The sequence below is a fragment of the Ovis aries genome, chromosome 3 (genome assembly GCF_016772045.2).
Source record: "Ovis aries strain OAR_USU_Benz2616 breed Rambouillet chromosome 3, ARS-UI_Ramb_v3.0, whole genome shotgun sequence".
In the NCBI taxonomy this organism is placed as follows: domain Eukaryota; kingdom Metazoa; phylum Chordata; class Mammalia; order Artiodactyla; family Bovidae; genus Ovis; species Ovis aries.
In genome coordinates this window covers 221,430,725-221,552,620 of record NC_056056.1, presented here as the reverse complement: position 1 = coordinate 221,552,620, position 121,896 = coordinate 221,430,725, and the positions used below count along the sequence as shown (strand labels likewise).

Genomic DNA, 121,896 nt, shown 5'->3' with positions numbered 1-121,896 from the left:
CAGGAAGGTGCTTAGAGATCACCCGGTCCCATGGGCCATTGTATGGAAAATAAATGATGCTCAGAGAATAGAAGATTGGCGGCCAGGGGCCAGCATCAGGACTGCTGGCTTCTCTGATGACCAGTCCCTGCGAGAAGAGTTCTCTGGGCGCATTTGTTCCTGACACTGACAGGCTCTTTGAATCAGATCAGCCCCAAATATTGAGAGAGAAAAACATGAACCACCAATGCCATCGTCCCTTGTATACACAGGATGGCGTTCGGGTCTATGGGCACAGATGTCAGGGAACGAAGCAACTGACCTTTGAAAGCAGACCGCTTGTGGTTGATTTTCCTCTGCACTTTGCTTGATTGCTGCTCTAATGTTGTTTGCAAAATAAACCTTGGGGAAAGAAGTGCTTGAGTAGAAAGTTTATATGATTCCCTTCATCTCAGGTTTGCTCACTGCATTGGTTTTCTGTAGCTAACAACAAACTACAGGTTAGAAGTAAGACTGGGGGCGGTGGGGGAGGAGATGGGTTAAAAGCAAGGTGCAGGGAAGGCTGTGCTCTTTTCTGGAATCTCTGGCAGAGAATCTGTTTCCTGGCCTTTTCCAGCTTCTAGAAGCTGCCTGCATCCCTTGACTCGTGGTCCCTTCCTTCACCTTCAAGACCAGCAGCACTGCACTTATCTGATCACTTTTCTGTTGTCACCTCTCTGACTACAGCCAGGAAACCTCCAATTTTGAGAACATACGTGGGGATTTCTCCGGTGATCCAGTGGCTAAGACTCTTAATGCAGGAGACCTGGGCTCAGTCCCTGGTCAGGGAACTAGATCTCTCCCGCTGCAACTGAGAGTTCAACTGCACGACTGAAAGGTCCCATGTGCCGCAACTAAGACCCAGGACAGCCGAATAAATTAATAATAATAGTAATAAAAGAATGTGTGTGATTGCATTGGGTAAACGTGGGTAATTCGGGAAACTTTCTCCATCTCAAGATCCTTAACCTAATCACATTTGGGAAGGCTCTTTTTTTTTTTTTTTTTTTTTACCATGTAAGGTAATATATATTTACAAATTCCAGGGATTAGGGTTGGGCATTTCTGGGGACCATTGTTCTGCCTACATGTTCTTTTTCCCCCTCAGTGGTATCTCTAAAAATACACCCAATTCTTTGCAGAAAAGAACATTTTCATTGTCATGGAAAATACGGCTACACCAAAATTCTTTCAAGGACTTTAAATCTTTTTATCTTTAATTCTATTTAACATTCTGCATATGTACAGAAAAGTGTATAACTCATCAAGTTACAGTATGAGTTTTGTAAACTGACTGCACCGATGTAAGCAGCATGCATATCAAGAAGCAGAGCATGCCCTGGGCGCCCAGAAACCCAGCTCATGCCCGCTTCAAGTCCAAGGTATTAGTCAACATTTGTTGACATTAAAAAATTTCCTATGTGGGCAATACTTGGAGTATGATTGAATAAAAAGGAAAGAACCCAAGGGCTGTTCATTTCTTCATTCGATGAGTATTTTCTGGCACCTCTCCTGGGCTGGATGCCAGGGAAAATGGGATGAGCTGATTGGATGAGGGTCCTATGGCACAGAAGCAATAGAGGCAACTCTGTGTGTGTGTGTGTGTGTGTGTGTGTGTGTGTGTGTGTGTGTGTGTGTGGTGGCGGGTGAGGGGGTGGGAAGGAAGTTTGAGAAAGAGATAAAAATACAAGTGCATTGGCCAGGCCTAATCAGAAGGCTTCCCATAGAATGTAGGCCCTGAAGGTGAACACACAGAGGAGAAGAAAGGATTTCCAGCAAGGCGGGGGCACAAATGAAGGAGTGTCAATGGGGTTGGGTGGAGTCAGGTGGAGTCAGGGGAAACAAAGAAAGAGATGACCATTGGACTTGCCAGCCTATGAGCCCTTGCTCAGTCATTCCCGTGTCCCATTTCATTTTTTAAAGACTTTCTCACGAACATTTTATTTATTATTTTGGCGGCGCTGGGTCTTGGTCGTGGTGCTCGGGGGGCTTCTCCTGTTGCAGAACACGAGCCCTAGAACATGGGATCAGTATTTGTGACCCGTGGGCATCGTTGCTCCGTGGCGTGTGAGATCCTAGCTCCCTGAACAGGGAAGTCCCCCCACTTCCCATTTTACCAGCCCCAAGTCCCGGCAGTCTGGACTCAGCATCAGAACTGTAGCACTCAGGCCAGTGTCTTCCTTTCAAAGATGGGGAAGCAGTCCCGGGGGAGAAGATATATACACACACACACACACACACACACACACACACACACACACGCACGCACACGCACACGGCCAATCATTGGCTTCATCAGTTCCCTCCACATGCCTCTACAGAGCCTCCCAAACCCCACCCTCGCTATGCCTGGTGCGGGCACACAGGGGTCAGAACCCCGCCCTGCCAAAGTAGCTGCGAGGCCTGAAGCAGGACCCAGAGCACCGGCTTCTCCCGCACCCCGCAGTCCCTCACTGCCTCCTCCACCCCCTGCTCCCTGCCAGGCCTCTCAGTCATTCTTCATGTGCTCAATTCACGGGCATCTACTCTGTGGTGGGCCACGTTCCAGGCACAGGGAGTACAGCGGTGCAGAAGACAGGCCCCTCCCTCGGTGGGGACGTCAGACAATAATAAACAGAACACAGAGCTCTATAATGTAGTGTCAGCAGAGGTAAGAGATGTGTGTGAAGAAAAATGAAGCAGGATGGGGACTTCCGTGGTCGTCTAGTGGCTGAGACTCTCAGCTCCCAATGCAGGGGACCTGGGATGGATCTCTGGTCAGGGAACTAGATCCCACATGCCGCAACTAAGAGTTTGAATGCCCCAACTAAAGACTGCATGCTGCAACAAAGACTGAAGATCCCACGTGCTGCAACTGAGATCCAAGGAAGCCAAATAAGTAAATAAGAAACAAACAAACAGGATGAAGGGGTTGAGGGGAGGGAAGGTGGTCTTTGAAGTTAGGTGGTTGGGGAAGCTCTTTGAGGAGGTGACACTGGGACCCAAACAAGATGAAGAAGCTTGAGTTACAAGGCTGGGGGACAGTTACAAGGATGGTCTGTGGACAGAGATTGGCGTGACCGCAGGGGGACGTCCTTGGAGATTTAGCGAGTGGGGAAACGCCAGTTTCTCCCTCTCCATGTCCGTCTCCCTAGTCTGCAGAAATGGGTCACCAGGGGTGAGATCAGGGAAGGCCCTCTAGCTGCTTCCCTCCCAGATCTTCCTCTCAGTGGAGGCCAGCACAGGGACCGATGCCCACTGGACCTTGGTCTTTATCAGGATCACAAGTCCAGCTGATCTCAACTCCCTGTCTCCAACCCCCTCGGTTCAGTTCAGTTCGGTAGCTCGGGCATGTCCGACTCTTTGTGACCTCATGGACCGCAGCATGCCAGGCCTCTCTGTCCATCACCAACTCCAGGAGTTTACCCAAACTCATGTCCATTGAGTAGGTGACACTATACAACCATCTCATCCTCTGTCCTCCCGTTCTCTTCCTGCCTTCAATCTTTCCCAGCATCAAGGTCTTTTCAAATGAGTCAGCTCTTTGCATCAGGTGGCCAAAATATTGGAGCCTCAGCTTCAGCATCAGTCCTTCCAATGAACACTCAGGACTGATCTCCTTTAGGATGGACTGAATGGATCTCCTTGCAGTCCAAGGGACTCTCAAGAGTCTTCTCCAACCCCCTTGTACCTAGTTAACACTCAGAGACACCACATCGCAGGGCTGAGGAAGCAGGCTTTCTCAGTACCCTGCACTGTGGCAGGCGAAGGAGGCTGCGGCGACAGGAAGGGCTTTTCCACTGTCCCCCACCCCACCACGTGAGACCTGTTTCTGGGGGAGGGGTGACCCCTTTCTGGGTTATGAAGAGGAAGTTGGCAGCGGAAACCGGTACTGACAACTTGATTGAGGACAGAAGGGTGACAACAGGGAGGGCAAGTGACAAATTCAGTCTCTCACGGGGCAGCGCGTAGGGTGTGGAGCCGGCCGGGTTGGTCCCGCGCGGCAGGTCACAGGCGGGTGACCCGGGGCGTGGCCTGAGACGGGGGCGTGATCTGGGCGTGTCAGGCCTGGGAGCCAGGGGCGGGGCCTCTGTGATCAGGGGGCGGGGCCTGGAGGATGGTGGCAGGATCTGGATGGGTGGGTGTGGCCTGAGGGTGGGAAGGGGCGGGGCCTCGACGGTCGGGGGCGGGGCCTGAGGGACGGTGGCGGGATCTGGATGGTTGGGGTGTGGTCTAAGGGCGGGCAGAGGCGGGGCTGGGGCGGGACCCGGACGGCTTGGGGGCGGGGCAGGGCGGGGCCGGGCGGGGCCGGCGGCGGCCTGGAGGCGCGCAGGCGGTGTGTCAGCGACGCGGAGGTGCGCTGGTTTCGCCGGGCTCGGCGGGCGGCGACGGCGGCGACGACGCGCACAAAGGCGGATTGTGGCTTCTCTGGTGCTGGCGGCGGGCGGCGCCGGGGCGGGGTCGGCGGGGCGCGCCCGGGGCCCCCGCGGGCACCGCGGCGCGGGCGATGAGTCGGGGCCCGGCATGGCCTCCGCGCGGCCGCCGGGCCGGGCCTGCGCCGCTGTGCCCGCGCCCGCGGGGCTCCGGGCCGGGCCGCCCGCCCTCCCGGCCGCCGCCGCCGCCTCCCCCGAGCCTGCGGGCGGCGCGGAGGCCGAGGAGCGCTCGCTGCAGCACATGCTGCGCGCCATAGCCGAGGAGCGCGGCCGCGTCAGCCTGCGCCGCGAGGTCTGCGGCCTCGGTGAGTGGGGCCGGGCGGGGGCGAGGCCGGAGCCGCGGCGGCGCCGGAGTGTCCGCGCGTGTCTCCGTCTCTGAGCGTGTCTCTGAGTCTCCGCACGTCTGTCCCCGAGTGCGTCTCGGGGGGAACCCCCGCGTTCGCCCCAGATCCTCGCGTCCTGGTCGTTCCCGCGCCCCCGCGTCTTCGTCTCAGATCCTGGTCCCTGGAGGGGTCCGGCACGCTCGCGTCCCTGAATGTCTGTCCCCCTGTCCGCCCATCCCGGGGTCTGTCCGTCTTCTCCCTTCCTCTCCCCTCCGTGGCTCCGCCGGTTCTCTTCCGTCTCCGGGAAGCCCTCCCCTGGGCCTTCGTGCCGCGGCCGGCAGTGTAGACAGGGCAGGTCCCCGGCGCCCGAAGGCCTCCCCGGGGCCTCCGTGCGGCGGCCGGCAGTGTGGACAGAGTAGGTCTCCGGCCCCCGAAGCCCTCCTCCGGGCCTCCGTGCGGCGGCCGGCAGTGTGGACAGGGCAGGTCCCCGGCGCCCCTCCCCGGGCCCTCCGTGCCGCTGCCGGCAGTGTGGACATGTCAGGTCCCCGGCGCCAGAAGCCTTTGTCTCCCCGCGCGGCTCTGCGCCTTCGCTCTGACTGGGGACCTGTTGGACCGTGGGCCCCGAACCCACCCGCTGGGCAGAGGGAGCGGGGCGGCCGCCCCTCGTGCTGTGACTCCGCTCTACGGAGGCCCCGAGTCTTACATCTGCCGGTGAGTGGGGGCAGGGGTGTCCCGTATTGTCTACAGGGAACCGGGGGTGGGGGTCTACAGGCGGGGGTGGGATCTCCCAGCGCGGCTGGATGTGAGGTAATGGCTCCTGGTGGATCGCATTCGGACTGAAGCCCTAGGAGCCCCCCACCCTCACCATACCCCACCCCGTAGGGTGGGTTTTGCGGTTTTCTCTCTGCAAAGACCCCTCCCTTCCTCCTGCAGGAATGACTTCATTACCACGTTGTCACCCACTCCCCCTCCCCAGTCTGGGCTGGGGATTTCTGAGGGGGCGACGGCAGCTTTTGGAGAAGGGAATATCCATCCACCTTGGAGATTCTACGGCCCCGCCTTCATTCACCGTTGGGGAAACTGGGTCCCAAAGAGCCGATATATCCCCCACCCCCAACCTACCTGAGGTCACAAGGCTTCCAGACCCCCTCAGCAGGCCACACCCTGGAGGCCGCGTTGAGGGCGGGGATCAATTTGCATCCTCTTTTTTGCGGGAGGCAGGCTGCCCTGGAAGGAAGCTTTGCTCACAAGTGCTCACAAGTCGGGGTGAGGGTGGTGGGCATGAAGGTGAGGTGTCTACAACACAGAGCTGGATGGGAACATAGGTTTCTCTGGTCTCTTCTGAAAAGGTGTCACTAAGGAGTTTTGAGCAGAAATGGAAGGATCCTCATTCCTCCATTTAGCAGACGTTGGTTGAGCACCTACTCTGTGCCCGGCTGCATGCCTGCCAGGCAGGCTGCTTGTCACCTGGCACAGAGTGTCTGAAATGGGAGGGGTCTGAGCGACCATCTGCTCCAGGCCCCTCTGCCCTGTTTGCTCAGCCTTTCCTGGCACCCCTCCCCACTCCCCTGTCAGCCCATTCCTGTGTCCTCTGAGCATCCTCTGCCCTGTTAGACAGTCCCTGCCCTGAAGGGCTTGCAGCGCCCCATAAGAACAGTAATCATTTGCCCTGGCACCTGGCGTTCCCTGAGCACTCAGTGTGTGCCAGGTGCTTTGTGCAGGCGCCCTCCATCTGATACTGACTTTGCCCGAGAGGAGTGTGATCTGTTTGACTGACGAGGAGCCTGAGGTCCAGAGAGGCCCAGGGACAGCCTGTGAGGAAGCCGTACCGCTGGGGTTGACCATGGTCAGGGCGACCCCGGGGCCTGGCCGCCAGATAATCCCTGACCCGGATAATCCCAGCCAGGCTGCGTTGCGCCTGCTGTTGTGCTGCATCTGGGGAGGAGAGCTGCGCCTGCTAGGCCAGGGACGCAGGCCGATGGTCACGCTGTTGCTGCGTGCCTCCTCTTCACCTCTAGTTGCCCTTCACACACAAGGCCTCCCCATCCTACCACCCCCAGCCCCTCAGAACTCAGTCCCTGTCGTGCTCTGGTGCTCTGAGCTTTTATCCCTGCTGTTTGCTGCTCCTGGGAGGCCACCTGCCCTGCACACTCACCGGCCCTGCAGACAGCTGCAGGTCTGTGTTCGGGCCTCAGGGCTGATGCTGCCACCCAGGGACGCTTCCTCCGGGCCCCGTCCTGCTGTCTGGGTGCTCATGTCCAGTGGGTCATTGGACTGCTGTGGCCCTGTGATTCTGTCTCCTCAGTTAGCCAGCGACCCCTCCAAGGCCTTGACCACATCTGGGACCCTCCGACCCCCAGTGCCCAGCACGCAGCACATGCAGAGCAGGTGCCCGGTGCTCGTTCAGCAAAAGAAGGAAAGGATTACTCTCTGGACTGGGGAGTGAAGGGCGCGGATGGCAAGGAGGTTAGGGTCTTCAACTCGTAGAAGGGCTCATGTTGCCCGTCTCTTTCAGTTTTCAGACGAGAGACGTGATGTTCAGAGAGGGGCAAGCTAAACAGTGGCTTCATGCCCAGGCAGAGTTAGGGACGACTAGCCTGAGCGCCTGGGCATGAGCCAGAACGCCCTCCCCAGAGCACTGTGAACATCCAGTTGCTCACGTCATCCTCTCATCTCCACTTTGCAGCTGGGACAACCTGTTGCAGTTACGAAATAACTTAAATCTCCCAGATTGTTGTTGACTCAAGCCTCAGGCTGTTCAGAACCATGCCATGCCCTCTGAGGTTGTTTTGAAGGTGTGCAGGAGCCTCTGGGGGAGACCCTTGAACCTGGATGAGTCAGTGTCTATGAGACGGGAGAAACTGACTACCATTCCCCAACACCTAACCCCCACCCTGGCCACTCCCCACATCATTGCTTGGCTGCTATGATGAAAGGCACCTTGGAGACCCAGACCTGATTTCTGACTCTCGTCCACTGTATTTTCTGCAGTGGAAGCATTTGTCTGAACACTTGCTCCGTGCCAGATGGGGGGATCAGCTTGGATCCTTACCACATGGGGCGGGGGACAAGTGAGTGGGGAGAGAGAGCCAGGTACTCAGGTGAACTCTGAGGAATCAGCCAGGCCTCTGGTCAGTCTGAGCGGGGTTTTGGTGTTTTATCCACAGGAAACTGCCTGTGCTTCCAGGGAGCTTGTGGGCCAAGCTGGCGGCTGGGGTAGCTTGTGCAAGCACCAAGAAGCTCTGAGCTGGGAAGAGTGAGGTGGTCCAATGCCCAGATTTTGTGTGATGCCGACATCTGGACCAAAGGTGGAGAGAGCCTGATGCTTCCTCTTGGGGACTGGGCCTTCTGATGGGCCGTGGACGTCCAGCCTGTGTGGACAGGCTCCCTTTAACACGGGCGTCATGCCGCTGGCCTGTGGTCAAGTCATGCGGACACGACCTGGGTGTGAGCTGTGGAGGGGCGCTGTGAGGGGAGGGGCCTCCTCATGCTGCCTTTTATGGTGCCCTGCCTAGGCTGAGCGTTAGATATTTTTTAAATTTTATTTTATTGGCTTTTTTTTTTTTTCAATTTTTTATGGCCGAAGGCAGCCTGTGAAATCTTAATTCCCCAACCAGGAATTGAACCCACACCCTCGGCAGTGAGAGTGCAGAGTCCTAACCCCTGGACCACCAGGAAGTCCCCAGGGCTGAGCATTTTGAAGCTGCTTGTTCCTGGGCTCTCACCCCTGTTTAGGTGGCCTAGGAGCTTTCTCTTTCTCTGGAGTGCTGCGGTACCAAACGGAGTATTTCCCTTTCACCATGTCCTTTTATTCTCAAATTACTTCTCTTAAGGTGGGGATTATTAAACTCTTCTCTTTGGCCTGGTGGAGAAACACAGGTTCGGCGGTGAAGTGACGTACCCCAGTCCCGTGGCTAGGAGGTGGCAGAAGAATCTGCCTGAACCCCAGCTCTTAGCAGAGGTGAAGGCCCACACGTGTCCTCAGGTGCACGTGACCTGATGTAGGCCTGCATAGCTGCCTGCCGCCAGGTGGCCTGGGGGCGGGCCCAGGTTGAGGTGGGAGAGGTGGTGAGGGGCACAAAGAGGGGACCCCTGTCCGCTGACCGGGACGGGGCGGGGTCATGCCTCTGAGAGGGGGTCCTGAGGCGGGCAGAACTTGCCAGGCCGGAGCGGGGAGGCTTGCAGGCTGGAGCGGCGTTTGGGGCTCCGGGTGCCCGGCTGGGACTTGGGTGCTTCCGGGGCCCGCCCTCAGGCCGCTGTGTGGGTGTTTGACTTGAGGACCAGCTGGCACTTAGAGAAGCTGTTGGTCCCGGGGGTGGGGGCTCAGCCCGTCTGCCGTGTGCCAGCTTCGCTGGGCCTTCGCTTCTGTCTCCTGTGGAGGCAGCTTCTGCTATTACCCCAGAGGAGGGAGCCAGGCTTCAGAAAGGAAAGTGATTCCCCCAGGGCCATGCAGCTGGGAGCTAGCAGCGGGGGTCTCAGGGCTCCAGCCAAGGCCGGTCAGGCGCCAGGAGCCATCCTGCAGAGAGTGATGGAATGAGGCCGACAGAGGGCTAAGGGGGCAGTTGCCTTCCCGCGGGCCTCGCCTCTGCGCCGAGCACCTGCACCCGCCACCGCCCCGTGCGTCGGGAAGGTCCTTGCACGCTCCGCTGAGCCTCTGTCTGGCTCTGCGCTGTGTAGCTGGGGCGTCATGTCGGGCAGGGGATGTCCGTGGGAGGTGTGGCTGGAGTGGAAGACCTGGGGCCTGTGCCTGCCACCCCTGGGGGCCTCCGTGTCCTCATCCGTGAAGTGGGGATGTCAGGGTCCGGAGGGTCGAGGGAATCGTCAGGGAAAGGACAGGCACAGCCTCACAGGGCGGCGTAGGGCCACAGGAGCCGTGGCAGGACCAGGCCCCGCGCCGCCCCAGCACAGGCTGGCCCTCGGTGCCGCCGTCCTTATAACGGGCACAGACCTCTGGCTGTGGAGTTGGGGCGGGACCCGAGCTCCGCAGATGATGGCTTTGCCGTAGCTGTGGCTGGTTTTCCGGGGATCCCTGGGGCCCCCCCAGCGCTGGGGCTGGCTGAGTTTGGGGAGGAAGTATGGCCGTTGGAATGGCAGGGGGGCCTCTCTCAGTTCCTGCGCCTATTTTTAAGGCCTGTGGGTTCCGGCCTCCACCGTTTCTGGGGCTGCTGGTGGGTCCTCTCTCAAGGTCGGGGCGCTGCGTCCTTTCAGAGAGCACTGAGGACACGGGCCTTCACTCTCTAAGGAGGCTGAGGCTCGGGGCTGCAGAGATTCTTGGCAGAGCCAGAGGGTGGTCAGCTGTGTTGGCACCCACCGCCCTCCTCTGCCCTGGGCTGGAGTGCCTGCTGTGCCCCTGCCCTGAGGCCTTGCTCAAGGTGCACCCCCTCCTTGAGGCAGTGGCTCCTCATTTACATCTGCCTCGAATACCAGCCAAGCCACCAGCCCCCTGAAAAGAAGCCCTGGGTGGGACACTTGTTTAAAAAAAAAACAAAAACAGCCTCAAAAACCCCCAAACAAAATTTTTTTTTCCAATTAAAAAATGTTACATGCACAGTATAGAAACTGGAAAATATAAGAGAATGGAAAAAAAAATTACTCATAGTTCCAGTTCTGCAGAGACACATGGCATCACCGACTCAATAGACATGAGTTTGAGCAAACTCCGGGAGCTGTTGATGGTTGGGGCTGAGCTGAACTTAACTGACACTATTAACTTTGCAAAGTCTCCATTTCCAAGCTTTTTGAAGCCCCTTAACAGATACTTGACATTCTACACATAAAGTTTCTTCATCATGCTTTCTCACTTAAAATTCCTAAAACATTTTCCATGCTGTTCAGACTCGAAGCATTATTTAAATGACTGCAGGGCAGTTGAGTGGATGTGCCATAATTTACTTAATTGGTCTTGTCTTGTGGGAAACTTAGTTTGGATCCAGTTTTTCTCTTCTATAAACAGCTTGCCACAAGCCTCTTCATCTGTGCAGAGCTTTCTGCAAGCGGAGGATTTCTTTGGGCCCCCAGCCCAGGAGGCTGTTTCCTAGAGGTTGCTGTCTGACCCCCGAGGGCCGGACTGAGACCATGCGTGGATATGGCAGGTGGCAGACAGATGTTTACCAAACTCACAGAGGACTTTCTGAATTGCCGGGGCAGAACACTTCCAGGGCAGATGGTAGTGGCAGGTGGGCGGAGAGGGTGATGGTTCATGCTGCCGCCGCCTTCCACCCAGCCCCTTCCCAGACCAGCCCAGACCTTCGCTGGGTCCCCAGCCCCTAGCACCGACTGCCCTCGGCCATCGGACACCATCTCCCCTCCAGGGGTGTGTTGCAGGTACCTGCCCCTCAGCCTGGCCAGGCCTGGGCGGTGGTCAGCCCTTCCCGGCACCCCCACTTCCCGTGGCCGAGGTCTGCCCCCCCCGGACCATCCCTCACCCCGACCTCGGGTCCCCCTTGGGCTGCACTGCATCCCCGCGGCTGCCACCCCCGACCATGTCGTACTCGACCGTGTCCTACTCTGCCGCTCACACCTGCAAGACTCCTCGAGGCAGCCAAGTCAGAGTGCAAGACCCTTGGTGACCTGGGCCCGCTCGCAGCTGCGCCCCCGGCCGTGCGAGTCTTCTGGTGGGGGGTACTCCTCCATGGGGGGTGCTGACTCCTCACCCGGCAATCCCGCCCTTTCCTGACCTCTGGAGGGGCCCTGCTGCCCCTCTCCCCACCCTGTTCTTGGCACCTGTAGGGATGTCCGCTCACAGGCCTTTGAGGCACAGTCTCCTGTGTGTGACCTCCTCTCCCTCACCTCCCCTGCAGGGCCACTGGGCTGGCTCCGGGTCCCCTGTGCCAGCTCATGGCAGAGCAGGCCCAGGGCAGGGGGCTGGGGGCAGTGAGGGGCAGGGGTCAGTGTGGGGGAGGGGTGGTGTCGGTGTGGGGGAGGGGGAGGTGGGGGGAGGGCTTGGTGTCTGTTGAGTGAAGACAGGGGTCATTCTTAGGAGGCAGCCTTTGTATAGGGCAGTCAAGGTGTGGAGGGTCCTGCCTGGCAGAGACAGGGCAGAGAAGGGCAAAGGTTGAATGCCATATCACTTTAGGGAGGTTACTGCTGTTCTTGGATCCCCTGGAGGAGGGGGACGCCTTACTGCCCTGCGTCCACCTCAGGCAGAAGTTGGCCTGCAGACCTGGAGCCCACGGAGGGTCACCGAGGCTGCCCAGAACAGGTTTCAGCCCTGGGTCAAGTCCAGGGGACCCCGCGGGAGTTGCTGCAGGCAGGGCCCTTCCCCCGCCCAGCCCTCGGCTTCCTCCTGGGTAAAACGGGGAGGGGAGGTTGATTGGCCCACTGTTCACAGCCCATGGTCCTGGGACACTCAGTCACCAGTGCACACGCCTCTGACACTAAGCCACCATGCTCGAGGAGGACCGTGCTGCTGTGGTTCAAGACGAGGGAAATGAAACGGAGAAGCAGACGCAGGAGGAAGCCCTCCTCAAGGCGGACGTAAGAACCAGGCCACCCCACCACCCAGAGCTGCGGCGTCACGCTTGGGGCGGCAGGCTTCACACCCGGCGAGCCCCCCAGCTCGGTCTACAGGTCCGTCCTTCTGATCCCTAGCGTGTGGAGGCTGGTGCCGCCTCAGGTGGTCCCCAAGGCTGTGCCCCCACTTCAGGAGGTGGGGCCCTGGGTTTCAGGCTTCCCCCGGCCTGTGGAGGAGGGAGCTGCCCCCTGAGCAGGGCTGCTCAGCTCCGGGGAGTCCTTGTCCCACCCTGCCTCCCTGCAGCAGACCGCGAGGAGTCAAGGGGTCAGCCTAGACCTGAGAGGCTGTGCAGGGAGCGGGGTGGGGATGAGGTCATCCCAGTCTGTGTCAGGAGCCCCTCTCCAAGTCTGGGGAGGCCGCTTCCCTCCCCAGAGCAGCCACCGCTCCGTCACTGTGAACTCAGCCCTGGGTCATCTCCATAGCAGCCCGTGTCGAAGGGGATGTCACCCCTGCTGGCAGACGAAAGTGATGGGGCTCAGCGAGACAGAGGCCCCTGGTCAGGGTCCCAAGTAATCCGTGCGGGTTCTGCACCCAGGCCTCCTGGACTCGAGGCTGTCTGTGCCTGTCCCACACGGATATCCATTTCTTCAAAGGCATTTGTGCCTTTTATTCCCTGTGGCCTCGCCCCAGTCTAGTGTTTTAAGAAGAAGCCTGGCCGCTGCTTTTCACAGCGAAGGACCTCTTAGAAGAAGCGAGAGTGAAGGAGGGAAATGAAAGAGGAGGACTGCCTGGGAGGGGGCATTCTTGGGGAGGAAGCCGTGGGGCTGAGGGCTGGAACTGCACAAGGCCGCCCCCCCGCCGCCGGCCTCAGACCCTGGGAAGGAGGAGAAATGAGAGGGGCCACCCTTGGGGGATGGGGAGGCGTGTTTGGGGGGCTCTGTGGGTGACACTGAAGGTAGAGCCCCTGAAGCGCCCTGTCTGTTGGCTCTGCCCCCGGCCTAGTCGGGGGCGGCGGGCAGGCCTCGAGCCCTAGCCTTCCTAGCTTCCCGCAGCGGGTCACACGTTGGAGTGAAGTGAGTGAAGGCGCTCAGTCGTGTCCGACTCTTTGCGACCTCACGGACTGTAGCCTATCAGGCTCCTCCGTCCATGGGATTTTCCAGGCAAGAGTGCTGGAGTGGATTGCCATTTCCTTCTCCAGGGGATCTTCCTGACCCAGGAATCGAACCTGGGTCTCCCACACTGCAGGCAGATGCTTTACCGTCAGAGCCGCCAGGGAAGCAACCTCAGCCTGCACCCTGAAGCCCGCAGGAGTGGCTGCTGGGGCGCGGCCATGAGCAGGGCAGTCCTTCAGCCTGGGCTCCCTAGGTGGGCTGGCCCAGCTGAGCCAGGTCCCCAGCCCTGAGCCTGGTTTGTTGGTGGGGCTGGGCACCCACACGGCCTGGGGTTGCTGGGTGGCTCCGCTGCTAGGGCACAGCTGTGAGCCTCTTGCGGGGCTGGCCTGGGCTTCTGGGCTCTCACCATGTGCCTCGTGCTGTGTGACGCGGTGGGAGGAGGCGGGATAGTAACTGGGGCAGGGACCAGGTGACCTCCAGCTGGGGCAGGGGGGTGGGAGCTGGGGCGGTAGGGCCACGGCCCCTGTCTGGGCTGGGCACCTTGCATGGGTGTCCACGGAAGGTCACTCAGGAGAACAGCCCCTCCTCGTCCTGGAGGCTGGTTCATATGCTGGACAAAGCAGTGAGTCGGGAGTTGGCTTAAGGCCACGTAGGTGCTGGCGACATGGGGTACTGTTTTGGCCTGATGAGCGTGCAGGCAGGCTCGAAGCCGTCTGGGAGCGGTTTGTAGGGAGTGGGCTGGCCGCAGTCCCGTGACGGTGGCCGCAGGACTGTGGGGTTTGCACGCACTGCTGCTTCGGAGAATCCAGAGGATCGCTTTTGGGAACTGTGGGGGCTGTGGGAGCTTGAGTCTCACCCGTGAAAGTGACCTTGAGGTCAGGTCCGGGTTTCTTCCTCACTGAACCCGGGCCCCAGGAGGTCAGGGTGGGGGCTGAGCCCGACCTGGAGCTGGCCAGTGGGGATCGAGGCCGCTCTGCGAGGGAACCCAAGGGTGTAGAAGTCTTTGAAGGATTTCGCAACACTACACATATTGTGAGGAGGGACGGTGGCTTCAGGCTGGGTTTCAAAGCCGACACTGTGTTCTCCAAGTGAACCGGAAACCGGAGCGTGTCATAGTCACATGGTGGTTGGTTCAGCGTGGCTGACGCCCTGTTTGGGCCCTGCCCTGTGCTGGGTGCTCGGCCACTCTGCCAGCGAGCTGCCTGCTCATGGTGAGGGAGACACATACGGGTGGTTAGTGTGATGAGGCCCTACCCAGGGCAGAGAGCGCGGCTGAGCGCTGGGCTGTGGTTGGCCCTGCCCCCTGCCAGCAGGGTGACCTCAGACAGGTGAGTCACACCTGCAGCCTCCACCTCCTCCTCAGCAGAGTGAAGGCACTAACAGGTGCTTTAATTGAGTGTTAGCAGCTGAACCCGCCAAGATGCATACGCTTCAGGCTTCTGATGACTTTACGCCTCCAGTGTACACGCGCATATAGGATGCTCCCGTCACCTCCCTGGTGAAAACCTAATACTGAAGCCGCAGCTGAACCCAGAGCCAGCACTTGGTGGTGGCGGCTGCCCGTCTCTCCTCACCGCCTCCTTTTGCACAACATGTGGGTGGAAATCTGACGACTTCCACTCCCATCTTCTGGGGTCCACTCCTCAGCATGCTAAGTTTTCCGCCTTGTTTTGTTGGCATTTTGCTTTTTTCGTTGGTGCGGGGGCATTTGTTATCCCTTTCTTTTGTATGTGATTTGCAATGATGTGCTTACGCAGCTAACCCTTGAATTGCACTTTTTAATAAATACTTGTAACAGTGAAAACATTTTTTGACCTTTTGAAGATCACGTGCGGTCAAGTGGCTCAGTTGGGTTATAGGAGGTGTGTTGTGGGGGATGCGGATGGTAGGGACGGGCCCCCCGGAGGCGATGGCGAGCTGACTTGCATAAGCTAGGTTGGGCTGGGCCCCGGAAGAGACTCCACGGTGAGGGGAGGGGTGGCTGGGGATGCATAGGGTGTTCAGTCAGGGAAGAAGGTGGTGGGGGTGGCTGGAGCGTGGGAGACCACATTGCCCTCTGGAAGGGATTCTTTGGAGGGCCTGGCTCTTCTGGGGAGGAAGGCTGGACTTTCCCTGAAGAAGAAAGGAGCAGGCAGGTGATGGCTCTCCTGGTCAGGCCCCTGAGCATCACTGAAATCTCAAGCTTCCCTGGGGCTGCAGCAGGGGACCGGCCTGGCCCGTGGGGTGGCTCACATGGGGCCCGTCTGACCAGCTCTCCATCCAAGTGCTTCCCTGGGGCAGCCCTGGGCCTCCCTGGGCAGCTTCTTTGTCTTCCGTGCCCTGGGGGAGGGAGCACGGAGAGCCCCAAGTTGATGAAAGGCCTATTGACGGGCCACAGAAGCCTATTCATGCTGCCCTGGCTGCTCAGGGGCGGAAGTGGCCGAGGGCTGCCCTGGACTCTCCCTCCTTCGGGAGGGGCCGGGCTGAGCTGGGCGCCCCCGAGCCAGGCAGCTCTCAGGAGGCCTCCCGCGGGGCCCTTGGGCAGGCTGGACACCCGGCATCCACAGGCGTGGGTCACACCTCCGCTCATTCCTCATCTCCGCAACAGAGAGGCTCCATCTCAGCCCCTTCAGGGCCCCAGTCCTGTGAGGGTCCACACAAAGCCCCACCCTGCCAGAGGCCACGTGCAGTCCCGGCCTCCTGGCCGTGGCCCCACTCCCCTGTCCCACCTGCTCTCCAGGAGGGCCTTGCGTGCTGGTCCCTAGCCCCCTGATCCTCCCTTCTTCGGGGCGCGCTCCCTGACGCCCTGGCCGCTGCAGCGCTGTGGTGCAGGTTCAGGGGCTCCGCCTGCCCTCCCCACCCTCCCGATGCAGCTGTCCTGAGACCAATAGCTCCCTTCATGGGCGCTCCGAAGAACTCAGGACTGTGGTCCCTTGTGTCTCAGTGGAGAAGAGAATTCAGCGAGAGCGGAGTGGCTGATAAGAACTGGTTTACTCGACTAGGACACTTGTGAGGCTTGCGAGCAGGCGGGTGAGAAAGCCACACCCTGAGAACTCAGTGGGCTGCAGTTTCCTGTGGAAGTGTTGGTCTCTCAGTCGTGTGTGACTCTCTGTGACCCCGTGGACTGTAGCTGCCAGGCTCCTCCGTCCGTGGAATCCTCCAGGCAGGAATACTGGAGTGGGTTGCCATTCCCTCCTCCAGGGGATCTTCCCGACCCAGGGATGGAACCCAGCTCTCCTGCATTCCAGGTGGATTCTTTACCATCTGAACCACGGGGAAAGCCCCACAGTTTTAGAATGAAAGGAAGAGTGGGGAGGGGAGAAGACCTTCTTTGTCTTTCTTGCGTGGACGTCATGCTTCCGTTACCAGCTGCTCCTGCAGGCTGGGCAGGGGAGCTTCCTTGTCCCTACGTGGTCAAGCTAGGTCACAGGTGGTTGTTTTTCACATGTGCAGAGAGCATGCCTTGGGATCGTTAGCTCGCCGAGCTCGCTGGACGGGCTGTAGGCCTCAGGCCGCCTCTGCTTTATCGCTCTGGGTCACGCCTCGGGCCTCTGTCGCATGGTTTGGTTGCTAGGCAAGCCTGCTTGGCTGTGCGGTTGAGCAAGTGTGCTTTCTCGAGCAATGATTAACTTCCAGAGGCCTCCCATATTTTTTCTGCTCACAATCCCGTGGTGGGAGTGGCTGCTTAATCACCTATTTTGTCCCTTCATTCTGTCCCTATGATTCCCCTCTCCAGGTGTTTTATCCTTTTACGCTTAAAAGAGGGTGAGGATGATGGCCCTTCCATCATGAGCTCCTTCCAGCTGAGATGGGCAGAGGCCTGCCTGGGGAAGGAGCAAACAGCTGGCTTATTGCCCGGCTCTGCTGGGAGAACTGCCAGTCAGTGCCATTCTGGTTAACATCACCCTTTTCCCTCTCTTAGAAGTTAAGCGTTGGAGAATGAGTCTACAGAAAGATGTATATTAAAAGAAATACAGCAGAAAACATCAGAAAAGTCATTCAAAGAGATTATAATCAGGATTTTGAAGATCCAAACCATTTTTTAACCCCGATAATTTCCAAATCCGGAAAGGGGTCACTTAAGGCTTCAACTTGTTTTTAGTTAGGCCCAGAATCTCAGTGTTTTCTATTTCAGGGTCTGTTGAGTCTTTTATTTCAGTTATAGGTTTAATCTGTACCTTTTTTTTTCTGTTAATAACATTTGGTGATGAGGGTAGCTTTCTTGTCCCTTGAGAGAGAGGGTGGCCTCTAATTTAGTTAATGAGTAAGTTCCTTTTGTTAAAGAAATAGGACCATCAGGCACAAACAGAAAGCAGTGTAGAAGCAACGGGTGTTGATGTCACAGAAAAGGGGTCCCAGGAAAGTGTGCCCCTGTCTCTTTCCTGCCTCCCCCGTTACACGTTCCCTGCAGTCGTCAAGATTTTCAGCCATTCGGGTTGAAACCAAGGAGGCTGCGCCAGTGTATATGAGAAATTCCGTCAAGTGGCCCCCATTTCAGTGACCACCGAGGCTCAGCCTCAGTTACACAGACGCCACCTCTAGGCGGAGCCACTTCTGGCTTTGGGCCCCGTCAGTCTTCTGATTCGGAGAAGGCAATGGCACCCCACTCCAGTACTCTTGCCTGGAAAATCCCATGGACGGAGGAGCCTGGTAGGCTAGAGTCCATGGGATTGCAAAGAGTCGGACACGACTGAGCGACTTCACTTTCACTTTTCACTTTCATGCATTGGAGAAGGCAATGGCAAGCCACTCCAGTGTTCTTGCCTGGAGAATCCCAGGGACAGCGGAGCCTGGTGGGCTGCCGTCTCTGGGGTCGCACAGAGTCGGACACGACTGAAGCGAATTAGCAGCAGCAGCAGTCTCCTGATTGTGAAACTGTCAATGACCGAGGGGCCCCTCACTCGCTGGCGCCTGAGGCACTCCCTTTGTCAACGCCCTGTCGATCCCTGGTCAGGAAACGGGATCCCCTGTGCCGCAGCTAAAGATCCCACGTGCCACAGCGAGGACCGCAGATCCCACGCCCTACGAGGACTGAAGATCCCGCGCGCTGCAGCTGAGACCCGGCACAGCCACATAAATAAATAGATTTTAAAAAGCCATTTATATCTCCCTTTGCCTTTCCATTCTGTTTCAGTTTATTCTGCTCTCGCATGAAACTTCCTTGTTAAGAAAATTCACCCTCATTTAAGAGCTCCGGTAATTTTTCCAGCGTGGTGTTTGTTTTTACCTTTATTTATGGTGTGTAGGGCTTTTTGTTTTCTATATTAATTTTTTATGTAGTTTGATTTATCTATCATTCTTTTTTTTTTTTTTTTTACTATCATTCTTTTCTTTGACAGCCTCCTCTTTCTGAGAGAATAAAAAAAAAAACCTCATGCATGGTTTATTTCATTTTCTTATAATTTTACTTTTAGCATCAGAAGTTTTTCTCTTTCCAAAATTGGTTTTGGTCTGAGCAGGGGCCCAGCCTCATTCTCTTTCCTCTGCTGACCAGTCTTTCCAAGACCATCTGTTGAAGAACCGGCTTTATCCTACTGACTAAAAGGACGAATCTTTGTGTGAACTAAATTACCGTGTGTTTTCATTCTGGTTTTGTGCCTGCTCTTCGGTTCTGTTGATCAGTGTGATTGTGTACCAGCACCACCTCGCTCTCCTTGATCACTCAGTTCATCGCCCTCACTTAATTAGCCAATATTCATTGTTTCCTACAAGTCAGATACCGTTCTAGGGGCTAAGTGCACAGCAGGGGGACAACACAAGGAGGGAAGGTGCTCTGTTAGGACAGATGGGTTCTAGTAAGGCAGGCGCTGGCACTCGAGGGCTCCAGGCCAGGTCCAGCCTGCTGCCCGCTGTTGTAAATGAACTTCTTGGCACACTGCCACGCCTATTTCTTTATGTAGTGCTGTGGGTGATCTTGTAGTTGAGACAGGACCGTATGGTCTGCAGAGTATTTTCTGTCTGGACCTTAATAGAAGAAGGTTTCTGGCTGCTGTACTTGGGAAAGACTGAACGCAAAAAAACATAAAATAGATGTGATGCTATACGGCGGTAGAAGTAGTACAAGTGGTTTGGGAAGGCCTCCCTGAGAAGGTAGGCGTTTGAGTAAAGCGCTAAGGGAGCGACTTCCCTGGTAGTCCAGTGGCTAAGAGTCCATGCTCCCAGTGCCCTCCCTGGTCAGGGAACTGGATCCCACGTGCCACAACTGAGTTTGCCTGCTGTGATTAAAAGGTCATTTGAAAAGACCCTGTTGTTGGGGAAGATTGAAGGCGGGAGGAGAAGGGGACAACAGAGGATGAGATGGCTGGATGGCATCACCGACTCAGTGGACATGAGTTTGGGTGGACTCTGGCAGTTGGTGATGGACAGGGAGGCCTGGCGTGCTGCAGTCCATGGGGTCGCAAAGAGTCGGACATGACTGAGCGACTGAACTGAACTGATGTACCTCGAAGATCCTGCATGCTGCAAGTAAGAACCGGGGAGGCGAGGAAGGAAGCCTCATGGAGGATTTGGAGCAGAAAAGTGACAAAAACTGTTTCAAGTCTGGGGGCTGTTTAGGAAGCTGGGACAGTCCACACAGGCAGGAAATAGTGGGGCTTGGCCCCAGCTGGAAGAGTGGTTTGTGGGAAGCAGTTGGATTCCAGATACATTTAAAGACAGAATCAATGAAATGATGCAGACGTGAAGTCAGAGAGTTCTGCAGGAAAACAAAAGACACACCCACCAAACAATGGTAGAATTGACAAATCTGTCAGTTAACATGTCTGTCCAAGTAAGAGAGGTCTGCGAAGTTTCTGTTGGAATCAGCATCTGGTGAGACAATAGCTAGAGGTGTTGTGGGGTGAAGAGAGGGTTTGTGGGTTTTCTTTAACTTGGGTAATTCTTGAGTATTTTTTTTGCGGCGGGGGGGCGGGGCGGAGTCTTTTGGTTAGAAGTGAAGAAACTTATCCATGGCAGCTTAGAAAGGGAAAATAAATCTGGAAAAGAATATATATAGGTGTCTGAATTACATGTATTTATATGACTGAATCACTTTGCTGTGGACCTGAAACGCTGTGTTGTAAATCAGCTGTCTCCAGTAGGAACGTCCCTGGTGGTCCAGTGACTGAGGCTCTGCCCCTCCGATGCAGGGGGCCCTGGGTTCCATCCCTGGTCAGAGAACTAGATCCCAGGTGTCGCAACTAAAAGTTCACATGCTGCAGGTGAGATGCCATGCAGCCAAATAAGGGCTGGCGCTAGTGGTAAAGACCCTGCCTGCCAGTGCAGGAGATTAGAGGTGCATCCCTGGGTCAGGAAGGTCCCCTGGAGGAGGGCATGACAGCCCGCTCCAGTATTGTTGCCTAGAGAATCCCACTGACAGAGAAGCCAAGCGGGCTACAGTCCATAGTCCAAAGAGTTGGACATGACTCAAGGGACTTAGCACTCATGCACGCAGCCAAATGAATATTAAAAAAACCGACAACACTATACTTCAATTTAAAAAAGTAAAAGGAGAGATTTATTGGCTAACAACCTAGAAGATTGACATCTAAGCCTCCAGAAGACCGCGGAAGCCCAGCACTAAGACCTGGAGTGGATCTCCTCTCTGTCTGTCTGTGTCCGAGGATGTTTCCATATCTGAGAGGATTCATGGCCCCACGTCACTCTTTCTGCATTTTCCTGGCTGTTCTTATTTTGAAACATTCTTGGCATTTTCTCTTGGGTCATGTTAAATTAATAGATCAAGTTAGCAATTAATAGATCCAGTTAGCAATTAGGTAGAATTGCTGCCTCCGTGATCTGAATATTCTATTATGATTATGTTTGTTGTGGTGGTCTGTGATCAGTGAGCTTCGATGTCAACACTGCAAAAAGATTGTGACTTCCTGCAGACTCAGATGACAGAATTTTTCAGAAATAAAGGATTTTTAAATGGAGGGATGTTTTCGCTTTCTCAGACATAATGCTCTCGCGCACTTGCTGCTGCTGCTGCTGCTAAGTCACTTCAGTCGTGTCCGACTCTGTGTGACCCCATATATGGCCTCCCACCTGGCTCCCCCGTCCCTGGGATTCTCCAGGCAAGAACACTGGAGTGGGTTGCCATTTCCTTCTCCAATGCATGAAAGTGAAAAGTGAAAGGGAAGTCGCTCAGTCGTGCATTTGCTAGACTACAGAATTGTATACGCGTAACTTTTAATTCAGCAAGCCAGGCTTCAGCAATACGTGAACCGTGAACTTCCTGATGTTCAAGGTGGTTTTAGAAAAGGCAGAGGAACCAGAGATCAAATTGCCAACATCCGCTGGATCACTGAAAAAGCAAGAGAGTTCTAGAGAAACATCTATCTCTGTTCTATTGACTATGCCAAAGCCTTTGACTGTGTGGATCACAACAAACTGTGGAAAATTCTGAAAGAGATGAGAATACTAGACCATCTGACCTTCCTCTTGAGAAACCTATATGCAGGTCTAGTCAAGGCTATGGTTTTTCCAGTGGTCATGTATGGTGTGAGAGTTGGACTGTGAAGAAAGCTGAGTGCCGAAGAATTGATGCTTTTGAACTGTGGTGTTGGAAAAGACTCTTGAGAGTCCCTTGGACTGCAAGGAGATCCAACCAGTCCATCCTAAAGGAGATCAGTCCTGGGTGTTCATTGGAAGGACTAATGCTGAAGCTGAAACTCCAATACTTTGGCCACCTGATGCGAAGAGTTGACTCATTGGAAAAGACCCTGATGTTGGGAGGGAGTGAGGGCAGGAGGAGAAGGGGATGACAGAGGATGAGATGGTTGGATGGCATCACCGACTCAATGGACAAGAGTTTGGGTAAACTCCGGGAGCTGGTGATGGACAGGGAGGCCTGGCGTGCTGCAGCTCATGGGGTCGCAGAGTCGGACATGACTGAGTGACTGAACTGAACTGAACTGAACTTTTAATTCGCTGGGAAACCAGAATGTGTGATTCACTTTATTGTGATATTTGCTTTTATTGCCCTGGTCTGGAACCAAACTCCCAATGTCTCCAAGGTCCGCCTGTAACGGTGGGTTGTAATGATGCTTATCGTCTCTTTTTCTTTTTTTAATATTTATTCATTTGGCTGTGTAGGGTCTTGGCTGCAGCACGTGGGATATTTGCTTTTCCCTTCGGCCCGTGGCATCTTTAGTCACAGCATGTGGGGTCTGTTAGTACTCCCTGACCAAGGATTCAACCTGGGCCTCCTGCACTGGGAGCTCGGAGTCTTAGCCACGGGACCACCAGCGACGTCCCCATTTCTAGTGTTTTCTAGTTGAGATACATGTCGTGTTTAAGGAAGTATCTGTTTATTCCTATTTTATAGGGAATTTTTAAAAAATCAAGAATGAGTATTTAATCTTAAATGTTCTCCCAGTACCTGTGAATACGATCATGTGTTAGTTCTCATTTGAACTATAAGTTTATCATGACTGTATAACTAGATTTCCTAATATTGGACCATTCTTCTATTTTTGAGTTAAATTCTACTTGGCATACTTTTAACAGATGGCGGGATTCTATTAAATATATTATTTAAGATTTTTATGTTATATGATGAGTGCAGTTGGCCCATAATTTTCTCTGTGTTGTTTTGTGGGGTCAAGACTGCACCTCCTTGTTAAAAAGAATTTGCAAGGCTCTTAAAAACCTGTGCATAGCATTTGAGCTATCTGTTTCTTGAAGATCTGGTAGTGAGTGAGTGATAGCTGCTCAGTCATGCCTGACTCTTTGTGACCCCATGGACTGTAGCCTGCCAGGTTCCTCTGTCCATGGAATTCTCCAGGGAAGATTACTGGAGTGGGTTGCCGTTTCCTTCTCCAGGGGATCTTCCCGACCCAGGGGTCCTGCATTGCAGGAGAGTCTTTGCCACCTGAGCCACCAGGGAAGCCTACTATTAAGAGACATTTCTAGGTATGAAGACAGGTCAGCTTAAAAAGTATCGGCAGACACATGCTTGACTTTATCTTATAATCTATAGACAATACATTGGAATATGTCATGAATCCATACACCTTTTCCAAAGGGAAACCCAAGACAGAAGGAGAAGATCTGGTAACGTCCTCTCAAAAGCGTCTCTTGGCTCCAGCGCGCTTGTTCAGGGAGCAGCTCTGCGGCAGCTCTCTTTGTTGCAATACGTGCCCATGATTCCTTTCTTTCTTGGCCTTGCTGTGCAGCTTGCAGGCTCTTAGTTCCCCGACCAGGGACTGAACCTGTGCTTCCCTGCAGTGGAAGCGAAGAGTCCTAACCACTGGACCGCCATGACCATCATTTTTAACGGCTGTAAACTGTTTTAAGTACTGAGTTACCATAGCTTGTTTCACCTGTGTGGTTTACTGGTCCGCAGAAGGACTGGGGTGGTTGTCAAGGAATGCCTCCTGAAATCCAGTTCACGACTATTCCAAAGCTCTGGTTAGTGAGAGATAATTCCAAGATATTAATAGTAGCAACAGCATGTTCATCCATCGAGTGTTGAGGAGGCACCTGTTACCATTCTGAGCACCTGGGGTTAGCTCTACTCTCCAGGGAGGCTGTAGGACAGAGCTCCTGGGGGCTCAGATGTGCAGTGGGAAGGTTTGGAAGCCTGAGTTGATTTCTTGGTTGCTCACCAGAGACCCTTCAGTGTCCTCATTATACAGTGGCTGGAAGACCCCAGGCCCGGGGTCTTGGAAAGAGCAGGAGGGGCTGGGTTGGAGCCTCAGAAGCTCTTGAGCTACTGGATTCCCAAGCTTCTGTGGCCTTATCTTTAAAACTGAAGCCTGAGGATTTTTTAAGCTCAGGTTATCCCATCTAATCAGTTAGAAGCAACAGTTAGAACTGGACATGGAACAACAGACTGGTTCCAAATAGGAAAAGGAGTACATCAAGGCTGTATATTGTCACCCTGCTTATTTAACTTCTATGCAGAGTACATCATGAGAAATGCTGAGCTGGATGAAGCACAAGCTGGAATCAAGATTGCTGGGAGAAATATCAATAACCTCAGATATGCAGATGACACTACCCTTATGGCAGAAAGTGAAGAGGAACTCAAAAGCATCTTGATGAAAGTGAAAGTGGAGAGTGAAAAAGTTGGCTTAAAGCTCAACATTCAGAAAACGAAGATCATGGCATCCGGTCCCATCACTTCATGGGAAATAGATGGGGAAACAGTGGAAACACTGACAGACTTTATTTGGGGGGGCTCCAAAATCACTGCAGATGGTGACTGCAGCCATGTAAAAGACGCTTACTCCTTGGACAGAAAGTTACGACTGATCTAGACAGCATATTAAAAAGCAGAGATATTACATTGCCAACAAAGGTCCATCTAGTCAAGGCTATGGTTTTTCCAGTAGTCATGTATGGATGTGAGAGTGTGACTATAAAGAAAGCTGAGCACTAAAGAATTGATGCTTTTGAACTGTGGTGTTGGAGAAGACTCTCGAGTCCCTTGGTCTGCAAGGAGATCCAACCAGTCTATCCTAAAGGAAATCAGTCCTGAACATTCATTGGAAGGACTGATGCTGAAGCTGAAACTCCAATACTTTGGCCACCTGATGTGAAGAGCTGACTCATTTGAAAAGACCCTGATGCTGGGAAATATTGAAGGCAGGAGAAGAAGGGGATGACAGAGGATGAGATGGTTGGACGGCATCACTGACTCAATGGACATGAGTTTGAGTAAACTTCGGGAGTTGGTGATGGACAGGGAGGCCTGGCATGCTGCGGTCCGTGGGGGTGCAGTGTCAGACATGACTGAGTGACTGAATTGAACTGATCCCACCTTATCAAGTTGCCATGGTGATCTGCAGAGGTCACAGGGAAAAGGACTTTAAACCATAGTGCGTGCTAAGTCGCTTCAGTCGTGTCTGACTCCTTGCGACCCCATGGGCTATAGCCCACCAGGCTCCTCTGTCCATGGGACTCTCCAGGCAAGAGTACTGAAGTGAGTTGCCGTGCCCTCCTCCAGGGGATCTTCCTGACTCAGGGATCGAACCCTCACCTGTTAGGTCTCCCACGTTGGCAGGCGGGTTCTTTACCTCTAGTGCCAGCTGGGAACCCCCATAAGCTGTAGAGTGCAGGGCAAGCGTGAGCCGTCGCCACCGTCAGTACTGTTGAGCTGTTGGCATGGTTACGTGTCCTGCAGAGTGACGTGGACAGTCTGTGGCCAGGTGGCAGGAGAGCATGGAGCTGGGCACGGGTGGCTCAGGTTCAGTCCTTGCACAGTGGCGTGCCCTCTTCCATGCTTCCCCAAAGCCACTAGTCTATAAAGGACTCTCCAGACGGAGACGTCTTCAAAGACGGTTACTTATGAAAGCAGGTCACTCACTGCAGGCAGGGGGGGAGGCTGGATCCCATAGTCCCATTTGGAGCTGGCAGATCCCAGACTCTGTGATTCGGCCCTTGCTTCTTATTCACGGATTCTGTATTTACGGATTTAGCTACTCACTGAAATGTATCCATCACCACACAGGCGGTACCTTGGGTGCTTCTGTGGTTAATCGCAGGTGTGTGCAAAGTGGTGGGAAACTTTGAGTCACCCGGGGTGCATGGTCCCAGCTGAGGTTCACAAGGTGGCGCCTGCCTCCTTGTCTCAGCTCATCCTTTCTGTGGTCATTTTGGTTGTTCAGTCGCTCAGTCGGGGCTGATTCTTTGTGACCCCATGGACTGCAGCACACCAGGCCTTCCTGTCCTTCATTATCTCCCGGAGTTTGCTCACGCTCATGTCCACTGAGTTGGTGATGCCATCCAATCGTCTCATCCTCGGGGTCTATGTAGTGCCACGGATTTGCATGTGGTGCTTTTTGGTGGTGATTTTGCTATTTGAAGTGGCCCCGGAGCGTAATGCTGACGTGTCTAGTCCTGAGCGAAAGAAGGCTGAGATGGGCCTTATGGAGAATGTACATGTTAGATAAGCTTCACCCAGGCACGAGTTAGATGCTGGTGGCCTGGAGCTCAGTGTTAATGGCCCAACTGTGTATACACACATAACACAAGATAGTGTGTAGGTCATTCGATGAAAACACAACCAGAGGCTTGCAGGAGCCCAGCCCTGTATTTCTGTAGGAGCAGTGGCTCTGTATTTGCCAACAGCATCTGTGGCCACTTGATAGACGAGAGCTACCACCACAGTCACCGTGGATTAGAACAGGCGGCAGGACCCCGGCCCCACAGGGAAGGCGGCGGTGGATGCAGAGCTGTCCGTGGTGCTGCTCCGCGTCTGGGGCTGAGCAGATTCTGGGGCTGGAAACCTGCTGACCTTGGGCTGGACAGAGCCCTGGAGTTGAGGGAGGTCTGCTGGCCTGGCGGCTCCCGGGGCTTCTGACCCAAGGTACGTCTTGGTGGACAGGCCTTGGGACAGGATGAAGCGAGAAAGGGGCTCACCTGTGAGAGAAAGAGCCGGCACTGATTCCACAGCACTGGCCACATGGAGGCCAGCCACCCTGTGTCTGTTCATACGATTAGCACATCGCGTGGTTCAGGGACACTGGCCGGTTGGGTAGTCATCACCTCATCGGGGCAAGCCAGATGTGCAGGGCAGCAGTGCAGAGCGCCCCCCCCCCCCCCCCCCCGCCAAACACACACGTGGACAGAGCTTTACAGCGTGCAGAGGACTTTCCATAATGGCCCCTCTCCCCACCCCCGACCTCACCGCTGGTTCTGGGAGAGGGGCAGGTTAGACCCCTCTGACAGAGGGACTCTCTGGGGTCCCCAGGGGTTCAGTGAACGGATCACCCAGATGGGGAGGAGCAGAGAGCCAGGACCTGAGCTCAGGTCGTCTGGCTGCAAAGCCTAACACTGTGCTGCGCCTCTGCCAGTCTGAGCCCTCACCCTGACCTTGACCCTTCCTAGTTCTGGACTTGGACTGTCTCCTCTCCCTCCCTCTTCTGCTCCCTCTGAAAACAGGGAGCCCCTTCTCCACCCTTGTCTCCCTCTCTCTCTCTAATGAGCTTTATGACACTCATCAGAAGTGATACATTCACGGGCAAAAGTGGTATCATCTTACTATTAAAAGCGTTAAAAGTGAAAAAAAAAAAGCAAGCATATGTCCTGTGAGGTTCAGCAGCTCCTGCCATTCAGGTGTGCGTGTTTCCATCACGTGTACGTGTTTCGTGTTCGTGTCTCCGTCAGGGGTACGTGTCTCCGTCGGGGGTGCCTGTCTCCGTCGGGGGTGCCTGTCTCCGTTGGGGGTGCCTGTCTCCGTCAGGCATATGTGTCTCTGTCACGCGTACCTGTCTCCGTCATGCGTACCTGTCTCCGTCATGCGTACCTGTCTCCATCGGGGGTGCGTGTCTCCATTGGGGGTGCGTGTCTCCGTTGGGGGTGCCTGTCTCCGTCTGGGGTGCGTGTCTCCGTCAGGCATGCTTGTGTCTGTCGAGGGTGCGTGTCTCCGTTGGAGGTGCGTGTCTCCATTGGGGGTGCGTGTCTCTGTCGGGGGTGCGTGCCTCCGTCATGCGTACCTGTCTCCGTCGGGGGTACCTGTCTCCATAGGAGGTGCCTGTCTCCATCGGGGGTGCCTGTCTCCATCGAGGGTGCATGTCTCTGTCAGGGGTGCGTGTCTCCAGTTGGGGGTGCGTGTCTCCGTCGGGGGTGCCTGTCTGCGTCGGGGGTGCGTGTCTCCGTCGGTGGTGCGTGTCTCCAGTTGGGGGTGCCTGTCTCCGTCAGGGGTGCCTGTCTCCGTCGGGGGTGCCTGTCTCCGTCGGGGGTGCGTGTCTCCGTCGGGGGTGCGTGTCTCCGTCATGCGTGCGTGCCTCCGTCATGCATACCTGTCTCTGTCAGGCGTACGTGTCTCCGTCCGGTGTGTGCCCGGGGCTCCGGGTGTGTGGTGTAGCAGCTGTGGTCAGGGTGTGAGCGTCTGCTCTGTGACCAGGCGCCAGGGCACATGCCTTTCGTGTCATGCCTGTCTTGTCTGCGCGTCTTCATAGCATCCCTAAAAGCATGATGGCGATTCGCTTTAGTACACACAGCAGACTCTACCGAGATTTAAGCGCGAGTGATTACTGAATATTATTATCTTGTTCTCCTTCCTGTTATGACTACTGCTATGTTATTTGCTGTCATTAATACCTATGGAATGTCTTTGTGCATAAGGCACTTCTTTATTCCCATTTTTTCCTTTGCCATAAGATAGAGTCTCATAAGCGGGAAGATGCTCGTTTGCCTTCCACAAAGGATACAGTAATTTTTGTTCTCTCACAAGAGCTCCGAGTTCAAAGTGTTCTTGCCAGCTTTGGTCATTGTAGCTTTTTCTCAACTTTACCGGAGTATGGTTTATGTCAAGTAAACTCCATGTCAAGTAAGTAAGTGGGCGAGTTTTGATGGCACAGTGCGTTCGGGGCGGCCAGTCTGCTGTCTGTGCCTCCAGTTTCGCCTTTGCTGAAGCATCCTGTGAATGGGGCCTTTCCGTGTGCCGCTGTTTTCCCACGTCTGACTTCCTTACTCGGCGTGATGCTTCTGAGATTTATCCTCGGTGCTGTGTTGATCAGTAGTCTGTTCTCATCACCAGTAACAGGCCACCGAGTGGCTACGCCACGTTCCGTATGCGTCTCCTCCTGGTTCCCAGTTTGGGTTTATTTAGGAACACAGCATCTGTGAACGTTTGTGTACCAGTGTCTGTGCAGACACGGGCTTCGCATCTCTTGGGCAAGTACCTGGGGACGGCTGAATCGCCGGTAAATACACCTTTAGCTTTACAAAATCTGCCATTTTCCTAAGTGATTGTTTTTTCTTTTCTTTCTATTTTTTTGGCCGCGTGGCTCTTCGTTGCTGTGCGAGAGCTCTTCCTGTTGCGGCGGGCGGGGGTTACTCCGCAGTTGCAGGGCACCGGTTTCCCCTGTTGCAGACACGGGCTGTGGGCCCCGAGCCTCAGTAGTTGTGGCAGGCGGGCTTGGTTGCCTCACAGCAGGTGGGGGTCTTAGTTCCCGGACCGGGGACTGACCCCATGGCCCCTGCGTTCACAGGTGGGTTTTTAACCACTGGACCACCAGGGAAGTCCCCTGGTATTTTTATAAAAGGCAAATTTGCCTTCTTAAAAATGACAACTTGTTCTTTCGGTGTGATTTTTTTAATTGCTAGTGAGATTAATATTTTCCCACATTTTGCCAAGTGGGTCTGTTTCCTTTTCGGTAGTTACCTGTTTGGGTATTTTGCTCATTTATCTATTGCGTTCTTGCACATTTTCCCTCGTAACTTGCCACGCTGTGAATTCTTTATATACAGACAGTTATTTATTGTGACTTGCGCTCCCCTGGTTTTCATGTTTCCTTTGATTTCAGCTGTGCCTCTCTTGGGCATAAGGGAAATTTTGAGTGTTCAGGGTGGCAAGCGGGTCTTGACTTTCGCGATCTCTCTTCTTGCTTTATCCTGAGTGTCCCTGGTCTGGCCTCTGCCTGATTGTCCCACCTGTCTGTCCTGCCTGCGTCTCTGGGTGTGGCGCCCACAGCCACTCTTGGCAGTGGTTCTGGCGTCTCACCGGTGACAGGCGGGGTACGAGGGGGCTCCCCGACAGAGTAGTTTTCTTCCTCCTGAGTTTGTCATAGGTACTGAAACAGTGATACGCTAGTGATAACATCTGTGTGATGTCCACAGCGAGCCTTGTTCCTTTCAGAAGTTAGCGCTGGGTCTCCCCACCTGCACCTGCGGGGCAGGCAGGGGCTGCAGATGCTCGGGAAGACGGGTGGGGAGGGCCCTGTCTGGGTGCCCAGGTGCCTTCTCAGCGGGTGGCTGGCCCACCTGCCCGTGGAGTCACCGCTTTGAGCCCTGGGCGATCTGAGTCAGGGGCGCTTCAGCCCTTGTGTTTTGTGTGGTCTTGGGGCTTCATTGAAGGTTTTTCTTGGGTCAAGGCCCTTGTGACTGAAAGAAAAGGGCATGTTCGCACCATGTCCTGCGTGGGGCACCCAGGCCTCGGGTGGATGGTGGCTGGACTGCATCTGTGCTGTGGCACCCTGGGCAAGGCACCCACCTCCCTGAGCTTGTCTCCTGTTAAATTGGGCCAATCCGTTTATTCACGCAGCATTTATTGAGTGCCTGCTGTGTGCCTGGCTCTGTTCTGGGCACTATACTCAGATGATCATCCAGTCAGGTCCCTACTCCTGGGAGGCGTTTGTGCAGCCGGGGCCCGTCGTGAAACCCCAGATGTAGTGATGGCGGTGAAACAAGGTGAGGCGGGAGGGGAGCGCCTCCAGCACGTTTACTGTGGGGCCTGAAGCCGTCCCTGAAGCCAGGAGAGCCATCTGAGCGGCAGCAGGCATGGCAGGAAGGAGCCGCCTGTGCAGAGGCCCCGGGGCAGAGGGGCGGGCATTCCCAGGAGGCCAGCAGGGCTGGTGAGTGGCGAGGGGAGAGGCTGTCACGGGGAGTTTTCTCAGAACTTTGGCGTTCATTCTGAATTCCACGGGAAGGTTTGAAGGGGGATAGGAGCCGACTTTAAATACAGACCCCGTAGCTGTGATGTGGGGGGCGGAACAGGGGTGGGAGTGGACGCGGCCATGGATGCAGTCCAGGGGAGCTGCCCCCACCACCCCGGGAGGGGAAGGGCCTGGGGGTGGCGCCCACCAGGCTCTCTGACGGCCGCGGGGCTCCAGCACTTTCCGGGAGAAGCAGTGAGACGGTGGGCCGGTGGTTCGGGAGCGGCCCGTCGAGGATGGATGGGGGCACCGGCGCAGGGTGACCTTTGGGCTGGACCCCAGGAGCCCCTCTGTCGCGGGGACACGGGCAGGCAGTGTGCCGCAGCCGCCCTTGCTAACTGGGCCAGATGGGCTGTGAAGAAAGCGATCGCTCAGCGTTTACAGCAGGCAAATGGGACCCCTTGTGTGGACCTGCTGGGCCAGGCCCGGCGGCACGCGGAACCCTGGAGAGCACGTTGGCATGTATTTTGTGCCGTCTCCAGCACTCCAGTGCTGCACGCAGGATCCCCACCCTCACCCCTAGACCCAAGGACCTTCCCTGGTCAGAACCTGGGGCTGCCAGCTGCCGGCCGATCGCTTTGCATTCATTATCTGGGTCCATTGCATTGCATTTTCCGAGAGCCTGAGCGTGTGGGTGTGGGTGGTCTGACAGGTCTGAGGACTCAGCAGTTTCTTGCTCTGGGATCTTGGGCCCCTTTTTCTGACTCCTGAGAGTCAGTCTCTTCTCTTGTGAAACCAGGCAGCCGCAGTAACAGGCTGTGGGCAAAGTTCAGTGAGACGGCCCGCACGGCTCTGCCTGGCAACTGCAGGAAGCACTGTGGCCGCCCACCTGGTACCGTGGGTACCACCAGGCTCCTTCTGCTTGCAGAATAAAGAGATCGCCCGAGGGGGTATGCGCTTGAGCCAGAGTGACGCAGATGGTGAACTTGACTCACTGTGGCAGGTGATGGGGTTCGGAGCCCTGACCCACTGCTTGTGGAGACCACAGCGGCTGCCGTAGCCCCCACCCCCGAGGGACCAGGAAGCAGTGGGTGTGGGCAGTCTTGGAGCGCTGAGTCCAGAAGGCCTTCTGCTGGGCTGGGGGCTCAGAAGGAGCTGACAGTAAACTGTCCTGGGAGAGTTCTTTCGTCAGGAAGAGCGCGGCCCACCCCGCCTGATTTTGTGCAGGGGCTTTAGGGCTGTGAGTTGGGCGCTGCCTGTTGTCAGTGGCCAGTCCGGGGGTCTCTCCCGGCCTTTGCCCCCGAAGCTGATGGGTGACCTTTGTCTTGATCAGGCTCGCCGGCCTGGGCCCCTGACTGATGAGACCCCCTTCTGTTTTCCTTACGTGGGAGCCAGCCAGGGTGTGGGTGTGGGTGGGCTGCGGACCCCCTGGGCGCAGAGGGCGGGAGCCTGATGTAAACAGGGCCGGGGTGTTTAGAACTCCAGGGCCTGAGGGCTGAGCCTGCCCCCGCCCCGCCCCCCTCCACCCCGGGCCCCTGTTCTGACCACCTGTGAGGACAAGGGCAGCCCCATATCCGCCCCGAGGGTCCTGCCTCCAGGGGTTCCAGAAGACAGCTGCTCTGGGAGCAGAGGGGAACAGCCAGCAGCAATTCAGTATCTTGGGTCTCTAAGCAGTAGCTCTGCGGCACATCTTGCCGTCTCATCAGGTCTGTTCAGACGCCCACCTTCTTTAGGTCCCGTGGGCCAGCCACATCTGTGGTGTCTGCCTTCACCCCCAGGAACCTGGGGATCAGAGAGGTCCCTGGGTTGGCCCGTGGTCACACAGCTAGTGCAGAGCTGGAGCGGAAACTCTCAGCCTTCCTACCGGAGCCTGTGGGCTTTTTCCCTCCCTGCATGGGAAAGAGGACCATAAGGATCTAGGTATCACGAAGAAATACTGTCGATAATAAGAAGCAGAGTCAGCCTGGCGTGCTGGAAGGGTGCCTGTCTCCTGCCTGCAGCTGAGCCCAGCAGGCAGAGGGGCAGCTGTCCCTTTAAGTCAGATTCCCGGGGTGGGGGTGGGGAGGGAGGTGCCGGCTGGGTGGATCTCCCCTCCTGAGCCCTCGGGGCTCCCCGCCAGACAGCCTGCGGCGCCTTCCCTCCGATCCAGGCTTCCCTTCCCCGCGCGATGCTGCTGATTCACCCTGGGGCTGGAGTCAGCGGTGCTGCGGGGCTCGGGGCCGCGCCGCTGGGTGGAGGGCTCGGGACCTTCTGGGGAGGTACCCTTGGGCCTCTGCGGGTGCCCCGTGGGGGCTGGGGCGTGAGGGGAAGGGGGCTCCTCACATCGCGGAGGTCTGCAGGGGGCAGGGAGGGGCCAGGGCTCGGCCCAGGTCCCTCACAGGTGTCCCCCCCCCCCAACCCCCTCTGGCCTCCTTGCGCAGGGTGCTTCAAGGACGACCGCATCGTCTTCTGGACGTGGATGTTCTCCACCTACTTCATGGAGAAGTGGGCCCCGCGCCAGGACGACATGCTCTTTTACGTGCGCCGGAAGCTGGCGTTCGCGGGCAGCGAGGGCGCCCTGGACGGGCGGAAGGTGAGCGCCCCGGGGGCCCCCCCAGCGGGATCCGCAGGCTTGTGGGCCGGGGGCCTGCAGTCCTCCTCGCGTTAGGAGGGGAACGCGGTGTTCATTCAGCGCCTGCCAGGTGCCAGGAGCTGGGCGGGGATGGCCACACAGGTGGGTATTATTACTGAGGTTCCCCATGAGCCCAGCAGGCAGCGATGAGTATCGCTACAGTGCCTTGGAGGAGACACGTCCAGAGGCTGGGTGGTCTGGCCGGCATCTCATCCTTAGTAAGTAAACAGGAGAGCGAAGACGTTGACCCCAGAGGCTGGGTCCAGCCTGGCTGTGGGCAGGTGACCTGGCTTGGTGATGGTGGTGATGGTTTTGATGCCTGCCAGCCCCTGAGCCCTCACCTCACCCCCAACAGGGGGCTCAGCTCTCTGCCTCTCCCATCTCCCATGTCTTCCTACAACTGGACAGGACAAGGGCTGTTATCCCCTTTTTACTGAAGAGACCAAAGGCTCGCAGGTGACATGAGTCACCTCCGGTGTTTAATCCACTGTTTCAGTGTGTCCACAAGTTAATAGAACAAGCTTTGCATGTCTTTTTAGTGTTTTGTAAAATGTTGAAGCAACCTGTATGCCAAACATACAAAGACAATGTTTTCATTTAAATACAAAAACGCCTCGGGCAGTGGAGACAGGTCTTTGCAGCATGCCTGCCCCAGCGCTTGTGACCCCGGGCTGGGGCTCATGCCTTCCCTGCCCTGCACCTGCTCTTTGAGCCTGATCGTGCAGGACAGGTTTTCTGCAAACGGACAGGCCTGGTGCCTGCTGCAAAGGAGACATGGTGGCCTGCGTGCCTGCAGCCAAATGGCTGGTCCGGGCGGGGTGCATGACAGGCGGGAAGACCTGGGGGTGGGCCAGGGTGCTCTGATGACCATCTGAAGTCTGCAGCGGCTGGCTGTGTGACCGGGTTGTCCCTGGGGCCAGTGGATGCTGGGGCCCTGAGTGCATCATGCGGAGCCAACACAGTGTGGGTCACTATAGTGACCGGAAGGGAGGGGAGTGGCCAGCGGAGGCCACCTGAGTGAGGCGGGTCTTGAAGGAAGGGGAGAGATGGTCCCGGCCGCGGGGCAGGTGGCCGAGCAGTGGGCCTGACCGTCTGCTGAAGTTTAAGTTGCAGATTTTTTTTTTTTTTTTTTTTTGCAAAATCTTGGTGGTTGTTTAAAGGCAGTGTGTTGAGGCCAGAGGCAACAGTAAGGACTGCGTGCACCTGAGACGTGGTCGTGCCTTGAATGTTGGTGCCTGGAGAGGCCCTGGCTCTGGTCAGGGAGGGTTTTCTTAGCCCATCTGGCCTTGACTGCTCCAGTGGGCAGGCGGGGCTCAGGAGGGGTCAGCTCTGTGGGTTCCCAGAGTGGCGGGGTGGGGAGGTGAAAGGAAGTGGCAAGTGCTGGCTTTTCTCTTGGGGAGAGAACCCTGGACTCAGGCCTGAGCGGTTTCGGAGCCGGAGGCCTGAGGCTGTGTGTGAGGTCCCCAGAAGGTTGGGGTGGGGCGGTGTTGACAAGGTCAGTGAGGGGAGCCTGAGTTTGGGAGCGTGTGGCAGGCTAGCTGTGTGTGCTGGAACACCCCATCGCACCTCTGCCCTGAGCCCTCTGCAGGCCCTTCTCTCCCAGCACTGGGAGCACAGGATGACTCAGCCTTGGCCAGGGCCTCAGGGAGCACTCCCCCGCCCCCTGCCCCCGGCCAGCTCTGCTGGGACCCACAGGGTGGCCAGTGGCACGTGGAATGGTTGGTGCCGTGATGGTGGGAAGTATGGGGTGGCTGGGGACCCACAGAGAGGAGGAGGTGGCGTCTGGCCGGAATGTTGTAGGTCAGAGCGAGGGGATGACGGTGGATAGAGGACATTTGAAGGGAGGGGTGAGCCAGCACACGCATGACAGGCCCCGCCGGCGTGGGTCTGCGGTGTCTGGAAGGCGGCAGGCGGGGGAGACCCCGCGGGTCTGGAGGTGCGAGGTGGACGGGGCGGGGGAGGAGGGAGATCACACGGCTGCTCCCGCGCAGCCTCCCAGCCTGCTTTTGCTGCGAAGAGCAGAAAGGAAAGCCCCTGGCCGGCGCGCCGTGGGCGCTGCTGCAGGGCCTGCGCACTGCGGGCTCTCTGCGGGCTCTCTGCGGCAAGCCCGGCTGCCTCCCGCCCCCTCCTCATCTGGCCGCCCCGCCGAGCCGGTACCCAGTTGCCGTAGCAACCCGAGGGCCTCCCCTTGCTCAGCTGGTGTAGAGGGTGGCTGGCTGGACGGGCTGCCTGTGGGCTGGGCCAGGATGCTGGGATCCCCCCGCCCTGCTGGGAGGCCCTAGGGACGACCTAGGTGGGAGGCTAGCTTCTTGATGAACCCCCGGCGTCGTGAAGCCAGAGGACCCAGGAGGGAGATTGGAGTCCACGCCCCGCGTGTGAGGGGCCAGTGAGGAGAGGATGCCCCCGGGGCGGGGGACGCGGTGTGTGGGGGGCCGGTGCCGGGACTCACCTCTGCCCTGGGCCTCGCAGCTGGCGGAGGCCGAGCCCGAGGTGGAGGTGGAGGTGTACCGGCGGGACTCCAAGAAGCTGCCGGGCCTCGGAGACCCGGACATCGACTGGGAGGAGAGCGTCTGCCTGAACCTCATCCTGCAGAAGGTACCGGGCGCCATGCGCAGGGCTCCTGGCGGCGGGGGCGGGGTGCTCGAAGGCCCCGGGGCACAGCGGAGCCCTGCACTCCCCTGTCCCGCGTCCCTTATAGCTGGACTACATGGTGACCTGTGCTGTGTGCACGCGAGCCGACGGCGGGGACATCCACATCCACAGGAAGAGGTCCCAGGTGAGCCCGTGGGTGCCCGGGGTCCCCCTCCCGCTGCCCTGCCCCGCGGGGAGGCTGATCCCAGAATTTCCCTGCAGCCCTGGGGGCCTGGGTCCCAGCGGCTCCTGGGGCCCTGGGACCCTGGGACACCGGCGATCTGTGCCTACCCCACCCCAGCGTGTGGCTCCGGCCCGGGTGCAGGACACGGTGGGGCTTTCACTCAGCCCCCTCCAATCTTTTTTTCTTCCAGCAAGTGTTCGCGTCCCCCAGTAAGCACCCCATGGACAGCAAAGGGGAGGAGTCCAAGATCAGCTACCCCAACATCTTCTTCATGATCGACAGCTTCGAGGAGGTGGGGGCTCTGTCTTGGTCTGGCTCCGTGTGTCAGGGGATGTGACCCTCCCCCGCCCCCCAGTCACCCCTCAGGCCTCACACGCCTTCAGGAAGGAGGTAGGGGCAGGGCTGGCCTCCTGCTCTCCCTGCTGCTTCCTTGACTCAGGGCAAATGAGTTCACCGGGCTCCGAACCTCAGTGTTCTCATCTGTAAAATGGGCATCAGGGTTGAAAGATCAGAGAGCTCTTGCGTGGGAGAAGGTGTCATCAAGTCCTGCAGATCGCTGCCCGGGCAGGAGGGATGGTTATTACCACCCTTGAATCCTAAATGAGGCCTCCACACCTTGGGATCCTAGGATGCTGCGATGGGCAGGGCTCCGGAAGTTACGAAACTGGGGCCCGAGGCAGCTCACTCGACTGGGAAACGCAGGGTGCTGGGAAGCCAGCCCCGTGCCCCCTGGCGACCGTGCCGGCTCCTGTCCAGCCATCCTCCTGTCGAGGTCTGGGCAGTGGAGCTGTTCCCCCCACCACCCGCAGAGAGGGCCTGGTGGGGGGAGAGGGGGTGGGTTGTGGGGATGGGGGCCCCTGGAGCACTCATGAAGGGTGGGGCAGGTCGATTCTCGATTTGGTTGGCGTCTTGAGCATCTCAGGTCAGGGAGCTGAGCGCCCTCTCCAGACTCACACAGCTCATCCACAGCAAAGCTGAGATTGAAGCTGGAGTCTGGACGACCTCAGAGCTCAGCCTGCACACGGCCCCCTGCCCCACGCCATGGGCAGTGACTCTGGCGGGGGCGGGCTGTCCAGTCCCTTGCAGGCGGCCCCCACCCCCACCCCCACCCCCACCCCCGCAGGCAGGCAGGCTGTGCGGCTTCTGAGCTGGTGCCCACGCATAGGCCCTGACTGCCAGGGCAGGGCTGGGGTGGGTGGGCTGCGCACCCATATCTGAGGGCATAGAAGACACTCGAAAGCAGGCCAGACAGTCCCTGTGAACTGTTCTACTTCCTGGTGTCCCTCCAGTGGACACTGGGTAGGTGGGCGCATCCTCTTCCAGTCCCAGAGTCGCTTATGACCTCAGCCCCTTGTAGACGCTGCCCCTGCCCACGGGTGGGCTGTCCTTGCTGTGCAGGTGCCGGTGGAGTGGAGGCAGGCCTGGGGGCCTTGGGCAAAAGCCTTCACATCTGTGGCCCAGTGTTCTCACCTGTAAAGGGGGAGTTTCCAAGCAGCCCTCCCTGGGTCAAGGAGCGGGGCGGGGGTGGGGGGCAGCTGACTGGTGCCATCCCCGCGTCCACTTCACGCCCCGCCTCCCCAGGTGTTCAGCGACATGACCGTGGGGGAAGGGGAGATGGTCTGCGTGGAGCTGGTGGCCAGCGACAAGACCGACACGTTCCAGGGGGTCATCTTTCAGGGCTCCATCCGCTACGAGGCGCTCAAGAAGGTGTATGACAACCGCGTGAGTGCAGGGTGGGCCGGGCCCAGGAGCCCCCCTCTGCCCTCGCCCAGCTCTGCTGTACCTGCCCCGCGCCAGAGCTCCTGCAGCGCCCCCAGTGCCCCTCCTAGGCACCTGGGGCCTGGGTCACGTGGTGCTTTTCCTGGGAATACCCTCCTGGGACTCTTGGTCCTGGACAGAGTCCAGGTGGACAAGTGCCCTCCTGCTGCTGAACACTGCCCCGGGGTGTCCTCTCTGGATCCCGGGGCAAGGGATGGGGAGGCGGCCTTGGTCCCACCATCTAGGGTGTCAGACAGGGATGCGAGGGTCCCGGCACCACCCCCGCCTTGTGGGCAAGCCCGGGTCAGCCAGGGCTGGGTCTCCCCAGAGTGGGGCTGGAGGCCCTCAGGGGCTTCTTGAGGGAGGGTCCCCCTGGCTGCTGGAGCCCTCAGGGACCCGGCATCCCCGCCTGCCCTCCCACAGGTAAGCGTGGCGGCCCGCATGGCCCAGAAGATGTCGTTCGGCTTCTACAAGTACAGCAACATGGAGTTTGTGCGCATGAAGGGGCCCCAGGGCAAGGGCCATGCCGAGATGGCGGTCAGCCGTGTGTCCACAGGTGACACATCCCCCTGTGGGACCGAAGAGGACTCTAGCCCGGCTTCACCCATGCACGAGCGGGTAAGGCTGCGCAGCTCGGGGAGGGCCTCTGCCCCTCCCTGAGGCCCGCCTCCCACCGCCTCCCTGGTCCTTCCCGCCCCCTACCCCCGGTGAGGTAGGTGTCATGGTCCCCAGCCTTCTGGGGAGGAGGCCGAGGTTCAGAGAGGGCAGGTGACTGGCCTAGGTTCACACAGCAGGTTAGTGCCTGGGCCCCGAGCTGCCACGGCGGCGGGGCTCAGCCAGCGGGGTCCCAGCGCCTGCCCTGGTGGACCTGCTGGGCGAGGGTGGGCACCCAAGCGGCCTTTCCAGGGGGTGAGATGGGGACAATGATGGATGAGCTCCAGGAGGGTTGGCCGGAGCCTCAAGACCCTGGGGCCCCCTGGCTGGTCTCTGCCGGGGCTGCTTACCAACCAGATGCTGGGTGCTGGAACTGCTGGTGGCCGCCACAGCCGTGGGCTGGTCCGAGCCTTCCTGTCTGCAGAGCTGGGCAGTCCCAGGCCTGCCGGGGTTCCTTGCACTGCCCCCTGCCATGTGGCTCACGCAACAGCACTGAGCCTCTGAGCCCTTTCTAGGCCGCTGTCCCTCCCTGGGGCCGGGAAGCTGAGCTCAATGGCAGCCTTATTCCCAGAGCCTCTGGGGTGGTAGGCGAGGGCAGGGCTCAGGCAAAAGAAAATACCCAGCCCGTCGGCCGTGTTGGCCGCGTTGCCCGCGTTGGGGGCTCCAGAGGAGACCGGGGGTCTTGAAGGAGGAGCACACCCCCACAGGAGTCTCCAGGAGGGGCTGTGGGGTGGGCCGCAGTCTGGGCACTGTTGCTCAAGTGAGCTGGGACAGGTCTCTCCTCTCTGAGCTTCAGTTTGCTCACCTGGAAATGGGGTGAACACACACCCGCCTCCCGAGGTGTTGGGGACTCAGGAGCCAGGGCATCAGGGGCCCCGCCGGGGGTGGGGCTGGCTGGGGCATCTGCCTGGAGAAATGGCCCCCGAGCGTGAGGGTCCTGCATCCCCGCTGGCGCACCTGCGGTCAGGGAGCCGCGCGCACTCTGCCTCTCACTCTGTAAGCGCACCAGCACACGCCGTCCAGGCAGTCAGATGGCACTTTTCTTTCTCTTGTTATCTCTTTTTTTTTTCTGCTTTGAGTTTCCTGCAGTGAATGTGTTTTGTAAGCAGAGCAGAAACAACAAAGGCTCTCTTTCTGTGATGATGGGTGAGAATTCTGGGCAGAGGCCTCTGTTGTCTTGGGAACAGAGACCATTTGTCTCTGCAATAAGGAGCCTAATCCCCCTTGGTCCTCAGGTGCCCACTGAGGCTAACAAATGTGTACATAACAGCCCTTGTGAAGAAGTGGGCTGGGCTCAGGCCGGACAAACCTGGGTGCCAGGTCTGGCCTTGTGCTTGCTGACAGAGAGGCTGCTGGACCCGTCCGGGCCTTCATCTTCCCATCTGTCAAATGGGGGTGCTGCTCTTTCTCTCCCAGGGTGGCTGTGGCGGGTGCAGGAGACAGTGCCTGGGAAAGCCCCAGGCCCGCAGCAGCAGGGGGGAACCTAGGGTCAAGGGGAGGGGCCTGGCAGGGTCCTCCCAGTGCTGCTCGGGCCCCCCGCCTCTGCTCGCTGCCGCTTGCGCCCCCCTTTCCCAGAGGGGTCGTTTGTAGCCAGCACATGACAAATGGAGACTCTGTGTATTGTGGTTTCTGGTGTTTGTTTTTCTGTCTTCTGAAAACCTTCCCCGGCTTGTGGGAGGACCGTCTGGAGCCCAGCGGCCGCCGGGACTCTGGTGGATGTCGGAGCCGTGACGAGGAGGCTGACGGGGCTCCTGAAGTTTCAGTCCCAGCTCACCTTGTTCCTCAGATTCTTGTTTGCATGGGGAGGAGGGAGGAGATGGGCCACGTTCCCTCTGCCTGGAACGCCCTTCCCCCCCTTCTTCACCTAGCGAACTCCTACTCGTCCTTCAAGACCCAGCTCAAGCAGCGTCTCTTCCGGGAAGCCTTTCGTGATTTCCCAGGCTGTTGATTCCTTTTGCCTCTGTGCTCACCTGTATCTTGTGCTTCCTTTTTTTTTCTGTCTTTAACAACCAACATTCAATGTGTGGTTGTCAACTTTTGGGTCTCTCGCCCCCTCCACCCCCGGAAGACTGTGAGCTCCTTGAGGGCAGGGACCCCAGTCATGTGCTCCCCTGAGTGGGTGTGGAGAATGGTTGGTGATGGGCAGCGTGGTTAGAAGAGAGGAGAGCGGGAGATGGAGGGGTGGACTGTTTGACCACTGCACTTCTGTGGAAGGGAGCTGGGGGAGAGGGGACAGGAGATAAAAGCCAGGAGAAGAAATTAGAGGGAAGAGCGTAGCCTTAGGGGCAGAAGCCCTGGGGTGCAGCCACAGCGTGGCCACCGTCTGCTGAGTGACCTTGGCTCCGCCAGCGTGGCTGTCCTGCCTCAGCCGGTTCTCACGTCGAGGGTGGTCGGGAAGGTTTGGCGGATTCAGCAGCCAGGCTTGCTCTGTGCTCGGATGACCCCTGGCCAGTGGTTGAGGCCCCAGGAGGGCAGCTGGGTTCTTCCCGGGGTGGAGCTGGTGGCCAGCGCCCGCCAAGCCCCAGGCCGGCTGCGCTCTGCGGGCAGGAGACGGGTGGGCGCCGGGCCCCCCCCAGGTTGGCAGGCCGCCCTGGTGACATGCTCCTTGTTCCCAGGTGACCTCCTTCAGCACACCCCCCACCCCTGAGCGGAACAACCGGCCTGCCTTCTTCTCCCCATCCCTCAAGAGGAAGGGGCCCCGGAACCGGATTGCAGAGATGAAGAAGTCTCACTCGGCCAACGACAGCGAGGAATTCTTCCGGGAGGACGACGGGGGAGGTGACCCTGCTACGCCCCGGCCCGCGGGGCCTCCTCACTCCCTCCTGCACATTCAGAGAGCCGGGGGGCTGTGTGCCAGCCCACCCTGTGTGGGGGTGGAGCTGTGGACAGACAGCAGACGGCCACCGAGGGGAGTCCCCAGCCCCAGCTCAGCGTGGCCGGCAGTTGGCACCTGATTTCAGGGGCTGCGAGGGGAGGGCTCTGGGCACACGCGCGTGCTGTTCCCTCTCTCTGCAAGGTGCCCTGCGGCCCTGCCGCCTCCAGCACGGTGTCCCTCGGGGCTCACCTGGCCTCCTCCCTGAGCCCGGGCCCGTCTGTCCGGCGGCCTCCTGGGCATCTCTGCCCGGGTGTCTCTGCGGTCCTCGATCGCACCCCTATCGCTCAGTCCTCAGGCCTCCGTGCTCCCCTCTCTGCCCTGCATGGGTCCCGCTGTGGGAGCGGTAAGGGCAGGGCCGTGTTTATCAGAGGGGCGGCAGGAGGCTGTTGGAAGAGCTTAGAGGGTCCTGATCGGCAGGACTGAGGCAGAGGGCCTCTTGGACGAGACCTTGGCTGGGGCCGCAGACCCCAGCCCGGGTCTTGAGCTGCTCTCAAGTGGGCTTGGGCAGCGCAGCCCTCCTGGGCTCCTTCCAGACCAGTGGGAAAGCGTCCATAGCACCCACCTGCCTCCCTGGGCGGCCCACCAGCCGGGTGATGGTGCCAGGTCATCCCAGCTGTACCCCCACACCCCTCTGGGGAGAGGACCGGAGCGGGGCAGCCACGGGGTCCGGCACAGTGACAGGCCCGGGCCCACAGGGGAGGCGCTCCAGGACCGGAGCGGGGGCATCAGGGAGAGCCCCGAGGGGGGGACCGGGCTGGAAGGCAGAGGGGGCTGGGCGCCGCAGGAGGGCAGTCAGGAGGAGGGTCGGTCGGGTCGGAGGTCGAGCTGGGCTGGGGAGGGGTCACCTGGGTGGGAGTCATGCTCCGCTCCCGCGGCCCGGGCCTGATGCGCCGTCTCTGCTGCAGCTGACCTGCACAACGCCACCAACCTGCGGTCTCGCTCCCTGTCGGGCACGGGGCGCTCCCTGGTCGGGTCCTGGCTGAAGCTGAACAGGGCAGATGGGAACTTCCTTCTCTATGCACACTTAACCTACGTCACTTTGCCGCTGCATCGGATTTTAACAGGTAACTCTGACTTTGGGGTGGGACCTCTGGGGGAACCATGGCCCCTAAAAGGCACTCCTGTGGGCAGTGCTCAGGTGCCCACACCTGCCCCCAGAGGGCCTTCAGACCCTCAGCACATGCATGCTACTCGAGGGGCAGGCGGAGCTCGTGCTGGAGGGCCTGCGGGGCCGTGGCTCCGGAGTCAGGCTGCCTGTGTGAGCCCCAAGCCCCGAGCCCTTGCCCCGTGGTGCAGCCGCCCCAGGCGTGCTCGTTGCCTGTTCCTGTCCAGAAGGAGGGTGAGCCCAGCCCCGTGGGTCCCCGAGGGCGGGAAGAGCGCCTTGGGGGCTTCCCTCACAGATGGAGCACCGGGACGGTCCCCGTGCCCCTCTGCGAGCACGGGAGGGTCACCCTTCCCTGTCTCCTCCACGACCCCCCTGCCACCCTAGACATCCTGGAAGTTCGGCAGAAGCCCATCCTGATGACCTAGCCGTGTGCGGAGCCCGCGCGGAGCCCCCAGCCCTGCCCAGTCCTGGGGTACTGCCAAGTGCCTACCTGCCCACCGCCACTGGGGTCTTCTGGGACCGCCCAGCACCGGAGCCGGAGCCAGGCGGGGCCGCTCGCCTCCTGGGGCCAGGGCCGACCCCACGAACACCAGCCCAAACTGAAGTGCCTCCTCCTCGTCCCTGCTGGCCCTGCTCCGGCCCCTGCGCCCGCCCACCCACCACCCTCAGCCTGTCTCTGGGGGGATCCTCTGCACCCCAAGGAGCAGACCCACCAGTAGGCCGCAAGAGAGCAAGGGAGCGGCCAGCGGCTAGCCTGCGGACCCGACGCTCACCTCCCAGCAGACAGCAGGGAGACCACCTGGCTGGAGCCGCGCCACGTGTCCAGCGCTCAAGGAAAACTGGTTTAAGATGTGGTGACGCTGATCCAATGAGTCAGTCCCGATTGTCTGTCCTCCCGGCTTCCCCGCGGTCGTCTTTAGATGGGTTTCCACAGGGAGCACGGCCGTCTGCTGGCTCTGCCCTGGGCTGGGAATACCTCACCCCGCGCCCGGCTCAAGACCGGCCCTCGTCCCGCCAGAATGGCCTTTGCTTCCAGCCAAAGAGCATCACCCACATACACACACCTCCAACCCGGAGACGACCTGTCTGCACCTCGGCTGGCGTGACCCGCAGGATTGGGGTCCTGAGGGCAGGAGGGAGGGGTCGTACCCAGACAGGAGAAGGGTGGGGTCTCCCGCCGGAAGGGTGGATGATGCGTCGTGGGGTGATGTCCTCCCAGAAAGGTTCCAGGCCGAGCCTCCGTCCTCTGGGGCCAGGGCAGGGGCCGGAGCGTCTCATCTTCCCTGCTTTCCTGGAGCTCATTTTCTTTGACTGGGTGTGCCGGTCCCACCTCTCAGGCCAGTCACTGAGGCAAGGAGGCATTGGCTTCCCCGTGGCCTGGGGCTGGTCAGGCTTCCTTCCAGCTTGGATGGAAGGTTTCCATCTGCGGGGACACACCGTGCTCCTCTCAGAACCAGGAGTCTCCCCGGAAGCAGAAACGCTGCTCTTGCTGTTTCCCACGGGATAAGCCGTTAGCTGAGTCTCTGCTGCTCTGTGCGCGCCCTCAGAGGTATCCGAAGGGTCCCTGGTGTGTGTTTAGTGAACCCCTGAAGGAGGAGAGGGGAAGGAGGAGGGGCTCATGTTCCCGTCCGTTTCTGTCCTTTGCGCTCCAAGGGTTTGCTTCGAGCTCTGGGTAACAGGGGAACTCCTTTGGGGCTTCTCCAGATTTTGTATGCTGTTATTAAAAGCGAGCTACTGCATTTCATTCTGCCTCAGTTTGCCCACCTGTGAATGGGGCTGATACCACCTACCTCACTGAAGTCTCCAGGGTTCCAGCGCACGACCAGGTCAGGTTGAGATGGCCAGTCATTCCGCATAGCTCAGCTCAGGTGATGGGGCATAGGAATGCTTTCCTCCCCCTCCGCGCCCACCCCAACCCTGTCACCCGGGCCAAGAAGGCGAGCAGTGAGGTCAGGGCGAACATTCTCGCCTCCTCTGACAGCGCCCGGCTCACCCATGTTCAGCTGCATCTCAGCTCCTCACACGGTTTGACCATCTGACGTCCCAAAGCTGCGTCTTCCAGCCCCAGAGCGCTGGAGCAGAGCTTCAGGGAGCCGGGAGTCCAGCCAGGGTCCTGAGACGGGGGTTGAGTGTTCCCTGGGCTCCTTTCCTTCCTGGTTTTCTGGGATCTGAAGGCTCTGGGCCCGACCTTGGGAAAAATGCAGTCCTGACTCTTCTCCCCGGGGTGAGGTCGTTCAGCACACGTACAAGTGCAGGGCCCGCCTCATCATCCGCGGTGAGGAGCCGGAGGAGGGGCCTCCCACTGGGGCCAGGAATAGGCTCCCCCGTTAAGACACCTCGTAGGGTAACTGAGGGCCAACTGCAGGAAGCTTGTATTCGTGCTTTGCAGATCTTGGAAAGGAGGGCCAGGGGTTAGTGATCACACCTCACTCGTGAAGCACATGAACAGACGCACAGCATGGTTTGGCTGTTTCATACCCAACGTTGAGGAGTCCCTGGCATATGCAGGCACTATGCTAGACATTTAGGTGCCATCCTCACCCCCGTCTTGGAGACGAGGAGGTGGCCACAGGGAGGTCAGGTGAGCTGCCCAAGACTGGACAGTGAGCCGGACGACAGGCGCACAGCCCAGGCGTCCGGCCCCAGTGGACACGGAGCTGCGGCCCCCTGCCGCCCCAGGACAGACACAGGAGCTGAGCTTTCTCAGTCTGAAACCCTCCCCGGGGTACTTCTGACACTTGTTCTAAACAAGCGTAGAGGCGGTTGGTCACTAGGCAGTAAGCCGTTCTTCTGAGTTTTGCTTTTTTCAGTCCCAAATGACTTCAGTAACAGAGTCACAGAGAGGCACGTGACAGCTGGAACCGGGCCTCCAACGTCACCTCACTTCCTGTAAGGCCGTCTTTCATTTTCCAGGAACATGCCTGGCTTATGTAACATGGAGGTGGCCAGAGCGTGTGGGAACTGGGATTCAAGTCCGGGGTTCCTTTGAAGAAGCCTGTAACCTTTAAGCTTTTTAAGGACATTAGTAAGGAAGTTCCCTTCTTTCCAGTGAAACGTCTTGGTTCTATAGTCTGGCCAGGCCCTGTGGTCCCTGTTTGCATCTCCCAGCGCCTGAGGGTTCAGGCCACGTTCAGTCTCCATCCCAATGTCTGATAGAAAGAATTTTCAGTTGTCTGTGAAAACAACTGAGCCTTGTTACTTCAAAAGAATATTATTTAAAACAAATATCATTTAAAACATTAGGTAACAGAGAAGTTGTCAAAGACAAGCAGAGTATCCTATAGCCAGTCAACTTGGAGATAGCGTGGGTTTTCTGGTGAGTCAGAGCCTTGCTAATATTTGGGCTTTTCAAGGACTGTGAGCAAAGCGTAAGAAATCAACTAGGTTTCTACCAAAGATGCTAATGACAGAAAGGCATGTTCCTGATGTGATTTTTTTTTTTTTCAAAGAATCTAGCTAGAATCAAACCAGGATCTCTTTTTGCTATTTTAATCACATAAACTAGTCAGTAAACATTTTTGAAGAATGATGTGAAAACATCATTTTTTTTTCTGTTAAAAGACATTCCAGAGGAAGTCCCTATGCAGTTACTATTGTCTAATGGACCGACATTTGAAAAACGTATTTGACATTATCATAACACAGGCATTTTAAATTGCTGGCCAAATTTTTAAGATTTGCAGATAAAACTGTCAACTTACACCATGGTAATAGATTCCACTCTGATAATTCTGTTCAGTTTTCCAGTGTAGCTGGAATTTAGTTTCAAAAGCCAAGTGTCTTTTGACAGTTCATGGATTATTCCTGTTCAGTCCTTTTCTCTCCTGAGTATCAGAAAGCAGAGCTGTTTCTCTTTGAAAGGTGTCCGCCCTAGTGGGACAGACTCCAGCAGGAATGCGATGCTAGCCCAGGTCGGGCCCCAGAGCCGGGGTGAAGCAGCGTCTGGGGGCATCAGCTGTTCTTTGGACAGGGCTCCTCTCCGGCCAGAGTCCCGTCCCATCCTCCCAGGAGCTGGGTGCTGGGGGCACTGTGGCTTCCTTCCCTTGTCCCTGCTCACGGACTGACTGGGCGCTGACATGGCCATGGGTAGAAAGGAGCCCTGCAGCCCGTCCTTCGTCTGAGCCCCGGGGCACCACACGGAAGCCAGGTCCCTTGAACACCGAGTGGCCCAGGGTTGGGTTCAGAGTCCATGGCTGGCAGAGCCTTGGGAGCGGAGGCGGCCGGCCTTGTGCGGGCGTTTGTGTTTACAGTTCGCTACCCTGCCTGAGGCGGGCGGGCATCTTTGCGGCTGCGGCTCCAGCCCTGAGCTCAGCAGGTCAAAACCCACAGTGATGCTCCAGCTCCGCTGTGGGCATCCAGTCTCTCATTCCCCCACTTCCTGAAGGTTGGGCGATTTAGGTGTAAATAGTAATCTTTTATGGTCTCCAAACGGATTCTATGTGTGACGATACGTAAACCTGCAAAGAAAACCTGTGGAGGTTTTTCATGACTTTGAGGCTCAATTAAAATGATTTCTACAAAGTCTATTTTAGCAGAAACACGACGGCATACTTTGACTGTGTTAGGATCTGTTGGTGGTATTTCCATAAGCACTGTCAACGGCTTCGGGATTAACCATCTTCCACATACAATAGGAATAATTTCTAAGCAGTAATTGTGGTTGGCTGTTAGCTGTGCTTTATGACTTTGCATTTCTTTTGAAAGTTGATTTGCATGTTGGGTATTATTTATTTCTTCTCTATTGAATCTGTACCATTATTTTTTTCTCTAATGGGTGTTTCGGATTAAATACGGATACTACTTCAATGTGTTAACTTGCTGATTGAATCTTAATTTTTTCCCCCGGAGATGTCTTAACCTTTGGAGCTTTGATACAAGTTACTCTACTGAATGACAAGAAGGCACGCCCCAGCTTTGGCGGGCCTGGGAGTTGGCAGGGAGGTCTGGAGGCCAGCAGCTGGAATGTGCTCAGATGCTGTATTTGTAGAATGAAATCACAGATATGCTTTAGGTTCGGCTTTTGGCCCCTATAAAGCAGTATATACCCTTTCAGCTATAAAATTTCCCAAGCTTTTGCTAGAGAACCTCTTAAAAGGCCCTCAGAGACGTGGGAAAAAGACTAGAATAAAAGTCAGGAGTCCCAGGTTCAAGTGCTGGCAGGCTCCCAACAAGTGACTGGTCTTCTGGAAGGTGGTTTTGGACTGTGGCTCTCTGTTGCCTCCTAGCTGTCAGGTAGACACTGAGAATGTTCACAGCCCCTACAGGCCAACTCCACCAGCGCCGCCACCTGCAGGTTCTGTGGAAGGAAACTGCTCAGGCAGCGGGCTCTTTCTTTCCACGGTTAGGTGATCTCTGATGTCATGAGGTCATGGGCAAAAGGCCTAGACACCACAGAAAGTTAAAACAAAAGGTGGGGGCAGGGGCCAGTTGGGAGGAACACAGACAATTAGGAAATAGGGTCATCACTTCAAATGACATCTCCTAGAAAGTCACTGCATTAGAAACACAAGCCAGGATCCTCAGAACTGGCGTCACCAAGGGCAGCCTGTACCTAGGAAGATGTGCAGATGGTGCTTAAAGAGGAGGCAGTTTAGTAGGGAAGAGAGGACTTCCTCTTCATCCAGGCAGCCTGCTTTCTTGCTGACTTCCTTGAGAGTCTCTAACTTGGAAGCTGCCTGCAGTAGCTGTGCCCTGCTAACTGCCTGCTCTCGAAGGCTACCTCTGTCCCCATTCTCTCACTCTGGCATAGATGCGCTTTAGGAACCACTGTCGTGCCCTAGCTTGGAAAAAAAAGAAGTTGACTGGAAGGAAAACCTTGGGGAGCTTTCTACCGGGTGGAGGGGTAGATGTATAACCATCCATACAGCACCACGGCTCATTGTCTATGCACATGTTGAATGTGTAAGCACCCTGTACTCTGCGCTCAACTGTTAAAGTGACAGGACAGTTGGAAAACTTCTATGAGGAAGGAAAATATTTGTTTTGGGGATGATCAGACAAAAGATGTCTTTTCCTTTGCTTACAGCTTTATTCAGTTCTCTCCTGACTTGGCCTCCACGTAAGCCGAAAGGCTTAACAAGACACTTTTTTCCTGTTTGTGGGTTAAGGAACCTGACTTACTTTAATAAAACAATGAGACTGCTCCATTTGAAACATCATGGTTTTTAGTAAACTAGTGATTATATATTTTTAAAATTAATTTTTATTGGAGTATACTTGCTTTACAATGTTGTATTTCTGCTGTAAAGAGAATCAGTTAACACATGTACACATTTCCACTCTTTATAGATTTTCTTTCCCATTTAGGTCACCACCCATCATTGTAGGGTTCCCTGTGCTAAACAGTAGGTTCTCTTAGTTACCTACTTTATACGTTGATTATATTTTCAATAAACCACTTTGTTAAAGAGATTTTAGACAGTTTCAGAAACCAGTGAAGCTTGGTCCTTTAATGGGCACACACATACCTTCAAGACACACTGCAGGGAGCCCCATGTGGCTGTTCCGCCAACAGGCTCCATCTCCTTGGGGTTTTCTGAACTGTGAAGAACCGCCACCTACCTTCCCAGGTGCAGTGAAGCTGGACTGAGACATGTACAAAGGCCGGTGTAGTTCCAGGAAGCTATGATGATCATTGTACCAAAAGGGCATTTTATAGGTTATCTTGAAACAACAGTCATAAAGGAACACAGATGTAGCCCACGGGTCCTCAAATTTGACCTGAGTACGAAACAGCTGTTAAAATCCAGACGGCTGGTGATAAAATGTTCTGGAATTCTTGCTAACAGTGGTGATGGGTGTGCAGCTCGGTGCATAGACTAGAAACTGCTGAGAATTCTATAGTGTGCGAACGACATCTGCCTCTGCTTCGGCAGGTGCAGGGTGGGCCCCCAAGCGTGATTCTGTCAGGGCCCTGGGTGCTGCTGCCGCTGCCCTCAGGACCACCCTGCGGGACCACCGCCCCAGCCTGGCCATCAGCTGAGCGCCTGAAGCAGGGCCAGCGTGGCTGCAGCGCGCTCCTCTCTAGACAGTACCTGCACTCAGCGTCTTCAGTAGTTTCCACGACACGTTGCCAGCGCAAGAAAACCATTTTGATGGGTAACTTAGTCTTTGTAATAGTTTTCTTGAACAGAGACACCTCTTATTAAATAAGCTAAGTGAATAACTCAAATGTTTTAAAAATATGAACCTTACTCTAAATTACTGTGTTAATGCCTTAGTAGTGATTTCCTAAATCACCAAAAACAAGGTTACATAGACGCAAAATACATTTTTTTTCCTCGGTCATTTTGATCCTTAAGTTTCACAATGTCCTCCTGGACACAGATTCCCAACTCCACTTACTTGCTGGAAGAAACCTTGCCTGCCCAAACTCGTTTCTTTGGAAAGTGCCCTCAGGAGCCCACGTTTGGAAGGTTTGCTGCAAGCACTAAGCAAGAATACATTAAAAGCTCCTAGCACGCTCCTCACAATAGCCAATGAAGGGCCTGCTATTCCCAGTCTAACCTGTAAAAACAGGGACCGAACAGAAAGTCTTGAATGGCCTGGAATGGGTCTCATCCGGCACAAGGGTTCCAAGGCACCTCGGGATCCAGTTACCGGTGGGTCTGGGTCTCGCCTGCCAGCCGACCCTCCTGCTGCTAGGGGCTTCCGGGCACACTCCCACACGGCTCCTCCCCCTCCGGCGGGCTTGACTTGCACCAGCACCAGGTGCAGCAGAGGAACATAGAGTGTCAAACGCTGATTCTGTTTACTTTCCATTTATTCACATTTCATGGACTGATACACTTGCTCAACGGGATCATTCAGAAACGGAGACACACCGAGATTACATTGTCTGACAATTCAAGTATTTTAGCTTTAGAAAACAGTTTCCTATATAAAATAGAAAGCAAACAATCGATCCATTTGATATGCGACCAAGTTTCCCATCTCTGCTACAAATGGGTCTGCCACACCAGCAACACGCGCACACACACACACACACACCTGTGTCTGTCACACCAGCGACACACACACACAGGCCTTGTGCTCAGAGCACCACACGGGAAGGAAGTTGTGACAGGCCCCTCCCTGTCGCCTACTGGTGCTCCAGGACAAAGCGGTCTGTGCTCAGAGACCTCACTTCCAGAATGAGGATGACTACCAGGGGTTTGGGAGCGAGTCGCTTAGTTTGTAAAAATGCACTGCACTTTCATTTGGATTGTTCTGAACTGTTCTGAAACAGAATAACTGACAAATGCTCAGAAACAGGCAATTCGCTGACCTTTAAAACTAAACCAGAAAAGCCTTCCCTAAACTCTAACAGTAAGGTAGAATATTAGTTTTTTCCCTCTACCCCAGAACAGGTAGGTATTTTTTGGCATGCAGCATATCAAAAATATGATTTAGAATTCAAACCATAAAATAATCCTTTTAAAAGAAAACCAGTCCATAAGCAGACCTGTGCTTTCACGAGAAACACAATCGGAAGTTTAGAAACTGGACACGCATTCTCAGCCTGCAATTCTAGTCATGAAAACAGCACAGTGCTCTGTTTTTTGCTTAATGGGAATGCTCAAAAGGAAGAGATGAACACACAGCAGTTAAAAAAAGGCCACTGGGATATTCGGTATTTGTAAAGATACAGCACAATCTGATTTAAAGATATATACACCCTTTAGGCCACATTTACGACACTCTCTTCGTAGATTCTCAAACCAAAGATAAAAACTTCATCCACATTCAACTTAAAGCCTAATTTCTAATAACTTCTTAAAAAATAAATCTAAACCCAAGGGGTAGAATTGAGCTGTTAAACAGTGGGGACAAAAAGGCCAGCCCTCCAGGGGCCAAGGCGCCCCTCCCCCAGTAACATACATGGACTTAAAGATTTTACAGAGAAATCCACATACACTTACTAGGCTCTTTTACACTCAGACATAATTAAAGTGGAGACCGGCAAGTTCCTAAAGGACAAGAGTGATTTTAAGACAATACAACATTTTGACTTATGGTATACATACCACATGTCCCCCCTGTAATTTCCACTTTAACAGTACAGTCTTAGCAAGAATTTGCTGGGAATGTTAGAAAAAAAGCCACACACACCCAGTAATTAAAAAAGACAAACTTTTTAGGATGCTGGTGGGGAAGAGTTAACCCAACCATGACTTTCATGCCGTTTTCGGTGAACATTCCACACCACATGCAAAGGCAAGCACAACAATGCACCGGAGCTCCTACAGATGAAGAAGTCTGTGAGCCTGACTTTCCGGTGGGACAAGGAGCATGTGAAAGCTAGGATGTGCTGATGAGGTTTGTTCCCCAAATTTCCCCATCCCTGTAACAGCTGGGTAAGCCCAGTGTGAAAAGGGAAGGGCCAGTACTAAGTAATCAACCACTTGTTAACTAAAACTCATCTACAACGAACACTCATGAACTTCTCATTTCTAAAAAGTAAAAGAAACAACAATTGCCACTTCCTCCCCAGGCCTCATGACACAGCCAAATTATTCCCTAATAGTGCATGTTATCCACCCAAAGCCACACATGGGCCAATGTCTCCCACGGAATCAGAGGTGAGAATGCAGCAGTACAAGAATTTCATGATCAGTGTTGGCCCAACTACTTTACCTCAAGTATTAAACAGTAACGTATCATAAAATGGTTTCCCTGCTCCCTTTACATCTAAAAATTGTATTTTTTTTTAATGAAAGCAACTGTACTAGCTACAGTAATTTTGACTTATCTTTTTTTGAAGTCAGAAGACATTATGTTCTGAAGAGCAGAATATACAAGTGTGAGCCCTCAGGCACAGACCCTGAGCCTGTCTGGTACCAGCATTAAATGACTCGTGAGGAATCAAAGTGGACTTTGATAGCATCAAACCTGACATCTAGTTCGCGTGACCAGAGTCTTCAGAGAGCGCTAGTGCTAGTTACCCAAAAGCTATGGAGAAGCAACGTGGCTGCCCCGGGGGCAGCCATGGCTCCATTCCACATGAACATACGGACCATCTCACCATTAAAAAGCAAATGGAAATTTCAGTATCAAATGTAGAATACACTGGTGTCTAAAAGTTAAAGGCAACGTTTACACACACAACTTCCTCTTCCATTACCTTATTGCGTGTTTCCTGCTTAGTTCACATGGCTCATGTGTAATAAAAGCTCCTATGACTTAAGGTTAGGGTTTAGATCCATAGGGTTCATCACGGTACAATTAACTAAGAGCATATTCTTTCCCTTTTGTTGTACGGTTTAACCCTTTTTTCTATAAGGGTTGTGACCACTGTCTGTGGTCTACAAACTACCAAATTTGTGCTTTTCAACCTCTTTCCTGGCAAGCCCCCCATCTCTTTCGTCTCTAGGGGGATACAGAAGTAAGAGCACCTCATGAAGGAACCTACAAAACCAAACAACAAGCTACTCATTTCCTCTTAAAATGAAAAAGCAGCTCTGGAATCCTAGTAAAGCAGCCTGTAGGGTTAGAGGCCAGCGTCCACACGAAAACGGCTGAGGACTCCACTGCTGAAGGCAAACGTTCCAGCTGTAAAGTAACATGACAAAGCACAGGGGAGCACCTCGGCCACAGCGCGGCAGCAGGTCCACCCCACAGCAGCCACGCTCACTGGAGGACGAGCGGCTGCGCAGATGCTGGCAGCAGACCCCAAGCCCTGGATCAGAAAAGCCTTTGGGAAATCTAATCGATACCCTGATTTCAGTCCATTAAGAAATCACTTGTGGTTAGTTTAATAAATGAATGTTAAAAATCTTCCAAAATTTTTCTTTCAAATGTATTTTACACATTAGACAGTTCTTAAGAAGGGAGAATGCAGTTTCTTAACACTTAACATTGAAGGTTTTATTGGCCTTTTAATATTAATGTTCCCCACAAAAGTTTTAAGTTATCTCTAAGTCCTAGAACGTCAAAGTAAGAAGAGAAGAAAACTGACTAAGCTCAGGGGCGCTAGGGGAAGCAGCAGCGTGGCAGCCACTCCTCGGTGGGCATGCTCAGGCACCCTTCTTCTCCAGCAGGATTCTGTGCAGCTCATCCGCGTCCTCGCTTGTCTTCACCCGGATCAACATGGGGACGGGGGTGGCGGCGTTCTTCTCATCGACGGGCGGGTTCGGAACGCAGACGACGAGCACGTTGTTCTTCCCTGTGCGGGTGCATGGCATGCTGGGTGCAATCAGGATGTTGAGCAGTATGTTGCCTGCATTGAAACAAAGGGAAAAATGCATCAAAATAAACTACTTTCCATGAGACTACACCTTTAATAGGCTAAACATTAAACAATCATGCAATGCATACTTAACACGGAGCCACAGGAACGTCACAAAAAGGGCCTGGTTCCCTGACAGTATGGGGTCCCCAAGAGAGGAGCACGGGGCTTCTGGCAGGACGTGGACTCGGCCCCACCGAGGCCTTCTCCCCAAAGAGTGGTCAGCTGGGAAATGGCTCTGTCACAGGGGGCAGCACGCTCACAGGCAAGAGTGAGCGCACTGTGACTGCACCACAGGTCAGCTGAGCCCACATGAAAGAAAGGAGCTTCACAGGAGTCTGTTTCAGGAACACAGTCTGGTGTCGCCTGGCAACCCCGACCACTTCCCCTCAGAACCCCCACCCGGGCACTACCCCCTCCTTTCAGAGGACTGTTAATGGTAAAGCTGGAGGGTGGACAACAACGAGTTAATGATTTTTTGCTACATAAAAAGGATCTCTTTACAAGGTTAATTCTCCTGGAGAGTTAACTAAACCGTCCAATTTACCTACAGTTTCTTAGTCACAGTTCTAGCACAAAGGAAAATGAAAACATTTTGTTACTTCCTTGGCAGCAGCTTTCTAATACATCGAGTTTTCCTTCTGCACTATCACCCCAGCATTCAAATAAATCTGTAAGTAATGTGTCATACAGGATGAATTTGTCCTGAACAATCTCTATTCTATTCCAAAACACACATCAACATACTTGAAAATCTTGAAGACTAAAATCAGCAAGGAAGAGAGCTTCTATGTACCGTGTAATTATGATTATTTTGTGCCACCTGAAGAAAAAGCCACTCACCTAAATTGGTGTCTGCCCGCACTAACAGCTGTGTCTTCTGATTCGCTGTAGGTTTTAAATGCAGAGTGCCCACACCCTTCTCTTTAAATTCATTTTCTTTCTTGTAAAACAGTTTACACCTAAGGAGAAAAATAATCGACATGATCACTCAGTGACATGTCACGAAAGCCACACGATTTTCCAACAGCCCCTGCTCATGCCTGTGTGGAAGCCAGTTAGCAAATACAGCAGAGGGAGCTGGGTAGTCTTCTGTTGACCCAAATCAGGTCTGCACACAAGGCAGGTAAGAGTCTGATGAGACAGCCTACAGTCCCACCTTTTTTCTCACTATTACACAGCAGGCCTGATACAATTCTTCACAATGGTTTCTGAAACTATCCTTTCTCAGGTCAGGCAAAAATCACTGCCAAGCACCTTACAGCTCCTGGATGTATTGGTCCTGAGCTCAAGAGCTGCCCCTGGTGCTTAAAGAACAGGGACATACAGGACAAACACTCTGCCCCTCCCCCTCACCTTTTCCCTAGTTCTTATTTTTGAATTTTCTTCAGGACTCTTTCATCTCCATTGGTCATTATTAAACAAGTCAAAACCACTGCCTGTTCCTTTGATTCACTATGACTAGAAAAAAACCTTGGGTTAGAGTCTCTGTGGTCCAGTGGTTAGGACTCGGCACTTCCACTGCTGGGGCCAGAGTTCAATCCCTGGTCAGGAAATTAAGATCCCACAAGCCTTGAGGAGTGGCAAAACAAAAACCAAAAAAACCTCATTCAAAACAAGCAAAAAATGCCCTTAGTCAGGGTCATTCCCTTATACCATCAGTGTAATTATTTTAAAACAGGCAAAAGGAATTGGTCTCTTTTTAAAAGTTCTCAAAAATAAACATTTGAAATCCAATGGGATTTGGTGATTTATACTATGAAAACTGCTGACTTACTAAGTCTGAAATTTTTGTATTAGAAAAACATATCCAAGGGAAGCTTTAAGGGCACAAATGTTTTTCAGTAAAATCTTTGTTAAAAAGCACTAATTTCATTTCACTGAGAGATAACCAAAAATTTCCCTTCAGCCTTTTTCTGAAAGCAGCAACTCGCATTAAACAAAATCCCCCTACACGACAAACCAGCTTGCATCCCTGGGGGAAGACAGAGTAAAGTAAAGCCAAATCTAGAATCACTGACTTAGATGACTATCTCTGCAGGGAAAGGAAGGGAAGAAGGGAAGGAGAAAAAGGGAGAGAACGATGAGGTAAGAGATGAGGACAGAAAAGAATTTCTAAAGCACCTGAAAAGCTGAAAGAGCTAAACTAACATAAAAGAGCAGGCTTCGCCCAGCAGGAAATTTAAAGATCATATTATTTTTAAATAAACAGGCCCAGAATTCTTCCTTTGTCCCAATTCTGGGAGCAGGCACAGCCTGACCCCAGGAGGGGTGCCTGGTAAACTCAGCAGGAATGATGTTGCCCATGCGCTCCAGCCAGAAGCTTGTTTCCACGTCTCTGAAAATAAATTCATCAAGCGGGTTGCTGTGACTACTACTTACTTTTTGGAGTAAAAAGCATCGTCTTCTTTTACTTCAGTAACTACTACTTTTGGTGGCTCGTCATTCTCTTCTTCATCTCCACCTTTTGTAAAAACACCACCAATAAGATTCCGATCAAGAGCCTGAAAATGTGATAAAGGAAGTTTGCCCCCCTCCCCGCCCCTCACCTGAACCTAAAAATTACATGTAAGCGGATACAGAAACTGAAAGCACAATCTAACTGTGTGTGGGGGGGTCAAGGTGAGGAGGTACTTGCTGGATTTTTGTAGAAAGTCTTAGAACAAAAGTGTCCGTGCTTGTATGCAGAGTGCAGGCAAAGTTACACAGAAAAAGTCAACACTCACTTATACTCAGGTTAGCCACAAAAAGAAAAATCTCAGACAGGCTTCTAGCACATGAAATTTCATCCCCAAATATTCCTATGATCATTTCTGCATCATGCCAAAGAAGAACCAAGGAGCACAATGGCCAAAGATGGAGAAAACAAGCATTTTACAGGGCATGTTTGTCAGAGAAACAAGTCCCAAGCGAAGTCTAAGTAACTGAAGCTGTGTCTGCATTGCCACGCCTGTGGACATGCTGGTATGGTGGGCACCCTCCTGGTCTGAGCCCAAAGCACTAACCTTGACCCCAGTGCCCCAATCATAGGGGAGAGTAAGTCACTGGTGGACACAAATTACGATCCCCCTAAAGAGAAAGCAACTGCATAAAACTCAGTGATGAGTAACTAGAAAAAGAATTCTGCTGCTCAAACAATTCAGGTCACAAGATTTAAATTTTAAGAAGGTACTCCTGAGTTTTGTTACTTTATCAAGTTCTCCAAGTCTTTCTGTGCATAACACGTGATAACCACCGGGTGAGAAATAAGTGCTTTATGGAGTGGTGCCCTGCTGAGATGGAGACTCTATTCCAATTCAGCATCCTTTCTACAAACAGCAGAATCCCTGTGACTGTGACACTCTCTCTGTTCATCTTATTTAAGATGGACAAAGGGAAGCTCTTTATTCTCTGCTTTGCCCTGGAGGGTTCTTGCGTGAGGATAGCTGAAGGCAGGGCAAAGTAACAGAAGTTTACCTCCAGGAAGAAAAACATAGTATTTATGGCCCACTGGCAACTGCAGTTTTCTTTTCAAAGATCAATATGCTAATACTTGGGGAATGCACTTTTAACTAGTTTTAAGTCTCTATACAGACTCTACTTGTTCACGACCACCATGGGGTGAAGAGGGATAATGACACAACCCCTATTTGGAGATGTTCAAGCTGGATTTAGAAAAGGCAGAGGAACCAGAGATCAAATTGCCAAATTCAGTTGGATCACAGAAAAAGCAAGAGTTCCAGAAAAACATCTACTTCTGCTCCACTGACTACGCCAAATCCTTTGACTGTGTGGATCACAACAAACTGTGGAAAATTCTTAAAGAGATGGGGATACCAGACCACCTGACCTTACCTCCTGAAAAATCTGCATGCAGGTCAAGAAGGGAGAGTTAGAACTGGACATGGAACTACAGACTGGTTCCAAACTGGGCAAGGAGTATGTCAAAGCTGTATATTGTCACCCTGCTTATTTAACTTCTATGCAGAGTACATCATGAGAAATGCTGGACTGGAAGATGCACAAGCTGGAATTAGGATTGCCGGGAGAAATATCAATAACCTCAGCTATGCAGATGACACCACCCTTATGGCAGAACGCGAAGAAGAACTAAAGAACCTCTTGATGAAAGTGAAAGAGGAGAGTGAAAAAGTTGGCTTAAAGCTCAACATTCAGAAAACGAAGATCATGGCATCCGGTCTCAACACTTCATGGCAAACAGATGGGGAAACAGTGGAAATAGTGACAGACTTTATTTTCTTGGGCTCCAAAATCACTGTAGACGATGACTGCAGTCATTAAATTAAAAGATGCTTGCTCCTTGGAAAAAGTTATGACCAACTTAGACAGCATATTAAAAAGTGAAGACATTACTTTGCCAGCAAAGGTCCGTGTAGTCAAAGCTATGGTTTTTCCAGTGGTCAAGGACGGATCTGAGAGTTGGACTATAAAGAAAGCTGAGGGCTGAAGAATTGATGCTTTTGAACTGTGGTATTGGAGAAGGCTCGGACGCAACTGCACTGACTGAAGAACAACGGAGAGAGCGGAGGGGCTGGGATTACCGCCTGGTTTGGGGCACCAGGAAGACACACCACGAACACTTCTAGAAAGGTGGCTACAACCCAGACATTTGTCCTCCAAGGTTATGAAGTCTTGTTGCTGCTGTCCTTCAGTCCCCAAATCATAGCCAGCTCTTTGCCACCTCACAGACTGAAGCACACCAGGCCTTCCCGTCCGTCACCTTCTCCTGGAGCTAGTCTAAGTTCATGTCTATGGAGTCTACCTATTTTATTTATAGTACTGTTTTGCTATGTGAATTTATAAGCAAATCTCTTAAAACATTTCAGTGAACATCTATGATGAGTTTTTTTCAATAAAATAAAAATTTTCAAAAAATGTTAGTTTAGTTTTTTTTCTTAATGGAAAGGCATGTGTTTGATGGGTTTTCAAAGTTCCCATGCCAGATGTTTTTATATTATTTTTATATTCGTAATCCTTAAAATAATCCTATAAAATAGGTCTTACTCTATTTTACGAATAACGAATCAGAGAAGTTAACCAGCCCTGCCCAGGATCACACACATGTCTAGGCACTGCTGGAGTCTGGACGTGAATCCAGACCCACCTCACTCACAAGACTGTGCCTTTCCCACTAAACACAGAGCTCACAGGAACCTGAAACAGGCCTCAGGCACTGAACTGCGCTTACCTTTGCATTCGTTGCCGCCACTTTCTGCTTGGCTCTCCAATGTTTTAGTGGAAAATGGTGAAGAAACCGGTTTACTCTGGGTAGTATCTTTGCCAAATAAACTGGAGTTTCCAGAAGAAAATGAAAATCCAGTCAAGGGGCCCGAATTTAAGGAGCCCATAACAGAACTCTCAATTTTCTTGCCAAAATTAAACGAGGCACTTGTGGCTCCTAGTGATGGGTCCTTGCTCTTTTCAGACACAGCTTCCACCTTCTTTTCAGACATATCCTCCGTTTTGTTGACATGAAACAAAAATGGTGACTCTGGTTGTAATTTTGTTGAACCAAATAGAGAAGGAGGCTGTGCTTCAACTGATACTTTGTTGGCTTCACTTTCAGAACTACTGCTGCCGCCGTTCCCGTGCTGCTGTTCGATGCTTGCTAAGTATTTCTCATAGTCTTTAAAGATAGGTGTGAGGTCGCAGAGCGGGTTTGTGTTCACGTGCTTCACGATCCAATCCCGAACGGAGCAGTTTAAAGCTGCCAGCTGTTTGTGATAGGCGTTCCCGTGGCGAGCAGCACCAGAGGAGGAAGGCTGCTGACTGTCACCGTTAGTTTTAGGAGTTGAAATCTTTTTATCGACCAAGGAGGTAGGGCCATTTATAGCAGTAGATCCTATAGGAAATTACATGTTTAAGAATTTATTCAGAAGCTGATTTAATTAAGCCATTCAGATTTTCATACCGCTCTGCCTTCACATTTTCTTTTATCGTATCCCATTTTTGTTCCAGTTCAATATGCGTATATATAGTATTCAAAAACTAGTTATTACAAAAATCAAATCAAACATTTTACATATATATGTGAATGTGTGTGTATATATATACATATATATATTTTCACATGCTTGCATTAAACCTGTCATTTTAAAATAATCTTTTCCTTCAAAAGGATGCCCACTTCACCTAAAACTGTCAAAATAGTTAGTATAAAACTTAACCCCCAAGGTTGTAGGAACATATATTAATGCAGTTAAAATCTTAACAGAAGTGCTTATTTTAATCATACTAAACACTTTGCCAAATTTAAATTAAACAGTATACACTCTTAGAATAATTTGCTAAGTATGATCCAATGAGTCAGGATCACTTCCAAGAATCAGAGATTTTAACCCACAAGCCCATTCTCTGTCACTAATTCCAAGATTCTTGAGTAATTTCCTCAAAACAGGATGAGGCAATCAACATGTCTGGGGCAAAATAAACCGAGCCTGGGAATGCAGGTGTGTGGCACAGAGGAAATCCTTGGTACATTATAATGAATGAGGTGGAGGGATGGGAGGCCTTCACCTAGGGGCCACTAAGAGCTTCTGTTTCTCTTCTGATCCTTAGGTCAATTCTGAGGTCATATTAATTTCACAGTTGATGGAAGATTTGGAAGCTCAAAGGTTAAGGAACTTTACCAAGGTAAAGTAAAGAGCTGGTAACTGGCAGAACAGAACCCAGGCTATTTTGGCCTGTACTCTACTCACTCTGTAATTAGCCAAAAGCTCCCTAATTTTTGTCCCTTTCATCATTACTGTGTTCTTGCTCCTACAGCTGCAGAACCCAGAGAAAAGTAAAAAAAAAAAAAACAAAAACAAAAAAAACCAAACCCTTTCAAAACTACTTTTTATAGATTATCCTTACACAGGTTAAGACAGGGAAAGAAGAACCCACTTACCGAAGGTGGCCTTGGTCTCAGTTGCTGTCCTCATGCTGGAGAAGGGAGGGGTACTAGTTATGCTGTTTCCGTTTGACAGTCCTTCCAGAGGCTTCCCTCCAGCACCATTACCAAATCCAGAAAACCCTCCTCCTCCAGAAGATGCAACCAAACCTTTAAAACCTTTAAAGGCCCCTCCACCATCAGACTAAAAAATAAAGAAAGAACGCACATTAGGTAACTCTTTTTGTTTCCAAATAAGCAAGCAAATGGCAGTATTCTCTTGGCTAAACAGTACCCACAACCCTTGTGCAACCAGCATTAAAGGAAACTGCCAGTGCAAGCAGAGACAGAACACGGATTTTACTCATAACGATAGCTTTGCAAGCTGAAACTGCCTTCATATGACAGGAAGGATAGATGGAATCTAGAGCGAAATAATTCTTAAAAACCTATTTATGATATAGAAGGTCAAAAAGACTAACTCAAATAAATTTATGGACTCACCACCAGCTACAGAACTATAAATAAAACACATGCTCAACGTAACTAAACCCCAAATGAAAGACTTTCCATATACTATTCAAAGACCAAGTACCTAAGGAAGTTATAGAAACATCAAGTTAGGTTCACTAAAAGCATTTTACCCACTACTTACAATTTCCTACGAACTTCTGGCGCTTTCAGCCTGTGTTCACTGTACAGAACTCTGGTGCTTTGGCGGTGTCCGGCACACTTCCTGACATTCGAAAGCTGCTCTCGGCAGCGTGCTCTGCACCATCTCTACCTCGTCACTGTCACTCGCACGCAACAGTTGGCCTGGCCCTCCCCAAGCCTATCTTCCCAGGCATCAGGTCCTGGCCACAAGTTCCTGCTCTCAGGCCTCTTCCCAGCAGCCCCCATGGCTTCGAACTCCTGGACGGGAAACTTACCAGAGCTGCAGCCATCTCCCAACTCCTGTTGAGTGCCCAGCCAGTATACCTAATGGTTTCCTAGAGAACTCCATGTGGATACACCACAGGCCCTGAAATACTTTTCTAAAACAAAATCAGTAATTTCCTCATGAAGTCCGTTCGCCTCTGTTATCTTCTCCATGAAAGAGCTATCAAATATTACTTGGCTCAAGACCTACATCCAACCAGTCACCAGTCTTAAGAATGACATTAGGCCAGAAAATAACTCAGAATAATGAAAAATTGAACAAAGCCACCACAGAAATGCAGCTGAGCAGGTTTATTCCAAGGATGCCACCCAGGCTGTTCAAACAAGCCTCTCTTGACTGACAAGAGACGTCCAGGTCACCAAGACAGCACTCACGGGTCTGGGATGAAGAGCTGTTAAACATGGAGTGATTGCTGAACACGGAGCCACGATTTCAGTTCATGAATTATAACTCACATTTTACCTTTTTGAACACAAGAATGAAATATTTTGCCAGGAAACAGCTATGGCAAACCTAGACAGCATATTAAAAAGCAGAGACATTACTTTGTCAACAAAGGTCCATCTAGTCAAAGGTATGATTTTTCCAATAATCATGTAAGGATGTGAGAGTTGGACCATAAAGAAGGCTGAAAGCCAAAGAATTGATGCTTCTGAACTGTGGTGTTAGAGAAGACTCTTGACAGTCCCTTGAACTGCAAGGAGATCAAACCAGTCAACTGTAAAGGAAATCCATCTTGAATATTCATTAGAAGGACTGATGCTGATGTTGAAGCTCCAATACTCTGTCCACCTGATGCGAAGACCCTGATGCTGGGCAAGATTGAAGGCAGGAGAAGGGGCCGACAAGAGACGACTGGATGGCATCCCCGACCCAATGGACATGAACTGAGCAAGCTCGGAAGGATGGGGAAGGAGAGGGGAGTCTGGTGGGCTGCAGTCCATGGGTCGCAGAGTCGGACACAACTGAGCAACTGAACACCAACACACACTAGCAGGAACACCAAATGGGAAACGCTTCTGTTGGTCTAAAAGGTAGTACCCACCCACACTCCAATCCTAGGAAGCAGAGAAGACTTAGAATATCTTACATTTTCCTGTCTTCTTCCCGACACCCACTTCCCTTGCTTTCCAATTACTATATTCATTTTTCCACTTCATACTAGAGCACAGCTTGAATTTGTCCACATCTATCTCTAATTCCCCAACTGGATAAGCTCCCTGTAAGGCACAGATGTCATTTATTCTCTGTTACATCTCCCATGGTCTTCACCAAGCTTGTGCACAAGTGAACTAAGCATTTTAAAAAGCATTTATTAACTCAATCAAAAAACAGACAAAAGGTCTAAATAGACATTGCCCCAAAGAAGATATACAGATGATCAACAGGCATGTAAAAAAAATGTCCAACATCACTAATTATTACAGAAACACAAATCAACACTACAATGAGGTATCACTTCACACAGGTCAGAATGGCTGTCATCGAAAAGTCTACAATTAATAAATGCTGGAGAAGACACGGAGAAAAACGTGCCTTCCTACACTGCTGGCAGGAATGTAAATGGGTACAGCCACTGAAGGAGGAAAGTATGAATGTTCATTAAAAAAAAAAAATAGAACTACCATACAATTTAGCAATCCCACTCCTGGGCATTTATCCAAACAAAACTATAATTCAAAGATACACGCACCCCAAAATTCACCGCAGCACTATTTACAATAGTCAACACGGGGAAGCGCCCTAAATGCCCCCTGATAAACGAGTGGATAGCGCTGGCGACGGTGTGCTGTGTGCTGTCTCACTGACTCTCTGTGACCCCGCGGACTGTAGCCCATCAGGCTCCCCTGTCCATGGGAATCTCCAGGCAAGAATACTGGAATGGGTTGCCATTTCCTTCTCCAATGATAAACCATTATACATTTTTAAAAGGCATTCTTGATAGATTACATAAACGTTAATTTTTTTTCAAAAAGCATTTATTGATCTGATTGCTCCTAGAGGTGGAAATACTCTACAACTCAGAAATAAAATTAGTGTTTAGAACCAGGAAACACTCACTTCGAATCCAACATTTCTACGCTTTGCTTTCTTTATGGCTCTATTCTTCAAGACTTCCTCACTGGCCACTGAAAACGTTCCCACCTGCAGGAGTGCACAAATTAAACAGCAATAAGAAAAGGGCAAAAAGAAGGTAAAATGCTGAACTTTCAAAAAGCTAGACCAAGACAAACTGATATATCATCTGGGTTTTAAGTACTGTTAATACTGGTAACACGAATTATGGAGAGCATATATTAAACTAAAGTTTATGTCTCTTATCTGTCTTATGAATTTCATTGCTAGTCAGGTGAATCAGAAATGTTTCAGAAACTACAAATCCAGATTTCGAATCACAATTCAGAGAGAAGAGTGCATACATCAACTTTCTAAGAAGACTAAGACCATCAAAACCTTGGCACAAAACTGTTCATGATCAATTCTTCAAATATATTCAAAGACATTACCCAGATGTCAGAGCTAGCATCTTACTACTATAGTTTTAAAAAATTAAGTTCATAATACACATTATTTTAAAGAACAGCTCTGCCCATTTGCCCATGATCCAGAAGACCTCTGAGGGACCTGGGACTCTAAGTGACCTGTTGGAAATTTGCTGAAAATCTTTGGCTTTACTTCACCCCTTCTTTTACCTTAGAGGAATGGTATAAAATATTTGCTGTAAAAAGTTCTCTTCTATACTTATTTCAGATAAACTTTGGAATCTCTGAACCCACAGAAGCGATCATCTGACTACACCTGACTCAAATGTAATGTCCTTCCACCCACATTTCATTAGAATCTATCCAAATGGAAGTTCTTTCATTTCTGAAATATTTTAATGTCAAAACAAATCATTATGTGGTAGGCCTGGAATGTGACTATAGCCTAAAACGTGGAAAAAACTTAGTTACCAAAGACGTGCTTAAAAAGTACCAAGTCAGTCAAAATTGTTAAAAACACTTCTTTATAAGCCCATACTTGTGTTTTGGTTTCCCTAAAAATATTAGTACACATATTTGTAAAGGAAAAATATTAGTACTAGAAAACAGATTAAAAAAGAAAGAAAACAGCAGTCTAAGAATTATCTTGGAAATGCTTCTGCAAACTATATGTATATTTTTTAACTTAGCACACTTCTTTTAACTTGAAAGGCTAACTTGGTTCAGGCTTGGTCAGTGAACTGGCCTGGGAAAATCAAACTGCTGATGAGCCATTTCAGAAATGCAGCTGTGTTTTATTCTTTTTAAGAGAAAAATTAAAAGGTTTCCTCAGGGAAGACCATTTTTATTAGGAAAGAAACTAGGCCATCTAAATTCTATTCCTGTTAACCCAGTTAGGGGTGGAGAGTGTCTCAGATCTTTAATATGAAATAAAACAGGACTCCCAGAAGCAGTACAGTAAGGGAGGCAACCTCAATCTTCTAAAATCTAAAACTGTGAGTATGGCAAACTAAGACACTGGTGGTAAAACACTTTTCAAATTTACTTTATAACTAGATTATTTACTCAGCCTTCAATCTGGACTAAAACCATGGGCTGAGTGTGCGCAACGAAATGCTATATGAAATTCAGGAGGAAGGTGATTCTACAAAGGAGTAGAGTATTGAAGGAATAGTCGCTAATCGAAAAGCACACCCTTTAATTTCTACACTAAGCACAGATCATAAGAAACCGTATTATTTCCAGTTCAGTTCCGTTCAGACGCTCAGGCATGTCTGACTCAGCGACCCCATGAATCGCAGCACACCAGGCCTCCCTGTTCGTCACCAACTCCCGGAGTCCACCCAAACCCATATCCATTGAGTCAGTGTTGCCATCCAACCATCTCATCCTCTGTCGTCCCCTTCTCCTCCTGCCCCCAATCTTTCCCAGCATCAGGGTCTTTTCCAATGAGTCAGCTCTTTGCATCAGGTGGCCTAGGTACTGGAGTTTCAGCTTCAACATCAGGATGCTCTTGAAAAGGCCTTTTATTTTTACGACAAAGTCTTCACGAGGAATCACAAAACAAATTTAAATTTGGAAGTAGCAGGAAATCATTCTTAGGGAAAGCACTTTTTACCTCTTCTGCTTCATCTTCTTGATCCCAATTCCTATCTGTCAATTCCTTCTCGGCGATTCTTTTGGCCATTTTTTTGAACCTAAAGGTAAAAAGATTAGAAGTAGTAAGCTTTTGTTGTTGTTAAGTCGCTCAGTCATGTCCAACTCTTTGCAACCTTTTGGACAATAGCCCGCCAGTCTCCTCTGTCCTTAGGATTTACCAGGCAAGAATACAGGAGAGGGTTGCCATTTCCTTCTCTAGGGGATCTCCCCAGTCTAGGGATTAAACCCACGTCTCCTGCACTGGCAAGCGGGTTCTTTACCAATGAGCCACCAACGCACCCAGTAGTAAGTCTGCTTTTCTAAAACATGATTTAACTCTTACAACAAATTTTTAAAATTTACTTTAGCATGAAATGAGATATTCCTGATACCAGTAGGCACTTCTTTAACGAGAATGGTATAACATTGTTAGGCTCCCAGTGTCACAAATCCAACAAAAATTACAGGAGAAGGCAGCGAGGTCTTCTAAGGCACAGTGAAAAACAATAAAACAACTCCATTTGAAAAAATGCTGATCATACACTGATTTTTAAAAATCAGAAATCTACAGAACTGCATAATAAACAACAAATGCTCAATTAACTCCATGCAAATTACATTTATACACAGCCTGGCTATAGGCAAGATATTTTTAATATTTAAAATTCTCTTAAGGATATTTAGTAAAGTTTGACCTTAGTCAAGAATGTGAATGAGTTATTATTTTCACTACAAGAGTACAGATGGTCCCTGACTTCAAGGGTTCATCTTGCAAGTTTTCAAGTTTATGATAGTGGAAAAGCAACACTCGTTAGGTAGAAACCTTCCTTTAGATTTTGACTTTTTCTCAGGCCAGCAACATAAGGTATGATATTTTCCTGTGATCCTGGGCAGTGGCAACAAGCCACAGCTCCCAGCCAGCTAGCCAAGCCACCACACCACGGATATACTTACAACCATTCTGTACCCATATAACTATTCTGATTTTCATTTTCAGTATAGTATTCAAAAAATTATGAGATACTCAACATTACTATAAAACAGTCTTTGTGTCAGTTGATTCTGCCCAACAGTAGGCTAATGTCTGAGCACTTTTAAGGTAGGCTGGGCTATGATCTTCAGTAGGTTTGATCGACTTACAGTACTTTCAACTTACCATGGGTTTATTGTGACATAATCCCAACATATGTTGAGGACAGTTCAAAATATGATTAACATGACTGTGTTAACATTCTTAGAATTCTTAATTCTTCACTAACAAGCCACCAGCAGCAGAAACCAACATAACATTGTAAAGCAATTGGCATCCAATTAAAAAATAAATTTAAAACAAACAAAAAAATCCCCAAAAAAGAATAAGAAGCCATCAGCTCAACTTCTATTCAAGGCTTGTTGTTGTTTAGTCGCTAAGCTGTGTCCGACTCCATGTATTCACACCTTAAAATTTCCAGTTTATTTTCTGATCCTAAGATGTGTATCTGTTGCTATTAAAATCTGAAACAATCAATGGAGAGCTCCACTGTGAGTGTTGTGCTTGGCTCTTCCCTAACATCAATTAAATGGGCCAAAAAACTCCTTACCTTGCCCAGAGATTTACTGATTAGCCTGGAACACTAGCCAGGGTTCTTGAAAACCAGCCTAGCTTCCTTCCTAGTCCTTCCCCACTCTTATTTGCCCTCAAGACCACAACCCACCAGAGAAGTTCCTAGAAGCTCCTGGTCATTAAGATACAAACTGACACATCACCCATGGGGCACAGTATGATCTGTAACATAAAATTCAAATGCAAGCATTCCAAAGTCCTCCAAAATCCTATCCCCTGGTAGGATAATCACATAGCAATTTTCAGCTTTTAATAATCTCCTAATAATCTCTGAATTTTTCTTTTACCAAGTGCTTTTTTTCTGATTACAGAATAAATGGCTTTAAAGTCCCAGATTCTAAAACGTGAGAATTAACATAATTTTGTCATTACTTGCAAATCTTTTTTAATGCCTCCATTCCAAACACTCGGTCAAGTTTTGCTATTAATCTTGTCATCCAGAAAACAAACAAGGTACCCTTCCGCATAAATTCTTAGTAAACTTTAACTGTTCAGAGGCCAGGCCTCTGTGTGGGTTCTTTCGGGCCATTTTCCCATTCAGTAACTAACACCTCCACCAGAGGGCAGAAGAGGGGAGAAACTTAAATAGTCTATTTTTGCTATTAACTTGATAACCTAACTAGTTATTAACAGGCAAAAAGGAGTGGAGCTGAAAGTGCAAAAACTTTTAAGTGTTAAAACTATTAACACCTAACCCATAGCCACAACTGAAGACAACCGGCATAGTCAAAGAACCTAAATTAACACAGCCAATTCATTTCCTATTCCATATTTATCCAATCTCCATTTTTATCAAATCAAAGAATAACCAGAGGGCAGGTATCTTTGTTTCACTCACTCAGGTACCTCAAAACCCGCCCCCCTCCACAATAGACGATCTAGAATCAGAGATCTGGGACACTGCAAAATTGAGAAAACTACAAAATGTTAGCATCCAGTTTTGCCATGGTGTTGTTGAAGACCTTGGGCAAATTATTTCATTTTTGTGCCTCCATTTCTTTACTTCACAACAGGGAGGTGCTGTGAAATTTATAAACAAAAAGCTTAGCTTAGAGGAGTGGCTGGAACCGAGGTAGGACTCAATATATCTTTTCAAAGAGAAAAGCTCTGTCAGAAACAAAGGCTCTAAAATACCTTCCCTCCCTAACTTGAAGGTTGCAGTGTGGAAAAACAAAATTAACTTGAATTATGAACCGGGCTCTAAACAAGACTTTACCAAATCCATGTTTTATTTCAAAGCATGGTACTTCAGACAATCACATTTCTTTGAAAAAGGGGAAAAGTGCCGGTAACGTACTTAGAACAAAGCCTGGCACCTCCAGTCTTTCAGTGTTAAGATCTAAGAACGTAAAAAAAAAAAAATGTGGGCTTGTGGTTTAGGAGGCACCAAATCATGACATGATTACTGGGTATGAGGCATACCTCGGGACAGGAAAATCGAAAACTTTCGGTAACTGGGGAAACTTCATGCGTGCCTGCTCAGGGAATTCTGTGATCTCTGCCACCGCGGGCTGCCCCACCTTGGGGTGACTTCGGTCCACGTCGGTCTACTCTAAGACGGGAACAGATTGGAACATACTTGACACCGTGATCCCCGGAGGAAAAATGGAACCTGGGGCCGGCCCCCGGAGACTGAAACGCTCGGGGAAAACGGAATCCTCGAACATTGCTTCTTAATCGAACGGAGTCAAGTGATCAGGGGCCTGTGGCTGCAGTACAGGAGGAGGGTGGTGGAAGGAGCGCAGCGAGACGAGCACCGGAAAGAAGCGCGAGGGAACACACCGAGCCAGGACGGCCCCTCGCCTCTCCGGCTCCCGCCTCCGCCGGGGCCGCAGGGGCCCCGCGCCCGGGCCCGGCCGTCCCCAAGTCGGACACCGCAGCCCCGACAGGCCGGCCCCGAGCCCGGCCTCACAAACACCCCGCCGGGGTGCGTCGCGGCCGACACCGCGCCCCACCCTCCTCCGCTCCCTCGAGCGCCGCGTCCCCAGCCGGCGCCCCGCACCGCGCTCCACCCTCCTCGGGCTCCTCGTTTCAGGCCCGGGTCCGGCACCCGGAGCCCGGCTTCCTTCTCTTAGACCCGGCGCCCGCCCCTTCCGTGCCGCCCAGTCGGCCCGCCCCTCACCTCTCCGGTGGCTGCGGCGGCCCTCGCTGGGTTGCGGGCGCGGCGAAGCCGGGGTGCGCAGCGGCGAGCAGGTGCGAGGTGGCGGCCGCGGCACTCGGGTCTGAAGCGGCGCGCGGTCGTTTCTGGTGTGCTGAGAGCCTCGAAGGATTCGGTGATCGGCAACCCCTGAGTCTCAAACAGCATGTCCTTCGGGGTTGGGGGGCTCTCGTTTCTCTGCGTTGAGCAGTGAGGGGAGGTAAGCCGTCCGTTCAGCAGGAGACGGCTGAGAGAACAGGGCCCCACACACCTCAGGCCGCCATTTTGTAACTCGAATCGAGCCCTCCCGATCAATTCGAAAAAAAAAAGGGAGGAAAGAAACGCCCGCGTCCAGCTACTGCGCAAGCGCGCCGGAGCCTCGGTTGGCAGCACTACCCACGGCAGCGGCCGGGCCTCTCGCAGCGCATGCGCCCAACTGCTTTGGAAAAAAACCGTCGCCGAAGGCGCGTTCCCCGTCTTTCGCATGCGCGCGCGCAAGCGCACAACCCACGCTCTGGCTCCGGCAGGAAGTCCGCCCCGGGGGGCGGGGCTTGTGCGCGTCGGCCGCGTGTGGGCGCCGTCCGCGTTGGAGGCGGTCGCGCGCGGTTGGCTGCTGGTTGTGGGCGCGGCCGGGGTTCCGGAGGCGCGTGGGAGAGCGGAGGCTGTAGGGGCGCGTGGCGGGCGCTCGTGGTGTGCGGGTGGGATGCTGGAGCTCGGAGAAGGGAGCGGTCGTGTCCCCCGGAGGCTTGAGTGAACTCGGGTAGCGTCACTTCGGGAGCTCGGTGCCTCAGCCGTGGACGAGAGCTGCCCCACGTGCCTGCGTCGCGCCGGCCGCGGATGCTCGGAAGGTCTGGGACTCGCGGAGCCCGGGAGGGAAGGTCGCGGGCGTGGACGAGAGAAGCGGACGTCCTCTGTTCCGCGGCCAGCTTGTATTTCCTTTCCGCGGTGGGTGCCATAGAGGCGAAGGGACTTGCCGTTTTGCACCGCTAGTCGGTATCAACGAAGATGACGTCTGCAAACGCGTTTTTTTAAACTGTGGGACAGATACGACTGTCCAGGGTCAAGAGGTGTATTCGTATGCTTTTGCCTGAGTAGTGCGGTACCATGTACAGTAATGAAGTGAAAGTCGCTCAGTCGTATCCAACTCTTTGCGACCCCATGGACGATAGAGTCCAGAAATCGAAATGGGTCTCCTGCGTTGCAGGCGGATACTTTACCAACAGACCCCAGAGACGACAGCGCACCAAGCTCCTCTGTCCCTGGGATTCTCCAAGCGAGAATAGTGGAGTGGGTTGCCATTACCTTCTCCAAACAGAGCTGTGAGAGAATGAATAAATTTGTACAAAGCAATTTAAACGCTCCTTGCCTTACAGTTAATAGGTCGCTATGGGAATTAGATCCGTTACTAGTCAGCAAAAATTGCTTCAGAAAAGGAACGTTCTTATGAACCATGGTTCTTAACCTTATTTTTTCCTCCAGGCAGGGTTTATGATTTACTTGTGTGAAATACCGGCTTCCTTGGTAGCTCAGCTGGCAAAGAATCTGCCTGCAATGAGGGAGACCCCAGTTGGATTCTGGAGTTGGGAAGATCCCCTAGAGAAGGGATAGGCTACTCACTCCACTATTCTTGGCCTTTCCTGGTGACTCAGCTTTTAAAGAATCTGCCTGCAGTGCTGGAGACCAGGCTTCCATCCCTGGGTTGGGAACATCCTCTGGAGAAGGGAAAGGCTACCCACTCCAGTATTCTGGCCTGGAGAATTCTAGGGGAATCGCAGAGAGTTGGACACGAAATGTGTGAAATGAAAACATCTCCTGCGTTATTAATAAACAAGAAGTATAAGAAACAAAGTGAATGAGGAAACAGGATTGGTTCCAGATGGCTGAGGTGCTTATGAAGGGAGTGAATTCAGTGATACCTGGTCTTTGATGTTCAGACTTGCCTGCTCCTTTTGTTGCAAACTTGTGTATAGCCTGACTTTCCCTCCTGCCTCTTGGGAGCAGTTGTCTGAGAGCTATTGAGATGCTGTCTCCTGGGCTGGGAGTCCGAAACATCCCACCAAATAAAATAACTGTCTGCTTTCAGGGTGTGGCTATATGTTTTAGTCCACACTTGAAAGCGCAAAGAAAGTTAGCATGCGTTCACGCAGAATCAAGAGGTGGGAACGTTCTTGGCGGCCACTGAGGAAGTCTTGAAGAATAGAGCCGTGAAGAAAGCAAAGCTGTAGAAATGTTGGGTTTGAATTGAAGTGTTTTCTTACAGTTTCTGGTACTAAACACTAATATGATTTCTGAGTTGTAGAGTATTTCCACCTCTGGGAGCAATCAGATCAATAAATGCTTTTAAAAAAATTGTCCTTTTATGTAATCTATCAAGAATGCTTTTTAAATGTATGCATAGTTCCCTGTGCTATACAGTAAGTCCTTAGTTGGTTATTTTGTGTATAGCAGTGCTGTGTATATGTTAATCACAAACTCCTAATTTATGCCCCACCCCCACATCTCCCCTTCCTAACCCTGGTTTGTTTCCTATGTCTGTGAGTCTATTTCTGTTTTGTAAGAAGTTAATTTGTATCACTTTTTTAGATTCCGTATATAAGCAATATCATATTTGTCTTTAGCTGGCTTACCTCAGTAGGATAATTTCTAGGTCCATCCATGTTGCTGCACATGGCATCCGTTCCTTTTTATGGCTGAGTAATACTCCATGGTGTGTGTGTGTGTGTGTGTGTGTGTGTGTGTGTGTACACCACATCTTGATCTATGTCGTCCCTAGTGGCTCAGCAGTAAAGAATTCACCTGCAATGCTGGAGATGTGGACTCTGTCCCTGGGTTGGAAAGATCCCTTGGAGAAGGAAATGGCAACCCACTCCAGTATACTTGTCTGGAAAAATCCGAGGAACCGAGGAGCCTGGCAGGCTACAGTCCATAAGGTTGCAAAGAGTTGCACATTGAGCACGCAAGAACATCATCATGTAGGGAACCAATCTGCATATAATTTCAGGATGTTTATGAACCATTCCTGAAAGCCTATTCATGGACTGGTGTGTAAAGACTGCTTATCTAGATACAAGGATTACACGTTCAGTTCAGTTGCTCAGTCGTGTCTGACTCTGTGACCCCATGGACTGCAGCACACCAGGCTTCCCCGTCCATCACCAGCTACCAGACTTCACTCAAACTCGTCCATTGAGTTGATGATGCCATCCAACCATCTTATCCTCTGTCATCCCCTTCTCCTCCTGCCTTCAGTCTTTCCCAGCATCAGGATCTTTTCCAATGAGTCAGTTCTTCACATCAGGTGGCCAAAGTATGGAGTTTCAGCTTCAGCATCAGTCCTTCCAATGATGGACTGGTTGGATCTCCTTGCTGTCCAAGGGACTCTCAAGAGTCTTCAACACCACAGTTCAAAAACATCAATTCCTTGGTGCTCAGCTTTCTTTATAGTCCAAGTCTCACATCCATACATGACTACTGGAAAAACCATAGCCTGGACTAGACGGACCTTTGTTGGCAAAGAAATATCTCTGCTTTTTAATATGCTGTCTAGGTTGGTCAACTTTTCTTGCAAGGAGCAAGCGTCTTACTTTCATGGCTGCAGTCACCACCTGCAGTGATTTTGGAGCTCCAAACAACAAAGTCTCACTGTTTCCACTGTTTCCTCATCTATTTGCCATGAAGTGATGACCACATGTCATGATCTTAGTTTTCTGAATGTTGAGTTTTAAGCCAACTTTTTCACTCTCTATCACCAAGGAGCTCTTTGGTTCTTTACTTTCTTCCATAAAGGTGGTGTCATCTGCATATCTGAGGTTATTGATATTTCTCCCGGCAATCTCAATTCCAGCTTGTGCTTCATCCAGTCCAGCATTTCTCATATGTACTCTGCGTATATGTTAAATAAGCAGGGTAACAATATACAGCCTTGATGTACTCCTTTCCCTATTTGGAACCAGTCTGTTGTTCCATGTCCAGTTCTAACTGTTGCTTCCTTACCTGCATACAGATTTCTCAAGAGGGAGGTCAGGTGATTTGGTATTCCCATCTCTTTCAGAATTTTCCACAGTTTATTGTGATCCACACAGTCAAAGGCTTTGGCATAGTCAATAAAGCAGAAATAGATGTTTTTATGGAACTCGCTTTTTCAATGATCCAGCGGATGTTGGCAATTTGATCTCTGGTTCCTCTGCCTTTTCTAAATCCAGCTTGAACATCTGGAAGTTCATGGTTCACATACTGCTGAAGCCTGGCTTGGAGAATTTTGAGCATTACTTTGCTAGCGTGTGAGATGTGTGCAATTGTGTGATAGTTTGAGAATTCTTTGGCATTAACCTTTCTTTGGGATTGGAATGAAAACTGACCTTTTCCAGTCCTGTGGCCACTGCTGAGTTTTCCAAATTTGCTGGCATATTGAGTGCAGCATTTACACAGCATCATCTTTTAGGATTTGAAATAGCTCAACTGGAGTTTCATCACCTCTATTAGCTTTGTTCGTAGTGATGCTTCCTAAATCTCGCCTGACTTTGCATTCCAGAATGTCTGTCTCTAGGTGAGTGAGCACACCATCGTGATTATCTGGGTCATGAAGATCTTTTTTGTACAGTTCTTCCGTGTATTGTTTCCACCTCTTCTTAATATCTTCTGCTTCTGTTAGGTCCATACCATTTCTGTCCTTTGTCGAGCCCATCTTTGCATGACATGTTGCCTTGCTAGCTCTAATTTTCTTGAAGAGATCTCTAGTCTTTCCCATTCTGTTGTTTTCCTCTATTTCTTTGCATTGATCACTGAGGAAGGCTTTCTTATCTCTCCTTGCTATTCTTTGGAACTCTGCATTCAGATGCTTATATCTTTCCTTTTCTCCTTTGCCTTTAGCTTCTCTTCTTTTCAGTTATTTGTAAGGCCTCCTCAGACAACCATTTTGCCTTTTTGCATTTCTTTTTCTTGGGGATGGTCTTGATCACTGCCTCCTGTACAGTGTCACGAACCTCCATCCATAGTTTTTCAGGCACTCTGTATATCAGATCTAATCCCTTGAATCTATTTGTCACTTCCACTGTATAATGGTAAGAGATTTTATTTAGGTCATACCTGAATGGTCTAGCGGTTTTCCTACTTTCTTCAGTTTAAGTCTGAATTTGGCAATAAGAAGTTCATGATCTGAGCCATAGTCAGCTCCCGGTCTTGTTTTTGCTGACTGTCTAGAGCTTCTCCATCTTCGGCTGCAAAGAATATAATCAATCTGATTTCGGTATTTACCATCTGGTGATGTCCATGTGTAGAGTCTTCTCTTGTATTGTTGGAAAAGGGTGTTTGCTATGACCAGTGTGTTCTCTTGGCAAAACTATTAGCCTTTGCCCTGCTTCATTCTGTACTCCAAGGCCAAATTTGCTGTTACTCCAGGTATTTCTTGACTTCCTACTCTTGCATTCCAGTCCCCTATAATGAAAAAGACATCTTTTTTGGGTTAATTCTAAAAGGTCTTGTAGGTCTTCATAGAACTGTTCAGCTTCTTCAGCGTTACTGGTTGAGGCATAGACTTGGATTACTGTAATATTGAATGGTTTGCCTTGGAAACAAACAGATCATTCTGTCATTTTTGAGATTGCTTCCAAATACTGCATTTTGGACTCTTGTTGACTTTGATGGCTATCTCATTTCTTCTAAGGGATTCTTGCCCACAGTAGTTGCCAGGGTCCAGCGACCGCACGATTCAGGGAAACCCGAAGGAGAAATGGCATCGGTGATTGATTTAGAGAGAGAGAAGGAAAGAATGTTATAGATAAGAAAATAGAGGAGAGAAGAAAAGAGGCTGATGTTCTTTGGTTTATACAGAAAATCAATAAAGTCTCAAGACAAGAGACTTGCACCATCTACGTAAGGCCACAGGTGCTCTCCTGGTCTCCCCAGGGAGTGAAGGCGCAGGGCGCCTTCCCCTTCAGGTCTTAGAAACCCAGGCAAATAAGTAGGCATGGTGGACCTCTGTACTCCAGATGGAAACTAGCCTGAAAGAGAGAATAAGAGGAGGAAAATGATTGACATGAGGAGACCAAGCTGCTTTGATCAGCGAGATCCATAGCTTTATTTTCAAAAGGTACTCATATACTTTTTCATACATAGAGGGAAATTAAAGACGCAGGGTCATACAGAGTCAGCCCAACATTCCAGCAGTTTTGCCCTTATCAAAACCAGGATTTTTCTGCATACCTTTTCCACAAATGATGATGTCTACAGTATCTTCTGGCCTTAGAGGCCTGTGAACATTTTATGACCCTCTTTTGATAAAGGCTGCTCAACCAGAAAACTGGTTTTCCCTCAAAGTGTTTTTTCTTTATATTTCTAATCTATGTTAGCCTCAGAAAATGCCAAACAGAGTTAACGTTTTTCACAGAGCAAAGGTGCAGTGAGTTACAAGAAAGAACCAATTAGCTCAAAAGTCTGATGTGGTTAATTTCAAGGCTACACTTGTTTTTCTTGCATTCTCACTATGTTAACTAATGCATTCCCAGGTGCAGTGGATAAGGGATATGGGAACTTAGCAACAAGCATTGGCCCAATAATGAAATCCTACACCAGCACTAGAACTACTCTAATAACTTTTAACTCTTTCAAAGGCTCTATGTTTTAGGCTTTCCATGCCTCTCACAGTTGGGAGGCTGTAAATAATCATATGCGTAGCTGTAAGAGTCTGGATATACCTGCCGAGCAAGCTAGAATGCTAACAGAGGGGGTTTGATTTGAAATATTCCTCTCATATCCAGGAGACTTATTAGCTATAGCCCTAAGTTGATTTTCTCCAGAGAAAGATGGTCAGGGTTAGCCCCCTGTTAATGTCAGAGGAGTTGGTGAAAGTCATGAAACAGTAAAACAGACAGATTCTGGTTCTGGGGTAGATGCTCGCTCGAGAAACCTAGGGAGCCCCTTGAGTTTTGAAGCCTTGCTTAATAGTTCTCTTCCACATGACCCTGTCATGGGTGGGATCTCCCGTGGTGGCTCCCAGCGAGTAGTAGATATAATGGTCATCTGAGTTAAATTCACCCATTCCAGTCCATTCGCCGACTCCTAAAATGTCGATGTTCACTCTTGCCATCTCCTGTTTGGCCACTTCCAATTTGCCTTGATTCATGGACCTAACATTCCAGGTTCCTATGCAATATTGCTCTTTACAGCATCGGACTTTACTTCTATCACCAGTCATATCCACTACTTGATGCTGTTTTTGATTTGGCTTCATCTCTTCATTCTTTCTGGAGTTATTTTTCCCATGATCTCCAGTAGAGATTGGGCACCTACCGACTTTGGAATTCATCTTTCCGTGTCCTATCTTTTTGTCTTTTCATACTGTTCGTGGTGTTCTCAAGGCAAGAATACTGAAGTGGTTTGTCATTCTCTTCTCCAGCAAACCACGTTTTGTCAGAACGCTCCACCATGACCTGTCCGTCTTGGGTAGCCCTACACGACATGGCTCGTAGTTTCATTGAGTTAGACAAGGCTAGACATCCTGGAATGTGAAGTCAAGTGGGCCTTGGAAAACATCACTACGAACAAAGCTAGTGGAGGTGATGGAATTCCAGTTGAGCTCTTTCAAATCCTGAAAGATGATGCTGTGAAAGTGCTGCACTCAATATGCCAGCAAATTTGGAAAACTTAGTGGCCACAGGACTGGAAAAGGTCAGTTTTCATTCCAATCCCAAAGAAAGGCAATGCCAAAGAACGCTCAAACTACCACACAATTGCACTCATCTCACACAATAGTAAAGTAATGCTCAAAATTCTCCAAGCCAGGCTTCAGCAATACGTGAACCATGAACTTCCAGATGTTCAAGCTGGTTTTAGAAAAGGCAGAGAAACCAGAGGTCAAATTACCAACATCCACTGGATCATGGAAAAAGCAAGAGAGTTCCAGAGAAACATCTATTTCTTCTTTATTGACTATGCCAAAGCCTTTGACTGTGTGGATCACAATAAACCGTGGAAAATTCTGAAAGAGATGGGAATCCCAGACCACCTGACCTGCCTCTTGAGAAACCTATATGCAGGTCAGGAAGCAACAGTTAGAACTGGACATGGAACAACAGACTGGTTCCAAATAGGAAAAGGAGTCCATCAAGGCTGTATCTTGTCACCCTGCTTATTTAATTTATATGCAGAGTACATTATGAGAAACACTGGGTTAAGCACAAGCTGGAATCAAGATTGCTGGGAGAAATATCAATAACCTCAGATATGCAGATGACACCACCCTTATGGAAGAAAGTGAAGAGGAACTAGAAAGCCTCTTGATGAAAGTGAAAGAGGAGAGCGAAAAAGTTTGCTTAAAGCTCAACATTCAGAAACTAAGATCATGACATCTGGTCCCATTACTTCATGGGAAATAGATGGGAAACAGTGGAAACAGTGTCAGACTTTATTTTTCTGGGCTCCAGAATCACTGCAGGTGGTAATTGCAGCCATGAAATTAAAAGGCACTTACTCCTTGGAAAAAAAATTATGACCAACCTAGATAGCATTTTGAAAAGCAGAGATATTACTTTGCCAACAGAGGTCCGTCTAGTCAAGGCTATGGTTTTTCCAGTAGTCACGTATGGATGTGAGAGCTGGGCTGTGAAGAAGGCTGAGCGCCGAAGAACTGATGCTTTTGAACTGTGGTGTTGGAGAAGACTCTTGAGAGTGCCTTGGACTGCAAGGAGATCCAACCAGTCCATTCTGAAGGAAATCAGCCCTGGGTGTTCATTGGAAGGACCAATGCTGAAGCTGAAACTCCAGTACTTTGGCCACCTCATGCAAAGAGTTGACTCATTGGAAAAGGCTCTGATGTTGGGAGGGATTGGGGGCAGGAGGAGAAGGGGATGACAGAGGATGAGATGGCTGGATGGCATCACCGACTCAATGGGCAAGAGTTTGGGTGGACAACGACTGAGTGACTGAACTGAACTGACTGGTGGTCCCTGTGATCAGACTGGTTAGTTTTCTGTGTGATTTTCAGGCTGTCTGCCCTCTGATGGAGAAGGATAAGAGGCTTATGGAAGCTTCCTGATGGGAGAGACTGACTGAGGGGGAAAGGTCTTGTTTTGATGGGTGGGGCCATACTCAGTAAATCTTTAATCCAATTTTCTATTGATAGGTGGGGTTGTATTCCGCCCCCCCCCCCCCCCCCCCGTTATTTACTTGGAGCCAAACTGTGGTGGAGGTAATGAAGATAATGTCAACCTCCTTCAAAAGATCCCCTGCAGGCACTGCCACACTCAGTGCCCCCAGCCCTGCAGCAGGCGCCACTGACCCATGCCTCCACCAGAGACTCCTGGACCCTCCCAGGCAAGTCTGGGTCAGTCTTTTCGGGGTCACTGCTCCTTTCTCCTGGGTCCTGGTGCACACAAGGTTTTGTTTGTGCCTTCCAAGAGTCTGTTTCCCCAGTCCTGTGTAAGTTCCGGCAGCTCTATGGTGGGGTTAATGGCTACCTCCTCCAAGATGGCTTATGCCACACCCAGGTCTGCTGCGCCCAGAGCCCCTGCCCCTGCGGCAGTCCACTGCTGACTCATACCTCCATAGGAGACGCTCAAACCCCGTTCTATTTCTATCTCCAGAAGCATGCTCTTTAAGTGTTTTTGTGAACAAAATGGCTTCCCTGGTGATGCAGAGGTTAAAGCATCTGCCTGCAATGTGGGAGATCTGGGTTCGATCCCTGGGTCAGGAAGATCCCCTGTAGAAGGAAATGGCAACCCACTCCAGTATTCTTGCCTGGAGAATCCCGTGGACAGAGGAGCTTGGTGGGCTACAGTCCATGGGTCGCAAAGAGTCGGACACGACCGAGCGACTTCACTTTCACTTTCACTTATGAACCAAAAGAGAACTTATAATGCAGACCCTTTAGGATGCTACATGACTAGGCAAAGCCATCCAGTTGGTTAGCGGCAAAGCTAGGGCAGAGCCCAGGTCTCATTTCCAGCCCTGCGTCCCTTTTCACCTGTAATTTCAGCAATCATTGCACGCCTACTGCTGGGAATGCCACAGATACTGCAAGTGGCTCTTCATCTCTTCCAGCTGTCTCAGGTCCACTTTCCTGCTCATCATAGTGTTGGTGCTGCTGCTAAGTCGCTTCAGTGGTGTCTGACTCTGTGTGACGCTATAGAAGGCAGCCCACCAGGCTCCCCCGTCCCTGGGATTCTCCAGGCAAGAACACTGGAGTGGGTTGCCATTTCCTTCTCTAATGCATGAAAGGAAAAGTGAGAGTGAAATCTTTCAGTTGTGTCTCACTCTTAGCAACTCCGTGGATTGCAGCCTACCAGGCTCATCCATCCATGGGATTTTCCAGGCTCATCATAGTGACTCTTCTAAATCCTTATCACTTAAACCTCTAGCTACAGGTTTTCCTATTCAGCCTTCCTATCTCCAGCCTCCCCTCCTGCCTAACCATCTTAAGCACACAATATGCACACAACTAGTTACCAAATGAGTGAGCCCTTCTTTTTCTTCATTGAGAGAAACATTATACTGGAGATTTCTTGGTCCTTTCTGACTAGCAGCTTGTGAATTTTCCTGTTTGATTCTGTGTGAAGCTCATTCATTACAAACTTTCTAGTGCCTTAGAAATTGAATGATAATTTTCTTAATGTGAAAGTATAATTACTAGTCAACTTGCTGTATGTAATATTTTCATCCTTACCATATAAAGGACCCAGCTTAGGTAAATAAGTAAGGAAGTTCAGTCGCTCAGTCGTGTCTGACTCTTTGTGACCCATGAATCGCAGCACGCCAGGCCTCCCTGTCCATCACCAACTCCTGACGTTCACTAAAACTCACATCCATCGAGTCCGTGATGCCATCCAGCCATCTCATTCTCGGTTGTCCCCTTCTCCTCCTGCCCACAATCCCTCCCAACATCAGAGTCTTTTCCAATGAGTCAACTCTTCGCATGAGGTGGCCAAAGTACTGGAGTTTCAGCCCCAGCATCATTCCTTCCAAAGAAAGCCCAGGGTTGATCTCCTTCAGAATTGACTGGTTGGATCTCCTTGCAGTCCAAGGGACTCTCAAGAGTCTTCTCCAACACCACAGTTCAAAAGCATCAATTCTTCGGCGCTCAGCCTTCTTCACAGTCCAACTCTCACATCCATACATGACCACCAGAAAAACCATAGCCTTGACTAGACGGACCTTAGTCAGCAAAGTAATGTCTCTGCTTTTGAATATACTATCTAGGTTGGTCATCACTTTTCTTCCAAGGAGTAAGCGTCTTTTAAATTCATGGCTGCAGTCACCATCTTCAGTGATTTTGGAGCCCCCCAAAATAAAGTCTGACACTGTTTCTACTGTTTCCCCATGAAGTAATGGGACTGGATGCCATGATCTTCATTTTCTGAATGCTGAGCTTTAAGCCAACTTTTTCGCTCTCCTCTTTCACTTTCATCAAGAGGCTTTTAGCTCCTCTTCACTTTCTGCCATAAGGGTGATGTCATCTGCATATGTGAGGTTATTGATATTTCTCCCGGCAATCTTGATTCCAGCTTGTGTTTCTTCCAGTCCAGCATTTCTCATGATGTACTCTGCATATAAGTTAAATAAGCAGGGTGACAATATACAGCCTTGACGTACTCCTTTTCCTATTTGGAACCAGTCTGTTGTTCCATGTCCAGTTCTAACTGTTGCTTCCTGACCTGCATACAGATTTCTCAAGAGGCAGGTTAGGTGGTCTGGTATACCCATCTCTTTCAGAATTTTCCACAGTTTATTGTGATCCACACAGTCAAAGGCTTTGGCATAGTCAACAAAGCAGAAGTAGATGTTTTTCTGGAACTCTCTTGCTTTTTCCATGATCCAGCAGATGTTGGCACTTTGATCTCTGGTTCCTCTGCCTTTTCTAAAACCAGCTTGAACATCAGGGAGTTCACGGTTCACGTATTGCTGAAGCCTGGCTTGGAGAATTTTGAGCATTACTTTACTAGCATGTGAGATGAGTGCAATTGTGCAGTAGTTTGAGCATTCTTTGGCATTGCCTTTCTTTGGGATTGGAATGAAAACTGACCTTTTCCAGTCCTGTGGCCACTGCTGAGTTTTCCAAATTTGCTGGCATATTGAGTGCAGCACTTTCACAGCATCATCTTTCAGGATTTGAAACAGCTCAACTGGAATTCCATCACCTCCACTAGCTTTGTTCATAGTGATACTTTCTAAGGCCCACTTGACTTCACATTCCAAGATGGCTGGCTCTAGATGAGTGATCACATCATCATGATTATCTGGGTCGTGAAGGTCTTTTTTGTACAGTTCTTCTGTGTATTCTTGCCACCTCTTCTTAATATCTTCTGCTTCTGTTAGGTCCATACCGTTTCTTTCCTTTATTGAGCCCATCTTTGCATGAAATGTTCCCTTGATGTCTCTAATTTTCTTGAAGAGATCTCTAGTCTTTCCCATTCTATTGTTTTCCTCTATTTCTTTGCATTGATCACTGAAGAAGGCTTTCTTATCTCTTCTTGCTATTCTTTGGAACTCTGCATTCAGATGCTTATATCTTTCCTTTTCTCCTTTGCTTTTCACCTCTCTTCTTTTCACAGCTATTTGTAAGGCCTCCCCAGACAGCCATTTTCCTTTTTTGCATTTCTCTTCCTTGGGGATGGTCTTGATCCCTGTCTCTTGTACAGTGTTACGAACCTCATTCCATAGTTCCTCAGGCACTCTATCAGATCTAGGCCCTTATATCTATTTCTCACTTCCACTGTATAATCATAAGGGATTTGATTTAGGTCATACCTGAATGGTCTAGTGGTTTTCCCTACTTTCTTCAATTTGAATCTGAATTTGGTAATAAGGAGTTCATGATCTGAGCCACAGTCAGCTCCCGGTCTTGTTTTTGTTGACTGTATAGAGCTTCTCCATCTTTGGCTGCAAAGAATATAATCAATCTGATTTCAGTGTTGACCATCTGGTGATGTCCATGTGTAGAGTCTCCTCTTGTGTTGTTGGAAGAGGGTGTTTGCTATGACCAGTGCATTTTCTTGGCGAAACTCTATTAGTCTTTGCCCTGCTTCATTCTGCATTCCAAGATCAAATTTGCCTGTTACTCCAGGTGTTTCTTGACTTCCTGCTTTTGCATTCCAGTCCCCTGTAATGAAAAGGACATCTTTTTTGGGTGTTAGTTCTAAAAGGTCTTATAGGTCTTCATAGAACTTTTCCACTTCAGTTTCTTCAGCTTTACTGGTTGGGGCATAGACTTGGATAACTGTGATATTGAATGATTTGCCTTGGAGACAACAGAGATCATTCTGTCATTTTTGAGATTTAGTACTCGGCTTTCTTGCAGTCAGCACTGAAATGTGGCTAGTTAAAATCCCAATTTTTATTCTTGCTGTAATCCCAGTATTTATCTTGTAAGGCTAAGCAAACTGGTACATTTGTTTCTTAATTACACATTGTAGTATGAGGTAATTGATGCCTTTCTAATGCAAATAACAAAGATTTATGCATATAATAGCACAACAGTGCTTTAGCTGACTTGCACATTGCCACGGTGGATTTTAGTGCTTAGTAGAATGATAGCTTTAAACAAACTGTAATTCCGGAGGAGATTGGAGACAGTCTGTATGCAACCCCTACCTTCGCTGAATCTGGATACATCCATTTGTCCCTCACATTATAAACAGTCTTCCAAAACCATTAGCTAGTTTTTTCTGAAATCTACCTCTCAAAAGTCTGCAAATGCAGAGCATTTGCTTAACCTCTGAAAATTGTTATGGTTGCCAGGTTAGATCACTTTCACCTTTATGTTAAGTAGATAAGTGACCAGATACATTGGTTACCTTTACCTAATTCAAAATGAGTTCATGGCAGTGTCAACATGCATTCTTTTCTGCTGCTCGAGTTCTGTAGCGGAAAGCGCCATTGAGTCAGCTTTACCACTGTGATCAAGTCGTGAATGTCTCAGATAATTCAAGCCTAGAGAACTGCAAGATGATATCTGTTGATTTCAGGCTGTGTTCTGGCCTCTGTTTTAGGTTGAAAACCTTGAGATTAGAATCATACTCTGGACTCACCTGAAAACATTCAATAGGAAGCCTACGGGCCCAAACACACTGTGCTCCTAATGGTAAGGGATTGTAGAAGGAAGTGTTTGACGATCATCGGCCCAGCAGCGGGGCTGTCGTCGGGCCGTGGTATTGCTGAGGACCCCAGCTAATAGAAATGGGCCCCTCCTTTGTGCCTGAAGTGACCTCTTTGAATCCAGAAATGCATTTGCACCTTCCTCCTTGTTTTGGGTCATTCATTGACCAATATCTATGCCCTGTCCTGGACTATCTTTTTACCTCAAGAATTTAAAAAAAAAGACAGATGGGCAGATAGCATCAGTCAGTTCAGTCGCTCAATCATGTCTGACTCTTTGCAACTCCTTGGACGGCAGCACGCCAGGCCTCCCTGTCCATCACCAACTCCCAGAGCTTACTCTAACTCACGTCCATTGAGTCGGTGATGGCATCCCACCATCTTATCCTCTGTTGTCCCCTTCTCCTCCTGCCTTCAATCTTTCCCAGCATCAAGGTCTTTTCCAGTGAGTCAGTTCTTCTCATCAGGTGGCCAAAGTAGATAGCATGCAATGCTGAAAAGAATGTCATGTATCACTTTTCTCATCCTGCCCTTCAGTTCTTCATGAGTTTGGTGCTGAATACTGATAAAATGATCTCGGTGGTCAAGAGAAGATAAGTAGTAAATGCAGCAGAATGAAGAATTTGAGGTTATGATCACCAGACCACAGAGCGTGGAATCCTTAAACAGTTGTGCCCCCCGAACTCACAGAGTTCTTGGAAGATTCAGTTTTCCCCAGACCTGATCTGAGAGCCAGAAGTCTGGTGGGTGATGTGTGTACATAGGCACCAAGAATCTTGTTTTTTCCCAAGATCCTTCTTTCCCAAATTTGAACCTAATGGAAAGTCCACTTCCTGTAGTTGTTGAGCAGGCAAAGTTTATCCAACCCAGTGAGGGAACGTAGATGAATGAAACAGTAAATATGGTGATTAAGGGCAAGTTTGGAGTTAATTGTCCTGAGTTTGATTGTTAGATGTGGTGTTTACCAGTTGAACAAGCTGTTGAACTCTGAGCTCAATTTCCTCATCTGTTCAGTTCTGTTCAGTCGCTCAGTCATGTCCGGCTCTTGGCGACCCATGGACTGCAGCATTACTGGCTGCCCTGTCCATCACCAACTTCCGAAGCTTGTTCAAACTCATGTCCATCGAGTCGGTGATGCCATCCAACCGTCTCTTCCTCTGTTGCCCCCTTCTCCTCCTGCCTTCAATCTTTCCCAGCATCAGAGTCTTTTCCTATGAGTCAGTTCTTTGCATCAGATGGCCAAAGTATTGGTTTCAGCTTCAGCAACAGTCCTTCCAATGAATATTCAGGACTGATCTCCTTTAGGATGGACTGATTAGACCTTGCAGTCCAAGGGACACTTCTCCATCAGTAACCTGAAGGTAATAGTACCTTCATGGAGCTGTGAGCTTTAAAGGAGAATGTTTTGATGTAAAGCACACAGCAAGGGCTCAGTAAATGGATCCTTATTAAGACAGCCTCTGTTTTTAAGTCTTCTGGAGCTTTTCCGGTTAGATCTTAGAAGCCCAGGCATAATTAGCAGGCTTGGCGGGCATCCATGCTCCAGATGGGAATTCAGCCAGAAAATGAGAGAAAGAATGACATGAGGAGACCAGTCTTTCCAGGAACTGATCCATTTCTTTATTTTTCAGGTTCGCTTATATACTTTTTGTTGTACATAGAGATGAATACAGAGTCACGCGGGGTCAGCAGACCTGATCCTTATCAAAATCAGGTGCTTTATACAAATGTATACAAAGGTCTTAGGGCCTTTACATCATCTTCTGGCCATGAGGCCTGCTAACATTTTATGACCCTTTCTTTCTGATAACGGTCAGTCAACCAGAAAACCTATTTTTTTTCCAGGGGTGAATTTTCTTAAACCAGGCGCCAAGGCACCAGATAAATTTGCATTCCTATAGGGTGAAGGTATAGTGGGTTACAATTAAGAAAGGAATTTACTTAGCCTAAGGTTTAACATGATTAATATCAAAGATTAATACTTATTTTTCCTATATGCTGGTTATATTAATTAATGTGTATAAGGGCAGGGAATATGGAGACTTAACAGCAAACATTGGCCCAATAAATGAAAAACCCTTCACCAATATAATTCCTAGTCAACCCACTATACTAATAATTTCTAACTTCTCAAAAGAATCTGTTTTTAGAAAATTTAAAACATCTCATGCCTCTCATGGTTGGGAGGCTGTGAACAATCACATGTGGCCAGACAAACCTGTTCAGGTAGGCTAGAGAACCTTCAGAGGAGTTTGTAAGTTGAAACACTTGTCATGCCCAGGAATTTTTATTAACTGGAGCTGTAAGTTAACTCCTTCTCAAGAGAGGTGCTGGGGGACAGCCCCCCATAAAGTCAGAGGTGTAGGTGAGAGCATAAAGCAGTAAAGTAGACAGACTCTGGATTTGGGGGTAGATGCTCGGGAACAGGGATCTCCTGAGGCTCGATCCTGCCTTTGCATATGCCGAGCCTCCTTCCTCATAACCTTTGCCACGGGCGGAGTTCCTCACACTGGCTCCTGGCATTTTCCCTCTTCAACCACTATGAAAGAACTTTAATTTTTTTTTTTCTGATAGGATTCTTGTTTTAAAAGATTTTGTTTACTATCAAAGATTGTACTTGTAAAATGTTAATTCAGTTTGCCTTTACTAATCAAAAATGTAATCAACATGCAGAGGTTTCTGCCTCCTCAGCACAAGATAATCTCACTGGGTTCTTGTTATTTCAGCTAAAAGCAAAGAACTGTGGTGTTATGGATGGAGCACTTTTATGGTGAGTTAGACTTATGATTTCTAGTGGGCTGTTTGGAACATTGCTTAAGCGTCAGAAATCCCTGTTCTTTCTCATGGGTTCTAGACTAGATCTTTCTCAGTCTCAGCATAGTTGATTCAACACAAAAAATTAATGTTAAGCTGGATTCAATTGGATTCTCTCCAGACTGAGCAATGCCCGACTTACTCTGTCCTGGAGGTTGCAGCCCACTGACTTGTATTTTCACATTTCAGGCTTCAGTGCAAAAGAAAACCTAATGGTTAAATTTTCTAGAGCTGTTATTTTTCTTGAGGTTTTACAGTCTCAGAAAGCAGAAACAATATGTAGCAGGTTATGCTACTATGAATTGTATAAAGTAGCATGTTGTTAGGTTTTTTTTTCTGGGAGCAAAATTAGCTGATGAAAATTAAATAATAAACCCATCAAGAGACCTTATGGGGCCATTACGACAGATATAAATTATAATGTTCTAAGTTCCAAGGAGCAAGAAACACCACAAGCAGAAGTGATAAAGAAAATATCCACAGCACTGGTTCTAAATGCCCTCCAAGCAAGAGTGGATCTTGTTAAGTGGAGAGGAAGTGGGGTGGTGATGAGACTGTGAGCAGAGCACTTGTTCAGTTCCTAAGTCCTGTTCAACTCTTTTGTGACCCCATGGACTGTAGCCCACTAGGCTCCTCTGTCCATGGGATTTCCCAGGCAAGTACACCATTTCCTCCTCCAGGGGATCTTGCCAACCCAGGGGTCACATCATGGCTCCTACACTGCAAGTGAATTCTTTACCACTGAGCCACCTGGGAAGCCGGAGCAGAGCACACAGAGACGTCAAAAAGTGATTAAGGCTTCTGGTCTCCGAGAAGAAAGAATGGAAACAAGACAAGAGCAGATGTCGTTGAAGAGATCCGGCTTGTTCTATTCCCCTCCATGTCTAAGGAACACGACCCTTGTCTCCTCGGTTGCTTGTACCTGTAAGTGGTTAACAGTTTTCAAGGGCTGCTGTGAGCGGGTACCATTCTGGATGACAGAGTACAGTGACTGGACTGCCCCTGAGGATGCGTAGAACTAACCAAACAGAAGCACCGTGGGATGTGCCCCACGTGCCCGCACAAGATGCGCCCTTAGCTGGCCCACCCTCCTCCTGCACACGGCTCCGTCCTTGCTGCTCCGTGCTGCTCCGCTTGCTGCTTCACAGATCGATCCCTCGCCTGCTTCCTGTTGAGTCTGGCCCTCTCTTATTCTTGGCCTTCTTCCTGCCTGTCCACCCCTTCCCTGCCTCCCCCACCTCCCTTGCCGAATACTTTTCCTCCAGGTTTGTGACTTTAACGAACCCTTTCAGCAAGGAAGAGGGAGTAGACACGGGTACGCACTTAGCAATGTCCAAGTGCCCAAACACGGCATGACTGTCATATGGTCTTAGGTTGCATTAGTTGCATATAACATTTAAAACAAGGGAGGTGGTCCTGCTCTGAGACATTGAGGCCACAGTTGGAGTAGGTCCAAGGTGGGGGGCAGCACAGAGGGCCGAAGTTAATGGAGGGCTCTGGAGACAGGCTCTGTGACCTTGAGTCAGATACACGACTCCTCTGTTGTGTTGGGGGGGGCATAGCTGGCGTGTTAGATTAAGAACATGCAGATGAGGACCAACTGAATGCGGAGACAAAAGCCAAGCACGTGGGGGTCACCAGCGAGCTCCCTCAGCATCCCAGCTCCCACTCTGGGAAGGTGAAAACCCGCGGTTGTTTTGACTAAAGGGGCAGTTTCAATTCACTCACACAAAGGAAGCCAAGTCACAAGATTTATTACTTCCAGGTCCCAGAAATGGGGTTGGGGAGCATGATGAGCAAGTGGGGCAAACGGCAGCTCCCTTCCCCCTGACTCTCCCACCCCATCCCCGCCATCCCAGGTCACAGTGAACAGCATGCAGACAACAGGATTTATCAGTCAAGTCAGTCCAGTTGCTCAGTCGGGTCCGACATTCTGTGACCCCACGGACTGCAGTTTGCCAGGCCTCCCTGTCCATCACCAACTCCCGGAGTTTACTCAAACTCATGTCCATCGAGTCAGTGATGCCATCCAGCCATCTCATCCTCTGTTGTCCCCTTCTCCTCCCGCCTTCAATCTTTCCTAGGATTTATAAGGCTGCTTATGACTTTGCAGGCTCGACTCTAAGTGGTTATTTTAGAAAGTGCCCCCCAAGAAAAGCAAAGCGGGAACTTGGGGCAGGCATCCTGAGCTCAGGCCCTTATCTAACTGTCCAGACCCTGGGTGTTAGCAGGCTGCCACTGAAGCCTGCGAGCCTAGAGCCCGGGCTCTGCAACGAGAGAGGCCACGGCCATGAGGAGCTCGCACACTGCGACGGAGAGGAGCCCCCGCCAGCCGCACCCGGAGAAAAGCGTGCACAGCAAGAAGAACCCAGCACAGCTAAAAATAAAATAAATGCACTTCAGAAAATTACAAAATGGGCAATAATACTACTCACCTCTCTCACGAGCTTGAAGATTCAACTGAAGTAATAGAGTCGAGTTGCTTGGACCGGGTCCTGGCACGTCTGTGCACAACGAAAATTGGTTATAATTAGTCAGCCCTGGGAATCAATCTTTAAGGAAACCTATAGACAAAATGCAGCAGGTTTAGGGGGTGTGACTGTAAAGGCAAGCAAGCAAACCACATCCTCTAAGTGAGGGCTGAAGGAATCAGGAATGTTGAGACTAGGAAAGAGACAGTTCAGAGGATGTAAAAGCTTTTCACAGATTTGCAGAAACTGTGTAGTGTGTTTATTCTGTGTATTCTGAATGGCCCCTAATCTTGTAGTAGCTCTAAAGGAAATGAGGAAGGCAGAGAGAGACGAGAAAGTGTAGTTTCATAATCGGAAAGACCAGAGTTGAGAAAGCGTAGTTTCATAATCGGAAAGACCAGAGTCTGTCACTTGCCAGCTGTGTGACCTTGGAGGCTTACTCAATTTTTTTGAACCTCAGTTTATATATCTGTAAAATAGAAATAATAACAATGCCTTCTACTGATGTTTTGAATGAAAGAGGTGATGAGATGGTTCACGGTAAGGCAGAAGGTGAATTTATGGTCCAAGACCTGGCCTTCAACTTTACGGATCTGAACCTCTCGTATTAACTTGCCCAGGATGATTTTGGTGACAGATTGACGCTAATATATCTCTTTCAGGGTTATAGTAGGTTGAGCAGGGCCCCCAAAAGGTAAGTCCATGTTCGAATGCCTGAAACCTGTGAATGTGATCTTATTTGGAAAAAAGATCTTTATAGATGTAATTAAAAACTTTGAGATATACTCCTGCACTTTCAGGGTGGGCTCTAAATGCCATAACAGGTGTCTTTATTAGAGAGGGAAAGAGAACATGGAGGAAGGGGATAGAGTGATGCAGTTACAGGCTGAGGAACGCCCAGAGCGACCAGGTGCTGGGAGAGGCAGGAAGGACCCTCCCCTAGAGGCTTTGGAGAGAGCGTGACCTTGCTGCAGTCTGGATTTCTGGCCTCCACAGCTGCAAGAGAATAAATTTCTCTTGTTGTAAGTCTCCCTTCTTGTGATAATTTGTTACGTCAGTCTCAGGAAACTAATACAGTCACTGGATAAAGTCTCCTTGATTACAGAAGGCTAGTCGACGTAAAAAATAAATTTAAGAAAACAATTCATTGAAAGAAGTGTTGTTAGTGACAAAAGCCAGATAAGCTGGCTTTGGAGAAGAAACTTTTGCCCTGTGAATTCACCCACATCCAGGTGAAGAGGTGAGGGCCCTGGAGGATGGAGTCATCCTGGTTCCTGCAGGAGTGAGCAGTTCTGAGGGGCAGGGGTGCTCCTGGTGGCTCAGACGGTAAAGAATCCGCCTGCAGTATGGGAGACTTGGGTTCGATCTCTGGGTTGGGAAGATTCCCTGGAAAAGGGAAAGGCTACCCACTCCAGTATTCTGGCCCAACTGAGCTATCAGGTTCCTAGAAAAAGTAGCACTTAAAAATTCTGGAGGATAAGACTTAGTATCTTTCAGTTCAGTTCAGTCGCTCAGTCATGTCCGACTCTTTGTGACCTCATGGACTGTAGCACACCTGGCCTCCCTGTCCATCACCAACTCCAGAGTTTACTCAGACTCATGTCCAGTGAGTTGGTGATGCCATGCAACCACCTCATCCTCTGTCGTTCTCTTCTCCTCCTGCCTTCAATTTTTCCCAGCATCAGGGTCTTTTCAAAGGAGTCAGTTCTTTGCATCAGAGAAGGCAATGGCACCTCACTCCAGTACTTTTGCCTGGAAAATCCCATGGACGGAGGAGCCTGGTGGGCTGCAGTCCATGGGGTCACTAGTGTCAGACACGACTGAGCAACTTCACTTTCACTTTTCACTTTCATGCATTGGAGAAGGAAATGGCAGCCCACTCCAGTGTTCTTGCCTGGAGAATCCCAGGGATGGGGATGCCTTGTGGGCTGCCATCTATGGGGCTGCACAGAGTTGGACACGACTGAGGCGACTTAGCAGCAGCAGCAGCAGTTCTCTGCATCATGTGGCCAAAGTATTGGAGTTTCAGCTTCAACATCAGTCCTTCCAATGAAGACCAGGACTGATCACCTTTAGAATGCACTGGTTGGATCTCCTTGCAGTCCAAGGGACTCTCAAGAGTCTTCTCCAACATCACAGTTCAAAAGGATCAGTTCTTTGGTGCTCAGCTTGCTTTATAGTCCACTCTCACATCCATACATGACCATTGGAAAAACCATAGCTTTGACTAGACAGGCCTTGGTCCACAAAGTAATGTCTCTGTTTTTCAATATGCTGTCTAGGTCGGTCATAACTTTCCTTCCAAGGAGCAAGCATCTTTTAATTTCATGGCTGCAATCACCATCTGCAGTGATTTTTGGAGCCCCCCAAAATGAAGTCTGTCACTGTTTCCACTGTTTTCACTGTTTCCCCGTCTATTTGCCATGAAGTGATGGGACTGGATGCCATGATCTTAATTTTCTGCATGTTGAGTTGTAAGGCAACTTTTTGACTCTCCTCTTTCACTTTCATCAATAGGCTCTTTAGTTCTTCTTCACCTTCTGCCATAAGGGTGGTGTCATCTGCATATGTGAGGTCATTGATATTCTCCCAGCAATCTTGATTCCAGCTTGTGCGTCCTCCAGCCCAGCATTTCTCATGATGTGCTGTGCATATAAGTTAAACGGGGTGGTCATTATTCAGCTGGCCCCAGGAGGCAGACTGTATCACCCATTATATTTTTGTTTGTTTTTCTTTTATTCTTATATTTTCAAGTGAATCAATATTTAAATATATAAAAACACACAGAGAACAATGTTGTATTTTTAAACATTTAGTTTTCAGTATTTAAATGTTTAAAAAGAGTCCGAAATGCAGTACTTGGATGCAATCTCAAAATGACAGAATGATCTCTGTTCGTCTCCAAGGCAAACCATTCAATATCACAGTTATCCAAGTCTATGCCCCAACCAGTAACGCTGAAGAAACTGAAGTGGAACAGTTTTATGAAGACCTACAAGATCTTTAGAACTAACACCCAGAAAAGATGTCCTTTTCATTATAGGGGACTGGAATGCAAAAGTAGGAAGTCAAGAAACACCTGGAGTAACAGGCAAATTTGGCCTCAGAATGCGGAATGAAGCAGGGCAAAGACTAATAGAGTTTTGCCAAGAAAATGCACTGGTCATAGCAAACACTTTCTTCCAACAACACAAGAGAAGACTCTACACATGGATGTCACCAGATGGTCAACACCGAAATCAGATTGATTATATTCTTTGCAGCCAAAGATGGAGAAGCTCTATACAGTCAACAAAAACAAGACCAGAAGCTGACTGTGGCTCAGATCATGAACTCCTTATTACCAAATTCAGACTCAAATTGAAGAAAGTAGGGAAAACCGCTAGACCATTCAGGTATGACCTAAATCAAATCCCTTATGATTATACAGTGGAAGTGAGAAATAGATTTAAGGGCCTAGATCTGATAGATAGAGTGCCTGATGAACTATGGAATGAGGTTCGTGACATTGTACAGGAGACAGGGATCAAGACCATCCCCACGGAAAAGAAATGCAAAAAAGCAAAATGGCTGTCTGGGGAGGCCTTACAAACAGCTGTGAAAAGAAGAGAGGCGAAAAGCAAAGGAGAAAAGGAAAGATATAAGCATCTGAATGCAGAGTTCCAAACAACAGCAAGAAGAGGTAAGAAAGCCTTCTTCAGCGATCAATGCAAAGAAATAGAGGAAAAGAACAGAATGGGAAAGACTAGAGATCTCTTCAAGAAAATTAGAGATACCAAGGAAACATTTCATGCAAAGATGGGCTCAATAAAGGACAGAAATGGTCTGGACCTAACAGAAGCAGAAGATGTTAAGAAGAGGTGGGAAGAATACACGGAAGAACTGTACTCTGGAAGACAGTTTTTCCATGGACATAGGGGATGGTTCGAGTGCATTACATTTATTGTGCACTTTATTATTATTACATTGTGATACATAATGAAGTAAGGACAAACTCACCATAGTGCAGAATCAGTGAGAGCCCTGAGCTTGTTTTCCTGCAACTAGATGGTCCCATCTGGGGGTGATGGGGAGACAGTGGCTGCTGCTCCCCAGCGCTAACATCACCTCCTCAACTCCACTTGAAATCATTAGGCATTAGATTCTTGTAAGGAGCACTCAACCTGGATCCCTCGCACGCTCCGTTCACAGTAGGATTTCGCTCCTATGAGAGTCTAATGCTACCGCTGACCTAACAGGAGGCAGAGCTCGGACAGTGATGTGAGCAGTGAGGAGGAGCTGTAAATACAGATAGAGTTTGCTCGTTTCCTCACCTGGGCTCCTTCTGTGTGACCGGTTCCTAACGGGCCCATGGTCTGGGGGTTGGGAATCCTTGCCTTAAAGGACACTACTCCTATCAGATCAAGGTCCCCCCCTTATCTCTTTTAACCTTAACTTCTGTATAGGGCTTCTCAGGTGGCTCAGATAGTAACGTGTCTGCCTGCAATGTGGGAGTTCAGTTCAGTTCAGTCGTGTCCGACTCTTTGCGACCCCATGAATCGCAGCACGCCAGGCCTCCCTGTCCATCACCAACTCCCGGAGCTTGCTCAAACTCATGTCCATTGAGTCACTGATGCCATCCAACCATCTCATCCTCTGGCATCCCCTTTTCCTCCTGCCCTCAATCTTTCCCAGTGTCAGGGTCTTTTCAAATGAGTCAGCTCTTCGCATGAGGTGGCCAAAGTATTGGAGTTTCAGCTTCAACATCAGTCCTTCCAGTGAACACTCAGGACTGATCTCCTTTAGGATGGACTGGTTGGAGCTCCTTGCAGTCCAAGGAACTCTCAACAGTCTTCTCCAACACCGCAGTTCAAAAGCATCAATTCTTTGGCACTCAGCTTTCCTTATAGTCCAACTCTCACATCTATACATGACCACTGGAAAAACCATAGCCTTGACTAGACGGACCTCTGTTGGCAAAGTAATGTCTCTGCTTTTTAATATGCTGTCTAGGTTTGTTATAACTTTCCTTCCAAGGAGTAAGCGTCTTTTAATTTCATGGCTGCAATCACCATCTTCAGTGATTTTGGAGCCCCCCAAAATAAAGTCTGACACTGTTTCCCCATCTGTTTGCCATGAAGTGATGGGACCGGATGCCATGATCTTCATTTTCTGAATGTTGAGCTTTAAGCCAACTTTTCACTCTCCCCTTTCACTTTCATCAAGAGGCTTTTTAGTTCCTCTTCACTTTCTGCCATCAGGGTGGTGTCATCTGCATATCTGAGGTTATTGATATTTCTCCTGGCAATCTTGATTCCAGCTTGTGTTTCTTCCAGCCCAGCGTTTCTCATGATGTACTCTGCATACAAGTTAAATAAGCAGGGTGACAATATACAGCCTTGATGTACTCCTTTTGGAACCAATCTGTTGTTCCATGTCCAGTTCTAACTGTTGCTTCCTGACCTGCAAATAGGTTTCTCAAGAGGCAGGTCAGGTGGACTGGTATTCCCATCTCTTTCAGAATTTTCCACAGTTAATTGTGATCCGCACAGTCAAAGGCTTTGGCATAGCCAATAAAGCAGAAATTGATGTTTTTCTGGAACTCTCTTGCTTTTTCAATGATCCAGCGGATGTTGGCAATTTGATCTCTGGTTCTCTGCAATGTGGGAGACCCAGGTTCAATCCCTGGGTCAGAAAGATCCCCTGGAGAATGAAATGGCAACCCACTCCCTTACTCTTGTCTGGAAAATTCCATGGGTGAAGGAGCCTGGTAGGCTACAGTCCATGGGGTCGAAAAGAGTTGGACACGACTGAGCAACTTCACTGTCACTTCTGTATAAGCCCTGTCTCCAAGTCTAGTCACACTGGGATTTAGGGCTTCAACAGGACATGTGGATTTGGGACTTGGGGGCACAATTCAGTCCACAACCTGTGGCCCATCCAGGCTTAAAGTAATTTGAGAACAAAAGGCTCAGAAGATGGTTCATGAACAAAAGTCTCTGTCTAGATATGAACTATAGACAGTTCTATTTTAATAAAAAGAATATATTTAGAATAAAAAGTGGATATAGGCTACTGAACAGCAAATATAAGTGGAACGAGATAATCTGAGGTTGTGTGTCTACATTATGCTGTGCAGAATACTTGCACCGTGCTGTGTTAGGCAAAGATACCACCGTCCTTGGAACCTTTCCCAGAAGAACATGTTGCGTTTCAAATATCTGTAATAGCAATAAGCCACCCAACCTATGATTTCACTGAATTATTTCTATCATTGCTTTGTACTTTGGGTTCTTTTCTTGCCATCAAAACTTACATTTGGCATAGACTTCCAAACGCAAAATAAATTTTTAACATTTATGATTGGAAAAACTTCATAGGAAAAGACCGTCTCAGAGCAAGTTCTTGAGACAGAACCTAAAGGTGGATAGGGCTTCCCAGGTGACGCTAGTGGTAAGAACCTGCCTGCCAATGCAGGGGATGTAAGAGATATGGGTTCAATCCCTGGGTCGGGAAGATCCCCTCAAGGAGGAAATGGCACCCCACTCCAGTATTCTTGCCTGGAGAATCCCATAGACAGAGGAGCCAGGCAGGATCACATGATCCATGTGATCACAAAGAGTTGGACATGACTGAAGCGATTTGGCACAAAAGTGGATAAGGTACTAGGTGAAGTACCATGTTATAGAGAATGATGATATTCTGATTATCATGTCACTTTTGAGTTTTTTTAAAAATGAAGAATAATCAGAATACTTTTATTTATTTTTTTGATTGCTTTGTGTGGTGGGCATGTGGCATCTTAGCTCCCCAACTAGGGATCAAACTGGCACCTCCGCATTGTAAGGCGGAGTCGTAACCAGTGGACCACCAGGCAAGTCCCACTTTTGAGTTCTTTTACAATAAAAAGGCAACATTGTGAGAGAGGGATCATGGAGAGATGAGCAGTTAAAGAAACTAAATACGCTGCATAAAGCCTTGTACTGACAATTGCAAGAACTTAATAGTGAGACAAGCTAGGTTGTAGTCTGCGCAGATTCTGCACAAATTCTGCTTGGAGATGAAGTCCTGACAGCTGTATAGTTTGATGATTATGATTTTCAGATGAAATATATATCCGGGTATGGCTTCCCAGGTGGCTGCATCCCTGGGTCGGGAAGATGCCCTGGAGGAGGAAACGGCAACCCACTCCAGTACTCTTGCCTGGGAAATCCCATGGGCAGGGGAGCCTGCTGGGTTGTAGTCCATGATGTCACAAACAGTGGGACACAGCTGTGCGACTGAGCACACACACACGCAAATATCTGGGTGAAATACAATGCAAGTGTACTGGAGACACGGTGTATACGATTTTCACAAGAGAAAACTGAAGGAGGGGTCAGAGGGTCGATGTGACAGTTTTTACTGCAACTTTGTCTTAGCCCTCCCATACAGTACCAGGTGATGAAGTCTGTTCAAGGATCATTCTGGCTGGGGAAAATGAATATACTCATTGTACATAAAAAATATGAACCCTTATACTGCACCCTAGAGGCCGCTTATAGAGCAATGTTGACACCCAGGGGAAAATCTCACCTTTTCTCTAAGCTCCAAATAAGATATCATAGGTGGACACACTTCTAGAATGGCGGACTGAGGGCCTCCAAAAATCAACTCGTTTTTAAATTTTAAAGAAATATTTATCTCGCTGCATCACATCTTAGCTCTGGCACACGGGCTCTCTAGTTGGGGTACATGAGCTTAGTTACTCCGTGGAATGTGGGATCTTAGTTCATCGACCAGGGATCGAACCCATGTCTCCCGTACTACAAGGTGGACTCTTAACCACTGGACCACTAGGGAAATCCTCAGAAATCAGCTCTTTTATAAAAGCAGCTAGACCAAAGTACATGAAGCAAAAAACAACAGGATTGAAGGCAGAAAAAGACAATTCAACAATAAAGCTTGAAGACTTAGATATCCCACTTTCAATGGTGGATAAGTAGGCAGATAATTACGAAGAAAATAGATGACATAAACAAGCCTTTACACCAACTGAAGCTAACAGACTTCTGTAGATCACTCCACTCAACCAAAACAGAGGGCACATTCTATTCAATTACACATGGAGCATTCCCAGCACGTATGTTAGGCCATAAAATAAGCCACACAAAGTTGAAAGGACTGAAATCACACGAAGTATGTTCTCCAACCACAGTGGAATGAAATAAAAAATCAATAACAGATGGAAATTTGGGGAATTAAAAAATACAAAATTTAAACATCACACTCATAAATAATGAATAGACAAAGATAATTACGCAAGGAATTGGAAAATACTTATGAGCTGAATGAAAATGAAGCCACAATATACCAGAACTTAAGAAAAACAGCAAATGCAATCTTAGAAAAGAAATCTCTATTACAAAGAAGAAAGATCTTAAAAAGATCTTATGAAAATCACATTTAAAGTTCCTGAAGTTATAACACTCTAAGTTTTTTCTTTGGCTGCAGTGGGTCTTAGTTGTGGCCCATGAGATCTTCTGTCTTCTTTGGGGCCAGGGAACTCTTAATTGCAACATGTGGGATCTAGTTCCCTGGCCAGGGATTGAACCTGTGCCCCCTGAATTGGGAGCACGGAGTCCTAGACACTGGACCACCAGGGAAGTCTCACCCTTGTGTTTTAAATGAAGTTGGTTTTTGTCTGGTTTGCAGGCTCAGCGGTTCTCTCTTTAGAAGTCTCTGTTCCATTCATTCAGGTGATGAGGCCATTGCACATGCTAACCTTGTATTGTTCTCTCTGCTACAGGAATGTCCACTGAGCTTCTCCAACATGGGCACGGTTAGCCCTGGCTGGGGGAGGCGGGGCCCAGGGGCAGCTTCCAGCCGCCGTGAGCGTCTCACCTGAAGCCTCCTTCTTGCAGCCCCTCGCCCACTGGGGAGTGGGGCTCCCTCCTCTTGGGCTTTGCAAGTGGCCTGAGTGTGGCTGCTACCTGGATGCGAAGACTGGCAGCAGCAAAGGCCTGAAAGGTGTGGGACAGCTTTTGCTCATTCAGCTCCTTCTGGAGCTGACTTAGGCATCTCCCACTCCCTGCCCTGAGGGCTTCCCAGGTGGCTTAGTGGTACAGAATCCCTCTGCCAATGCAGGACGTGCAGGAGATGTGAGTTTGATCCCTGGGTTGAGAAGATCCCTTAGAGGAGGAAATAGCAACCCACTCCAGCATTCTTGCTTGGGAAATCTCGTGGACCAAGGAGCCTGGCGAGCTACAGTCCACTGAGTCACAAAGGGTCAGGCATAAGTGAGTGACTGAGCATGCACGCATCTCCTTGTCCCTACCCAAGCCTCTTACATCTATTAACTTGAACCAGTGGTGTTCGTTTCCTCAGCAACTGCTGAGCGCCTGGAACCTAATGTTCGATGAGCATTGGATGTATTTGAACCAGCTCTATGACCTGGGTCAACTCATTATTTTATATCCCTGGGCTTCCTTCCATCATCTTTTCTGCCAAATAGGGACCTTGAACTGGATGCTGTCCTCAAGGTGACTTTAACTCCAAAGTTCTCATCTTCAACGTGTGACATTCACATCCTAATAGCTTCATCAACAGCTCTTTCCATCCCCCACCCCAAAGACAGCTGTCAGCACAGCCCAGGGTTTGGGGAGATGAATCTAGTCTTACAAGGCACAAGTCATTTCTCCCATCTTCATTTCTTTCATATCTAGGGCGATAATGATTGTTAGCATTTAACGATTTGTTGACCTGTAGGAGGTACCCAAGTCTACTTTCAGGTTCAAAATTCTCAAGAAGGATTTGCAAATTCAGAAAGCTTTTATCCTCATGGTCACATTAATTATCATGAAAAGACACAGATCAGAATCAGCAGACGTTAAGAGGTTAGAGGGCAGAGTCCAGGGGAGCCCTGGTGTGGGGCTCCCAGCTGCCCTCTCCCGTGGAGTCGTGTGGACCGAGCTCCATTCTCCCGGGAGTGAAGATGGAGAGAAGAGGGTGAATTTGATGTATATTTAATCTGATCTGAGGATGTGTGTGTGTTAAGCTGCTTTAGTTATGTCTGACTCTTTGAGACCCTATGGACCACAGCCCGCCAGGCTCCTCTGTCCATGGGGATTCTCCAGGCGAGAATCCTGGAGTGGGTTTCCATGCCCTCCTCCAGGGGATCCTCCCGCCCAGGGACTTAACCCGCTTCTCCTGAAGCTCTTACATTGGCAGGTGGATTCTTTACCACTAGCGCCACCTGGGCAGCCCTATAAGAACTGGCAAAATGTGAGCATTGATCAAATTTTAGGGGTCACATGATAGGAAAGTCAAGGATGACCCCCAGTTTCCTGCTTACGAGAGAGGGAATGTTGGAGCGGGTCTGAGTCTGGGGAAGGACAGGGAAGGACGGAGACAGTGAGTTCGGTTTTGAACATACTGGTATGAGGTGACTGTGATAAGCCCATGTGGGTCTGAAGTTCACAGAAGAGGGTGGAACTGGGAATCACAGGTGTTCAAAGAATGATCAAAACCTTGTGAGTGGATGAAATTGCCTGGCAGAGGAATTTAGAGTGGGAAGGCACGTTCTTAAGGAGTTCCATTGTATGGAGTCTCTGCTAGAGACTGGAGACTGAGGACACTCAGCCAGAAATACAGGAAGAAAACTAGGGGAAGACGTCAGTGTTTCAAGAGAGAGGCAATGGTTAGGGGTGCTGACTGTGCTGAAAGGTTAAGTAAGAGGAAGATGGTATCAATACAATGTGCATTGGATCTAGCAAAATCGCTGGTCATTGGTGACCCTGCAGTCAGCCGTTTTGGAGAAGGGGAGGTTGAGTAGAAGCCCTGAACGGTCTGAGAAATGAGGAACAGACACACTGTGGACCACTTGATGGAGGCTGGGCTGAGAACAGGAAGTCAGAGATCAGGAAAGTACCGAACCGGGTAATGGGGCAGAGGGGTGGGTTTTCAAATGTTATCTATAAGAGTATAGGGGCTCCCAGCATGTTAAAACACAAAGTGGAAGGATCTAAGAAGAGGCTGAAAAAGAGGAGAGAGTGATAATGTTAGAATGCGGTTCTTGAGAAGGTGGGAGAGGCCAAACCCAGGGCAAAAGGCGAGCAGGAGGGAGGGAGCGGAGGATGGTCGCAGGCATGGGAGGGTCCGAGTAGTCACAGTCCCCTCCCTAAGGCCACGGAGGTGCCCCTTTTCTGTTCAGTTCAAGTCCACAAATACTCCCTGATGGCTGACTTGGCCAGTGATGTGAGAGTGAATCGAAGGCTCTCATGGAGTCAGCGAGAAGAGGGGGAGACAGGTGATCACGATCAGAGGCGGTGTCAGGGAGCAGGTACCAGGTTTGTTAACTGAGATCACAGCCCTGAGATCTCACAACAGTTCAGGGAGTGAACAGCGGTGTGACTCTGTCCTAACAGACGGAGGCTCAGAAGCCCAGAGAAATTAAATGACTCATTCTCAGTTAAAAGAAACTGTGGGACTGAAATGAAAACCCTCCTCGTGACAACATCACCTGCTCACTCTTGTCCCTAAACCGCGTCGCAGGAGAGCAACTGGCCAAGATGCCGGGCGCCCAGCTATCTCTGGTTTTCCAGGGCAATCCTGGTTTAATGTCATCCTCATCTTTTCCGCGAAGGCGATTCGTTAACTTTCCTTCTGGCATCTCTTCAGATGGCATGTTCGTACTCAGCGATCATAATCCAGCCTGTTATCCCGCTGCTGCTTCTGCAAAGCTGGTCTCTCTAAGTATTAATCCTTCTTGGTTTTCTAAAAATTATAGCTCTTTTCTACATCCCAAACTGGGGCACACAGGACTTATTTTAATTTAGGAATCTGTGTGGGAATCTTACAAAAGGCTCACATGGGTGGGGGGGCGGGCAGGGCTTCTCTGGTGGCTCAGTGGTACAGAATCCACCTGCCAATGCTGGAGACACGGGTTAGATCCCTGGTCCAGGAAGATCCCACATGCCACAGGGCAACTAAGCGCATGTGCCACAACTTCTGAGCTCGTGCTCTAGACACGAATACAGAGCCCACGCGCTGTAACGACTGAAGCCCACCTGCCCTAGAGACTGTGCTCTGCAACAGGAGAGGCCACCACAGTGAGAAGCACACACAAAGCAACAAAGACCCAGCACAGGTCAGATTACTAAATAAAAATTTATTTTTAAAAAGGCTCACAGAGACGATATGAGACTCTAATCTGCAGCCCAAACCTCTTCCCTGAACTCCGGCTCCATGTACCCAGGGGCTTGCCCAGCATCTCTGGATGTCACCTTTCAAAGCCTGAGCCTTCAAAGTCTGACCTCCTCCTCTGACGCCGCGACCTCGTCCGCTGCCCCCCGCAGCCTCCCCATCATTAACCCTCAGCTAATGCCGTCTCCGTACCTCCAGGTCCTCGGGGGGAGGGGGAGCTCTCCTCATCAATGTATTTTTTACTTTTTAAAAGTTGTATTGAAGGATCGTTGACTTACAAGCTTGCGTCAGTTTCTGCTGTACAGCAAGGTGACTCAGTTAGACATACATCTATTCTCTTCCATTACAGCTTTTCACAGGCTATTAAGCGCGGTTCCCTGGGCCATGCAGGAGAAGCTGGTTGTTCATCCATCCTATATGCAGGACTTTGCATCTGCTAATCCCAAACTCCCTGTTCTGCCCTCCCCTGCACCCCTCCTCCTTTGGCGACACCAGGTCAGTTCTCTATGTCTGTGAGCCTGTTTCTCTTTCATAGATAGGTTCCTTCGTGTTGTATTTTAGATCTCATATATATAAGTGATATCGTATGGTATTTGTCTCTTTTTAAATAGATTTTATTTTGCAGAGTATTTAGTTTTTATTTATATATACATATTTTTTACTCATGCCATGTGGTATGCGAGATCTTAGTTCCCAGACCAGGGATTGAACCTGTGCCCGCTGCATTGGGAGCATGGAGTCTTAACCACTGGACCACCAGGGAATTCCCGGTACCTGATTTCAACATGACTTAATCCTGGGATGTTAACTTTGATCACTTGGTTAAGGTGGTAACTTCACATTTCCACTGTGAACTTACTGTTTTCCTCTTCCAGCGTTGTTCTTTGGGACAGAGTCAAGTTCATCCCCAGGGGGCAGGGCAGGCAATGAGGCGCCACTTCTTTGTGGGGAGAGTATCTAATATGTTGTTTGGAATTCTTCTGAAAGGAAAATTTGTCTCTTCTCCCTTTACGTGTTCAATCATTTATTCACATCAGTGTGTGCTTTCGTGGATTTTATTCTTTTGTTATAATCCAGTTCAGTCACTCAGTTGTGTCCAACTCTTTGCGACCCCATGGACTGCAGCACGCCAGGCCTCCCTGTCCTTCACCAACTCCCAGAGTCTGCTCATCCCCATGGAGTCGGTGATGCCATCCAACCATCTCATCCTCTGTCATCCCCTTCTCCTCCTGCCTTCAGTCTTTCCCAGCATCAGGGTTTTTCTCATGAGTTGGTTCTTTGCATCAGGTGGCCAGAGTATTGGAGCTTCAGCTTCAGCATCAGTCCTTCCGATGAATAATAATCCAACACCACACCTTTTGTCTGTTCTACTTGTCCCATTTTTTCCCCTAGCACCTCCTTTCTTTCTCACACTATAAAATGTTCCAGGCTTACCTTGTATTTTCTCTGCCCAAGCCCTAGAGTCAAACATATCTCCATATTGTAACATTTTACAAACACCTTAGCATAGTTCTTTAAAATAATTTCTTAATAGTTTTGAACAAATGGGACATCGACATGAATTGTATTGAATGTTTAAGTATGAAAAAGTGGAGAGTAACACATGGATTGTGTTGATGGGCTTTTAACCTTACGAAAAAAGAGAATTATCTGTTTATATTAATATGTGTTGTTATTGCCTTATCTTAAATATAATATTTAAATAGCAGAAGCTGTTTCCTGCTTGGGTATCTGGAAGTATATTCTGAAGTATACTGTTCTATATATGTCCTTTAGTTCAGGTTTGTTAATTTCGATTTTCAAAAGCACTTGGTGCTTTTAAGGCCTTTTGGTCTTTTGTATTCCACAGTTCGACACTGATATTCCAAAGTATGGACTTCTAAACAAAATCCAGATTAGAATTCACTGAGAATCCTGAGTGTGAAAATTAGTTTCTTTAATTAAATTGGGGAAATTAGCTGCCACCTCTTCCCTATTGCATCATCTCTGGAACCTCTTCCTTGCTTCTCAGCTTCCTCTATTTGCCATCTTTATTTCTGTGTATACTGTATCCCGTGTAATTTCTTTAGGTCTAGCATCCGGTTCATTAATTATTTCTCTGCATATGTCTAGCCAGCTGTTTAGCATGCTGATGTTTTTAATGTCAAGTTTAATGCTTTTTATTTCTATAAGTTTTAATTGCTTCTTTTTCAGATCTGCCTGGTCTTTTTCTGTAGAGTTTCTCATTTTGTATTTCAATGTTCCATTTTCTCTTTAAATATGTTGGATAGATTTACTTTCTGTTGTGTATCCGATGATTTTCAAAGTCTGGAGCCTTTGCTAGTCTGCTTTATATTGTACCTGCTCACTCACTCGTGGAGACTTACGTCTTAGTGTGTGTGTGTGCTCACGCTGACCAAACGTTAAGATCCCTGAAACATTGTCACCGGGAATTATTTGAGGACATGCTTGAGGGTGAAGATTTTAGTTTGATTCTGTCAGGCTCCTGGGACCGCTTTGGATCAAATTCTCAGTTTCAGGTTTTTCTGGACCCGAGTGCATGCCAAGTCGCTTTAGTCGTAGCCCCCTGGGCTCCTCTGTCCGTGGGAGTCTCCGGGCAAGAATACTGGAGTGGGTTGCTATTTCCTCCTCCAGGGGATCTTCCCAACCCACATCTCTTGCATTGGCAGGTGGGTTCTTTACCCCTAGTGCCGCCTGGGAAGGTGGTGTTAACTGAAGACATGTTCGTGTGTGAAGACTAATTTGCAGCTATAAGTTTCCAGGGCACCCGTTTCTCCCTGCACCCAGAGTTGAAGCGGAGACAGACTCATTTCCTCACTGACCCCCTTTCACGGCAGGCTCGTCCTAGCTCCCCCTTGCAGTGGTTTCCAATGCAAACACCCACCTGCGTGCCCCTGAGACTTGTCTTCTACAACTGAAGCTCTTGTTCTCCATGGTTGACAGAGGGTGCCTCAAGGCTGGTTCTCCTTCCAGCATCCCTGCACCTGCTCTGCTTTTGGCATTGAGAATTTCCTTTTCCTTTTCACAAGCCCGGTCATGCATTTAAGAGGACATTGTTGACATTTAATCTAGAACGTTAGGATTTTTCGTGGGGGAGCATCAGGATGACTTTTGCTGAACTAGAAGCCTCTTGCAGAGCTCCTCCATCCTCTTGGCTGCATCGGGGCACGCGCTTTCCTTTCCTCATACTTGAGCTTTCTTTTGTGAGCACGGTGGCCCAAGCGGTAAAGAATCTGCCTGCCAGTGCAGGAGACGCAATGGACACAGGTTTGATCCCTGGGTCAGGAAGCTCCCCTGCAGGAGGGCATGGCAACCCACTCCAGTATTATTGTCTGGAAAATTCTATGGACAGAGGAGCCTGGCAGGCTACAGTCCCTGGGGTCACAAAGGGTCAGACATGATTTAGCGACTGGGCAGACACATTACGACCATACCTCTCACTCCAACAACAGCTGTTCGCTTTCATACAACTTCACATTGAGGAAGCAGAGGGGGAAAAGAAGGAATGAGGTTCTGTCTTCTCCTTGGCCAACTTAGAATATAAACACGCCAAGAGTGGGCACTTCCTTAGGAATGCTTTGCATGGTAAGTAGCTACTCTTTAAAAAAAATTTTTTTTTTAGCTGTGCTGGGAATTCAAAGCATGCAGAATCTAGTTCTTTGATCAGGAATCAAACCTGGGCCTCCTGCATTGGGAGAGTGGAGTTTAGCCACCGGCCACCAGGGAAGTCCCTGAGTAATTGCTCTTAATCATGACCTCTGACGTGTTCCCACAGATTTATATGATGAACGGGCTAGTTACTACCTTTAGATCAGCTTTAGATGGCTGAGTGCTGAAGAACTGATGCTTTCAAACTGTGGTGCTGGAGAAGACTCTCGAGAGTCCCTTGGACTGCCAGAAGATCAAACCAGTCCATCCTAAAGGAAATCAGTCCTGAATATTCATTGGAAGGACTGATGCTGAAGCTGCAACTCCAATACTTTGGCCATCTGATGTGAATAGCTGACTTATTGAAAAAGACCCTGATGCTGAGAAAGACTGAAGGCAGGAGGAGAAGGGGATGACAGAGAATGAGATGGTTGGATGGCATCATTAATTCAATGGACATAAGTTTCAGCAAACTCTGGGAGACAATGAAGGACAGGGAAGCCTGTTATGCTGCGGTCCATGGTGATGCAAAGAGTCAGACATGACTTAGCAACTGAACAACAACATGATGGGTTTGGAGCTGAGCTGGCTATTTAAAGTCATCCCTGATTGACTCTTTGTAGATTAAAAGACATGCTTTGGTTGAATGGCATAAGAAATTTTGCTTAAAGTGGGATACTTTTGGCATTGTGCAGCTATATGTAGACTTAACCAGCACAAGGTAACTAGGGGAAGCCTCTGGTATTATCTTAGTGGGCAAAGCAATGACTCTTTCACAATTATATATTTGCATGTGTGAAAGTCGCTCAGTCTTGTCCAACTCTTTGTGACCCCATGGACTATATGGTCCATGGACTTCTCCAGGCCAGAATACTAGAGTGGGTAGGTGTTACCCTCTCCGGGAGATATTCCCAACCCAGATCTCCCACATTGCAGGCAGATTTCTACTGTCTGAGCCACCAGGGAAGCCCCAGTTTATATATTTAACAGTCAGCAAACGTCCATCACCCAAACAAAGCGACAGGTAAAGCCGTATTTCCTGGCCTCTGAGAAGTTGCCTTTGCCTGCTGCCTTTCAGCCCAAATGGGCTGATAAGCACATCAGGCTCACTGGCCAGGCAGGAAGATGGTTTTGCTAAAGTCTGGTCTAGCAGAAGGATGACAGAGTGGTTGACTTGCTTCAATACCTAGGAGAACAGCTACTCATCACTCCTGTTATTTCTGGGAATAGTTACCTCCCCTGGCCCCTTTCAGCAGTAAGGGAATGCTCCCAGAGCAGAAGGTGACCCAGCAGATTTGGACACTTCTCTGTATCATCTTTTTGGAAAGCACTACCAGTATTTAGTTTGCTCCTATCACCCAGAGCAGGGATACTCATCTAAAGTGAGCAAGGGCGTGTTCCGCCCCGCCCCCCATGCCTGCCTTCGTTGTGCTGTGGAGAGATGGGGGAACACAAGGGGTCCCATGGACAACGGAACCCAGAATTATTTAGGAAATAAGGACTGGTGATGAAGTAAATGTTTTCCAAAACTTTGCAAATCTCTCTCCCATACCTACAAAAGACCGTTGGAGAGCTTCAGAATGAGAAAGTATAAGATACTGAAGGCTGAGATCAGACTGAGGGGGAGTAATCACAGAGAGAACAATCATTTTTCATCTCTGGAATCCTTTAAGGCTGTATATTGCCCTGGTCAGCGCCAAAGATTCTAAGGAGAAGATGGCCAGTTGTCAGTTGTGTTAAGAATTTCTAAAAATGGAGGCTACGCTTTGAGTTTAAAAAAATGTTGAACAGAATTATGATCTTTGTGTTATTTCATAAAATCCGAGACCTCTTAGCCCTCCTTGCAAGCATAGCTGTCTTTACAATAACAAGTTCATCAGTGGAGCCGGTAGTCAGACCGCGCTTAGGCTGTTTGTTACTTTCCACTAGTCCAAGCGAGGGTCTTTCATCAAGCAGCTCCTTTGTGTGCCTCTGGTCCCAAGTTGTCATTTCTTCCTCCCTCCCCACCCCCGTGTGTCTGCATGGTGAAAGCACCCTGGAGCTGCCTTTTCACTGCGCAGTGCTTGCGGTCTTAATTAACGCGCCCATGTCTGTCAGGAAGCACAGTGTCCCGTGGCATGTGGTAACATTCATATGGATCGCAGTCTAATTTCGAGCCGCTAAATGTCAGGAGAGCAGAGGCCACCCCGTTTTCGGACCTGGACTTTGAAGGCAGGTCTCGTTGCTAGGCTCCTTATCCCATTCACCGGCCCCCACGGAGTCGAAGGGAAACAGCCCGCAGCTGGAAGAAGTCTTCCCACACCAGGGCAGCTTCCTTTCACTTCCCTGGACAATGGGTGAGAGCAGCTATTGTCGGCAGCTCCCAAGGCAGCCGTTCCTCCTGGGCAGAAATAAGAGGATGAATCATTTGAACAGGATCCTGAAATAAGAGTAAATATAATCAAATACAGAAAGGGGTATTTTCAGGGGGTTCCACTCCTGGCTACGAAGAGTCGTTGAAACAGACCAACTTTCCTATCATGAGCAATCATTTAAGAGCCAGATAAATTACCAAAGACACCTGTTTGAAGGCATTGGTGAGTAACCAAGGCAACCAGGATGTGGCCACTTCTGCTTTTGGGGTACTGATGCTCCAAGGCGTGGAGCCCAGTAGCAGAGCAGAAGTGCCCAGGGCTCCTGGCAGTCTCGAGGTGTTGGGGGCACACTGAAGTCCACTGCCATAAAGCAGTGAGCACACTGATGAAACACTGTGAGTGGAGACATGCTTTACAATCCCAGTTTATCACCTGCTGGTGGTTTGGTCGGTAAGTCGTGTCTGACTCTTGTGAGTCCTTGGATAGTCCATGGGATTCTCCAGCAAGTATACTGGATTGGGTTGCCATTTCCTTCTCCAGGGGATCTTCCTGACTCAGGAATCGAACCCAGGTCTCCTGCATTGCAGGCAGATTCTTTACCGACTGAGCTACGAGGGAAGCCCCAGTTTATCACTTAATTCACAATAAATGAGAAATGAAGCTGTTTTATGAAGTGCTTGCTCAGCAGATCCTGCCTTCCCCTCCTTCAACAGACAAACCTGCTCTTCATCAGAAAGTTCTTGGTGAGCGTGAAATCATTCTCAGGGGGATGGAGTTGCATGTTTCTGGTCGGAGGCAGTCAGCCTAACATGAGGGCTGGTCGACTTGTGATGAGCAGCTTAAACTCTGGATTAGGCATCCTGTCCCTGGACAGTCCCAGACAGGCACTGTGTTGTTGTTGTTTTTTTAACCGTAAGAGCAGGTACAAAGTCTATTATTATAGACACAACATGCAACAAGAGGGAGACACAGTTTATTTTTAATATTTATTTTTATTTCAGTATTTGGCTGCACTGGTCTTAGCTGTGGCACACGGGATCTTCGATCTTCACTGCAGCATGCTTCCTGAGCAGAGACTGAAGCCAGGCCCCTGCACTGGGAGCTCTGAGTCCTAGCCACTGGGCCGCTAGGGAAGCCCCCATGTAGGCACCGTTGATTTGACTCTTTGGTCTTCCCTTTTCTTTCTTTCCTGTGATCACCGTTCTTTTAATTTGCACAGAATTCCTTCAGTCAGGGTGGAATATGATTAATTTGGTTTCTGTTCACTGGCTTACACTCACATTCCAGTCCTGGGGTGTGCTGGAGCCAGCTCCCACTGGCTTGGAAGGACTGACGATGCTTGTCTCTTCCCAACTCTGTAGCTGGTTATGTTGAGTCAGTAGCTCGAACTGGCTGTGGTGGAGTAGTTCCACCATGGAAGCTCTAAATCCTACGCGTCAGGACTTCTTCCCAGAGAGTCCATTGCTAAACATGGAGCAGCACACTGCTGCCAGACCTCTTCATCCGAGTCTGGGGGGTATTCCAAACTCTTGGGTCTCACATTTCTAGAAATTCTCTGATTACTCCTGCAAACCATTCACATTGTCATCATCCAAGAGTTCAAGTACATCTCTGAGCCAGTGAACCAGTGAAGTTGCTCAGTCATGTCTGTTTGCGATCCCATGGACTATAGCGTATCAGGCTCCTCCATCCATGGAATTTTCCAGGCAAGAATACTGGAGTGGCTTGCCATTTCCTTCTCCAGTCTCTGAAAGCAGCCTCATTTCTTTTATCTCTAGATTCCAGAGGGGAACATTTTACTTTGGCCCCAAATACTAGAGAAGGAAATGGCAACCCCTTTGCAGTATTCTTGCCTGGGAAATGCCATGGGCAGAGAAGCCTGGTGGGCTACAGTCCATAGGGTTGCAAAGAGTTAGACATGACTTAGCCACTAAGGAATGACAAGAACCAGCAGAAGGCCAGGCTGTGAAGAGCCTTGAAGAGCAGCCCAAGACAAGCGACAAGGAGAAATGAGCTTGGACGCTGCTGCACTGCCCGCTGACGTGACGGAGGCCTGCACGGGTGCAGGCTCGTCCACCACCCAGACTGCCATTTCATTTGAGAGCCACCTCATTCCACCACCTGGGGAAACGTTCTCCCAGAATTACTGATGAGTCTCGAGGACTCTCAGAATGCCACTACACTTCAGTCCACTGCACACTTCTCTTTCCACACCTGTCTTCCAATTAGCCAAGGTTTGGCAGGGGGGCCTTGAATCCCAGGAGACAGTCTTAGAAACAGACCCTCAGGTCTGTTATGCCAAAACTAAGTCATGTCAACCATCCAGAGGATAGAAAGTCCGTGGTCATGGAACGACAGCTCAACGGTTGATGAGAAGAATTCATGGTTTTACTGTATTTATTTATACACAAGCATCTCAGGTGATTGCTGTTATTAATATACATCCAGAGTCTATTTCTTATAACCTGAGATTTTTCCCCTGTTAAGCCCTATAATGACTGTACCGTGAGCAAGTAAGTTTTTGTTTTGCTTTGTTTTGCCTCAGAGTGTAGCCTAAAGTACAGTTCTGATTGCCTTGTAAATAGCATCTTCCTTGAGTAATTATCTCAGTAACCGCAGGTGGTTGTGGTTGATCCAAAAAATTTCCCTTGTGAGACAGAGTCTGTCCATGCTTCCCATTAAGTCATGGAGACCAAACCTAAGAGTGAGGTTGAATACTTATTCAATATTTACTCAGGGTGAGTTCACAGCAGCAAAGAGAGCTGAGAGAAATAAACAGCCATCAGCACAGAAGAACCTCACTAAATCAGCTGATGGGAGCTGGTAGCTTTTCACATTTACTGTACCACGATGGTGTATAACTCAGGATCCTCCTAGAAAGCCTCCAAAAAACAGACTTTAAAAAAATGAAGACGCAGAGCTTAAATATTCATATTTGTTGTTGTTCCTCAGTCGCTCAGTCCTGTCCGACTCTTTGCGACCCCATGGACTGCAGCACACCAGGGTTCCCTGTCCTTCACTGTCTCCCAGAGCTTGCTCAAACTCCTGTCCATTGAGTCGGTGATGCCATCCAACCAGCTCATCCTCTGTCGTCCCCTTCTCCTCCTTCCTTCAGTCTTTCCCAGCATCAGGGTCTTTTCTAAAGAGTCTGCTCTTCACAGTAAATATCCATATACTTTCTTTTAAAATAATATCTACCTGTGCAGTCCTTTAAGCTTTTCCAAAGATTCTTCATCTGTGTTCTTTTATTGAAATTCTTATAACAACACTGTGAGGGGATGTGCAAACTACGTCATATCTCTCTCTTCTCGCAGCTGCAGAAGGGGACACTGAGGTCCCAAGAATGGTGATGCTGGCCAAAGTGACCCAGGAGTGGAACCACAGTAATTCAGGTTCAAGGGTCTCAGCTTGGTAAGTATGGTACTGACCATGAGGCTCATGGCCGTTTGTTTGAAGGTGAAATGTGCTTCCTGATAGGAGGATGTTCACTTTTGATTAAGATGGTTAAGTGGCTTCTCTGGTGGCTCAGATGGTAAAGAATTCACATGCAATGCAGGATACTTGGGTTCAATCCCTGGGTCGGAAAGATCCCCTGGAGGAGGAAATGGCAACCCACTCCAGTATCCTTGCCTGGAGAATCCCATGGACAGAGGAGCCTGGCGGACTGTAGTCCATGGGATCACAAAGAGTTGGAAATGACAGTGACTAACAGTTTCACTTTCAGAAGTAGCAAAAAGAGGTGTGGTTGGAATTGGGGTCCTGACATTGAGGCTAGTGTTGGGGCGGATCACAATGGCTCTGATGGACCCGCCCCTGGAATGCATCCTCTGTCTGGGCCCCGCCCACTCTGGCCACGTGACTCACTTCAACCAATACAGCAGTGCACAAGGGATGCTGCCCCAATTCTGGGGCTAAGCCTTCCTTAAAGGTGTTTTTGCTCTTTGGGGAGCTGCCATGTTAAAAGTCCAGCTACCTGGAGAGAAGCCATGAAGAGGTCACACTGAGAGGGAGAAGCCCTGAGGCTACACAGGGATAGAAGGAGAGACAGACAGACGGAGAGAGAGAGAAGAGAGGCAGGGAGCCTCCGTGGAGCCCTCTCGATCATTCCAGTTGTCCCAGCCTTGGGACAGGGGTTGCTGACCCAGAGCCTTAGTTCTGAATGACCTGAAGCTCAGAATACACAAATTCCCACTCGACGAGTGTCTTTTCTGCAGAAAGGTAGTACATTCTGCCGAGTTGTCATGATTTCTGTCTTGATAAAGTGGTCCAGCCACTATTAAATGTCGAGTTTCATTTATGTTTGGCTGTGCCGGGCCTTTGTTGCTGCGAGAACGTTTCTCTAGTTGCTGTGGGCAGGCTTCTCCTTGTGGTGGCTTCTCTTGTTGCGGAGCCCAGGTTCTAGGGTGCATGGGGCTTCAGAAGCTACAGCTTCCGGGATCTAGAACCCAGGCTCGGCGGTTGTGATACACAGGCGTAGTTGCCCCGCAGCATGTGGGATCTTCCTGGACCAGAGATCGAACCCGTGTCTCCCGCCTTGGCAGGTGGATTCTTTACCACCGAGCCACCAGGGAGGCCCTGTCACGATTTCTCAGGTAGCCCTATTGGTAATCAAGACTCAGTTGTGGACCTGTAGGGAGTGACTGTTGCTTCTCTCCTCAAGTTTATATTCTCACTACTGCTGCTGCTGCTAAGGCCCTTCCGTCGTGTCCGACTCTGTGCAACCCCATAGACGGCAGCCCATCAGGCTCCCCTGTCCCTGGGACTCTCCAGGCAAGAACACTGGGAATATGCAAAAGTAACAGTGGAAGTTAAACAACAATCTCCGGTGAACAATGATAGAAGGTAACAACACTAGCTGGGCCCCAGGACAGGACGTGATGAACTCATCAATGGCAGGTCACAATTCAGAGAACAAGGAAGTGACTTTGGGCTGAGCTTGTCTGGGGAAGCTTCACCCAGAAGACAATTTTTTAAAAACTTTTGGTCACACCATTCAGCATGCTGGATCTTTGTTTCCTGACCATGGTTCGAAACTGTGCCCCCCGCATGGGTGTGGAATCTTAAGTAATGGACCTGGGAAGTTCCCAGAGGATGTGACCCTGTGCCGCCCTGTCACCAGTGGTAGCAGCGTGCCAGACTCTCAGTACAGCAATCAGGCCACTGGTCAGCAGGCTGAGGTCCCTTAAGCTTGACAGCTGGACTGATATGGTTATGGTGGGAATCAATGTCCAGAGTGATTTATACTTTTGATTTCCCAGACCAATTGCTTTCTATTTCTTAGCATTACCTGATGAAACTGTGTGCTAATTAGTAGCTGTTACTTCATTCTCGGCAGCTTAACGTGCTGCCAGAAATTCTGACGGAGCTAAAAATGAAAGATTGCCAAGAGACACTAATTACATCTCAAGGGACAGGCCCAAGATATTTAGATGATCTTTTCTCCTTTATTGCCTTCCCCTGGTGAGTAAGTTTGCTCTAATCACTTCTGAAGGGAGCAAGTTACATCACAACTCCAGCACCTTGGGGTTTGTACGTGTAAGGGCTAAGAGGAGGATTTGATTCTTTAGCAGAGTGGTTGGCAGTCTTTGAAATGAGGTGTGTCCAGGCCATTTACTGACTGCACATTTGCACAAAGGATAAAATAGGGGAGATGGTGGGATGAGACATCACTTTGCCAACAATGGTCTGTCTAGTCAAAGCAATAGTTTTTCCAGTACTTATGTATGGATGTGAGAGCTGGACCAGAAAGAAGGCTGGGCACCAAAGAATTGATGCTTTCAAACCGTGGTGTTGGAGAAGACAATTGAGAGTCCTTTGGACAGCAAGGAGATCAAACCTGTCAGTCCTAAAGGAGATCAGTCCTGAGTGTTCATTGGAAGGACTGATGCTGAAGCTGAAATGCCAATACTTCGGCCTCCTGATGTGAAGAACTGACTCACTGGAAAAGACCCTGATGCTGGGAAAGACTGAAGGCAGGAGGAGAAGGGGACGACAGAGGATGAGTGGATAGTTCAATGGCATCACTGACTTGATGAACATGAATTTGAGCAAACTCCAGGAGACAGTGAAGGACAGGGAAGACTGGTGTGCTGCAGTCCACGGGGTGACAGAGTCAGGCATGACTGAATGACTGAACAGCAACAGGCTGAGTATTTACTTTGCAGCTCCGGATTCAGGGCATGGACTCTTTTAATCTGAAATGAAGGGATTAAGGCAGGCAACAGTACACAAGGTCACAAAAACCAGACATGACTGAGCATCTAAATTACCACTAGGGTGGCAGAGACAGTTCACGTGCCAGCAAAGCCTCGCAGGGCGCTGCCTTTGGCGCACGGTGAGCCAGCTTCCGTACCAGGACCTCACTGTGTCAGTGTCTGTGAACTTCCCGCCGTACGTGTGGCCACAGTTAACATTCAAGTTGATAGTTAAGGGTTAAAGACCTTGGATGTGTCGCCTTCAAAATAATGCCCTACATGAGAGTTAAGTTTTATCTGGGGAAAAATGAGGATTGCAGCCCAGATGGCAGCACCTCAGATAGCTCCAAGAGAGTGCTCCAAAGAGGCAGGAGGAAAGACAGTATACATGTGATTTTGGTGAAGGAGGATACGTGCAATCGAGCACGCATTTTTTGCAGAAAGTTTCTGCTAGTGTCATGAAGCTTCTGCGAGGCACTAGAAACAGTCATCACCAGGAAGGATGTTAGTGCTTTTCTAGATATGAAGGGATATAAGAACTGGGCTCATAAAAGCAGTTCCTGAGAATGACCAGCTGTCTGAAGACCTGTCCTGCCAGTTTTTCCCTGAGCTTAAATACCTCATTTCTGCTATTTACCCTAAACTCCTTTCGGAGGGTATTGAAGGTCAGCAGCTGCGGTAGCACATGACTCATCCTTGTAGAGGGAGATGTGTGCTCAGCCGCTCAGTCACGTCCGACTCTGTGACCCCATAGACTGTAGCCCGCCAGGCTCCTCTGTTTGCAGGATTTTTCAGGTAAGAATATTGGAATGGGTTGCCATTTCCTTCTCCAGGGAAGCCTGTACTATGTGGTTCCTTCCAAATAAAGCAAAAGTTCAGGGACTGCCCCTGGATCTCCAAATACCCAGAGGGACTGTCCATCCTCACCAGCTGGCCCATCTGACAAGTACTGCAGGGCAGGACTTGAACTACATGGTGTAACCTTCTAGGATCTGACGGGGTTGCGACTTAAACTATTATTACACATGAGGCCCAGTGAGAAACTGAACACTGAGGGCTAGTGTATGATTAATTGCTCCACAAACCCTATTTGAACACCACTATACCCACCTGAACTGAACTGAACTGATACTCATGGGGTCCCCAAGAGTTGGACAGGACTGAGAGACTGAACTGAACTGATACTTAAGTAACTAACGAGTAACTGACACTTTGCTGCTGAGAACTTAATACTGCACAGGCTTATTCCTGCCCTCCAGGAACTTCCTGTCAAGGGCATGAATAAGAACAAAGAGCCTCCAGAACAGCTACTAGAATTGTTCAGTAGCAAGTCCTGTCTGAGTCCCTGAGACCCCCTGGACTGTATAGCAGGCCAAGCTTCCCTTTCACTATCTCCTGGAACTAGCTCAAACTCATATCCATTGAGTTGGTGGTGCTCTCTAACCATCTCATCCTCTGCCACTCCATTCTCCTCTTGCCCTCAGTCTTTCCCAGAATCAGGGTCTTTTCCAATGAGTCAGCTCCTCATATCAGATGGCCAAAGTTTTGGGGCTTTGGCTTCAACGTCAGTCCTTCCAATGAGTACACAGGGTTGATTTCCTTTAGGATGGACTGAGTCGATCTCCTTGCTGTTCAAGGGACTCTCAAGAGTCTTCTCCAGCTCAACAATTCGAAAGCATCAGTTTGGTGCTCAGCCTTCTTTATGGTCCACCTCTCACACCGTCTCTCACATGACTGCTGGAAAGACCACAGCTTTGACTGTGGGCTTTGTCTGCAAAGTGCTGTCTAGGTTTGAAATGCGCTGTCTGGCTGTGTTCTGGCCTTCCTTTCAAGCAGCAGGCGCCTTCTACTTCCATGGCTTCAGTCGCCATGCTGAGTGGTTTTGGAGCCCCAGAGGAGAAAACCCATCACTGCACACTGAATCAGCGGGCCCTGATCCAGCAGGACTGGGGTCCTTCCAGGAATAGGAGACGCAGAGGGGCGCACAGAGAGGAGGCCGTGGGAAGGCAGCGTTTCTTCCCGGCTCAGTGAGCTTTCCCCAGTGCCTCTGTGGGGCCTGGCATCGAGAAGGCACCAGCAAGTACCCCAGGAAATGTCCATACTCACCCGTGGGTAGGGAAGGCCCAGGGACTGAAGTCAGTATATTGGGGACGAGGCATGGTTTAAACTCTGTGTATCAATACACAGAATATATGGAATATTAGGAGATTAGAGTTCAGAGGAGCCTGGTAGGCTGCAGTCCATGGGGTCACGAAGAGTCCGACAAGACTGAGCGACTTCCCTTTCACTTTTCACTTTCATGCATTGGAGAAGGAAATGGCAACCCACTCAAGTGTTAGTGCCTGGAGAATCCCAGGGACAGGGGAGCCTGGTGGGCTGCCATCTATGGGGTCACACAGAGTCGGACACAACTGAAGTGACTTAGCAGCAGCAACAGAGTTGATAGAAGTTTTAGAAAGTGATGCAGTTTAGAAGTGTAATTGCCAAAGATTATGTCTTTGGTCCAGAAGTACTCAATAATTTGTTAAAATGCATAGAATAGGTTAATGAGAGGTTAATGTGTGTATGTGTGTGTGTGCGATGTTAAGCTACACCATGAAATATGCTGAGGAAATTTTTTCATTTTTTGGTCATACCACCCAGCTTGCAGGATATTACTTCTTTGCCTGGGGACTGAATCTGGGCCCACGGCGATGGAAGCCCAAGTCCTAACCCCTGGGCCGCCAGAGAATTCCCACGTGGAGACAATTTTTGAACAGTAGGCTACTTTAAAAGACACACACACACACACACACACACACATATAATCAGGAGTTGGATAAAGTGATAAGACTTCATCAACAACCATCCGACGTTGGGCAACCACTCATTCACGCTTGGCTCTGTGCCCACACTGCTCTGGGCGCTGCGAGTGCGGTGGAGACAGACAGAGAGGGCGCCTCTCTTCATGAAGCTTATGTTCTAGGCAGAGCAGAGAGACAGCCAACAAATAAAGAACGGACAGGCTGTAGTGATAAGTGCTGTGACGGTTGTAAGACATGGTCGGCTCTTGGCTACTTCATTCACTGGGCAGATATTTATTGAGCTCTGACTGTATGCCAGGTACCGCCCTGGGCCTTGGTGAGCTGGTGGAGACAGGACAGAACAGCTCCCTGAACCCATGGGGGTGCGGCCGATCCACGAGTAGGTATAGCTGCAGATGACCAGCTGCTACGAAGGAAGGAAGTGGGGTGACTACCTTGGAGCAATAGGAGCGGCTTGGGAGGGGTGGAGGGGAGGGGCAGACAACTCAGATGCTTCTCAGAGCAAAGGCGGCCTGTGCCATCTTAGTTCCCGGACCAGGGATCCACCCCACATCCGGGGGTCTTAACCACTGGACCACCAGGGGCAGCCCGGCTCCTCTGCTTTTAACCCTCACTGGCTGGTGGCAGACGAGCAGAACTTCAAGCCTCTTTTGTGATTGGGTGGGTGCTCCCTGGGGCCCCTGCCTCGCCACGGAAGGCTTTGTGAAGACAGTCTCTGAGTGTTCAATGGCCTCCCAGGCTGACCACGGTGGTTCCTGCGCATTGGTTCTGACGCACTCAGCCCATGAACAAGGTGTGCGCTGTTTACTCCACGGCGCCAAGTGGGTCCCGGGGGGCTAATTGCCTTCATTGTGTAAATCCACGCTTAGAGACGATGGGCGCACGCCTATTATGCACTCAGCCGGCTGAAATGCTTCTCTGTTGCTGTCATAGTCAATGGTGAAAATCACACACACCGCTTTGTAAAGTAAGTGATTTTTTTTCACCCGATAGATCATAATAGCTCTCCAGAGTTGTTAAGGCCTAAACAGTCCATTGAGAGCTTGTGGAGCTGGGGGCGGGGCGGCAGGGGGAGTCGGCGAGTGACAAGGGGAGTCTCATCTTTTCACTCCTTCCAGAAAGCCTGCACGAGACAAACTGGCAGGCTTTTTTTTTTTTTTTTTTTTTTTAAATTTTGGCTGTGCTGCATGACCAGTGGGATCTTAATTCTCCAACCAGGGATCGAACCTGCGCTCCCTGTTGAAAGCGTGGAATCTTAACCACTGGACCACCAGGAAAGTCCTTTCTTTTCTTCCTCTTTTTTTTTTTTGTGACTTCGGTGGCAGGCACTTTTACTGGCACTCCAGTCTTAACGCCGTCTGTACTTCCTGGGCTCGTAAATGTCACTGGATTCTTTTCTGCATGTCCATGCACAGCTCCCTGTTTGGCTGGCACCTGAGTCCCGCTCTTTCATAATAAACCCTTTGTAGTGTGTGTCAAGAACAGGAAGGGCCACACACAGGTTGGGCCTCCAGCCAAGTCCCTCTGCTTTGAGGTCCAACTCAAGACCGACCCTCAGCCCAAGGCTACGCTTTCCTCTGAACCCTGAGGATGGTGACGGGGCCAACAGGGGTGACAATGGTGATGGTTATGACGAGGATGACGACAGCCAGCACCCACTGGGCCCTCTGTGAGAGCCTAGAGCCACTGAGCTCTAATCCTCTATCTGTGCTGCTGCTGCTAAGTCGCTTCATTCGTGTCCGACTCCGTGCGACCCCATAAATGGCAGCCCTCCAGGCTCCGCCATCCCTGGGATTCTCCAGGCAAGAACACTGGAGTGGGTTGCCATTTGTCAATGTAATATTAATATGACGGCGCACCAAGCCGCTTAATGTTGTTCCCATTAATTAGACCAGGAAACGGAGGCAGGACAGGCTGAGTGACCGCCCTGGCCACACGGCTACTCAGACGCAGACTGAGGATCTGGAATCCAGGCCGCAGGCCTTAGGAAGCCCAGCCCTGAACCCTCCTGCAGGCTGCCTTGCTGAGGTCATGGGTCCTGGTCTTGCCCTTGCTCCCCTGCTGGGATTATCCGCTAACCAGCTCCACTCCCGTGCCTCTTTCACTTCTCAAAGCCCAGTCATCTTAGTCTTTGTCGTCCCGAAGTGTACGCAGTAAGCACTCAGTTATCATCAATCAGCTGGCCAAGACGCTGACGGGCAGATGGTGAAAGGCTTTCATTTCACAGAAGAAGGCCCTCGGCTGGCTCTTTCATCGTAAGGAGAACACCATGGCCCTGACCCAGGCCCCAGGGGGTGTCAGAAATCCAGAGATGCTTGGTTGAGGGGAGACAGAGAGGAGGGACGCTCCCAGGGAAGGATGGGCAGGAAGGGTGGGTCCTGGGAGGAGCACTCTGGGGGTGGGAAAGAGGCGAGACCCAGTCTCCAAGGTCCAGTGGGGAGTCGCAGGGCTGGTGGGACCCCTGCAGAGTCCAGTCCAGTCTGGATCAGCTGGCCGGGCTGTTAGCCTGACTTGTCCTTAGGTGTCAGCAGCCTGGAGGCCAGGAGGAGCCCCGGGAGGAGGCGGCCAGGCCACCCATCCGGCTGTTGAAAGGTGTAGGCCCCACCTGGTAGGATACAGGGGTGCTTCGGAGCTCCTGTCTTCCGGCAGAGCACAGGCCACTGCTCTGACGCCCACGTGGACTTCAGGAGGCGGAGAGGGGCCCTGGCCCCGGCCCTCTGATTGGCTGTGGCAGGCAGGTCAGCCACAGTGCCTGGCACAACGAGGTAGGTGCTTGAGGCTTGTTGAATGAGTGCAGGGATGAATGGGCCAGAGCCATGCCCTTCTTCACGAAGCAAGTCCACGCTATCATCCTGAACGTGCGGGCAGGAAAGGAAGGACTCTGTCCACACGACTCAGCCGGTGGCCTGCAGCGGACCAGGGGGTCCACAGGGGTCTTTCTCGAAGGGTGACCTATGGGCAGACCACCCTGGAATGTTGGGAGGGGTTCGGGAATCTGCTCTGGCAAACTCTGTAGGTGATTCTTATATGGAAGACAGGGCCTGACGATTAAGAGAAAAAACAAAACAGAGAATAAAGTGTTTCTGTGAACTCAGAGCAAAACAACGGCTTCGGTCTAAGATGGCTCAGGATAACTGTCTGAGTAACAAGACCCTCTCTTTTTAGAAAAATATTTGCTCATTTGTCTGCCCTGGGTCTTAGTTGCAGCACCATGGACCTTTGTTTGTGGCACATGGACTCTCTAGTTGGGGCTCGAGGGCTCAGTAGTTGGGGTGCGAGGTCTTAGTTGCTCCATGGGATGTGGGATCTTAGGTCCCTGATCGGAACCCATGGCCCCTTCGTTGGAAGGCAGGTTCTTAACCACTGGACCACCAGGGAAATCCCAAACTTGTTTTTTTTTTTAAAGTGAACAATTGTATATATTATAGAAATATAGCTGCCTGTCTTGATACGTATATGAGCAGTGAAATCATTATTACAGTCAAGCGAATTAACATATCTATCCATCTCCTAACACGTTTAGCACTTTTTGTAGTGAAGGCACCTGAAGTCTACTGTCTTAGCAGATTTCCAGTATATAAATATAATTCAGTGTAGTTAGCTATATCACCATGCTATACATCAGATCTCAAGATGCTATGGGCAATGCATACTAACACGTTAGCTATATCAACGAACACATTTTAACAGCATCAGCAGGGCAATTCCAAGTCAACGAACTCTGAAAACAATTTATTACGAGGCCATATTTATACGAGCGTGTCTTTAAAATATTTTTTATTGGAGTATTTGGAGTAATTGATTTACCCTGGTGTTTTGGTTTCAGGCGTATAGCGAAGTGAATCTGTTACACGTATACACATAGCCACTCGTATTTTTTTTTGGAGAGTAGGATTGATATGTATACACCATGGTGTGTGAAATGGACAGCTAGCAGGAAGCTGCTGTGTAGTACAAGGGGCTCAGCTCGGTTCTCTGTGATGACCTGGAGGGGTGGGGTGGTGGGGGGTGGGGTGGGTCCTCAAGCGGGAGAGGACCATGTATACATATAGCTAATTCCCTTTGTTGTACAGCAGAAACTAACACAAAATAAAGCCATTATACCCTTACTAGAAAATAAATTTTTAAAGATTCTTTCCCCATGTAGGTCATCAGCTAGTTGTCCATGTTTAATTCTTTGAGTGAGTGACTGAAAGTCACTCAGCTGTGTCCGACTCTTTGCAACCCCATGGACTAGACAGTCCCTGGAATTTTTCGGGCCAGAATACTGGAGTGCGGAGCCTTTCCCTTCTCTAGGGGATCTTCCCAACCCAGGGATTGAAGCCAGGACTCCCACACTGCAGGCGGATTCTTTACCAGCTGAGCCACAAGGGAAGCCCAAGGATACCGGAGTGGGTAGCCTATCCTGTCTCCAGGGGACCTTTCCGACCCAGAAATCGAACTGGGGTCTGGGTCTCCTGTATTGCAGGCGGATTCTTTACCAACTGAGCTATGAGGGAAACCCGTTTATTTCTTTAAAGAACTGCTGTACCTAACTTTCTCTCTCCCGTCTCAGCAAAATGCTTTGTTTAAATGTAAGTTCCTATCTTTCTTCACCTCTCACCCCCTTGGTGACGGTTCTGTGGCCACCTCCGCCCTTGGGGCCTCTCATCTGAGCACTTCTGTCTATGTCTAAATCTCCAGTCGCCTTGAAGCGAGTCAGTTTTGTCCTTCCCGGAGTCCCAAAGCTCTGGCTCACACCCCTCCATGTCACTAGATGGCGCACGAGAGTAATTTGGGTTTTTTTCCCCCCTGGGGAGAAAGGCCTTGTTTGTTTCCTTCTCCCTGGGGTGGAGAGTTCCTGTGCCAGAGGTGGGGGGTTACTCTGCAGTGTTCCCTGCCTAGGGTCACCCTGACCAGAAAGTTGACAACGTTTTTGAGCATCTAATGTCTTTAGCTGTAGAAGCCATCACGGGGGGCCATCCCTCCAGATGGCCTGGAGGGAACTCTGAGAGTCATACAAAGGGCACAGAGGGATCAAAAGCCAGGGGTATCCATGCACGCCCTGGCTTTGACTTTTAGCCGGGCAGCCTCAGTGGGCGGACCCGGTGGGAGCTGGGGGTGTGGTGGGTGAGCAGGAGAGCAGCTTAGGGGTGGGGGGACGAGGAGGGTAGAGGGGGTAAAGGTAGACAGCTTCCATTTGTCTCCTCGGCGCCTAAACCGAATACCTAAGCCTGGGGTCCTAAATAACCAACCTGTGTTTCTCATACCTGCACATGTGAGATCAGGGTGTGAGCAGGGCTGGGCTCTCCTGGCATGCAGACGGCCGCCTCCTGGCTGTATCCCATCACGGCATCTGCACGCCAGGAAGGAAGTGTGTCCTTCCACCCTCCCTCTCTCCCTTCCTTCCTCTCCCTCCTTTCGTCCCTCTCTTCATTCTCTCCAAACTCAGCAAATTATATACATTAAATATATGTGCAGTTAATTTGTCTGGATTGGGGTCTATATCAATTATATTTCAAAACACTGATAAAAACTGTATTTTTGACATTTTTTGTTTGCTCTGCTTTCTCTTCTCTTGCACTTGTGGCTTTATACATCTTTACAATAATTACCATTTTGAGGTATGATTTATGTACAATAACCTGCGCCTGTTTAAATGATAGGGTTTGATGAGTTTTGATAGATGTCTGCACTTGTGAAACTGCCGCTGTGGAACGTTTCTCCCCAGATGTCCTGGTCCCCCCTCCCCTGTGTGCCCTCCAGTCTCCAGGCTGCCTTCTGTCACTAAAGAATCTTTTGGATTTTCTAGAGTTGCATGCAGACAGGTTCTTAGAGAGTAAAACACGCACCTGAGTGCCTACCTAGTAAACTACAACAAGAGCTCTTTTGTGTCCAGGTTCTTCCACACAGCAGAATGATTTTGAGATTCGGCCATGATTTTGTATCAGTAATCAATTTCTCTTAATATCAGCGTGATTCCGGTGTACGGACACACCATGATTTGATTATTCTTTTGCCCGTTGGCGGACCCTCAAGTCGTTTTCAGGTTGGGGCTATAAAGCCGCTCTAAACGTCTGTTCGCG

General features: G+C 50.2%; 2 protein-coding genes across 4 annotated transcripts; one reads left to right on the top strand and one right to left on the bottom strand.

Moving 5' to 3' along the window:
- The first annotated feature begins 4,301 nt into the window (after positions 1–4,301).
- Positions 4,302–47,227, top strand: KIAA0930 (KIAA0930 ortholog). Of its 2 annotated transcripts, none has more exons than XM_027968203.2 (10): positions 4,302–4,735; positions 33,024–33,175; positions 35,684–35,809; positions 35,913–35,990; positions 36,220–36,321; positions 37,611–37,751; positions 38,211–38,405; positions 41,057–41,219; positions 42,222–42,380; positions 42,806–47,227. In XM_027968203.2, the coding sequence occupies exons 1-10, from the start codon at positions 4,522–4,524 to the stop codon at positions 42,844–42,846; spliced, it is 1,371 nt and encodes a 456-aa protein (XP_027824004.2). In that variant the 5' UTR covers positions 4,302–4,521; the 3' UTR covers positions 42,847–47,227. The 2 variants fall into 2 exon arrangements, with proteins under 2 accessions (XP_027824004.2, XP_042103807.1); XM_042247873.2 differs by lacking the exon at positions 4,302–4,735 and adding an exon at positions 32,721–32,861.
- A 2,938-nt stretch (positions 47,228–50,165) lies between these two features.
- Positions 50,166–69,598, bottom strand: NUP50 (nucleoporin 50). Of its 2 annotated transcripts, XM_042247872.1 has the most exons (9): positions 69,285–69,598; positions 68,585–68,714; positions 65,540–65,618; positions 63,500–63,583; positions 60,517–60,703; positions 58,816–59,469; positions 56,010–56,091; positions 54,471–54,589; positions 50,166–53,618 (listed from the first exon to the last, which is right to left on the bottom strand). In XM_042247872.1, exons 2-9 carry the CDS (start codon positions 68,629–68,631, stop codon positions 53,416–53,418), a joined length of 1,455 nt encoding a protein of 484 aa, XP_042103806.1. In that variant the 5' UTR covers positions 68,632–68,714; positions 69,285–69,598; the 3' UTR covers positions 50,166–53,415. The 2 variants fall into 2 exon arrangements, with proteins under 2 accessions (XP_042103806.1, XP_004007092.3); XM_004007043.5 differs by lacking the exon at positions 68,585–68,714.
- Between the last annotated feature and the right edge of the window lie 52,298 nt (positions 69,599–121,896).

Coding starts and splice junctions, on each gene's coding strand:
- KIAA0930 (XM_027968203.2), top strand. CDS start 4,522: ATGGCCTCCGCGCGGCCGCCGGGCCGGGCCTGCGCCGCTGTGCCCGCG. Junction 33,176..35,683: donor GCGCCCTGGACGGGCGGAAG/GTGAGCGCCCCG, acceptor TGGGCCTCGCAG/CTGGCGGAGGCCGAGCCCGA. Junction 36,322..37,610: donor TGATCGACAGCTTCGAGGAG/GTGGGGGCTCTG, acceptor CCGCCTCCCCAG/GTGTTCAGCGACATGACCGT.
- NUP50 (XM_042247872.1), bottom strand. CDS start 68,631: ATGAAGTTTCCCCAGTTACCGAAAGTTTTCGATTTTCCTGTCCCGAG. Junction 63,584..65,539: donor AAGAAGATGAAGCAGAAGAG/GTAAAAAGTGCT, acceptor GCACTCCTGCAG/GTGGGAACGTTTTCAGTGGC. Junction 56,092..58,815: donor TGGCGGCAACGAATGCAAAG/GTAAGCGCAGTT, acceptor TTTTTACAAAAG/GTGGAGATGAAGAAGAGAAT.